Source organism: Taurulus bubalis (genome assembly GCF_910589615.1).
Source record: "Taurulus bubalis genome assembly, chromosome: 2".
Taxonomy (NCBI): domain Eukaryota; kingdom Metazoa; phylum Chordata; class Actinopteri; order Perciformes; family Cottidae; genus Taurulus; species Taurulus bubalis.
Genome location: NC_136590.1, coordinates 7074744 through 7218922, shown reverse-complemented (window position 1 = coordinate 7218922; position 144179 = coordinate 7074744). Strand labels below are relative to the sequence as shown.

Sequence of the window (144179 nt, the reverse complement as noted above, 5' to 3'; positions counted from 1 at the left end):
GACTCCCTGTGAGTATTTTCACTGTGTGTTATTTTCTACTTAAAGCGGCACCAATACTGTGAAAGGAGTTGCTCAGAGTGACGAATCCAACTCAAACCCTCAGACGTCAAACAATCGCATCAGAACTGGATCTTGTGGCCGGAGAGACGACGCTCACAAGCTGCCGCTGCGTCGACAAAAACGTGCCCACCAGTGTTCTACATATGGCTACTGCAACACCTAAGGGCGCCAAACTCTTGCATAATACGGTTTGTATATGAATATTCGACACCCAACATATGCTGAAGACTGCACACAGGAGTAGGGCCTCACTTTGCCATGAATAATGGGCTGTTTTTAGAGATTTGCACCTGGCTCGGATGAGCTCTGTGGTTTTGTTCAGCATCTTTTAAAAACAGCTTTTTGTCCTTAAAGATTCACTCCCACAGAAACCCTGGAAAAGTTCTTTTCAAGTTCTGAATTTCTTTGATCAGTTGTAAACAAAGCTATTTGTACAGTGATATCGTGGCTTCACTGCGCTACCTGAATGTATACCTCAGGAAATAATTCATTATCTGTAAACTTTGAGGATTGATACTGTGAATGTGATTCTCTTTAACTAAACTTTGTGAAAACTTGTGCATCAATGTTTAAAAAATTAGTTTGTACACAATCTTTGAAATTAAGAACATGACAAACCCGAGACAGATATAATATTCTGAATTAATGTGCATTATCAAACCACTCTAACTTAATCACGACAGCGCCTAATCCCCCCAATAGACTCTAGACTTGAGATAAATAAGGAAAAATAGCTTGTGTCCTAAATCAAAATCCAAACTTTGAGTGAGGGAATAAATGTTTGAGCCAATGCAATGTGTCTGTGTTGATATAATGAGCAAGCTGTGGACATGAATCATTTCCGTCATTGCAGGTATTACAGTCCTGTGCCTTGGGCAATACGCCATGATTGATAACTCAGATGATTACACTTTGCCAATGGGAGAGGGAGGATGAGCAGGAAAGAGGAGGGGAGGAAAGGAAGGAGTATAATGACACTAATGATAATTACAGAATTGTTAATACCTGAATCTTTTACGAAGTAGCTGTGCCCTTAGTCCTAGACGTAGCAGACATCCTTTAATCCCCCTGTATCATTTCAGTGTGGGCTTTCAATTCAGAGATAATGGTATAACTATACATCTCACAGGGCATGACCGATGATTTACTTTCTCTGAGTGTATATCAGAGATGAATTTACCTGAATACATCAAGTCCTCCACAACATGAATGACTGTTATTTACCAGATGTCGTCGTCACGTCGAGGCTTTTTCCTGCGGTTGTTGGGTGTGTGTTCTTTCATTGTGTGTGTGGCCGATGCGCTCACACATCTGTTACATGTCAACCTTCATTAGAAGGACACGTTACCCTCATACATACAGTATGTACCCTCTATGTCACAGACACATATGGCTGTTTATTTATAGGTGGTGTCAATACAAAGATGACAGCCTGCTCATCCCCTGTGGATGGACCTGTGAGTGTGTGTGTGTGTGTGTGTGTGTGTGTGTGTGTGTGTGTGTGTGTGTGTGTGTGTGACTAAAATATGTATGTATACAGTAAGAAGAAGTTGCAATTTCATGCTATAGTCATTGTGACATTAAGAATGGTTCAAGATGTTAATCAAAATTGATCCAATTGTGCGGTACTTTCTGGCAAGAAATTACTAGAATACACTTGTGAATACCATCTATAGCCAAACATATGTTGCTTCTGAGCCACGGACCTGCACATCAACCGGGAGACTACACTGTACACTTTGAATCTCTCAAGCTTCTTAAATCTTGAAATGGCTTTCTTGCTTTTTACACATGCAACCTGCAACCACTGAGTTTTTTCCGTACAGTTGTGAGTCGGGAAACGGAAATATTAGGCTAAAGGATGCTCAACGTATTGCCACGGCTGCTGAATACAACTTTTGAGAAATGCAGAGAGATCCCTGCAACATCTAATTTCCAAACAACATGAACACACCACTTTGAAAAATGGCTTTTCTCTGAATGTTGCTGTGTCATGTTGGCTGTCCTTTCCCAGCAGTCTGCACTTATAGCAGCTTGCTAATTGCTGGACAGGAGCCTCACTCTCCCAAACCAGACCTGACAGTGTTTGGCAGCATCACAGCAGCTGAATGAAGAAAGGGAAAGTCAATGAAAACTCCCCTGCTGTGTTCTCAGGTGAACAGTCCTTCTAAAAGCATCAGCGTTTGACTATCATGTGTAAAGGTTGAACCTGCACTCTCTAAATAAACTAAGCTCATGGAAAAACATTTACTTTCTGCACGGATGAACAGACACCGAACAGGTCATAGTAAGCAGAATGGTGTGTGTTTGTGTGTGTATGCCCTTGCACATTTGTGTGTTTGTATTTTTGTTTTCTTTATGTGTACATCTGTATGTGTGTGTTTTAACTACGAATCAGCTCTGTGAGTATTTATGCACAAGCACCGACATGTGTTTGCTGCTACCGGTTGTGGGTGTCATTGTGTGAATAACTCTTTGCTACTCCAAAAAATCTGTCAGTCACGCGCCAACTGTGTCGGGATGATAATCACCTCCCGGTTAGCCTGTCTGGAGCCAGACAAGCCGACCAACACTCACTTACACGTACCAATTTTATGGACTTTAGCTGCAACTCGCTTTTCAGAAAGCTTATATAACTCTGGTGTATCCACCTGTATGACCTTTGACCCTTGGCTCTTCTTAATTTGTACTCTAGGGGTCAAGCAAGCAGAGGATACTATGCAGACAGTTTAATTCTGCAGGCATAATATAATAGCAATGGGTTCGCAAAACACCCACTTCACCCCGCCTCTTCAGTGGGATAAATCAATAGGAATACTGTGTTAATCCACCCACCTGTTACATGAGAGGGATAAAGGGAGTAACTGATGGACATAAGAAGGGATTTAATGCAAAAATAAAATACAACTTAGAACATTTTACGAGTCAAAAAATAGATTTAATTTTAGAGGGCGCTTTATATATTTCTTATTTTAAACAGAGAGCAGACAGGCTCGTCTGAGAGGAGAAAGAGGAGGAGAGGCTAATCGAGAGAGCCGGATAAGTCACTGCTCTCGAAGGAGGGGGATGGAAATTAGATTCCAGGGTGAGGATGAACAGCCGAGGGTGGATGAGGTAAGTAAAGGGGTGTGATGACTGGATGAATGCAGAGGAGTAGGGGCGTAAATATTGATAAATAATGCAGGAAGTGTATGGCTGCACTGGGGCCCACAGTGATGCTAATACACCAAGGTTTAAAGATAATAGGATACGTGTGTGTGTGTGTGTGTGTGTGTGTGTGTGTCGTTACATGCATACTGTCCTTCCAAAGTAAACTTTCGTCGTTACAGGAAGTTGGACTCCTCCATGAAAGTGTTGCCTCCACTGACCAACTGTCGGTACCTGACGAGTTGGGAGGAGAGCGGCGTTGGCAGAGGAGGATGGCTGGGAGAGGAAAAAGGCTTAAAGGGAGGTGGTGAGGTGAGCTGTGTCGGTGCCGAAGTTGGTGCCCAGTGCTTCTCTTTTCGCTGGCAGATGGGTCCCGTCGTGGTGCCGCCTGAAGGATGGCGTGCCATGCAGACGCCATCACTGGGAACACACACACGTGTTCTCCTGTAATTCCACTTCCTGTCTTGCCAGCATGGCCGCAACACTGACAGATTGAGAGCAAACAGGGAGGCAGGCAATCAGCTCAGACACCTGAGAGCGCCCTAAGGACCCCCGCTCTAGCTGGCAGCAGGAAGGGACTGCTGGATGCGCTGCAGAACACCAATTAGGCCCCTCAAAAAAAAAGAAAGCTCCATTAAAAGACCAATCAAAGAGCCATTAGACGAATGAGAAGAGTAGTAGCTGTTGGGTCTGGACCAACCTGTGCAAACATCAGACCCAACAGCAGTGTACTTTTATTGGACGGTCGCATGGTCAGGCGTCAAGCTCCGCTGCTGAGGTTGTGCTGACACTGCAGGCTCACACGGCAGAAGGTCACAGCTTATCGTGTTGAACTATCACATTGTGTTCCTTCATCCCCTTTGTATTTCAGTGGATGGCAGGTGAGGATAACAAAAGCATTAAGCAAAAATCGTCTGAAAAATATTCCTTTAAATACCGAGCCATTTTGACACAACATGGAAGAATACTTGCAGTGAATCTCATCCAGGGAATGAAAAAAAACTATTTCCTGCAGGGCAGTGATGTAGTGAGCTGCAACTGAATTCCCTTTTCAGTCGTTAAAACGCGGCGGACTTCACTAGGACGAGGCAAAGAATGGTTCTCAGACTGAAATTGCCGTCTAATCACTTGACTATGTGATTACTTTCTATTGCTATCCACCGATGTGGCAACTCTAGACACATCTCTAAATGTGTGTGTGTGTGTGTGTGTGTGTGTGTGTGTGTGTGTGTGTGTGAGAGAGAAACAGAGAGTGAGAGTGCCCAAGACAGACAGATAGACAAGTGTCCTTCTGCTTGATAACTCAGCCTCCACCAGGACCAATCAATACAATCCCTCAGAATTACTTTCACAACAATTACCCTGTGTCAGAGAGAGAGAGAGAGAGAGAGAGAGAGAGAGAGAGAAAGAGAGACACTCCGTATGCTTCCCATTCCTCCAGACACAGTGACATTTATTGTGTTTATTAAAGCAAGCATGTACTTACCTTTTGTAATAAGTTGAACTACGTGACTAAATATCCCAAAACAGGAAGACAAACAGTTACTGGACTGATACAATTTGGCTCTTAGTTGTGTAGTTTTGGACATAATCATAATTATCATCATCATCATCATCAATAATGTTAATAACATTGTTCTCACTTAGTTGCAGTAACTGCGGACATCTGGATAAACATCCATTATAGTTGGGACTGACTTTCTATCGTACAACTCTGTCTCCTAGAAATTACCTTTATAGACATCTGCAAAAACAAATTTGAAGGAATGTTGCCCTGATTATGATTATTATGCCAACATAATAAGGAAATGTTGCAAGTTGCATAATAAAGACACTTTAGCTCTTTGTTTTAATGCGTGTGTCTGTGGCTGCAGACACTTTGTTCATATTGTTTAGGTCTATACATGTCGTCTGCTTTTGTTTTATTCTGCTGTTTATTCTATGAGAAATGGTAGATTATTTAATTGATGTGGTTTAATATTGCCTGTTGCACCTGCCATGATGATTAAAGATAGGGAAAGATAGTCTAGTTTTAACATCTCAGAGTAAAGTGGGTTGGATCCTTCTTGTCTGATTGTCTGACTGCTCGTTTCTCACCCGTCTGACTTTCTATTGGAAATGTCGCTGTGTTTTTAGATCTCAGAAATTACTCTTGTGAGTACAGTGTTATCATAACGGATGCAGGTGATATCCAAAACTAAGAAAATAAGACCTAGGTTGCAATAATAAACCAGATGTATCCTTTCCCCAAGAGACGGGACGAATGGAAAAAAATGTGCTCTCCTGCCAAGAAAGAGCTGGTCATATCTGATTGAGTAATGCTTGTGTGGAAAATGTTAATATTTAGTTTTGTTGAGATACAGACCCCCTCTCTCTCTCTCTCTCTCTCTCTCTCTCTCTCTCTCTCTCTCTCTCTCTCTCTCTCTCTCTCTCTCTCTCTCTCTCTCTCTGTCCTCTTCCCCGTTCTCTCTCTCCACCTCTCTGTCCTTTTAAGTGGGGATATATCCTTGTTACATGGTGGCAGATTGACTTTGGCTGGAAAATAGGGATCATGTATCCTTGGGGTGACATTTGTCTTCATAGATAGCTTGTTGAGACAGAGAGAAAGAGGCCGAGAGAAACAGAGAGTGACAGAGAGATGGTCAATAAGTAATAAATAGCAAGGACAAGACGGAGAGAGTTACGGACGTGGGAAGAAGGAAACAGACAGAGAAATAGGACACAGAAGGACAAGAGAAAATGGAGGAAATGTGAAAACGACATAAAAAATGATCTTCAGACTGTCTGACTGCTTTGAGCATCTGGGAGGGGAGGATGCAGCGGGGGAGAAGTGTGAGGTGAATAAAGTATACTATGTTGGCCCCCGTGAGGACACGCAGACATCTTTTCTCCTCTCGTTCATTCTTCGACCAGGAAACACCGGGCCACCGTCCTCTGGTCTTAATTACACTAGAACGCATGAAACAGCTGTCCTCAATGTCAGCACATGGCTGCTGGTCTGGGATCTGTGGAGGGATACAGAAAGGAGACAGATGCTGAAAACTAATGGTTGTCGTTATGGAAACACCTTACACACAAGTCTGTGTGTGTGTGTGTATATAATACCCATAATAATGGGTTGTAGTTAGCATTATTGCACATGAGCATGCACCACCCGGCGAGCACGCTTGGGGACCTAAATCAAACACTTTTTTTTCTTACGTATACGCTTTAGTAACGCATTGAGACATTATGAGCTTCGGGCCTTTTGCTTGGAGGACATTTTAGTAATGGGACCTTTTTTAATTTTAATTGAATTCCTCTGCACTAGACCTTAGCATGCTGAACACTCCGGCTAAAGAGGTCCTGGGCGAGTGGCGTTAGTACAGACTGTGCGTCACAGAAGTGAACGTTTTTAGACAGCAGCAAGCTGTACTTGAACTATTTGGAGTAAATGCATGGTTTTGGTCTCTATTGAAAGGTAACAATCTGAAGCTTTTTCCCCCTCAATAGTCAGAATCACTTTAAGTTATATGAGTTTGAACACACTAAAGTATCAGGTTTTTATTTCCACCTGAACATTTCTTTGTAAATAGATGCCTGTAGACGACTATAAATGGGACTTATGGACTGGAAAACACAATGGGACCATAGCCTGAAGCCTTTTCTAGTCTAAGTAAAAAGCAGATAACAATATCACAGAAAATGAATATTTTACTAATGAAATGTCTAGGCGTTTTTCCATTTTGAGACTGAAAATATTCATGATATATATACTATATAACTATAAAAGGCTTATAGTCTTGCAAACTTATAGAGGTACTATATTTACTACCAGTATTGCTGACACAGAGAAAATGAAGTATAAATGCATTTTTGTGCTTATTCAATGGCAAACTGAGGATCTATGAGCAGAATTCTCTTCTCATCAAACTGAAGCCTGTTGAGATTATCTCCACCCCCTCTTGATTGGTCCCGTTTTTTAGACAATTTCATTGGCCTGTCATCTGAGCCGTATGACGTGACAGGCTTGAGCCACGTAAGGAGAGGGAGGCTGACTCTGTTTTTCAACGTAGCTTCTGGTTGGGTAATGTAGCCTGTCAGTCAGGACATGAAGCTCCTATTGGTTCAAGTGACGTTTCATTGGAAAGGGTAGATTCCGGCGGTCATTTTGATGTGCAGTTTTCCACTGTGCTCTCATGCAAACTTGCTTTGCTCCTAAAAACAAAAAGTTATTGTGTCATATCTTCCAGCTGATATGAAATGATGCAACGCCAGTTGGTGGATATTTATGGAAGTGATCACGTGTTTTGGACTAAATCTTTTATGGGAACTTTTTTGAATGGACCTTTTATGACGTAACAACGCCGTTTTTGTTGGAATGTTATGGATTTATGGATCAATATGAGGCGTCATCGGTGAGTTGCCTGGATTTTGCTATCATTTGTTTGTTTGTTGTTGTCTGACAAAAGTCTTGATTGTAGCTGCTGTGGTGGTCTGATCTTGAAACGGGTTACACAGCTGGAATCACAATAATTATAGGTTTCCAGAAACATGTGACTCATACCGAACTCGTACCGAACTATAAATAGAGGCACAGTGAACAATAGAATGTACAGTAAAGGACGCCCGCGGGACGGCAGAACGTTAAGAGGTTAAAACGTCTAATAATTACTTTAAAAGAGAGGTTTACAAAACCAAGTTATGATGCCACACATTTTCATGAGTCGTCATTTTTTGTATGTCCTCACAAAGTAATTGTTTAACTTTGTTAAATTTACAAAGGTTCCAAGGTATAATACCCAGTGCTGCAATGGATGCCAAATGATTTATTTCAGAAAATGGAAACTAAACTGCATTTTGTGGGAAGGTGACCGGCCTGGCCATCATCGCTTTGGCTCTCTATAGTGGTGTTCTCCAGTGGGTGGGACATTTTATTACTGACTTTTACATGGCCATAAATAGCATAATACATAGGCTGGATACTACACGGCCACAACACAGAATCACAACTGTAATTGTTCTGTCAGCATAGAAAAGGAATAAGTTATATTTTAGTCTTTGTGACTATTTATGGTTTCATATACAGTATATGGCTTTATGAGATTTTTTAGTGGAGCTAGGAATATTAACTATGATATACTACATAGTAAAGTGAGATAGGCTGAATATATATATATATATATATATATATATATATATATATATATATATATATATATATATATATATACATAACTTAATTGGATCAACAGTTCATCTTCCCATCAAAGCCAATCGAACACCCTCATCCTCGGTAATACACAGACTATGTACGAGCTCAGTCACACACACACTCACACACACAAACCATGTCATGTGTGGATACACGGACAGAGCAAGGTCACTGTGGGCATTTGTGTGAGCAGCGGTGTTGAATGTTTGGACTGGAAACTGCACTCGACGCCACTTCAAACAATGCGTCGTACCAAACAATTGTCCTCTGTGTTTGGTGTGTTGTGGCTATTTTTACTCGCTCATTCAGCTGCTTTTATTGGACAAACTGGATCAGTGACCAACAGTGTGTTGTCTTTGTTGTTTACTTGAAGATACTGGGGAAAAAAAGATACAGAGGGGAGAGATAGAATTTCAAGAGAAGAGAGGGGAGAAGAAACATTCTGGGGAAAATGAGATGAAATAAATGACAACAAAAACACAGAACGAGCGAGTAACATCAGCATTATATATTCAGAACCACTATGCTGCTACTCTTTGGTACGTCTCTTGCAAATTCTTTGCAGCATGAAGCGAGTGCATTGGGTTTATCTGTAAAACCACATATAGAGAGCCAAAGGTTGCACTACCTTATGATTAGCATTTTGTGTACACTCCGTCTCCCAATTTCATTTGACAGTTGTATTGGAATATGTATTAAAGTACACCAAAATACAGTTGCAGTAGGAGCTCAGGTGGATATATATATATATATATATATATATATATATATATATATATATATATATATATATATATATATCAAGAATGGCTCTCTGTTTATTGACACACATACACATTTACACATGCTAATACACAAACATGTGCACACCTCTGTCAAAGCTATCTGTCATGCTTTGGGGGAAAACACATTTATAACTCCACATCTCCATCTGACTGCCTCGGTCTAAATGGAAGTCGCCTCTGAGGGACAGACCACTGGCATAACCAAACATGTTATTTGACAAACTCCACCAGCCTATAATCCCTGTGAGGCACAAACTTGAGTGTCATCATAAAACAGGGAAGGAAAGCCAAATTCAATGGAAATATGGTTTCTGTGATGGAAGCTGCAGGAGAGCTCATCTAATCAAGTTGATCTGCACTTTTGGGATTTTGGGATCTTTCTGTTGCTGGTTTAGGACAATTATTTAATCTAGAAATAAAGTCTAGATACAATTTATAACATAACTAAGAAACTTTACTGAAAATTACTTTTATTTGAAATTTTACTTTGAGGTACTTGTAGTATTACGCATTTCCACTTCATGCAAGCCCAGAATCCCAAATGGTCTTCTTCAATGATTAACTGTTCTTCTCAATGTATGTCCAAGCTGCAGGTCTGCAGGCCCTAGCAAGCCTAAAGATTACAATCCTATATCGTCATTACGATTCTCACAGATAACGATTGTTTTTAATGAATCACAAATACTATAAAAGTATGATAGTATTTGTACGTATGATAAGTCCACGCAGGGACGAGCACAGTAACGTACAATACCCAAACCATGACTAAACCAAATCAAGTACTCGTTGCCTGAAACTAAATGTAAATGAGAACGCTGCTTTGAAACAGCAAAAGCACCACGAGTAACTGAATCACTATACATCTCAACAGAAAAGTTAATATGCAACGTTTCTTTCGAAATGTTAAAACAAATATTTTTGGTCCAGAAGAGAAGTTGAGGTCCAACCTATCCGCAGTTTGCAGAAACGTACAGTGCCAAAGTTGTATTATTGCGTCTAGCTCGGCATAACGCACAGTCCACCTCAATCTGGAGGTGTAAAAATGATGTTATCAAGAACACAAAGATCTGGATAGAATGAATGTCAATATGCATCCTGAGTTGGTTAACCCGACGGTACCCCTCGCTCCGTGCTTCTTGCTTGCTTGGTGTTTTTCACATACATTGGACATCCATCCGATCTGCACAAGATGCTTGTAGACGCTTTCAAATACTATATTCAACTTCCTTTTTTCTCGCCACAAAAGAGCAACGTCCTACAACTTGAAGGCAACCTGTTCAGAATCACAGAGCACGACCACTTCTGACACTTTTGCCCGAATCTTTTATTTCAAAATCTGTCAGAAAGTGTCATTGCTGAGGGGAAATATATTTTTTCACAAAGAGCAATTCTGCAAGTCATTGTCTGCTTGTCTGTGTCAATCAGATGCTCCCACTAGATCTTGCATCCTTTTAGGGTTTGTTAGTTTCTTTTAGCTCCACTTTGACTATGGTTGTTTCTTATTCATTTATGACAATGTCTTTTACTGTATCTATTTATAATCTGCTCTATATCTCTTTAACCTGATACATATTGCCCTCAAGTTTTTACTTTTGCCAAACAAACAGGATGTATTTTACCATAAAATCTCTTGCTCCAGATGAGAGTCTTGCCATTAAAGTTCAAGTGGCACAGTGTGTTACATCAAATTAAAGCAGAAATATACTCTCCAACTCCAAGGTCAAACCTCATCCTGACTATTAATATTCACTTTACAACCACTGATAGCAATGCTAATGACCATGTGAGAAGAGAGGCTTCTTAATCAGTAGAAATATTCCATTCACGCTCCCCCTATTTTAGGAGACATGGGGCCTCTCTTCATTTGCAGTGTGACGGCTGTGTTGCAGGGGGTGTCCCTGCCGGCTGGAGATGACGGCTGCAGAGAGGCAGTGGAGTGACTGACGACTCGGAGATAGTCCGTCTGTCAGACGGAGTGATGGCTGGGAGACACTCGCTGACAGATCAGGCGAGACGAGAGGAGGAGGGGGATGAGAAGGGAAGCCTGGCAGCTTTGTCTTTCAATCCTGGGAGACACGGGAGGTGGGGACAAATGAAGAAGAAGAACAAATAACAAATTCAGAAGTGCTCAAGTGGCGGCCATGTTGCTTTTGGATGATCCGGAAGGCTTACTTGTTAATGATGTTTTCAAGTGGGATCAAATGTGCTCCATTAATCTTCATCTTATATTAATCGTATCCATCCGGCGTCCTTCAGTGATAGCAAAGACGGTCTGGAGCCGGCGTGAAAGCGCTCACCCTGCGCGGATATAATGAACGGCCTAATAAGACAGGTCTGTAATCAGACGGGTATCTTAATTAGGCTTTGTAGGGTTGTTGGAGAGCGGCGCTCTGCTACGGTCTCAATCAATCACATTTGATTCAGGGGGGACAAAAGGTATTGATGGGTTCTTTTAACATCGCTACATTTTTTGTCACTGGTGTCTTTTTTTTTTTTTCTAAGTGGCTCTTTGGATGGCAACGTTGCTCGGAGTTTTAGGTTTTTTTATTTTTATGAAATGGATAAAACAGCCATACAATTTTCCATATATATATATATATATATATATACATTGCCATAGCAGGTAGAGTTTCTCTTTTCATATCGTACAACCACGGTCAAGATCGGTGGTGGGTGATCTGATCGCCTCTGAGCTTTCTGTAATTATAAAAGAGTAAGAGTTAATATAACCACAAGAACACACATTGTTCAGACATTCAAAAGCTTTCCTTGAGGTGAACTACTCTTAGAGCGGAGGAAAGTGTTGGTGAGTAGGCGTATTGAGAACAGAGATAAGGGGCATCAGATTTATGAGAAAGAGACGGCAGACTGGTTTGTAATTAAGGATTTAAAATTCACTTGTCTCTTGTGCTTAACAGGACTCAACAGACGGACATGCCACTCCACCTGAAACGTCTCTAAATCCACAGTAGGGCTCAGATTCTAGAGATTATTTCTGTATTTTAATTCTGATAAAAAGTCAGTTAGAATTGCCTCAATATCAACATTAGAGATTTAAGAAATAGCAAAAAGAGTACCGCAATATTATGTTTCGTGAATACACATTTTTTTATAAATAGTTCACATGCAAATTAAATCAGACAATACTTCATGTAATTTACAAAAGATATACATGCACCCTCTCAGTGTAAGTGCCCTTTTTTACTTCCTATTGCACGTGGGTGGTGTGTTTTTTTTTCTCCTACAATTTGAATTTAAAAAACTGCAATATATTGCCTTGCTTTACAATACATTTAATTGTACAACACAAGGAAGAGTTTTAAAAAACAACAACATTACAACAGGTATTTTTCTATCACAGTAGCTGAACCAATGGTCTGGCGCTGGATGATGTGTGTAGAGCTGGGGGGTAAAATCCTGCTCTTCTAATGAGCTGATTTGTTGCAGGTGTGTGGCTGGGAGCAGGTGAAAGCAATCAGGAAGCCAGGCGCTTGGAGGGTGAACGGAGAAGCCACGCCCACACCAACACAAACAGACAGACAGGGCAGAGACACAAGGGAGAGAGAGGGGGACGTGAGACACTTCGGGAAGAAAAGCTGGACCATCGACACGTTCGTGCCAATTTGTGGGAAATATCTTAACATCTGTAGGATTTATTGCCATGGAATTCGGTGCAGAAATTCATGTTACACCTCAGGATGACTTGTAATGACTGACCAAATACCTGCAAATTTAAACTATCCGCCTCAACTTTGTAGTTGGTGGTAATGTAGTGCTAAACTATGAAGTTAGTAAACAGTATACCTTAAAATTGCCATTGTCAAAGTTTGCGTTTAGCTGAATTGCTGAGCCAAAGTTCAGCCTCACAGGGCTGTGTAGGGCTCACAGGTGTGTAGTATTTCTTTAATGATTGACAGCAGTATAATTATCCTAATTGTGGTTCTAATAATGTAAGTTAGCCTAATGCGGAGCAGGCTGAACAGCAGTATTCACGGGCAAATGCAAGGGTGAAGGTCGCGCCTAAAGGTCATACCTGTGTACAACTGCATTGTGCACATTTTCCATTCATTCTCATTTATATTTGATTTAAAACAATTGTTATGTGCTGTGCCCTTTTTCGCCCCCCATTCTTCCAAAGCTAATTTTCCAATTTAGTCCAAGTTAGATTTGAACCTTGCACCGTGGAAAAGTGAAATACATTTTCATATCCCCGGCTGCCGAGCAGTCAATCATCCCCGTGTCAGGCGGGGTCCTTCTCCAGGGGTCGCACGTGGTTTTCACTCGCAGGTTCGCCTCCTCCAGGACCCGGGCAGCACCGAGGCATATTTTAGCATAAACCCCCTCTAACTGCTTCTCTCACTCTCCTCGGCTGCCCTTCACACATTCACTGACGAGTCCCGTTTTCTCCCCATTGACACAAATTGGCTCGCTTCACAACCGAACTTGATGGCGTTTTTCTTCCCCAGTCAGAGTGTGTTATGTGTGTTTAAGAGCCTCTGGCTTGGCCACTTAACGCCTGGTGAGTCAGAGGCACCAGGGAAGCCTTGATCCTTCTAAAACGGAGGTGCCTCCGCTCAGGTGTGTGCATCTCGCCATCCAGCTGTTGCTCTTTCTAACGTTGCATGTGCATCTATATTAAAGCATATTTTAATTGAACTTTTGATCAAATTCTGTGCCAGAGGAAGAGAGAGTTGTCCAACTGTATAGCCTGCTCACGGAGCTGTAGTCATTTGGAAACAAAGTGATAGTCGTGCTTATAACGCTGTCATCAGTCTTACTGTACTGTTTATCGAAACAGACGCAGAAAGCAGAAACGTGAGATGGAGAGAAACGGGAGGATGAAAAGAGAGTTCAAGTACAGTTCTTTGTTTATTTTTGACAGTGTCAGATCTTTCATTTCTGTCACACTGCCATCGTTTCTTCCTTCATTTCTGTTTGCTTTGCCAGTGACTCATCTTAAATTATGCCTCTATCTTTGTCTTTCAGTCTGTAATTGTTATTCTTCTCGCCAGACTCCCTCACCATCTTACACACACACACACTTTTCTGTCATATCTTTCATTAAAAGAGCCTCCCAGAGGTCTCACCCATAATCAGTACACACAAGCATGTATCTTTACATAGAGATGAACACATGTATACACAAACTCATTCAGATAGGACTTGTTTCTATACATCTGAAAAATGTACGTAATAAAAAATGAATACGTTTTGTCAGATTTACACTCTAAAAGTCTCCAATATGAAGAATTTCGATTGATCTTTCCCGTGTAACTGTCCCCCCTCCACACACACACACACACACACACACCTAATTGGCTTCCTGGTAATTCCTCCCACGGTGATAATCTCCAATAAACCATCTGCCGTGTCATCTCTGTGCGCCACCCCACTGCCCTTCCCTCTGTCCCTCTGCCATGTTCCCGCTTACCCCCCGCTGATAATGTCAAAATGCAATATTCCCTCAAAACCGCCATTAAACAAAATGCAGCACGTGAAAACAAAGTCCACAATTAGTGTACTGTCCTCTGACAACACCTGTGTGTGTGTGTGTGTGTGTGTGTGTGTGTGTGTGTGTGTGTGTGTGTGTGTGTGTGTGTGTTTAAAGGCCCTCCTGTGATGGACGTAATAGGCCAGGACAGATGGTCTCCTCTCCCACCAACCTGCCACCACACACACATACACACACACACATACACACACACACACACACACACACACACACGTGCCTCAGGCGCAGCCTCTGCGTTTGCTCGTGGTTGTTGTTGCCTGTTCCAGTAGTAGCCTTATTCTGTCGCTCAGAGCAGCAGGAGAGAGTTACATCTGTGCCGCGTTTCCTTGTGATGTCGGTACAGAAATAGAAGTGAAGGAGTCGGCGTTTGAACCGACCATTCAGCTCTCTTGACATCCCTGGGTAAAAATAAGCTGTCTGGGACAAGGCGGGTTCTTTGGAGTTGAGTTTAACATCTGCTTGTCATAACCTGGTGCAGCATCATACCGTGACAGGGCAACCACAGGTGTGCTGGAGTTCAGATGAGACCGGATGAAATTTCAATCGACTATTTTCACTGTTGTTACAAGAGGTGGAGTCTTATTTCCTTGATCGGTGTGTTGTCCTCTGATGACATTTTTGGCATCCACGTGATGGATTTGAAGGAAGAAGCTACAGTAAAATACTGCGACACTGAAAACAAATGGTTATGTCATTGTCATTGTGTAAGTAAACAATGTGGAAATCACATTAGGATATTTACAGTGGAGGTACAGCAGAGTTGGACAGCAGAAAATAAGAGATTTTGTTGTTCATAATTGTTAACATTGTTTGTACATTATGGAAAAATGAAATGGTAAAAGCTCAGATTTCCTCATGGTCATCGCCACCTCTGATCTTACACTGCTTTATAGACAATTTGTCATTTTACTGTCACATTATTTATTATGGCCAAGGCTAGATTTTCTGGCATTATTTTCAGGAAAAACACAAGGTTACATCAGAGCGGTTGCAGTTCTTCATCTTGCTTCATTTAGTGCTGGTAGCGAGGCAAGACTGCAGCCTTGAGCGGCTGAGGTGAAAGAATAAAATAAAGTTGTCATGACTTTGTTAATGTTGGTACTAAATGTAGTGGGTTTACCTGTTCCTATAGGTTTGAATTAAAGGAACCACGCCTCCACACATGACATCACGCTAATCCATTCTATGTAACAATGTTTGTTGCAGATTCCATTGATGTGAAACATCGTCATAAAGCAGAGGCCTGCATGAAGGTAGGTGATGGGACAGGGTCAGTAAAGCCAGCAGGAGGGTGAAGGAAACAGGAAGTCATGGTTGTCATGATGTGGAGTGCATGTAGCAGGAGAAGGACTCAAACTCAGATACAGATGAGGAGGCAGCAGGAACAATTTAATGATTTAATAGGAACAAGTGCGGTGCCTGTTTTGAGAGCGTGGCCGTTTGGAGCAGGCCGATTTCTTGGCTCCTGAAACTGCTGTTTGTCCTGCTTTCTCAGGTGGGCTCGCCTGCTCGTTAGTATCCAGCACCCAGCGGCAAAAGCGAATTGCATGTTGCAGACAGGCAGGGAAATCGCAGACAGGCAACAAGGAAACGGGCGGCAAAACTCCAAACAAATAATGCAACAAACTGACAAAGAACTAAGGAACTGAGCTGGTGTAACTGGTGAGTGACTAATGGTCAAGTGGGAACAGGTGTGCAGGAGTTCAGTCACTGCAGGGCTAACGAGGGACAGGTGGAACCAATCAGGGCAGGGAAGACAATCAAAGCTGGCGGGAAAACACTTAAAGGCAAGAAGAAGTGAAGTGGTCTGAGACGAGAGGAGACACGAGTAACAAAATAAAACAGGAAACTGTGACATGGCCGAGGAATAACATCAGGGATGAAGGTCGGAAAGAGTTTGTCCATCGAGAAAAGGCAGAAAGGAAAAATCTTGGAAAAATCACAGATTGAAAGCAACAGGTTTCTATATATTATATTCATGTGGATTCTCTGTCAAATGTAAAAGTAATGTCAGTTTTTTTTGGTGAAAAAGAAAAATCCTAACATTTTAATTTGGAATTTTTTTTTTTTTTAAAAAAACGGGTGGTCCTTGATCAAATAAAGCATTTGTAACTTTTGTTTAGGCAGCCTAATTGAAGGAAATTGTGTCCAGTATTGTGTCAGCTCTGTGAAAATAAGTAGTTGATTCTTCAGGCTGTCTCTTTCCTGGCTTTAGGTTTAAACTCTCCTCACTTGCTCTCTTCTGAGGTCGAGGACACCACTCTCCCCGTGAAAGAAGGGCACACAAAACCGGCGAGATTGATCTGTCCAAAAAAAGAGGCATTGATTAGTTCACGTAATTGTATAGTCTCTGCTGATGAGAGATGTCATGGTCTTGTCAAAGAGGTCCATAAGTGAGAATTTGGTGAAGAATCAATCAAACACGTAAAAGACAAGAGGCAAATGCCTGAGGAAGTGTCCAAATGTGCCTCTGTGTTTGGCACTATATTTTGTGGTTTGATTGTGTTTCCATATAATAGAGTTGATAGTGTGTTGTGAGTCAACAAGGTGGATCATTGTTGTCTATCGCTAAAGAATGTGTGGGCTAAGAATAACTTGAGGCCACAATAGAGAAATGAATCTCAGAGTCATGAAATCCTAATGCAATTACATGCAGTTGTTTCTGCAGAAATCAACAAGAGGATTAAAGTTTAAATTACTCATTTGCAAAGACAAGCAATAAAGCAGTCTTCAGCTATGTTATCTGGATTTGGGGGCATATAATGCAAAGTTCATCATGCATTATTAATAAGTTTTATATTAAAAGTAATATGTGCAGGCTTCCTGGGCCTCCTGTTACAGTGGAAGTGGACATATTGATTAAACACTTCATGTGTTTGAAGCATCATGTGTTTATGCAAAGACAGGGAACCGCTGCAAAGAAAAGTATGTATGTATGACATATTTGTCTTTTTTTTGTAAAACGCAAGCATATATTAACAAGTTGTATGAAAATTAACCCAATCGCCTGATACAATGTTGGCATTGCACGCCTACGTTTCTGCAAACCACAGGATACACTGAATGTTGACTTTTTTTAACCAAAGAAACTTGGTAAAGGTTAGAACAAAAATCGTGGTTTGTGTTACTTACGTTTTGACCCAGCAACATAATGCAACGCTTTAATAAGATTAATTTGATGTTCTGTAATTTTGCAACTGTGTGCCTCACAAGGTTAACAACGTTGGGTAACAAACATACAACTATTACGTAATAGGTGTAAAGTCAGCTTTGACTTTTGGTTTCACACAGGACACGAACTGCAGTCTGCTGAGTGAAAGTCCTCTGTTTGTTTTACCTGTTATATTTATTATGATACATATAGTTTTATTATGTCACTTGCTCTGACCAATTGAAAAAAAAACATTGACAGTCAACGTAACTGTGGTTTGCAGAAACTTACAATGGCAACTTTTTTTTTCATTTTCTTTACTGGATATTTTTTGATAGCAAGTAGATATGTAATTTTTAGCTACCGGGAGAAAGATGCAAATCTTTTTCATCATGCAACTGAAGGAATATTTTTTTAGCCAGATGATTAGAAGAGTCTTTGACAATCCCGGAAATACATACAGAGTAGCGGCAAGTGCTGTGAAAATAACCCACAGACTGAGAGATATCTATTTTTTGTAAAATCGTATTGCTGAGAGTGGAATGTAGGCTCAAACTGGGAACTTGTCAAATTTGTGTTCTGAGTTCTTTAAAAAAAACTGAAGAAAACTAAAGGAAACATTGACATCTTTTAATATTTACTGTAATTCTTTTTTCCGATGTGTTTATATATTTCAAGCATTTGCACTTTGCAAATGCAACATATTTAGCGTATAAAACATATTTGGTCTGATTTTATTTTTTTGGTCTCCTATAATGACAGTATTGATGCCTGTTAGTCTGTCTAGAATTCTGTTTTTTTTCTTATGTAATTATGTTTATGTCACACTTAAACAAGTACACAATGAGCCAATTTTCCACCAGATTAGGTTAGTCAAGAATAGGTGTCTGCGCCTCTTGTCTACTCGTTACTAATTCCAATGCCTCGTCTCTATCACATCAAATATTTAAGTGTCTCCCAGAGTAATAAAGTTAGGATTGATTAGAGGACATGCCCCTGCGTTTGGACGCCTGGAGCAAGATGGAACCAATAAGAGATGTAATTAGAGGAAGAGAAACGGGCGAGAGACTGAGAGGGAGATGCTTGTGTCTTTCTTTGTGTTGGCATTTGTATTTTACGGTCAAAGAGCAAGTGCACTATTTAACTTCGACGCCATCACAAACCACTTTCATAGAAGCAAGTGAAAGTAAACAAATGAAATCCACGTGAGTATGAGAGTATCCACTGCAGCGAGGCAGCTTGTTATTATTTCAGTCCGTGTGTGCAAAGTCACAAACTGGTGCTTGAATTCTTTCGTATTGCACTACAAAGGTTTCTACAAAGCACGTGCATGCCATCTAGTGTTTAACTCTAGCAATCAAGTTGGTCCAGCAAGGCTGCACATGGTCTCATATATTATTTTTGGTCACTGGGGTTCATCTGTGAAGAGAGCACAACCTGCAAGGTTTGTGGCCTTAACCTGAGGCGAGTTGTGGCAAAAAACCCTCTAGGTAAACTTCTCCCATGTGCAATACGTTTGACTGTGCAGAAATACTTTCTCAGATGATCTTGCAGGTGAAGAAGCCGGGTGTGGAGTTCCTGGGCTGGCGTGGTTACACGTGGTATGATGTTGCAAGGCCGGTTGGAGACTGTCTGGTGGACGCTCCTGCAGTCAGCGTGCCAATAGCACCTCCTTAATAATCTTTTGAGTGCATAGAAAAAGTCTTCGACCTTTTATTTTAACGTGTAAAATGAGAGCAAAATCAAGTGTTGCATTGTTATTTTTGTTCAGTGTAAAAGTCAGACGGAGGAATAGAAAGACAATTTAGGACATCTGTGTGTTTGTTGAGGAATAACTGCCTCATGGCTGTTTTACACAGATCTTGACCAACATGTTGTGGGGAGGCAAGTCAAACTTTGTAAATGAAATGTGAGACTGGGGTCATAAACGTGTCCTTGCTGGTTAGCCAGCGTACTTGCAACTTCTATTGTTATTTTCCCCGGAGATTTGGGATCTCAAATTGTGCAAGATGAGTAATGCGTTAATTGTGTGTGTACGTTTATTGTCAGCAATATGTAAGAAACTAAATAGTACATTTTACCCTCAAATAAATAATAAATGCATGAATTAAAAGAACATAAACAATTTTATCACATCAAATACAAGTATAGAATAGCAAAGGATTAAAAGTCAAGGTGTTTTATTGTTTACAGCGGGAGTCTCCAATCAATAAAATGAAGTGAGCGGTAATCAAAAATGATTAATTTGCACTGTAGAAAAGAACATTGTCAATATTGCTGCAGAGGTAAGAAATTATTTCAAGCACCTGTAAACAAATCAACAGCAAGGACATCATAACAACATTCATCTTTAAGGTTTTCATGTTCATGATGGATCATTTTCACTGATATTTAGCATTTCCCTCATCCCCGATTCAACTATTGCACACAAACAGTACTGCGTTGCACCATGATAGCTGAAAAAAGTCACTGACTGTATTTTACATTAAGCAGGTAGTTGTGTAAAGTCTAAATGCAAATAAATAAAAGTCAACAAGAATAGACAGAGACATTTGGAAGAATTTGCAGTTTGAATATGTCCAGGATCCTGGTGTTTTGGCGTGTACCAGTAATTGGAGGGGTTGCAGTAATCCACTTCAGAGTTTTATGTGCCAGTTAGGTCAGTTTGCATTAAAGCTGTCAGAGGAAAGTGTGGAACATGCGAGTCTTCAGACTTTTTGTTGTCCTCGTAGAGAACTTGATCACCTTGCACAGATTTGAGAAGCTTCCCAAGCTGGAGAACGGGAACCAACGAGCCGTCCGCTTGTTCCCGTGAAGGCTCCAGAAAGAGGAGGAGCAGCGCTGGAAAACCTCGATGTTGACCGCGTATTGACCGGGCGCCCACTGAGACACGCACACCAGAGTCACGGAGGAGGCGAAACCACAGGTGTGAGGTGAAACGCCGTGAAACACGGACTCCCCCGGCCTCACAGACGTGCCCCTCTCCCAGACCATGCCGGCCTCCTCTGCCACTCCCATACCACTGAGGTTGCAGAGGGCCTGAAGGCACCCTTCCTCCAGGGCCTCCTTATCAGGAAAGCGGAGCAGGATGGCAACAAGACGAGGCACCGCACCTCGACGCAGCAACAGCTCCTGCAGCTTAGCTGAGGGCGACAGGGAATTGCGAAGCATTTTATCACACACTGCTTTACAGCAATGGCAAACTTTGACCTGATTGTGACATGCAGAAGCTACAAATCTAGTAATCTCACATGCACACACATCATTTGTAGGTAGGTTAACATTGGTTTATTTGACTTACAGCTGTCATAAGTCATGCGTGAGATGCCTTTTACGGCATGAAGGAGCAGTTCTTGGTCTGGACTGGTCAGCACAGACAGCAAAGCCGGAACCAAACCCGCGTCACTGAAACCTTTACGAACCACAGCTGACAGGAAACAAAACGTCATAATCACTGGAGGGAAAACTACACTTATAAAAATGTATATAAAAGGCTTTAAGGGCAGCCAACAGGAAATGCTCCACAGAGAATCAGGGTCTTAAATAAGAAACTGTTATTATAGAGCGACTTATTTCTGTATAAATAGCTTACATTCCTTGGCGAGTTCAGCCACCAGTTTTGCGGTCAGCACAGTGAGAGGGCCCCTGCTCCTCAGAGACAGGGCCAGGATTGGCAGGATCCCACTGACCACTACCTGCTCAGCAGCGCCTTTCTCTGGACACAAGCAGAAGTACAGATGTAAACACATCACTTGAGACAAATACACAATAAACATAATACTTCACAAAGCCAACACAAACTAATGTTATAAGTATATCAAGCTTTTTAAATTGATATGATTTGTTCCTTTTAATTAATGAGCAGCACTGAATTGAATCTGTTTCAGCCTCCATTTCTAAGTCTTTACCTCCTCTGCCTCTCTATCCCCCCTGTTGCTCCCTTGCTAGGGGACACAAATACAGCTTAACGTCTCCCGAGGACTTAAACCTGTCATACACTTGATCCCTTCACAGCCTCTCAACCCACAGCGCCCCATCTTCTCCCAGTGTGGTTTTTTTTTTGCTGCAGGTTTTATCATTCAAATAGGGGGCTGTTATGATATAGCTGCCACTCAGAGTGGGAGGCATTATGTCTTCCAGTATGCATGTATGGAAAGACATAAATATGTAGATTAAAGTGTGGCAGCAGGACTGTCAGCATTTTTGCATTCAAATCACATCAAATGGATGACAAAAAAAATGTATACTGAAAACATTTGATATATTCAATGCTGTCAAATAGTGCTACATTTGTGGCTTGAGGGGTTGCATAGTCTGAACATAGCTTGAAATACATTTAAATTCTAAATGAGATATCACAGAGTGTAAATGAACTCACTCCTCTCCTTAATGTTGGTCAGCACTGTGTTCAGATGTGGTTTAAGTTCGTCTGCTATCAGTTCCAGACCGAGGACTCTGATGGCGCCTAAAGCATTGTTCAGGTTGTCTGTTGGGGAGATGGGAGTCACATCAGGAGTCACAACATGTTTCTGGATGCCGTAGGGGAGGTCATTACAGTTGTGTGAGAGTTAAGGAAGGCTGTTTATAAAACAACGGGGAGTGAAAACATACAGGAGAAAATACTGGGAGTATAAAAGCAGTAACTGGGAGTCTCCATTAGAACGGAGTAAGGAATCCTGCAAATAACTGGATAGCTGCACCTAATCTCATGACAATACATCCAAAAGTCTATAAGATATTCTACCCACTCAAAACCGCAAGTGTGACCACAAATGTCTGAACGAAGTGTTTTGGCAATCAGTTTGAGTTTGATCTAAATATAACTTGATTTAACAATTTAAACGTAATCCATTAACTGATTTACTCGTGGAAATAAATTCTAACGTTTCTAAAGCTGAGTTACAGCACCAGAGAATAGACAGCCGCCCACAACAAGTCCATACTGCTTAACATGACCAGCTTAATGGGGAATGCTTTTCAAGGACACAATAATACATCAAGCACTTTTCTGCTCCAACTCTCTGCAGCTCGTCCGTACAAATGTGAAAACCCTCAAGTCTGCAGCCGGATTCTTTTTGAGGGGTCTTTCAATTAACTCAAACAGAAGCCAGTGACGCATGTGCACTGTTCCCCAGCCCTTACTGAAGACACAAGCATGTGGAGGCTTATTGGGGGACTTTAAGGACTATTTTACCTTGTGTTGATTCATTGTCAGCTATTAATTAATTTTTATTATGGGTTGCTTTAACTATGTTTTTATTTCTTTTACTATATATTGGCTCTGTGGCACTCCGAGTGTGTTTAAAAATGAAATGTATTAGTAATAATAGTAGTAATAGTAGTAGTTTTAACAATGGCTCGTGTAGAATGAAAGGAAACATAAATTAGCAAATCACAACAATATCAGTGACGTATTTAAGGATGTTCAGCAATACATTTAAAGTGCTTTATTTTGTATTTGTTTATTTCAGAGTTAAAGTACAACACTGGCATGATCCTTTAAAAACCCATGGCCTTAACGATCACACATTTGATCTGAACACCCACGCAGGTGTTTTCAGGTAACTGATTGGACCTCTTCTCAGGACTGTGTGGGCGCGCGCAGTCCAGACTCTCCCATTGGCTTCGCTGCACCTGTATCACTCTTATTGGTAGATTAAAGATCATCATCATATCTCCACTTTCCTTCAACCTGAGCAGAGGGAGTAATTAAAAACACCTGTGTGGATGTTCAGAGACTTTTTAACGAGCCTTGTGAAAATTCATACAATTTCCTCCCATCTGAAACTACTAAAAAGATAAATGGAGCTTCTATGATGAATAAAAGACGTAACACCCACAGTGACGTCAAAGAAAACATCAAGTGCCCACATCAACATCACACAGGTAAAATACCAGTCTGTTCCACTCACAGTTTGGCGTGAAGGGTTGTAGTCGACTGGATCTGCGTTTATCCCCGTGGGCGCGTGCGTAAGTGTACATGAGTGGCACATGAGTGTGTCCCATTCTGCTCCGTGCAGCATCCGGTGGCGACGCTTCCTCAGGTTGACGTCTTCATGTGAGAATACACTGCATTATTTTATTGGTATTCTCCTTTTTCTTTGAGCGTCTGTGGAGTCATAGGCTGTTGCTTCCAGGAGGACTGCTGCTTCAACCTGCTCCGCCTCTCGCTTTAATCCCACTGATGCACTCCCTTCCCGTGCAAAATAAAAAATAAAAACTGTTTTCTGTGGTTGTTTTTTTAAACTCTCCTGTCGAGTCTGTCTGCGTTGTACTCCAGCTGGCTCTGTCTCCTCTTGGGGTTAGTACGGAGCAAATCCTCTCTAAAGCTGATCTCTCTCTCGCCGCGTGTGTTGTGCAGTTGAGGCATTAACAAACACTTAGCTGACCCTAAGATCTCCCACAATGCCTTTCAGCTTCTAGTAAATCCACAACAACACAGACAGGTGTATTATTAGAGGGCATTTGACATTTACTATTTCTTTCATCTGCTATGCCCATGTGCATGGCCTCAAAATATTACTGTACAGTTTGAGAAAATTGAATTCAAAGTCTGCTTGCATTTCATAATGATACTCACAGTTTCACAATATCACAATATTCAAACAGCTATAAAAACAGATCCATAGACTTGTACATAAATATTCCACTGCAGGCTTGTTCAGGGGGACCTAAGCTATGCCCAAGCTGACTTTGAATTCAATTTTCTCCAAAACTGTACAGTAATATTTTGAGGCCATGCACATGGGCATAGCTTAGGTCCCCCTGAACAAGCCTGCAGTGGAATATTTATGTACAAGTCTATGGATCTGTTTTTATAGCTGTTTGAATATTGTGACATTGAGCTGGCCCCCGTACCGTAACACCTTGAATAGAGGTGCATTTAGAATTGCAACTGCGGCTCACTCGGCGGATGTGGGCTCACTTGACCGCAGTTCAACCACCCCCGTGTCTGGGTTCATAACATTATCCGTAGTCACACACAGCTGCGACTCCTCCAGGACGAGTGTCTGAATGAAGCCGCTTCCAGCGCTCCTTCAGCGGACTAGCAGTTTCATTCAGTAACGGCGGTGATGCCGGGTGGAGCTTCTTAACGCTGATTGGCTTTCGCAACTCCGCGTCATGCAAATTATTCGCTGGAGTTGAAATATTTGAACACTGGCGAAAAAGCGGAGTTGCGAATATTCGCAACGCCGTTTCGCCTCTATTGCGACGCCCGGCGAAAAATACGCTTTTTCGCAACCCTGACTTCTGGAATTATACAAAATAAACAAATGTCCTTACCGTTCTTGAAAATGGCATTTGCTAAAAAGTGCCTAACGTTAGTTTGTTCACTTAAAAAATCATAAAAGGGGTGCAATAATCCAAAAGCTTTGAGCAAACTAGTGCTGACTTCATAATATACTTTCCTTCAGCACTCTGATCAACACATTTGGGCATAGCATAATCCATTTAAGATATTACCACAAGACGATGACAGAATCAAGGTAGTTATGAAAATTAAATCTTTATACTTTACTCAACTCTTGAGGTTCCCGTAAAAACAGTCGTTTTCTACAATCTAGTACAGAACAATTTATGTTCAATTGCAACTCTAACCAATAAATAAAACTGGGAAATAAAAGACATTGTACCACCAGTAAAACATTACCTCTGATATCATCTGCTCTACATCAGGGACTGTACACCTGAGCATGGACGGGTTTCCTCAGCATTCAACATGTTTACAACATCCATCGGTGGGGATTTCTGTCTGTTCACTGACTAACATGGCGTAAAAAAAAATATACGACTGGATTCAGGTCGACTACACACATACAAAATCTGCTACGAAAGAAACAGAGGATGCACCTAAAGGAATAGTTCGGCATTAAGGGAATGTGCTCATGAGCGTCAGGGTTTCCTGAACATCAGCATTTACTGTGAGTGTATGATAGGGTTTTGGTACCATTGGACAGAGCCAGGCTAGCTGTCCCACCCGTTACCAGTCTTTATGCTAAGCTAATCGCCTGCTGGCTCCAGTTACATATTTAGCGTACAGACGTGAGATCTATCTTGTTCAATTTTTAGCCAGAAAGTTTCCCAAAATGTCAAACGATTCCTTTTAGTTGGACTTTGAGATTAGTGATTAGACTTTGATGCTGAGCTCATCATAACTGTGATCTTCTTCGCGGGAGCGCAACTCGTGCAGAGTTTGTTTCCCTTCCGTTGAGAATCCCTTTTTGAACAGGACTACGATTGGTTCTTTGGCCCCGTCATGTGACCGGGTGTCAAACAGGTCCTGTTGCATTGAGTTCACTGGAAACGGTCTCATACCCAACAGAAACCAGGGTGAGGACGTTATTCTCCACGTCATCCGGCTTGCATTGTTCCGCTTGGGTTTCCATCGGAACAGCAGCTCCGGTTTCCGGCCTTATCTTCTTCCTGGCTCGGCCTCGCCCTTTGCCCTTCGACGTGGCCTTCCCCGGCTCTTTGACCCCTCCCGACACCTTGTGAGGGTTCTCGTTGTCAGTCGGCCGGCTTTTGCGGTGGCGTCTGCGGATGCGGCGCATCGGCGCGCCGGAGTCAGCCGGGTCCGATGCCGCCGCCCCGGACAGGATCCGGATCTGCTGTTCGATCACCATGATGATCATGTCCAGTGCAACGTCCAACATTCCCAAACCCAGGCCGTGAGTGCTGTTGTCAAACGCTGCGCTGTTGACCGGGTCCTTGAAACATCTTCTCATATCCTCCAGGTGGTTCCTGAGAGAAAACAAGAGTGTTATTACTCCGTTTATCCGACATGCTTTGGGGAAAACAAGCTCGAAGGCCATGTTACAACAAGCACTTACTTAGTTTCAATAATTTTGGACCAGTGTTGAACTGTGTTCGTCTCGGGGATGAGCTGCTTCGCCATGCTGCTGTAGTCGATGTAGTCATGGGCAAAGTCCTTCATATCCTCACACAAAGCCGTGGTGTCGCCTAAACACAAATTAAAAACTCAGTTAAGTCTCTTTGCACACATCTCAGCGTAAACATCCCTGAACACTAACTTCACCTTCAGTGAGTTTGGAGAACGAGGAGGACACGGAGGTGGTCGTGCTCGGCGTGAGGCCGAGAACATTGAGCGACTCCAGGAGTGTTTTCTTGCTGGCCGGGCCCCTGCTGACCCGAGTGTAGGCTGCCAAGGAGCGCAGGGACATCTTCTCCGGGGCCTGCAGGCGCCGCTTGATTTCATCATAAGAGATGAGATATTTCCCTAAAATAAACAAATGTTGTAAATAACTTGTGAAATTCAAGAACTCAGAGATTATTCATTTTTTAAATGGTGGAACAACCGGCCACTCACGAGCCTTGGAGCCTTTCATGTTGGGATCCAGGAGCGACGACACCTCCGCAAACGGCATGTGGGTAGCGGACTCTGGATTCATGCTCGAGTTTGGCGGCGGGTCCTGGATCTGGGACACGACCTCAGTCTGGATTGGCCCCGAAATCTGCATCTGGGGCATCGGGATATGAGGCTGCATGTTGTGCATTTCCATCTGGTTCTGGTCCAGCGGAGCCTGGCCTTGCATTTGAGGGAGGATCAATGTGTTTTCGGATAAATCCTGCAGCCCCATGCCCCCGTGTGCAACACTACCCGTTTGCTCTGAAGACACCTGGTAGATGCCCATTACTGGTTTTACCACAGTGAACACCATGTTCCCCTGGGCATCCAGACCCACCACCCTCGTAGACGGGTCCATGTCTTCACTGAAATGCTACCGCTCCGTCTGAGGCGCCACAGGCTTTAATTATCAGATCAGGTGACCTCAAAGGCCCATGTGGTGTTATCGTAAACCACGTGAACTGACTCTATCAAGGTAAAGCCTCCCACATTCAAATTGTTAGAGCAGGGTACTTTGGTTGTCGAGATGTATGACGCTTATCATCTCTCATAGCAACATCACAGCCCGGTTTCAATCTGAAAAAGAAAAGAAAATCATGGTTAGCACCAACGGTTAAGTTGTTTTTTAACTTTTGTAACAATTACACAGTTAAATCATTTTAAAGTTAAAACTCTGACTATATTATTTAAGGAACTAAATAATGCCAATCCGTAAATGTATGTATGGCAATAAACATACCAAGGGAAGTCGGTTATATTTTATATCAAGTATGTTTATATACCAAGTACATTTAAATAAATACAAAATTGTCAATGTTTTGTGTGCTTTTCTTTTTAGATCAGTAAAGTTTGTAACTGGTAAATAAGTAGACTAAAATTATATAAAGAAACATGTAGTAATGCTCAGGAGCAGAAACAAGACCCTTTCTTATCCTCTTTTAACTTTGTTGAATAAAATTGATATGTCTTAAACTGTTGTGCATAAAGTAGGGACATTTAGTGGAATCTGGAGAAAAAAGAAAATATATATATATAAATAATGCAGAGTTGGGGGACACAAGGAGACGACAGAATAAACACCCAAATAATCCAGATATCCATCTCTGGAGATGTCCGAAATCTAAAATCTAATTTATTTGCTCATCTTTGTGTTTTGTCAGTTGCACCTGCAGGTGCACCAAGTAAAGGCTTCACAACAAAGCAAAGAGGTCTGAGCATCATCACCTGTTCCAAGTCTAACCTCCCCCCACCCCCAAAAAAGATGAGCAAGCAAGTTAGGTCAGTTTCTGTGTCAATCGATGCCGCCTGCTGTGAGAAGAAACGCCTGTGATTGGACGAGACGTAGCATCAGGCCACGTCTTTATTTCAGCTCCAATAACTCCACGAGTCTGTCCAAGTGTCCACAATATAATGATTATATTATTATTAACTTATATGATTATATATAATGATTAGAATGGCCCAGCAGGGTGTCGTGCACGAGCGCCGATTAAACAGTTTGAGTCTCGCGCTCAGAACCAGCAGCTCGGATGTAGTGCACATTAATAACTTTCGTCAATAGAATATAAGGAGACGCTTTGCCTTCTCCGCCTGTCATTTTAGAAGAAGCTGTAGTTTACCAGAGCAACATTATTTAAAAAACTTAAAAAAAAAAAAGCCGACTTTTAAACGAACGATGCAAATTCTATCAACAATGCCGCAGTTCTAACTAACATGCATCATGGCTGCCGGGCACGGCTGTCGCTAGGTTTCTTTCTCAACAGCAAGGCCCGAGTTGTGACACAAAACGGTTAAAACTGCATCGAAGAGTTGTGGTTCTGGACGGGACGGACACAATTTCACCGCTAACGTTAGCCGCAACTAGTGAAGGCTGTCCCACTCACCGACTCGCCGTCTGTTTTTTCCTAAAAGGACACTGATCCTGGAACGGTCCGTGTCGAAGCCAGCGACATTTTTCCTCCTTCTCTGCTGTTGCTTCGGCGGGTTGCAAGTCAGCTGTACGTGCACTAACGCCCGAGAGCCGGAATCTCACCGCTCATTGGTCCATTGACATATCAATCACGCGGGAGGCGATTCCTCATTGGATAAGAATGCTGACAGTTGAAAAGAGGGGGCGTTATTTCCGATTCAGTCTCATTCAGATCAAAAGGGATGAAAATTCTAGTCTGCTTATTTGTTTTCTTGTCTTTTAACACATTTGTAAAAATGTTTAAGTGCAGAAAAATTAGCTTTATTTTTTAGAGTGATACGCTTACTTGCTTTAGGCTGAGAAATAATTTAAACAAATGGTGCAGGAGCAGTCCGGTTTACTGCTATCTGGATGATTGCTGACTTCAACCTGAAACCCTCTCATATCTGGAACAAAATTGAATCTGTGACGAATGCACCTGCCAGATAATGACTAATCATTACTTGAAGCATTTATTATTAGTCACGTCAGTGAGTTTTGAAATATGCCAACTACATAGCTTTCAATGTGTATGCCAGGAAGGTTTACGGTCACAGAGCAAATGATCATCTTTAAAATAATGGCTTTGCTCGCTAAAATAAGTGCGTCGTTACAACAAATCACCTTTCAACCAGTGTGTGTGATAGCAGACAGACCAAGGAGAGAGAATAAAACCCTGGCCCTTTCCCAACTACACTAAATCCTATTGATCCTGATATATGGTGTTGGAATAGTGTAATAGCCTAATTAAAGAAGAATAAAATAACAGAGAAAAGAAACTCGCTGAATGAGTAATGTTGTGAACCAGGATGACACTTTCTCTCTCGCTCCTGCAAACACACAATTCACTGGCAGCAAAGACAGTCAGATTCCTTTTAATTTATTGCAGCCAGTGAATTGTGTGTTTGCGGCAAGAAAGGAACAAAAAAAGTTTCACTTATGTCATTTGAATTTATTTTGGTACAAATAAAAAAAACAAAAAAAAAGTACAAAATAAAGCAAAGAAAGTAGTAATTATGAAAACAATGTTGATGACAACAACATAAAAGCAAAGGCAACAGTTAAATAATGCATTAAAAATACAGCCAACTAATCTGGAAAAAGCAACTCGTGGTGCTATACATCTACACAAACAGACATGACGTTAAACACTCACGTTTGGGTAAGAAAAGGCATAGACCCAGACGTGTGAGAATACAACATTGAGTTTGAATCCAGAAGTGCACAACAATCAAGATCATCCAAGGTTGTTTTGTTTTCTACTCAAATATTAGTGTGTCAATAAATTGAAACAACCTCACTACAAGAAAAAACGATGCTGAAACAATTTGACAGTAGGCCATTTCTCATTATACACTTTTTACATTGCCATTAGTGTAATATCCTCTTGTCTCTTTCTTTTATGCTTCGCTTAATAAAGCCAGTCATTTCCCGATTCTCATTTATATCATTACGATAATCTTGAGCCCTCATAAACATCCCCCGTTTGCTGAATGCTTCATAACGAGCGCTGCACATGACCAAACCGTATATACTCAGAACGCACAAACATTAGTACAGTGCAGCACAGTGAGCTTGACACCACCCTGACTTCAGGATAACACACAATTCAGCACGACAGCAAGCTAAAGTGGAAACACGTGACAGAACAGAGCGCGCGCTGCAGGCCGGCGGGTCTCGGAGCCAGTCGGCGCCGTTGCAAAGTGTCCACAAAAAAAAGCCCAGAGGAGACCTGTGTGTGTGGGTCGTCTCCGTCGTACTGCCTCACGAGACTGTGAGGTCACCGAGGGGTCGACAGCTGGTTTAGGTGCTCTCTGGGTTCCCCTCCAGGCTCAGCTGGTGTGGATGTTACTGCTGGTGTTGAGGATGAGCTGTGGGTGGTGGCTCAGTGTCTGCGTGTGCGCTGGCCCCCGGTGCCTGTGGTGGTGATGCAGAGGAGCGGCTGTGGCTGACGCAGCTGGGGCCCTCGCTTCAGGTTGTTCATGTGGGCGGTGGAGGACTCTGCGTTGGAGCCTGCAGGAAGACGGGGACGCAACAAAACAAAGCTCAGTGAAAAGGCTGTTGCAGAGGAACGTGTCTTATAGTCTGCGGTGACAGCGGTTCACCTGTCAGCTGGATGTTGTTGGGCGCCCGGATTTTGGCGAGAGGCGGGACCCCTCTGTACTGGGGGCGGAGCATGGGAGCCTGTGGCTGAACGTTGTTGTAGAGATGATGGTCGGATGTGCTGTCCAGAGGACGGAACCTCTGAGCTGTGGTCGTCTTGGTTTGAGGCAGCTGCAAGCGAGAAGAGGAAGAAAATGTTTCACTTGCAACGACAATCTAACATGGTGACGCTCGGTTGTGCTGAGTATTTGATGGGTTTATGGCTCACGTACATATGATGTGATAACATAACAACAGGGGGAATCTGGCTGCACAGAGTGAATGCCGGAGTTGCCTATTGCTGCTAGATGTTGTCAATAATTTACAAGCATGTTAAGGTGGAAATCTTTAATTTCACTATGATCACAATGGTAGTTGGAGTTATAATATCAAAGGGAGAATTTCACAAAATGTGGAATTTCCACACAAAAAATAGATCTTGTTACCGTGGCCTTTTGTTAGATAGCTCAATATAGCGACAAGTGATTGTTGTATTTTTCTCTCAGCTATGCCTCCATAATAATAATAATAATAAAATAAAAAGAGGAATGTGATAAGCTGATGCTGGTTGCCTTTTGCTTAGTCTTTCTTCCCCTTAGTGGCCCCAAAACACTTCCTGCTTTGTGTGAGCTGCATTCATATTTAACGTAAATCTCCTGGGGACGTACTCAGAAATGTTTCAACACGTGCTAAATATGGAAAATACTCACTGCTTGACCAGTGACCTCGAAGGAGCGAGAGCGCCTCTTCTTGCGGCGAGCCTCAAAGTCCACGTCGCGGGGCGTCTGGTTCTTGGTGGCGACGTGGCGGTTGCGTGGCCGCGTCCAGGTCACTTGCAGGCCGGGCCCCTCGCCCGTGCTGCTGGACAGGTTGTCGTCAGAGGTGGCGTGTCTGAGCTCGGGGCTGGGCTGCCTGCCGCGCCGCATCGTCAAACCTCTTGGGGGGGCTTCGCTCAAAGAGAGGCTGCTCTTCTGCTTCTTGGGGTCCAGGGGGGACGGGGGAGGGGGCAACCGCAAGGCGTCGACCTCCAGGGCTTTGGAGCGCCGCCGGGCTGCTTTCACCACAATGTTCTGGACCCCCTTTAGGATCTGCTGCCGCTCTGCGGAGACAAGAGGACATGTTTTGTTTTACTGAAAGATCAACTATGTAATGGTCCCTTCTCTAACCCGTACTGCATTGATACTGAGCAGCTTACCGCTTTGTAAAAGGGGGATATCGGCCCCGGCCTCGCTGCTCTCGGGTGATGAGTCCAGGTGGCTGCTGACGCTGTGGCTGAGGTGGCTGTAGCTCAGCGAGCTCTCAGGAGCCAGCGGCTGCAGCTGCAAACACGAGGAGCAAAGTGACACATTGTGAACAGACACTCACTGCAGTCCTCTGCTTTCAGTCGAAGGTCAGATTGAAGGCCATCCGACAAAACTCTCTGCCTCTCGGAAATTACATTTTTACTTTAAATAGGGCGTTTGGATTCTAGCACTCTAACTCTTCTTACTTCATCTCATCTGAGTAACACTCCTGAGATATTTGAATAGAGAGAAAATTAGATGGAGGTAATATTATTTAAAGTTATAGAGTATCTTTTGTGGAGGAATGTGAGTGAAATTAACCGGCTTTACAAGAGTGAAATATCTGAGTGAGTTTAATTCAAACACAAACCCACATTGTTTGAGGTGAAAAGCAACACCTGACTAGACTGCATTAATTTAAAAGCATAAAGCATCTTTCAGGGATCGCTATTGAAATGGAATGAATGGGGTCAAATACTGCTTATTAAAATTGTCCTCACCTCTCGCTTGCCTCTCCCGTTTATGTGGATGGGAGGCGGGGTCACTACAGCCGAGTTTTTCATCTGCCTGGCATGAGGACTGCTCTTAAAAACTCTGTTATTGTCGCTGGCGCATGGAAAGAGGGAGAACAAAACTGAGGTATTAACGTGGTCATGGGAATATGGAGGTTTTGTGATACCTGTAACAGTAAATGGAGTTGTAGAAAGAAATCCTCTTACAGCTCTGGCTCAGGCAGAATGGGGGGCAAAGTGTGTCTACGGATTTTGGCTTGGCCTCGCCTGTTATCAGAGTGCATGTTGCGTACGCTCTCCTGGTCCGAGTCCATGTCCTGCATGTTGTCATGACCCTGACCGGGCAGGGTGATCTTGGGTAGAGAGCCCTCCTGGAATAATAATATTTATGAACGATATTAGTTGCAAATATTCATCGTGGCTAATGTCATATATATCACATAATCAAGTTACTACATTTAATTTGTCAAGGCTACCTTGATGGTGTGTCTGGTGGTCGCCTTATCCAGGGCCATGGCTCTGTCCAGTTTCCTCTCATCCAGCTCCCTCATGTACATCTCATACAGCTCCTGGAGGTGCGGAGGCACCAACAGACTGTGGTCTGGAACACAAGCACACATGTACACTTCAGTAAACCAGAAATTCACGGTGCCTAAGGTCTACAAATCATTGCAACTTCATCAAGTGTCTTGTTTGATGTCCTATTATAACTTGCAGTGCTGCCCGACTCACCAACGATGAACTGTCTCTGCTGCTGTATGATCTCGTCACACAGGTGCCTGTGCTGCTCGAAGCGCTGCACCACAAAGTTTTTGTGCCGGATGACGTTGTCCTTGAGCAGCGCGTTGGATTGCATCTCCGTGTTCTCGATCTCCAGCTCGTGGACCTTGCAGAGGAGGCACAGGACCTCGCGCTGCTCCTCTGAGCTCACCCGCCGAGGCAGCAGCTCCTCCAAGCGCCGGGCCCGATCCCGAAGCTCCAGGAATCTGCGCTCGAGCAACACCTTGAGGAGGAGAAGAAGGATCTAAGATGTGTGCACCGTCTTGTTTTGTATTTAGCAGAAAACGCCATGTTCATGGAAAATCATATCCACGCTTCAGACTATTTATAAAGGCCATTGGCGAGTTTCTATATTCTACAGAAACAAACAGTACTTCAAGAAGCCAACCTTCTGTTTGTGGATCTTTTTCTGTTCCGCCATGAGTGTAACCAGGTTTTCTCGGGCCATCGCCACCTGCTGGGTCTCCGTGCTGTCTGGAGGAGACTCCGGGGAGTCAGAGTCCTTCTCGCTCTCGTCCTTATTGACACTTTCCTTCCTCCTTTCAGCCCGCCACTTCCTCCTGCGCCTACTGCGCTCCTGTTCCCAGCTGGGGGAAGAAATATATACGAATATTTGTACCGTAAATACTGGTTTACGGTACAATTTGCTGAATGCAAGGTCAATTTTGTTGTGTCAACAACCTGTATTACTATTAGCATTACTATATGCATGCTATCAGATAGGGTCAGAAAGAAAGAAAGATGTAAATCCTGAACACTGACTCTGCAATGGTTAACAGGTGTTTGGAGGTGTCGATCTGGACCTCCATGTTGCTGTTTTCCAGCTCCATCAGGTTCCTCCTGATCTCCATCTGTTGGCGGAAGGCCTCCAGGAGCTGCTCCCTCAACTGGTCCATCTCCGCCCGACTCTGGTGGCTGGAGTGAGCCTGGACCTCCGCTATGAGAGGTGAGGAAGGATGATAATGAGGAGAGGAGAATAAGGAAATAGTCATTAACAGGCAGTGTATGACACACATATTAAGAAACATTTGGCTGATATTGTTCATGTGCTGGAGGAGGCCGTGTGGACCTTTACCCTGGACGTGGCGGATGTCAGCGCGGTCTGAGTTCAGCTGCCGGCTCGCCTGATCTGCAATCTTCTTCTTGAGCCGCTGGATCTCGCAGCGCAGGTCTGAGATGATGTTGGTGTACTGAGCAATGTGGTACGACACATTTATCAGGTTCTTCTTTACCTGAACACACAGTGGGGAGAAAGCAAATTATACTCAAGATATTTACATGGGTATCACATTTTCACATTTGAGACTGAAAGTTTCAAACTCAAAGTAGTTTAATTTGGGTGTTGGAAGGAATTAACACACAGAATAAAATGTGTTTAAATGGTAAATGCCACTACATGTGGAGAGGAAGAGCTGAGGATTAAACCTCCATGATTAGTGGGCAACCCGCTCTCTCTCCTAAGCCTCAGTAAATAATGTAAATACTCTGGGATCTGCTTTATTGGCAACAAATATCTTACAATCTGTCGTAATAATCTACTCTTCCTTTCAAATACATATATTAAATCAAAGTGTATTAACAATGCCGAGTGGACATATTTTACAGTCAAGCATAATTTCAAATAATGTAATGAAATATTTAAATGTTTCATGAATTCCCTCATCTGTATTTTAAAGACAGACAAGATGAAATAGGAGCGCTTACCCGTGTTCGAATGCTTTTGGCACGGTCGGCGTACGCCAGCGTGTTACGAGACTCCTCAAAGCCCACAGAGGCGGGGCTAATGTGGGCTATCATGACCGTTCGGCTGTTCCCGCCCAACGAGTCCTGTCAATCAAAGTCACAAATAACTGTAAATCACAAAATACAGTTATATCATCCTGGAGTTGGTACCGTATACGTGATTAAATTGTTGTACCTTTAGTAGTCGAGTCAACTTGCTGTCTCGATAGTTGACATACTTGTTGCCATTTTTGTCACTAAGGGCGTTGATGCAGTTGCCCAAAGCCAGCAGGGAGCGGTTGATGTGGGCTCCCTCTTTCAACCTCTGACCCCTATTCTGAGTCTAAGGAATAGATAGATAGACAGAAGTGAGTGAGGAAACCTCTGAGCTTTTATAGGTACTTTTTAGTATGTTTTATTGCAGAGTAAACAGAGATGGCTGTTAGCAAAGGAGGGGAGATGGGGGGGAAAGCACGCAACAAAGGTCGCCAGCTAGACTTTGCGATTACATGGTTGTCGCCTTAAATGTCCTGAAAACGTTGTTGTCAACTTGTTACTAAAAAAAGATGTTCTTCTATAGTTACTATTTCAGATATTTCACATGTGATTTTTCTTGCATTTCTTTTTTTCTCCATCCAATCAGGATTTAGCAAGTCAATCAAATCTGATGACGCAGCCGATGAAACAGATTAGCTGAGTTAAACACCTGAATAAAGAATACCCAATTCATGATTATTTAATGTTACAGATAAATACTTAATAATTGAACAACATTTTCAGGGGCTTTGAACCCCTTTGCAACTTGGCGACCCTAACCTCTGAAGACTCTTGGCGGTTTCTTCTCTTCACAGGAGCTGCCATATTTCCATTCTAGCACAAGAGATGGCATTACCTCCTCAACCTTTACTAACCACATGCACTCCTCTTCTTTAAAAGCAAAGAAACGTTTCCTGTTTCTTCAAGCAACTGACAACTCTCTGTTCGGCTCACTTCCTATTGGAGGCCATACGTGCTCTTCATCAATAGTACGGCTGTGAACCTCTCAAACCGTCTCCATGGTTAAGTAAGCGCTCTCGCTCGCCGGCCGTTTGCATGCAGTTCTCCTGGTTTGCAGGTAGGTGGCAGTGTTAACATGGCTCACACACGACAAGCCATTCATCTGACAAAAGCAGACTCGACTTGAAAAACTGCAGACAACATAAATACTGTTCACTTGACTACTTAAAAAGAGAAGGTCAAAGCAATAACAAAACCCAGAAAATGAATCGGCTCACAGCTAGTCTTCTCCTCCTGTCCTGAGCTCTTGTCCACACAAGTATCGACCGCACAGCGCGACGCCGGAGAAGATATTTTCAATTATTTTGAAAATGTTTTGTTTTTTAATCATGGAAGTCTTTATCATCCTCACTATTCTTTTGTGTGATTTTTGTTTTGTTTTTGTAAAGGGGTAGAATTTATTATAAATGGCAGAACAGTAGTAGACAAAAGTGAATGAAAACCCACCTAGATACACAAACACCAAATAAATTGTCCACCGGTACCAGTTTAATTCCGGCCATTTAAATGTACACTCACCTGCGCTGCTCGTTCGGAGCCGGCGAGGTCGATCATGAAGAGGCGAGCAAAGCGGACCTCCTGCATGACTTCTCGACACCGGCTCTGCTGCTTCACGGCTACCTGCAGAACAGCGTGAGAGCGAGAGGACGTCTGGTTGGCGGCTGTCGGCTCCTGGGTGCGCTGCTTGTTGCCCCTCATCAGCAATTCCATGATCTGAAGACACAAGGGCAGAGTCCTTTGTCATGTGTGTGGTTGCGCTGAATGTAATATCTTTGATTCGAATAAACGAGGAGCAACGTCATGCACAGTTAGGTAGCTGGTCTGACCTCTTGTGCGTTGATGGTAGACACCTCTGTGATTCCAGCAACCTGAATCACGCCTTTAGAATCTTCCCTCAGGTCCAAGAAGCCCGAGGATGGGTTCAGCAGGTCACGGATCATCTCATTGTAGATCTAAAAAGACAGAAATACAGAACAAGTCAGATAAAAGCAAAAGCTTATACATTTGCTCGACATATTTAATGTTCCTTTGAGAAAACGAATAAACAGGAGGTTGTTCTTGTCCTCTAAAAAGGCTCCATTCAGCCTTTCAGGCCTCCTTCGCCGACCTAAGGTGGTACAAAAACATCAAGTGGTATATTTTCAGCAACTTGTCATTTAGAAACCACAGCTTGTTGGGTGGCAGGCTGTCATTAGCCGGTGTCAGTGCTCTTCTTTCACAAAAAAGTGAATTCATGTGACGTCACTGACCCGACACCTGATGGTGCAATGAAAGCCCCTAAACATAGAGAGAAGCTCACGGCAGGAAGTGACGTCCTGGAAAGTGACCGCTGAGGAGCCCGGTGCAATGAGGACAGTTTCTCTTTGTCAAGCAGACCCCAGCCACACACTCGGAGAGGTTTCTTTTACCGACACTGACAGTTGGATATTGGCAGTATTATTTTTTCCATCTGTACTTGTTCTTATTGCTGGTGAAGTTAAAACAAGACTGAGAGTCACTGTTGAGCTGAGCTAAGGCACAACTTGAGCTGAACGCAACTGTTAACAAACGAACATGCTCAAAAGGAAAATACTAATATGTTCGGCAGCTATAATATTAACCATCTTAGTAGCATATTAACATTTAGAATTAACTCAACACAAAGTACAGCTGAGGCTGATTGGATAGTCAATCATTTGGTTATAGACTGACCACAGAGACTGCATGAATTAGTCCTAAAACCTGGAATTCAGTTTGCATTTCTTTTACCTTCCCGTTCTTGAAGTAAATGGGTTCTTTGAATGGGTTTTTGTTTAGATGCTGTGGTGCAGTTTGTTTAGAGTCAAAATTAGCTTTTTACAACTGCCATTCACGGTTCAAAAATCATAATCGTTTGTGAAAACTATCCTGCTGAACAAAACGTGGCATTATCATGAACAAATGTTTCTCACAAAGCTTATTTTCTGCAATATTCCAAAAGAAAAATCCAGTGAAATACACATTTTCGGGTACAGAAATCCGTCTTTTGCCATCCAAGACGCCAGCGTTCAGTGTATCTAGAAAGTTTCCTGTTTCTTACATGAGAGAAGAGTTCTAAAGACAGGACGAAGATGACATAAAAGGGGGAGGGAGCACTGCCAGTGGGGAAGAATAACTAATTGTGCCTTCTTTTTTTTTTTTTATATTTATTTGCATTCAAAAGTATGTGCGTGTGTGTGTGTGTGCCCATCAAGAGGGATTTGAACAAGAAACGGAGCAGATGTGTGTGCGCCCATCGCTCAGTCAGGCCGTAAAATGGCGTTTAACGTCTTTGTGGCGAGGCAGCAGTGGCAACAGATTGCTCCCTGGAAACAGCAAAAACACACACGTCTCACACACACACACAGCTCTGTGTCCGGATTCACCCTGAAGAGTTACGCAGGTCAGAGAACATCCAGCCACGATGATTGGTATTTTGATAGGGACGTTTACCTCCGCCCACCCAGAGAGCTACTAAAGAGCCCAGCTTCAAAAACATTGTCAATCATCGAACATAATCATAGCTTTTGGCACGGAAAACACAAAATGTAATTTAAATGTCGGATGCAAACCCTCCTCCTGATGGGCACGATTTGTACCCAACAAGTGCTTAACGGTGCCATTTTTCTTTGTTCACAGTTTTTTGTATTCATCATCATCATCATCATCATCATCTTTCTGTCTGTCTGTACCCCTTTATTTTATTTTCTCTCTCTCATTTCCTGACAACATTTATGAACAAATCTGTCTAAATCTTCTTTATATTCATGTTGCCATCTTTTGGTTGAAAAACTATGATGGACAAATGGTTCCTTAAATCCTGAATGAGACACTTTGCAGGGTTGGTTCACAGAATATAATATCAACTGTGTAAGTAGCTGCTACATGCAAGGTACAAACTGTATTCATGACTATGAACACCACATAAACAAAGAACATTTTGTACAACTACGCTAACTTCAAATTGACAAAATGACCTCCTATAAATGGGAACGCTAAGTCACACCAGTGAGGCTCAGTTACTGCTATCAGAGTAAAATGAACCAACTCCATTGTATCCAGTGCTATTAGGGGCTTTGTCATTAAACACACAGACGGAGCTCTACCTGCATCTCGGTAATGAGGTTTGGAACCACAGCCAGCAGGCAGACAGAGAAACCGCCATCGTCGGCCTGCTGTCTTATCTGTGGTTCATCACCAGTGACAAAGGCAGAGATTATCACTAAGCCAACCGGACCAGAGATCACTCCGCACCTGAAGGAACTGCCGGCTTCTGTGCAACGAAAGCAGCGCTACAGCTCCAGTTCGGTTACAGCATTGTGTCGTGGCTTCAATTCATGCCCCGATGCTCCAAAACCAGCTGCATCTAAAAAGACCCTGACACACCAAGCTGACCCCAAAGAATGTAATGAGAACAAAGTCTGAGTGATTCAAAGCTTTGCATCATCTATTCATTTGTGAAAAAGGATCCACTTCGACATCGGAACATCGGCAGTCGGCTTATCAACAGCACGAACATACATTCTGTGTCGGCGTGAGAGAAAACAATCAGGCAATAGTGTCCAAAGAATATAATTAAGAGATGTCGGTTTGCTCAGAATACTAATTTAGAAAGTGTTTGATTGTTATCACATGGTGTGATCTTTTGTCTGTTGAAGAAGAAAGAAGGAAAACATAAAAAAGAAAGCCTTAATTGTTTTTAAAAAGGCAGCCGGAGGCAAGGCAAGTGTATTTCTGCAGCGCATAAAAAAAAAATATCAAAAGGCAATTCAAATTGAGAATTAAAGAAACACAAGTCATATAAAAACACACATATGCCAGTGCGTAATTAACGTGTTCTGCAAAGTCTGTTTATCCGAGTTGTCTGGGCTGCCGTACAAGGATGCATGTTCTGCTCATTTCAGACGTGAAACAAAGTAAAAGGACACCAGTGGTATCTGCCTGCAATTGGCAGTAGCTAACAACCGCAGATCTTATCTGTGTGAGCAGAGGACGGAGAAAGAAGAAGAACACTCTGAGTGAGCAATCATGTCGATGGCGACGAAATTTCAAATTAAATCGAGAGATGTGTTCTCACTGGCTAGATCCCGTGAGCTCGGGATGATGATAAATGTCTGGAGACAAGCTGTGGAAAGTGGAATTCTGACCTCCAGGTAGGACATGGAGACGCTGTACAGCATGTCGTCACTCGTCTCCTCGATGGCACGGAACAAGTCGTTCAGCGTCCGAACGTAGATGCCCGGCTCCTTGTCTGTCCCCAACATGGTGTACGTCTTCCCACAACCTGAAAAATACGTGTTCCACAACAAAAAAGTGAATTCGTAGTTTATTTAAGATACCATTGTTAACCAAAGTAAATACTGTATTTTAAACCACACCACCTGAAGAAAGCTAAATGTTAAAGCTAAAAGCTAAGTGTCCGTATGTACTGATTGTACACACACACACACACACACACACACACACACACACACACACACTAAAACCTGTGTTCACGAGCTGAGAAGAAGGCAGAGGAAGTCAGTGAGGCAGATAAATGACTTGGTAAAGCAATAGTGCTCAAATGGCAATCTTCCCCCACCCGCTGGAAACATGGGAAGTAAAGCATGACTCATATTCTCATTCAACCTGCACTGAAAAAAAAAAAAAAAAACGAAAAAGATGTTTAACCCTTTTCCTGACAGTGTGCTGACTCATAAAGAGGCTGACCAGATTATGCACCAGAAAGATAACACATGTAATTGGTGGTTGATCTACCTCCAGAGAGAGTGCTCAATTAACTTTGTAGACACACACACGCACACACACACACACCTGTTGGTCCGTAGGCAAACACAGTGGCATTGTAGCCTGATATGAGGCCCTCAATCAGCCCTTTGGTTGTGGCTCGGTACACCTCCTCCTGCACAGGAAGAAGTAAATAAGTAAAGCGATGAAGTGCATATTCCAGGGACACATTTGTTTAGATTTTGTTCAGTTTAGTTTTTTTGTTTTACTTTTGACTGACCTGATTGGCTGAGTAGTCGAAGGCCACGTCGAACATGTACGTTTTCTCCCTGGAGCGGTTGGCACGCAGGATGTCGTCGGGGTCCTCCATGGGGTCCATCAGAACCACCATCTGATGACGAAGAGGAAGGCAGAGATGAGAAAGAGAGACGGAAAAAAGAGGCACAGAGCTTGAGCGGACGTTAAGTCTTCAAGCCCATATGGTCATCTGAGCTGCCGATTAACTTTATGATATTGAAAAAGTTGCAACAGTACATGAACAAAAGGACAGACGAAGGGTTACTGAAATATAAACACGCTGTCGCATTTAGATCCAGCTGGGATTGGACGGCTCACCGATTAGAAAAGGATGGTCTCACTGGGAGCTGCTGTTATCATTTATGTTTTTTTAATTCTTTTTTAGAAAACAACAGCTGGAGCATCAGCTGGCAAGACGAGCTGACAGAAAAAGCAGATGTCTACTTCTGTAACACTGTGCTCAGTATTTCTTCTAACAGTTCATGACTGATGATTGTCATGATTTCATTGTAAGAAAAAAATCAAATGGAAATGTCAAAGAAGGATGTCTGCTCCAGTGTATGTCAGGATGTCCTTGTGACAAAAACAGCCCCCGTTTAGCGGGGCCACTTTTTGCAAATGGTGATCCACTCAACCCATCTGTCATACTCTAAACTCTGGCTATCGAACATAATGACCCAACCGTCGGCCCACGTGCCATGCACCTTCGTACGGAAGCATCTGGAGAAGAGAAGGTCAGCGCCGCTTGCGAGAGATGAAAACGTTTTTCTCTTGCGCATACGACAGTCGGAGGAGCAGTGCTTGCATTCACAGAGACCGACACGTCTCTTTGTACTAATTGTGCTGTTGGACAAAGCCTCACCCACAATCATCAGCAAATCACAGCTCTCCAAAAGAACATGTCAGGGACAAATTCTGAACGGCGCGACGTCGGGAAGAAAATGTCACAATGCTGTTGACAAACCAGCGAGTCGCGCTGCGTGCGGTCGGCTTGACGGGTTGCCGACAGCTACAGGGAAAGTATCCCTCTCTCTTCAGAGCTGTGGGTTTGAATCTCCTGCTATGCGATTGGGAGAAGTCAATAATAGTAAAAGAAAAAAAGACATGGTAGAGAACCCTTGAGTTTATTTCAGATGCGACAATAGGGCAGCTGGGAGTTTGCCAGGTTTTTTCCGCTGACCAGCTTTGTTCAGCAGTGGGCCTGGAGAGCCCTCTGAGGCCGTAACGCCGAATCACCCGGCTCGTTTGATGACCCCCTCAACCGCCGAGCCGCTCACTTTGAAGCCCCTCGATTGAAATTCAAGGGGAGAGATACGGAAGGGAGAGGAAAGATGGAAAAGATGAGGCAACACTTGCTTGTCTTTTGAGTTTCGTCATTAACTGGGCTTAAAAACATGCCTTTTCATGAGTTTCTTTTTTCTATGGCAAGCTCGTAGAGAAGATGACGACCGCAGCACGCTCTTTTGCTCCCCATCCTCTTCACTTCCCTCTTCCAACTTTTCTTTCCAGCTACAACGTGCTCCGATCGCATTTCACAGGAAAGATATTGTGAACAAGGGAGTACTTCTCTCAGCATCAGAGGCACTTCAGCCACTTGAGGCTCTGTCCAATCTGATGAACGACCTTCAGAGTCAATGTGAGTATAGTCAGGAGGATAAGTTTGTCAAAAGACTGGCAAAGAGTGATGAGTTTCGTGAGTTGCATGAGGGAATGACGAGGCCTGTCGTCCCTGGCTGTGCACCATGTGACGCTTTTGTCAGCCTTTACTGCCACCGTCTTCCCAACATGAGATCTCACAGCAGTTTGTAAGAGTAGCAAATAGACAAGAGTTGAGTGCCAGCATGTGTTGCAGGAGCCCACTGTCAGATGAGTAATGGCATTGAGGAAAACATTGGAAATACACTTGAAGGAGAGACCTTGGGCTGTTGTATACAATATTATAGGATATTAAATCAGATTCCAGTGTGTGCAACATTGCTCATACAGCAGGAACATTAGGCATCATCTGCTAAATGGCTGATAGGCGATATAAAAGTAAATTGTAGCCCGATTGGCAAACAACCAAACTGAGAATAACAACCATCATCTGGTCGAGATGACGCCACTCCGTTCCATCTCAGACGCCATGTCTTAAATTATGTTTCAATAAAGCAGAAAACCCAATTTAGCAGTTTGCGTCTTATCTTTTATTCTCACACTGAGTATAAAGTAGTAATCTCTTTACAAAGGACAGCTGGGATTCCTGAGCTGCTGGACCAACCGTCATACAGTCAGTATTGTATTTATTTATTTTAAAGCTTCAAAGTCTTCATTCACACTCAAATGTGACAAAAGTGTCTTCAAATCTGAAGAACCGTGTTTGTGATGTTAACAAAAAAAAAATAGGCAGTTCATTTTAGGAGGGAAAAAATATGCATTTTCAAACGCAACGTGAACATCGTCCGTGAGTTTACACGCATGTTGCGTGCGTGTGCTCCTTGAGAAAGCTGATGAGCACGCAACAACGCTCTAACATAATTGCATGTATGGTAGGTATCAAATAGTGTGCTCATCCATGCACACTTTTGTCTGTGTGCATGCACTTGGGGGAATCATTAAAGGCCGAGGGTGTTGATAACACCTCTAGTCCCATCTGTCGCCCGTGTTTCTTAAGTTACAGTACCTTCCACGGCTCCACCCGACATCCACACACAGCAGCTGCTGCTCGGGCAGATTCTATACCACCAATAAGTCTTCTGATAAGACTCTAAGATGCTGACCCTAATGACAGTACACTGTGTGGCAACATAATACTGGATGTCTTGGCATGTGCCTCATGGTTTTGATGCCAATAATGGACTCCAGGTAACTACTCACTCCCTGTGAGTAGGCTTTGCCATCATACGTGCCCTTCTGAGTCGACTGTCCCCTAAGTTCAACTAAGAGGCTTCTGAAAGACAACGAGGTGAAGTACGGGTCAGACTTCTGGAGTACAGAACCGGTTGAGGAGCATTTGGAAACGCGGCGGTCTCATGGAAACCATTAAGTCTCCCACACATCTTCACAGTTGCATGGAAACGTGTACGTACTCACTCATGCACGGCAACTAAGCAGGCAGCATGTCCTGTCCTCTGCAACGAGCAACTTTGTGCAAGCAGGGTGGCCAGAGGCCACAAGAGCTGAGGCCGACGCACTCCCCACACACATCAGAGCGTCTGGCTCGGGAATGTGCACGAGAGGAGCGGTCGTCATCTGTGTCTTGTCCACTAAAAACATTCAGGCAGCGGCGAAAAGACTGGTGATGAAGCCATGATTTTCAACACCTTTCAGTTGGTTGAGCTGCAACACTCAGACGGTTAATTGATGTACAGAAGGTTTTTCAGCAACTGTAGCAGGACTCAAATTATATTTTTTTTTCGTGCTGTTTTTTAAATAAAAATTGCCAAAATGAACTGGTTCCAGCTTCTCTATTGTGAATATTTTCTGGTGTTCATACTCATTTTTGTTGGTAAATTGAAAATAGTTTTGAACTGTTGATCAGACAAAATAAGATATTTGAAAACTTTACAGACCAAACTATTTGTAGATGAATGGATAAGTAAACATTTCTAAACCCTTTTTGCATGGGACTAGCATTACCTCATGTGATTTAGAAATCCTGCTCCCCGTCTACCCAAAACTCTGTAATTATTACCGGCAATTACCGGTAATAATTACAGAGTTTTGGACACAGCGATTCATAATTCTCGACCAGGAAAAAAAAAAAGGTAGAAAACGCTGCGCAGAAAACCAAAAACCTATGACCTCTATGACCAGCTCTTCATCAGCGTTAGAGAAGCTCACCGAGTCTCCCTCTTATTTGCTCTACCTGAATCAACTATGACTCAGTGGACAGCTGCACAGCAACCACTCTATAAACACAACTGGCACAATACAGCAAACACACAGAACCTGATAAGATTAATAGAAATGTTCTGGTGTTGCTGTTAATTAACACAGTAGTGGGCAAGCTGTTACTATGGCAATGATTTGGCTGAGACTCTAATACAAGACTCGGGCACAAGAGCACATTTATCAGCTATCTGTATCTTTTTGCCTTTTGTATCTGTTTCTCTAACCTTCAGATGTTGAAAGCCAGAAGTGTGAGTCCTCAGTGTGATTTCAAAAATGTCCATGATGGTAGTTAATTCTTTTGACCTTTAGCAACTATATATCTGCAGTTCTATCAGGAAAGCAGTGACTGGTTCGCTGGTCTAGCTTGTTAGCAATGATCTTTATCTCTCAATTATGGTCCAGTTGAGGGATAGTAAATTGGGTCTAGCTGCTCTTTTCTACTGGGACCAGTCGGCCCTTTTCCATTGGCTGCTGAATCACTCATGGCCGGCACAAAAGGAGACATTAGTGACACGAGCAGACCGGAGGGACCCGAGACCCGCATGAGGTGAAAAGGAAAGCAATTTCCTGGTCGACAGCGTCTGTAAACGCGGTGCCATTTGTAATCACGCTGTCCCCTTTCACAACGGACATCAGAGCTGAAGCCACTTTGCATTTGGACACGGGGCTCGTCTCAGCTTTAACGTGACCCCGGGGGCCCGACGAAACACATGGTCGCACCGTGGGTTTTACACTCTGTGGCTGAGAAAAAAAGAGGCTCCTAAAATATTCATATCCTCACAAGGATCAGCCAAAGTCAAAACAGCAGCTTGCTTATGCAGCGACATGAAACCAATTAGCGGGATGGAGTTACGTAAATGCCATAAAGAGCAGCGGGGTGCGATGGAGCACCCTTGCCCGACACCTTTCCCGGCTGATGACTTTTCTAATCAACAGGACCTGCTGTTCTGGTCGTTAGAGCAGCGGGGTCCACTTGGTTGGCCATCTTGCTGATTATAGCGCCGTTAGCGCCCACCGCGGATCCATAATTCAAAGCCTGGATGTGTTACGGTTTCACGAGCCAGCCTGCCCTGGTTGGTTCTCCCTGACTCGCTCCAATATCGTGTGCCAAGTGGCGAAGGCTGCCAAGACAACCAACAAAAGTCAGCAGTCGTGTAGACATCAGCCACTTTTATAGGCACTGGTTTCATTACACCTAAATGATGGCTCGGATCACTAGTAAAATGACAAAAGAGCGAATGGAAATCTCAATCATATTAAGGGCCTGCAGTTCACTGGCCGTCACTCAAACTGTAATAACACACAAAGTTTGATTAGAAGCTAAATTAATGGTTCTGCCTTGTACCAGCAAAGTGTTTATTCTCCATGATCATCCCAAACAGCCCTCCATCTGCTCTGACTGCCAGCAGGTAAGGCTGGGGAGGAACTGAAGACAATATCTTGCTCAACATTTTAAGTGTAATTAACAAGAAGATAAATTACCACTTTACCAAGCAGCTACACATGCTGCTCCAAGCCTGATAAAATTAAGAAGATAAAACCCAAAGACAAGAAGACTGCAGATGGAGAATGAATCTGAATCGGAGCGATACCACCTGTACACACTGGTGTCACATTTACAGCTTACATTTGTGTCTCGTCTTTATTGCTTTGGTTTTAAAAGGTCATGAGGTTACGACCTTTTTTCTTTTGTATCAAGCTCATAGGGTTGAACATGCATGTATCGGAGAGATTAACAGACAGGCCTTTAACTGTGGGTCATGTATCAGTGTGTAATATCTAAAGTGCATCTTGTTTTTCCCCAGAGACGCCGTCGTATTCAATCCTCATCTCCGTGCGACATATTTACAATTGGATCTAGATCTGCATAGAAATAAATCTGGTTATTGATAGAAGAGTGCGATGTATAGTTGCATTTCACCGTGTCCCCATCCACCCATCCGACCCTTATCTTTGGGTTGCACAGTGACATACCCGCAGAGCCGTTTAGCAATGACAGCCGTGTGCTGCGTCAAGAATACCGCGAAGAATTAAGGATCAAGATCACAAAAAAAAAGCAATCAGGTCTAAGCGCTGACCTTAATGCGGCGACCTTTCAAGCTGCTCTTTCAGAAACGCAACCGAAGCCTTGGAAAGTCTAACGGGCACAATCGCGGCTGGTTATCTGATAGAAAACCTCAGAGCTGCCCTCTCTGCACCCCGACAATGCTACTGTATATCCCGTTTCAGGGGCTCTGGATGATGGTTGGCGTGTGTGCCGGATCACGGCGTACCTGATACTCGGTGCTTGATGGCAAGGTCTGCTCTTCATTTGAGGTTACTTAAGACGTCTGGCTGTGGCAATCGAACGCCAGACCAGTACAGTCAGACTCAGACACTCATATATGCAGCTGCAGACACACACACCCAGAATATTGTGCAACAACACATCCTTAAGATCAAGAACTGGGTGGCAGAAATTGATTTTCTTTCTTTCTGCCACCTGTCGATTTTATTTTATTTTTTCCCTTCCTTGCTCATTACCCTCATCATTTCCGTTTTGAAGCATGTCGCACAGATGTATTATTGGAGAGCACGGGCACAGCTGGTTACAAAGGACAAGGAACAATACAGTAATTTGTCATTCATGAAGGGAATTAATTGAAAATCCCCGGGGATCTCAGTTAAGTGTGAAGATGTGGGGTGGTGCAGGATTCCCTAGTGTCACCATTAATGTCCCTTTCAAAATCCAATAATAATGTCCATGTGCCAGATGTTTTTATTTCAAACGAGTGCAAAAGTATCACAAACTTCCTTTTCCTTGTGTAACACATTTTAAAACGTTTTGAGATATCCTGCAAATGAAGAAATCCCCAAAGCACAGCCTCCTAGGCTGAAGTAATTACGCTAATGAGCAGCAAAGCTATTATTCATCCACTTGGTGCCATCGCAAACAACAAACATCCAAGGGTACAGCAACAGGCAGGATCAGCAGCTCAATGCCAGACATTGGCACAGGCCGCTGGCTATTACAGGTCAGACATAGCCTGAGTTCAGAGGTTGGCCCCAACACACACATTAGGACAATCTCTAACTACCAAGACAACAACATACAAACACACTAGTGGTGTAACGCAACATAGTCGATCCGTGAGCCCCACGGTTATTGTGAACCGCGGATTAATTACACAGTTCAACGTCAACCATCACAGTGTGAAATAAAGTTTTACTGACGATCGTTATCCACCGATATTCAGTAAATATGCGATGAGGACATCGGCATTCATGCTTTTCTAGTTGCTGATCTCTGATAATGTTACATTGTGAACAAGGAGAGCTATTTAATGATAGCAGCACCGCTAACGGCCAACGAATGAAGGCTCCATTCGGTTCCATTGTGATGCGTTCAGGCTCTGTCCAGAGGAAATTTGTATTGGGTGAAGGTAAATTGTAACGTAATTATGATGTGTTCACATGTAATCTTGTAAAATGTGGTGTTGGTGAGAAACTTGAATAAATCCAGTTGTTTGAAGGAGATGTTTTTACAACAACATACATATTAGAGATGGATTATGAGCGGTTTAGACAAGCTCTAAGCGGCGTATCATACATCATTAAAACTATTGACAAGATTTGTTTTAATCCAAAAAAACACAATCTTTTATTTCCTAATCATTTGAATTGTGTGTTTTTAAGAAGAAAATACAACTTTAGATAGATTACTATGACTAAAAGTAAAAGCATGACATTTTACATTCAAATTGTTATGGTTTACACTGACCATAGTGGTTGCACCACTAATACACACAGTACACTTGAATCAAGTAACAGCCTAATGGTCTCTTAAATCCAGATTAAAGACTTTTCTGTTTGCTGTTGCCTTTAATTGAACCATTGTTGTTGTTTATGTTTTAATGAATGTTCTTAATTGTTTTAAAATGTTGTCTTCTTCTGTATTATGTTTTGATGCTTTTAATGGTTTTATGTGAAGCACTTTGAATCGCCTTGTTGCTATACAAATAAACTTGCCTTGCCTTACGGGTCAACGTCTTGCCACAAGCTGACCATTTGAGTGCCTCAAGAACAACTTAAGGGTAAAGAGGAGAGAGCTGCACTTTTGGCATAATAGAATGAGGTCAAAGAAAGTAATCTCAGGATTAAAATCTAGTGGAAACCTAAAGAGAAGGCTGCCTTTACTCAGACTCGTATATATGACATTTTATTTAAAATATTCCTGTATGCTTGCTACAAAATAAAGTGTGATATTTAACATCAGGTGAGATATTGTTGATAAATCTCCTTTAGTTATTCCAGCCACATCCGTGTTTATAACAATGCATTATAAAGTGATAACAATAATAACTTATAAACATCCTGTAACGCTGAAATAATAGTATGCTAACAAGTGTGATCACTCAACAGTTTCAGCAGAGTAGCTGTGAAACAGGAATAATTGCTGCCTTCAAATGATAATAATAATAACTTTAATGTTATATAGCGCTTTTCTGAATACTCAAAGAAGCTTTACATTAGGACAGAGACAAACAAAACAAAACAATAGAAAGACAAAGGAGCAAACAAAACAAATGAACAGAACATTTTTGGTACAAAAGAAAACTGGAGAAGCTGCAACGGAATGAGTCATGTAGTGAAGGGTAGGGAGCAGGGGTTAGCAGGTGGAGGGTAGGGAGCAGGGGTTAGCAGGTGGAGGGTAGGGAGCAGGGGTTAGCAGGTGGAGGGTAGGGAGCAGGGGTTAGCAGGTGGAGGGTAGGGAGCCTGACAGATGGGGATGGGGAGGGTGTTCCAGAGTGAGAAGGCCCTGTCACTGTTTCAAATGAAACACGCGAGGTGCTAATTTGGAGATGGAAGTCAGTATGTATCCCTTTCAGGTGGTCTAAGTCGTGAGAACACTGTTGCTAGGCGACTGCCTGCAAAAATGGTGAATGATAGTTTTTTTTTTTTTTTTGCATTTCAATAAAACAGCAGATTTATACTGATTAATTATGAAATAAATGACTTTCATGGGCTTTAAAACAGATCATCTACCGCCACACCTCAAACACTTGGAGCTACGGCATCAAAACAATGGCAGCAATCAGCTAAGGCTTCGAGCAGAAAGACTGATGGAGAATATGTTTCAAAAGAGAGGTTCAGGAATAAGGGGCTGCAAGATTGCAAGCTTAACACACAATTTTAAGTTTTTAAAAACGGCCCACACTCGAGATCCAAAGTCACCACAGCTGTACCGCTCAGCCCCAGAGGGAACAACGCAGAGATCTGCAAAATTGGACCCTTAAGTAAAAGATTAAATACACTTTGATAAACTCATCATTGGCCTATTGTCTCTTATTTGAAGTGAACATTGTGCTGGCATTTATACATTTATGTTCAGTTTTTAGTCATTCCTATTTAACACTACATCTATTTAACAGCTAATTAAAACAAAAAGTGTTCAAGCAACTTAACCTTTTGTGTCCATCAAAGCACATAAACTCTTGGTAAAGATGAATATGCATCATCCATATCAGATGAACATTTTGCCAGTTGAACAAAGCAGCATCTTTTTTTTCCCCCATTTTAATGGATATATAGCTACATTATATAGCGTTATGATTTACGCTCTCATAATTGTATAGATCTCTCGATAGGTTGTTTTTCTGCCTTTAATCTATTATATTGGTATAACAAAACATTTTTGTTTTGAACCTTTAGTAAGTAATGCCCAGTGGACGGTCTTTTCACTGTCAAGTTAACATCATGCTATTACTGAAGTCCTGACGTCAGTAATAGCAGAACGATCGTAGACAGCATGCTATTTTCCTGCATTTTAGTCCATTTTGCTTCAATCAGACAGAGTAGGACATGTCGCCTGTGTGAAACACAAAAGCAGCCATTCGTGTTTACAAGTAGCTTCATGTCTTTGGCGGCCACAGCACGCACAGAACTTTCCACTGGGGTTTTTCAAAATACACAGTACTCTGTTTTCGGAAGATGAAAGATCTCACGCACCGCAATAAAGAACCGCCCCCCTGAGACAGTGAAGCTCATTACACAGAAAACACAATTGTCGGATAGATGAAAAACAGACACACAAAGCGGGGTTGGAGTACGCAGAGTGCCGACACTAAGTATGCCCTAAAGATATCCGGATGCACATTACGTGTTGAGTTTGCTGACATCATTTATCGTGCAGATGGCAGCGACACAAACTGAAGCTTTGGAAGAAACATTTGGCTTTGTCACTGTTAAGTGACATTTTCAGTAGTTTCCCTAAGTCACAGTTTGATTGACATCTGCTGGCAGTGTATAATTTCCTGTTATCACACAACAATGTAGTAGTATGTGTTTGTAGTAGTAGCATGTTTTTTATTCAGTCAATCAATACATAACAATGTCAAATCATGTACATTGTTTTTTTGCGACTGTAAAACCAGAATGAAAACTTGTAGTCTGAGCTGTTTGCCTGATTATTATGTCTACGACAATATCGTTGGCCCAATTCATTAGCATGTTTGCATTGAGATTCAAGACCATTTTAGTAAAATTGTATATTCTTGATTAAGAAACAGGATGTGGCACAGTAGTCATTTATAATATTTCTTGATGCAGCCCTCAAAACTAAACAAAAAAATGTCATTGTTCCAAAAATGACTCATCTTTTTCTGCTCTGCCGCTGCTGTGGAAAAGGTAAGGTCGGGTCGCACTACTTCCTGATTACATTTCCATCGTTTCATTTTCGGCAAAGGCAGTCCGTCTCCTGGATGAGCCTCGCCAGACAAACAACATGTTGTTATGACTGGGGTATTACGGAGAAAACACCCTGAGAGATTTACTCCCACTGCTGCCATAAACCCGGGGACTTACGGGAGACACGGTCTTTGTAAACACGCTTCGTTCAATGCGTAGCTGCGAATCTGTCACCTGTTGCTCGTCCAACCCACCACACTCTGGTTCTCACAACCCGTCCTTTCACATTTCATAACCTCGGTACATTTGTTTAGCTCTCATTCAGTTCAATTTGTCTGTGTCTTTAGGGGATTTAGAGAGGACGACTGACGATAATGTGCATCTTGGTTGTTGTGAGAATCAATTTAGGACCTATTAGCTATACTACAATTGACCAATCCCCGCCTGTACCTCTGGCCAGGAGTCCAATAAAGACGGCACATTGATGGCCCTGCGGCTGCTTCCTGCGAGTTGGTCATGGTCTGATTCTGTTACACAGAACAGAGCACACATCAAATAATCTGCTACTTTCACATTTATGCTTTTCCCTTGAAATGGAAAAGATGATTGCGTAATCTGCAACATAATTAGTTAATGAGGTTACAGCAAAAGCCCTTTGGGTAGTTCCTTCCTTTTCATCAACCCCCTATGGACTGCAGAATGACTCATGCTACGCTCAAGGACACAGGATGGTTTTGTAACACCTGGATTATATTCCACTGTTTTTTTTTACTTGCCTAATAAGCTCATTGTGATTCCTTGGTGTATCCTGGTCTCTATAGCGAAGGCCTAGCTGAGCTCCCAGAGGGGTTAGTCAGGAGCAAGTCGTGCGTTTTCTTGAGTACTAAAAGCTGTTCAGAAGAACTCACAGCAGGGCCACTCCAGCGTCTAGTCTCCTTCAGAGGCCGCTTGTGGTGAGCCGCCACGCCCTGCCCTCTCGACGGGATTAGGAGTGGAAGAGCAGACAGTGCATTGAGAGGGATCACGCACCACTCGCACAAAACCATGCGCAGACCGACACACATCGCGGCCCTCGTTTGTAAAAGAGACTCCAGGAAGGGGCAGGGGTCAGAGGAATCAGAGAGAGAGTCGCATTGGAAGCAGTGGAGTACCAGTGGAGTCAGGAGGACACATGCAAAGCGAAGATTAGCCACTTCCCGGGGTCAGACGGTCTATTTGCGTCGCGAGAAAGTACGGGAAAGTAGGACTAGCTTACGCGCGCAACCCAAAATAAACTCTTTAGTGCTTCATGTTCACTTCTGCGTCTCCGCTGTGCCACACTTGCATTCGGGGTTCAGGGCTCATTCCTCTCTCCCTGTGTGGAGAATAAATCGTCACAGCAAAGAGCGACGTGGCTATTTGTGGTTCCTTTCCCTCTCTTGTTCAACCGTGAGGCTATTCAAACACTCTGCATCGTTAAAAAAAAAAAAGCCTCTGTATGGACAAAGTGCCTGTTTTCACCCAGATTTTTTTAACCAGGCTTTTATCGTGATGAACTGCACTGGAGAGAACGTTTCATTCAGCCGGGGAACATTTAAAAAACATGGAAACTGGGTATTTTTTTGCTGATTTTGAGCATTTCCGATGCATGTTACTCACTGTCCCTCACTCTCTAAGCGTACTTCAAATGAAACCACATTTTCTGTGTTTGAACACGTATACATTAACAAGTGCTTTTCACAATTTTTGCACATCCCTATCCAATCCCCCCCCCCGCCCCCCGAGTACACTTCGGCCTATATTGGTCCTAAACATTCATATCACGTCTTCGCTTGCGATGTCACAATAGCTGAAATTTGGTCGATAACAATTCCGGTGAAATTCCACTATTCCCGGAAAAATTCAACTAAACAAAGAAGAGTTATTGTTGGGAAGTTATTAAACAGGTCGTAATATCTGTTTTGTATTGCTGTGAAGGTTACATTTGATATCATGATAATGTTATATTCTACCATCGCCTAATTCACCTTCTTACTAAAAAGAACACATCATCTGTTCACGCCAGCTATCTTTCTTGAACATAGATTTATTGTTCATTGTTTAGCTGGTTTAGCTAAACGCAGCATAACTCCAGTGCAGCTTCTAAAGGTGAAGGCAATTTTAATCTCCTTTCACTGACAGACCTGTGTGGAGGGAGAAGACAACTCTACACGGAGCACTTAAGGGGGGATTTGTACTGCCAATTCATGACATAATGTCATCAAGTAGACTTGAACTTGTACCAGGCTGAATGCTTATTGTTTAAAAAAAACAACACTTGTGATTCCTTTGTGAATATCAAGGGAAAATTGCACTTTTTTTTTTATTGCCTGCTTGCTAGCATCCTCTCAGGGATCAGAATGAATCACCTGCCTCACAGGGTTTTTCAGATAAACACATTAAGGAATACAAGTTTGGAAAGTCCTTCTCAGTCTCTACTCCTCTGATATATCTTTTGTCACGACACTTAAAGTCCACCTGGAATTGGCCCGCCAACGTCTTCTTCCATACGTAGGACTGTACTACTGAGGGACGCGTATAAAAACAAAAACAAGCAAACAATGGCGCTGACCATGTCTGTGTGTCTCCATGGAGACGAGGCCTCGCCATAAAGCATTCCCCACTGTGTGCTACTGATAGGCCGGCCCTGCCGAAGACATGCTCGACGGGTTGGAGGGCTAAGTAAGACACATGCTGCAGGGTGTAAGCACTCTGTCCTACGAGCAATGCATTTAGATTGTATGTGTGAGTGCATGAATACATTTACAGACGTGATTACTGCACTTACTCCTTCACCGCTGGCAAGACCGCTTTGACAGTTTTTAATTAAAAGAACTTGGATCTGTGTAAACGCACCGAAGCTAAAAAGAGATGCTTTGAATTAAGGGCATTCTGCAGTGTGTAGCTAATCCCTGATATATTATCCTATCTGATGACAAGTACATGAGGGGATAAACGTAGATGTCCCGTTAGCCTCTGAAAGAGGGGTGACATCACCTCTTTTAGTCACAGGTGGGACGGCGAAAATGTCCGACAAAGGCTATCTACTGAAGGACCATACTGGTGGGTTTAAAGAGTTTGGCTCATTAACTACAAGTCATGAATAGAGTACGACCAAAAACTTTTCAAAGTATATCAGCCTAAGCAAGTTTTTTCAATCAACTTCCATTTATTTCAGACTGCAAACGTCCTCGATAAAGGTTATTTTATTATTGTACAGTGGCAGTTACTTCCTACGTCGGTTTCTATCAGACAGAATGCCACGACTATAGCAATTAAGCCTACTTGTATCTTGTATACAGTTTGGGATAAAAGCCACTTTTCTACAGTATGCCGGCCGCACAACCTGAGCCGTTAAATATCTCATTCATGAGTCCACCTTGCTGCACCTCTGACCTGTGTGCGACTCACTCAAGGACGAGAAAAAGCCCATTGAGCCAAACAGGTGGTCCATGAAAGGCAGAGGCTGGATACCCTGAGTCTGTCAGTGAGGGAGACACAGAGAGAGAGAGAGAGAGAGAGAGAGAGAGAGAGATAGAGAGAGAGAGAGAGAGAGAGAGAGAGAGCAGGTGGCAGAAGGCTTAACCTGAGCTAAAACCCATCCAATGAGCTCATCTCTGCAGGCTTAGTCAGCTTCAAGATGTCTGTTTTCTGCCAGGAGAGCCAGATCTGGGTACTCTCACCCAGTCGTGCCAGTGAGCCACGAGCACCCTGCTAATCTGTCTGAGTACGACATGTAGGCCATATGTCTCGCAAACAAAGTAGACAGTGCACTGTGTCGTGTATTTGTGGAGAGACGGCGTGTGGAAGGGACAGTACATATCTACATATATTCATGTATGACTTGAGTGACGGCTACAGGTAAACTGATTCTGCCTTCCAGTTGTCTATAATCTCACAACATCCCTGTGTTGTTGTTCTTGTTGTTGCTTCCTCACTACTATATCCCCTCCATTCATCTAAGGGCAGCCCATGTAAGACTTTCTCCAAACATGTATAAACACAGATTCACTCAACCACACAGTCTTAATAACAAGCAAGCCGCTAATCCTTTGCGGTAAACGTGCCTGAGTGGACCTGATACGACCCCATGGAGACCATACAGCATATCTGTCGGTTTGTAATTCTCTACACGGACATAATTGCTATTCAGGTATAAAATCAACACACTGCAGGTCAAGTTGAACAGGAGACGCACAATACAACGTGTTTTTCTAGCTGAGGTTTGGTTGTGCTGGAGACAATAACAAAGCCTTGTTATGGTGGCTGTGTCAGCATCATTTCCACCTGCCTACCGCTATGCTCTAATCCCCATGTGCCCAAGCCTATATTTTAATGATGTCATGGCAGACAGAAGTGCTGATGTTGTCCTTAAGACTCGGCGTAATTCGATTACTTATGAGAAGACAAACAAGTCGGGTCTCAGCACCGCCGTGGATTATCGGTTACTAGAAGTGCGCTCTTGTAAAACCCTCCAACAGCATGAACAGCCCCTACTAATCACACACCAGCAGGAATATAATGTTTCCCTCCAGCACTGTTACGCCAAGGCCACTCTGAGCCACCATGTCAGCTGTTGCTATGCTGCTACTTCTCCGGATTCGTCAGTGCCCACCACCTGTACGCCCAATGCCATCTCAATCAGCCGACACCGAGAGAAAGACACCTCAGCGGGTTGCCAGCTCATAATCATTTGCACTCCCTGATCATCATCCCACACTCACACTGTTAGTACTGCTAAATGGTCTCCAAGAGGGGCCTGTAACAAGCGAGGGCTGCTGGTGAACATGGTCCTTCTCATATGGTCACATGGTAACCACCTCATTACATGCTGAAAGGACATGATCCTCTCAGGGGCAGCAATCCATTGTTGGAATAGATAAAAATCAAATTGCATGTCTCTGTTGTAAGTTGTGTGATATCTGGAAGACGGCATTCTGCTGCTAGTGTATAACTCTGGCTGTCATAACCAATCTATCTAATTCTGTTTATTCAATTGGCCTATAGAATGTCAAAAAAAGAAAGGAAAAATAACCATTGCAACTTAAATTATTGATAACTCAAAATAGTTGCTGATTCATTTTCTGGTAATCAATTAATCGCTGGAGAAAAGGCCTGGTCATGAAAATATTTTAAGACGACTAATAAAAACCATTGGCAACGGTCGCTAACACCAAGGTAAAAAAAAATGCCTCTGCAATTAAACTTGACTGGGATGAATCCTTGTTTGGGACGAGTAGGACACAATTAAGATAGTTAAAAAAGTTGCTTCCTAAAGACTGAATTGACTGATAAGTGAAGAAGTGGTCTTCTTTAGAGCTAAGAGAGCAGAACCAGCTGGCTTCAGGAGAACTGGAGACAGAACAATAACAGTGAAGAGGTTTCTCGGACATGCACCTGTTTGTGAAGATATCGGCCATATTATCTGCCAAGACAGTTGTTTACAGTCCTCCTGATGCAAATTCAAAATATGCGCTACAGGAATGCACTACTTTTTTTTTGTTTTGTCTGCCATGTTTTTCTTGTGTAGCATTTGGGCTACAACTGCATTTCATTGTGCTGCATAATGATAACAAAGTATCCTTAAATTGGGGATTTTCCCAGGAATGTTTCCCAGGAATGTAAATGTCTGTGTCTGGTCAGAGTCCAGTAGAAGAGTGACTAGTGTCAAATGTGGACCCAAACAGATCGGGACAAGGACCATCAGGCCTAGCCGTGTTGAGCCTGATACATTGTGTCAAGTGTCGATTTGACTAGTTTAAAAGAAGAAAAAAATAAAATACAATGTGTGGGTGTAGAATTAGGAAGAAGTGAGCTCACCAGACCTTTGCAGCTGCTACTCATCTCTACTTGAGACTACATTAGCTGTTACTTTAATAGCGAGCTATTCACAGAACTCTTGTTGGCCACGTTGCATTGTGGGTAATGCGAAGATCAATCTGGCTCTGCTGCATTGATTTTTCTTCTTGAACTGCCCATTTTGAGCCTGGCAGAGGTATGAAAGGGAAACATTTATGAAGTACTCTTTTAAACAACTAACTGACTGACTCCATACAACTGTGATATGAATCCATAACAGAGAGGGCTACTACTTGCCCTTGTAATAACTCTAATTTATATAATCATTATATATTTATTATGCTTGCTATGTTGTATATATAAGATATCATTTATATGGTTTGCTTCAATGATTTGTACATTTGTTTTGTTAATGCAGTCTTAATATTTTTGTATATATTCATCAAAACAAACGTCTTATGTAAGAAGCGCTACACAGCTCTGCAGTGGTTGATGTCCAATTACACCCCAGGCATTCACTGTGGCGAAGCTTTCAGCCGTCTGCTCACGAAAGAATTTGCGGCTTTCTATCAGTCGTTAGAAAGGTCACTCTCTTTGCTACAGGTCCGAGTCATCCCTCATTCATTCAAAATTGAATGAAATGTGACATTTGAGCTTTACAAATGAGTTGTTGTTTATTTCTAAAAAAAAGAGCTACTGGCATTACAGAGGTCCCTGCAGACACCTTATCTGTGCAGCTTCATCACAGACAGGAAGAGGCTTCTGAAACAGAGACAACACAAGCACACCCACTGACCCCATCACTCACTCACGTGCATGCATACTGTATGCGCACTGAGGTGAACAGGTTACTGACACACACACACACACACACACACAACTCACCTGGTCGTCCACTCTGTGGGCCACGATCGTCGCCGTCTCCTCCTGCTCAGCATCGCTGAGGGGTCGGATCCTTAAGGCAACCTGCGGCACAAAGAGTGCATTTTACTCCCCCTTGAATTCCACCAAGACAGAAATATTCAATTTCCAGAAGTTGTACGTAAAAAAAAATATAAGAAGATGTATTGAACTTTGCCGTGATGCGTAGGAACATAATTGACAGCACATAATAGTACTGGCTTCTAAGATAAATTTGTCTGGAGTCTGTGTTGATTCAGTTGTAGCTAGAGGAATAATTGGATATGCAAATGTGTTGAGAGTACTTATTAGACTTGTTCTGAGCTGGAAGAGTGTGGGACAAGAGAAAATATGGGTTCATCCGCCAGTACCAGCATACATGTGAAAATACTTTCTCGAAGGAGAACCATTCATTTTAATCAGTTTACAAGTTGTGAAGCCAGGTGAATAATGCTTTAGGAAATAACCCTTGAAGAATAGAGATTATCTTTGAGATTCTAGACCATTAAATGAACTGCAATAAAGGGGTTGTAGAATTTGAAAGATGTGGACAAATAACCGGACAGAGAAAATATACTACTGCATTGCATTGGGGGGGATGTAGGCTTATCAAAGCTTGACCAAGAGAAAGGACTAAATGTTAAGATATTCTAAGAAAAAATAAATCTCTTCAGAGTTGCCCAAATTCATGAAAGTGCAGTACAACAATTGCACGTGTAATCTTTTAAATGTCAAGCACAGGATGTAAGATTTATTTTTTCCCCCCTAGTCAACCAGATAATAAAGAATACTCACATTTAGAGAGTGCTGTGCTCAAACCTACGCTAAGCTAAGTTAGGTTACTAGGAAACTCAAAATTGTTTAGACGTAGTTATGAGGATGAATGTGTTCGACTGTGTGGACTGGGGATGTGATAAATAGGTATACAAAATAGATAGATGAATAGGTTGACTCTGCAATTAAACTCTACATTCCACCTTTAATCATTTCACAGCCTGATTAATGTCAGTTTGTCAAGAACAAATCAGAGCGGTGACATTTTGCAACAATCACACACGCAAACAAACACCAGTAATTTCAGAGGGAAAATTAGCCTTCCCTTTTTAACACTGGGTAGTATTTGGCAGATACAAAACCACCAATAGAGTGGAACATTGTATTATTAGTACATTATTACACTCATACACAGCCACCTTTTATTATACTTTATCACCCTGCAAGGTTTCTTTCCATGCAAACATTCAGAGATCGATAAAAAAAAAGCTTTTTTAATGGGAGCAAATGGGAAAACAGCAGATACCAATCACAGCGGTGGTGTCCTCTACCCAGAGGCTCGTGTGCGTGTGACCCACAGACACATGCAGGTAAATGGGGGAATGCAAAGGGGATAATAATACAGCGCTCTCTCTGTCAGCACCCTGTAGAAAGTGTATTACACGCTGGACAAGGGAGAGGCCAGGCAACTGAAACAGCCACTTCAATTATTCAGGAATGAGCTGCAGAACACAGTGCATGTCGTGTTAGGCTGGGGAATTGAAAATATAACGGCAACAATGGATGTTGTTAGGAATAGAAAAAAATTTAAATACCCCAAAAATACCTTTTCCAAAGCATGAAAACTGTTCAGGTTTTTTTTTTTTTTTTTTTTTTTACACGGTTATATAGGTGTTACAGTGTTGTTCAACACTGCATTATATTCAGAGGTGTTTTCCTCATTCACACTTGGGATCATTGCATCGGTGGAATAAGATTAAAAACGTATCCAATGCAAGTTAAAAAATAACCCAAGGCACACTTGTTGTTGTTGTTTTATGCGTTGGGTATTAATTAGACAAAAGGTAAATTATAAAATAAAGCCATTCTAATTTTGTACATACATCATTTTTTGAAGGAAGCCGTATTCCACCCATTAAGTGAGCCCTTCACAAGATAAAAAAAAAAAGCTGAGTACACCTGAAGGATCCTAAGAGCACCTGCATGTGATCCCCACAGAGAACCCATTGTCTTTTGTTCCCCTCAGGCAGAACACACAATGAGCATCACCTCTTAAAGAAATGTAACTATGACCTCAAAACAGTGTCAACCCAAAAACACAACAACTGGACCTTATGGGCATCACGTGATCAAACGTTATGGCCAAACTGCATTGGTTTGCAGATTGCTGCGGGTTCTGGGTTCGCTTCTCTACATCACATGAGACCATATGGTTCACCGTTCACGACGGCTCGCTCGTGCAAAGCTCCAAAAAACTACCGTCTCACCTAAAGGAAAACTCGGCGTGTAGTTTGAACTCACAGTTAGTTGGTGCTCCTTTGATTCCCCCGTGTCCTTCATGGTCACAGGGTGGAGGGTGAAGACAGTCAACAGCACGCGGGACGCGGGACCATCCTCCTCCTCGCTGTCGGTACCTGCATGTCAACTCCTCTGAGAGGAAGACAAAAAAGAAGAAGAAAAAAGCACACCTGCAGCGTTCCGCTCTCACAATCAACAACTCGCTCTAATGGACTCTGTCGCGCGGCGGAGTGGTCTGTGACAACAGCCACGACCTCTCGTGTTACTATCAGTCCTCACGTTTTGTCTCCTTCATTCCTTTCCTCCTTCCTTCCTTCCTTCTTCGTCTGTCTAAAGTGCGTCGACGGTCGGCCACCTCGTTTCCACGCAAAAAAACACGAAACACGGGGATAATTTATGGCGGAAGACGCGGAGAGAGACGGCGATACCAAACAGCTGCCCACCTGCCACAGTCACCTCCCCGTCCGTCTGTCCTCCTCGCTCCTCTCCGCTGCTAAGGGTTGCTATGTGTGTGTGTGTGTGTGTGTGTGTGCGCGTGTGTGAGTGTGTCTGTGTGTCTGTGTGTGTGTGTGTGCGCGCGCGTACGTCGTTGTCCCTGGAGATTCCGCAGAACACCAACTACAGTTAAAGCTCGCAAAACAACTACTTCCTATTGTACAATAAAACACACGTACATTTACTCAAGTACTGTACTTATATACAAGTTTTACTTTATTTGGGGTTTTCCATGTTATGCAACGTAATACTTCTACACCAGTTCATTTTGGAAACATTGTAACGTTGTTACTTCACTGACGCTACATTTATTTGACAGAAGTGTAGATTTTTATTAAATTATGATATATTGTTATATTAAGTAACACGGTAATGTTAGTGTAAAGCCTAGTTGAAATTATATATATATATATAGTATTTCTATTTTTACGTGTACCTTGTTGGTACTGTAAGTTCCGGAAAATAAGAGTATAGTAGATACTAGTGTTATTAGTATATTTGTAATTGTGTATTTTTACTTGACTAAGACTATTACATGCAGGTAGGACTTTGACTTGAAACAGAGTATGCTGTTTATGTAGTATAACTAGTTTGTATTAATATAAAATATCTTAATACTTCTGTCAAAGCAGATGTAAACATATATACATTTTGTTTTGACTTTAGACCGTTTCATCTCCTGAAGTTTACCTCCACACATCGTGGTACAATATATGTACTCTTTGCAGTTCCAACAAGGAGTTAATGCAGTTTCCACTGAGCTGCACTTCTTTGCTGCTCGAGGCTGACACCTGCTGGACGAATAAAATACTTCACCGTGCCCACAGTTTCAAACAACTTGTTGGCTCCAAGACTTTAGACTAGAGGACCCTTTGTTTGTGTTGATCACAAAGTACATCAACACCCAACAACAACAACACACAGACGCATCAAGTTGTACTCAAAACAGATTTATTCAACTCACAATTACACCCCATAGTTTTAGGCTCACACACAAAATTAAGCACCATTCTCAGTGCCTGTACAATGCAACATGCTTACAGAAATGACACTGACCAAAATAACTCAACAAAACTGCATGTATTAAACCCCCTAAGAAAATGATGGTTATGCAATACAAACACGTATTGTTTGGATAGTTTGAATTGCTGAAAATAATTACCTGAATATTCTCAGTCATCCTTGTTAGAGCAGCACAGCTTCCCAAGTTATGACATAAACTACAACTTTATTGAATTAGCGGGATTAGATATGTAGAGAACATGAATTAATGGCCCTTCAGAAAGTACAACAAAAATAGTGATCCTATGTGAGATTGCCACATAAAACTAGAAAAAAATATATATAAAATTGGCACACTGTTTAAACTACATCAGAATGAGACAACTGTCTGTTATTGTACAATTTATATACAAAAGCCGTGGTCTCAAGTCTCGTCTCCAGGAGATTTGGAAACATAAAGCTTCACTTGCAGGCGTGTCCGTGTGTGAATGTAAATAAATACCTCAATAATACCTCCCGCTGTGCGCTGCCAGTGCTGGGTTTGTGCTTCACAAACATAAAGGACGAAGCACAACAAGTAGGACATAATATGTTTACATCAGCTGGCATGTTCACATTTTTGTCTTTGGAGACCTGAATGGAAGTTTCATAATGTCAAAAAATAAAATAAAGGAGGGAGGGAGGGAGGAATAGTTTTTTTAATTGTCAGGTTTGTTTGTTACTTTATAGTGAACACTTTGCTATGTTTTACTGCAGTGAGAAATTAATCCTCAGGTACATAAATACAAAGTCAAAAATTCCCTCAAAGACACAGCATGACGAACACAACACATTAACAGCAGGTTAAGGTCGGCAGCCCGTGTCGGGAAATATTGAGCAAGTCCCCCCTCCAAAAAATGCCTCGGGGCACACGAGAGGGATGGATCATTTATGAGCACAGAGAACAGTACCGATATGCTTCCCCTGTCCTGACGCTGCACACGCTTTGGGGTCCTGGACTGATGAGATGTCCCGCACTGCCCTCCGTGATGCTGCGTTTGTCTGCAGAGCCTGTGTGCGGGGGTGCCGTGTCCGTCCTCGGGTTCAGATAAAGAAGTCTATGCTTGGAAGTCGTTCCCAAAGTGTCTAATCTGCTCCTCCGTCATGGACAGATAGGTCGCCCGCATGCTGGGTGAGTACTGTGGAGGGAACAGGTAAACACACAGACACACACACACACAGACACACACACACACACACACACACACACACACACAGACAACCACGGAGGATGTTACGAGCTGATTTTGTGAGCTGAGGGTGAGGTTTCAAAAGCTGAGCCTAATTATTAGCTAAATTAATTAATAAAATTAAAAAAATGCCATGGGGGGTTTAAAGGAATAGTCCACTGAAAACGTATCTTTTGAGTATCAATTTCTCACCACGTGTAGGATTGAAAAGTGGTCCAAAAGCTTGGATGAACGCAGAACTTCCGATGAATTAGAGGCGACCCAGACGGTGTTAAACATCTTTTGCAGAAGGCAAATCTGCGTGAAGCAGATTTGAGAGCGGTATGGATCTTACCAACTCGTGGCAAAAACGCAAACACTTTTCCCAAAATGTCGAGCTATTCCTTTATTATTTCTTGCCATTGCAGATCCGGCTATTCCAGCATCACCTGACATCTGACACCTGCCATCTGGAGTACTTCATATTTCCTCATCAGCTACTGGATAGAGGGCAGGGTTATACCTGGTTTATAGCTGCCCTTTACACTGAGTGAGTACTACACAATGTTCAGCCTTTTTTTCTTTTGGTTACTTTCACCTGCCTGGTGATGCCCCTCTGGACTTGTTTGCTTGTCCCTGCTACTCCTGTGAGCCGGGATTTTAAGTCCACATCTTGCTTCCAAGGTCAACGGCAGAGAGGTGGATGATGACGCTGCAGGAGTGTTCTCAGAGGTTTTCTGAGGACGTTTCTATACATTTTCACACAACTCTGGGTCGCCTTTCGGAATCCGCCGTGGGTCTAACCACAGTTGGCATCTTCCACAAAGAAGCACGTCACAAAAGTTTAAGAGCCACCTTCGAGCCTACGGATGCTGAGTGTTTTCTGTGGACTACTCCTTTAACTCATATCCACAAAACTGACTACATCCCATTACATTTTTGTATTTTATTCAATTAATCCCTTTGGCATTAACAGTAACTGTAATGTCATTTTTTTATCCGTCAATTCCCGGATAACATAAATTAAGTACACTGGTGCAGAACGCCGTGTGGCGGGAACAAGCTGTAGAATTGAATGACAGGAGCAGAACTGCATGCACTGGGAGGCTGACTGTGAGGAACTCCAGGGACATGACTACAGTTGCAGCATGTGACCACTAGGGGCAGACACACCCTCACTAACCCAAACAGACTCTGGAATGATGAGGACAGGTTGTGAGTTGAAAAGCCATGCCAAACAGGAAAACCGTACAGGAACCAAACAAAGTGATGTGAGGTGAAGGAGAGGTAAAAGACAGAGATGCAACAGAGGAAAAGTGAGGGCGTTAACCCTGAGGAAGAGGTAAAACAAGACTTACTCGATTTCTATACTGCTGAGAGTATATCTCCAAAAGTTGAGTAAAAAAAACAAAAAGAGGAAATATAGAAATGAAAGATACAAACATACACATGACAAACGGACAAACAAAAAATATATAAAAGAAGCTGTTAGCTGCAGACTACTGCATGATGCTGTACATTTGAAGTCATGAGGGAGAATATCATTATACAGTACTTGCTGGCATTAATTAAGTCATACGGCAAAGTACATCAAATTAACAAAATAATGTCCTTCATCTACAAACCGTAATCAAACTGTGGTAATACAGAACATGCAAAGTAGAAAATATAGTGCTCTTTGTTACATATATTTGCGAAATTTAAACCTCTGCACTCATACCATAAATACCGTGCAATTTATCAAAAATAAAATATGAATTTAGTTTGTACTTCCTGACCTGATGATCACAACACTGTCTCTCTTAATTGTTGTTTCATACAAAAACAAAAACACCTGCAGAATGCATTTTAACTGCTGTATTTCGTCACACACTCGTACAGAATGTTATTAAGAGGCTCTGCCTAATGAAAAATTGAATACAGAATGTTTCTATTTTTATTTCGGCGATGTAGAGTAACAAGAGACAAGTGACCCAGCAAGGGGCGAATTAATTCAACGAGGAAGAAAAGCCTCAGTGTCAACAGCGGGAGAGTTTATGGTTTCAGACCTGAATGACTCCCTCTGGGGAATTTGGCCGGAGAAAGGCTAAATGATGTTCCCCTCGTGATTAAATATTAACCACATTACTTCTCCTCTCCTTGAGTCGGTACAGTAAGTCCGCCTCAGGAAGTTATGGAGGGCAGAGGATGAAGGCACGGTATGTCTTTAAATGCCTTCAAGAAATAATGTCATAAAAAGTTAATTAAATCAAGGGAAAGGTTATTTAGATACGGCTCAACAATTGAGCGAGAAAGTGAGCCGAGTGCGAATGTGAATGAAATAATCAGCAGTAAAAAATAATTTCCTGTGCTTTGAAGGCTAAGTCTGCCTGTTAGGTAACAGGGAAGTGACATCATAGGAAGGACTTGGCCTCTGGGACCCAACGCACCGAGGGGGGTGGGGAGCCTCGTCCTATCAGCGGGACGTTCTCGTACCGCGGGTTCCCCCCGAACAGAGCCGCCTGGTTCCTGAGGAAGAGCGAAAAAAAAAGAAGCGTTCCTCAGAGGAAATGAATAAACGTGGGCGTTTGCTCCTCGCGTCACTACCGTCCCACTCACATGTACTCCGACACGGGGGCGTTGGAGACGGCGGGCGGCGGCGGGTGAAGGCTGTTCTGGCTGCCCATGCTGCTGCTGTAGCTGCAGAAGCTGTGCATGTTGGTGAGGTTGGGGTTCTGGGGGGCTATCCTCCTCGCCCGCGGGTTGAAGGGATCCTCCTCGTCGATGTCGTCGTAATCGCGTTCCCTATAGGGGAGGGAGAGAGGTCCGGAGGTTTTCAAACTGTGAGGCAGAGACACAGTGTGAGGTAAAAACAGGTGGGCTGGTGCATGCTTGTGTTCTAAAAAATAAAAAAAAGAAGTTAATTGCTATAGTTTGGCTGCTGATTTGGCTGCTAATCAACACCGTGAGCAGCATCGAAAGCGGTGACATGGAGACAATCAAGGTACTTATTAAACTACTTATTCTCTGAGTCATAACTCAGTTAATCAGACAAATCTGAACTACAGACATGACGCATATTTCCATCGCTTTTCCATAGCATTTGATTTATATTTGAATTCATTGGATTTTCTTTGTTTAAACCGTTTTATCCACTGGACTGTTTTATCTGTGTTTTTAAAAAGGTTTTACCTTCATCTTGTCTGGCTTCCTGTTGTCACATTGCCCTGCATCTTGCTTTTGCTCTGTCTTTCAAATCACGTTTACACTCTGTTTTTAAAGATACTATATCAATGAAATAATAACAATAGTATTATTAGTATTTCAGCTGTGCATAATGAGAGTCTGAATAAACATCAGCTTAGAGACACTCCTTTACAACTCCAGAACTTGCCTGAGAATCATCTTGTTTTGAAGTTTTCTCCGGTGTGAAAGTAAACTAGTGATAGTTGTCCATGCATGCAGACAGGAACCACTAATAGATAACTTGGCATACTTTGGTATTAATGTGCCAAAATGTGGAGAACTATAGCGTAAAAGAACTCGGCTCAAGTTGTAACCCACAGTGCCAACATTATACATCCTGTTCACATGCCCCAAAGCAGTACGGGACCTGTAGCTACACAATTTAGAGCATGATTAATAGAACATTAATATGGACTTTTTACACGTTTGTCATGTGTGCCGCAACTGAGTTTCTTTGTGCATCCCTGTGTCGCATGACGACAATAGATGCTCTTTGAATTCTCGGTGCATACAGGAGGGAGAAGCTGCACAGAAAATGGCCGCGGGCTGAGGAAACGAGGGCGCTCAGGCTGAGAAGCAGAGAACGAACTGACCTGCAGGCGATTTGTCTCCATGCCCTGGGAATGGCACACAGCATGACAGTGAAGGCACAGGCTGCCAGGATGGAGAAGAGGCAGAGGTAGAGCACGCCCTCCACCCCGTCGTAGCACACCCCCACCATTGCGTCCAGGTAGTCCTAAAGAAGGTCAAACGAACGTTATACCAGACAGAAAGGAAGGCGCGGACACAGCTTAGCTTGTGCAGGCAGACCGAACGAAGCGAAGATGAAAGAGCGCTTCAGTGGGGTGTTGATCATTATTCATGTGACCTGCTGTGCAGTCAGGAGCCACGCGGCACAGGTTCAGCGGTGCTCATACGTCGGTAGGAAAACAACCGTTTAGAAAAGTCATTCTCATTAAATTAGAAATTCTTTCCGCTGTGCCTCGCCCTGCTCCGTTCCCAGTTCCGCTTTCAGTTTGATGCTGAAATCCTGCGTGGCCACTTTACTCTCCCCAGTTGACCTAGTTGTGCTGCTGTGATGCCAATTAGGACGCAGTGAACGAACCTTGTTGAGCCCCCTGCAGTCCAACAGGGCGGTCAGCTGGTGCAGACTGGCCTCCGAGGAGTTGAGCACATTCTGGATGCCCAGTAGGTCTCTCTGTGGAGAGGTCACCAGACAGACTATCACTGACAAACACTTGGGGCACTTATTTAAACAAGAAAACTCCGTTGTAATCCAGCGTTAAAGTCATAGCCAGGTGTTTGTGTGTGTGTGTGTGTGTGTGTGTGTGTGTGTGTGTGTGTGTGTGTGACACGATACCTCAGCGGTGGGGAACAGAGGCACGGCGAACTGCAGCAGACCCTGGATCTGGATCTGCATGGTGGTCAGAGACCTCTGGAAGATGGTCAGAGGCTGCAAAAATAGGAAAAGTGTGTTTGAACGCACGCAGAGTGTTTCAGGTTATTCTGAATGGCCTTAAATAAAGAGTCCTCGTGAAAGAATCAATGAAAGTAAAAGGTTCTCAAGACTGTCAAAAGACCTGGCCCACTTGCATTTTATAAAAGAATATACAGACGTCTTGTCCTTCACACAGTGAACACTTTTTTTATGTAATCTAATCTCTAAATCTCAAGATAGATAAATAGCAAAAACCACAAGTGGGCCAGAGTGAACGTTAATAGGAAAACCCTTAAAACAAATTAAAATTCACATTTTTCATAAAGTTAACACGTATAAAAGGAGAAGGATGTGCAACATAAAACACAAGCACAAATACAACAGAGAACCAAAAAGGTGCGTTAAAAATCTTCAATTTAGTCTCATTTAGTCTTGTGTTATGGCTTTGTAGGGCATTGAATGTATATACAATTCGACATTACAACCTTCAAGTCTGTGGTGATGTGGGTCCATGTTCCCACCAACAGGGGGCAAAGTAAGCCTCCACATTCAGTACGATATAATAAGTGGACCCTCCTGAAAGACAGCACCTTCTGCCCAATGCCTCTTTTTAAATTACATAAATGAATTAATCTGCCACATCTCCAAAGTGAAACTGTACTTTCACAGTCAACCAACCTAACAAAAGCAGCCTGGAAACCCCCTGGCCTGTGGCACGATGTTAAAAATTGAAACAGGATATGGTCAATTACCTCAACCATTCATAAATATAATTGCTTTCCTATGATCTGACTTTTTCTTTTTTTCCTCTGGATCGGCACGACTGTCCGTGGTCAAAGTGCTCTGTGCAGCACAATCTGAAGCCTGATCGGATTTGGCTTTTCAGCTTGTTCTCGGCCAAGTAAAGTAAAAAAATATATACTGCATATAAGACGGAGAAAGTGGATGGAGGAAGGTAAGAAAAGGAGAAGAGATGACGACGATGAGAATAGAACAAAAGAGCCGTGGTAAGAAGAGAAAATGCCCCAGAGCGTTGAAGCACGAGGGCAGTTCAGACTGAGAATACATGAGAGAGGGAGAGCTTGTTTGTTTGCCAAGCGGAGTGATCTCCTGCATCTGGCAGCTCGCTCCTGAACTTTGCACCTGTTGGGTATCTGTGTGGCAGAGAAGAGGAGTGCTGACTCAGCTCAGCGGGCGGGGTGACGGCTGTCTGGCCTGCGCCGCCGCGCTCTTGTTATCCTCGGGGCATGTCGAGCAGAGCCAGATAATAAGATCTGAGCTCGCAGAAATTGACTTCACTGCTGACTGATGTCAGTGGTGAAGCCGGTGATGTGACCCCTCCTAACATCTACCTCACCGACCCTCAGAAGAGAGGGAGCCCCTCCCCCTCAGCCTTTTTTGGAGCGTTGCAACATTTCGGCATGAGACAGAGAGACAGAGAGAGAGATTGAACTCCTCATCCAGTGAATTGCAGGTCAAAATCGGTTTGGGCATTTGGTTAAATGGTTTAAAAATTCGAGGTTGCATAAAACCACCTCTTCATCATCATTTAGATGATTATATTTCCGTATGTAGTGAGATCCTGCTCCACATTCACATACAGTCATTTAAAAAAACCCAGATTGTAGCAATATTTCCCAAAATAAAGTTTAGTCAATTTCCCTTCTTTCCACTGCCAAGACTGAAGCTGGTGTTGAAATCCGTCCTCTGTAGAGCTGGTTATTGAACATGAATACATTAGTATTAATGCTGTTAGTATTATTTAGTACTGACTGAAATGTAAAAAACTGTTAATTTTAAGTATTGCGTTATCGGTCAGATTCTAAGGCCTCTTTATGTGTTTTAATCAGATTCTGCTTCATTTAAATCAGGACACATTTCTAACTTTAGACCACATTTGAATTCAGAAAAAGTTTTTGGGATTTATTTCGTGAAATGCAAAAGCAAAGACAAAATCGCATCTGTGTATCCCCCAAAAAGTAGGACTCAGATACCGATGCACATCACAAACCCACTGTGTGATCATTTTGTTGGCATAAAACAAGTGTAGAGTCTGAACAATATGACCTGTGAATACCCTCTGTGTATGTTGCAGAATAAATTCAGTAAGTAGTAAAAGTAGTAAGAAAATATAATTGACTTGCTAATAGACTATAGTCTCCAAAATGTTACATTTTCCAACTAAATAAAGCAGTTTGAACCTAAACATGGAGACGTGTTATGACCCGACCCCTCACTCGACGGAGCCTCCTGTTTCCTACCTGCTGGAAGGGGTTGGAGAGGGTCTGGTTGCAGTAAAGGTAGTAATGAACAATATCTGTGAAAAACGCAAACACAAATCATCAGTCAGTTAATGTCACAGCCACAGAATCCATTAACGCAACATGATTCACGCTGAAACTCACCCGAGCCGATGACGCCCTTTGTCTGGCTCAGCAGGAACTTGTCAGGAGACACGCAGAAATCACTTGTGCCCTGAAATAAAATAAAAAACAGGAGACGTGTGAGGGCAGTGAACAGAAACCGGCTTAAAAGAATGAATGATCCTTAAAAAAAAAAGGAGGTTGAAAATAGAAATTCATGAAGAACTTTTCAGAGGAGAAATTAATCGGAGTGCCAAATACTCCACCTGACATTAGTAGTTCATTAAAGTCTTTTTGACATTGGGAATATAAAGAAAGACACACTGTTCCAATAATCCACTTTAACAGGTCTAGACAGGAGTACTTTTTCAATTCTGTCACTTTCACTCGCCTTGGTGAAATAGAACAAAAGTGAGGAGCGGAGGTCTCCTCGGAAACTGCGCTGTCTGAATGTTAAACGTCCCCCGGGCTCAGGTCAAACACACTGCGTGTTGCTTTACCCGTACGCGTACGGGACGCACATACGGGACTATAAAACTGATTTATTATTGATCACGATTTTGCGGTCAAACCCTTTTCATTCCTCATCTCATTTTAGGGAGGAAGTGACGTTGTGTTGTTGTTCGTTATGCTAGTGTGGGGGATGCTAAGTGAGCTTGTTAGCTGTTCCGTTTGAGCTAACGTTGCTGTTAGCGAAGAGCCCCGTTGCAATACTGTGAACACTCAAGCAAAACACCTGCAAGTTAAGGAAACCAACAATTGCGGGTCGTTACTGCGGACGTTACAATATCAAAGTTTACACGAACATGTTTGGTAACTGTCAAGCTTGAAATGACAACTAACAGTCGCGCAATTTAAATCTACCTGTTATTTTTAAGTGCACACTGATATGGAACGCTCTAAATGTAAACAGGCTGTACAGTACTTTATGGCTGAATAAACTACACCTCGTGACTCACTCTCAACCAATCAGAATGCTTGATTTGATCTACCCGTATTATAATATACATTATAATACGGGTAGATCAATAATACGTTTATGGCGGTTGCTATGCAACTGCCATACACGTACGGGACTATTTTCTCTGTTGCTGAAATGCGATACACAAGGTTTGGTGGCTACAACTATTTTGTGCTGAAAGGGAGCTTACTATTATTATTTATAAAGTCGCAGGTACCCGTATTATAAAAGCAATAAGGTACTCGAGGCAGTACTGTGTCTACAATAATGTACAGTTCAAGGGTTTGGTTGTTAGGCCCTCCGCTGCGCGTCGGGTCTAACAACTCCCTTGAACAGTACATTATTGCACGACACAGTACTGCCTCTCGTACCTTATTGCTTAATTATACATTGATGCGCGATGCAGCCTACACACGCACACACACACACACTTGAAAGATTCCTATGCACACACGCACAAACATCGTCAACATCTGACATGCACACCTGTGAACACACAGAGATCCTCAGCGAGACAAGCGAACGCACCGTCCACGCACCAACGCGCCACACGGTTTACATGTGGATGTGCTGGTTGCCCGACATCATCAGAGCGCGGTGGCAACACTCGTTCTCGTTTAAAGTGGGACGCGGCAGTCTGGCTGCGGCGCCAAAAACATTTTCACAAGTTCCACTCCGAGTCAGGGAGGAGGAGGCCGAGAGAGCGAGAAAAAAAGCACCTTAGGGATTTTCAGACATTTTCAGATGGCAGTAAGTAGTGTGTTATTGGGGGGAGTCGATGGCTAAGTGGCCGCTGCGGCTCACACACCAGTTACCCTCAATGGGCTGACACCATTAAACCAGTTCATGTGGAGAGTTGAACGTCAATTCTCTTTAGCCCTAAGATGGACTGATGACCTGTCCAGTGCTGGCTACAGTCTGTGGCCCCGGAAAATGCGACAAGAGTCTGAATTAATCCCGTAGACCGTTTATAAGAAGTGGTCGCCGTGAAGTCACCCATTGGTTTGTGGACCGCATTTTTTTAAGTCTCGAGTTCGTCATGCTGGCCGTCGCCATCTTGGTTTTTGTTAAACCCGTGAACGTGAGTGTATTTGGACTGCGGAGGAGTGACAATGAGACGCTGTTTACGATGCTAGGGACGTGTCAATTGCAAAGTAGCCCCGCCCTAAAGCATACCCTGCTCTATCGTCTATTTTACCATAGTTTACTAAATGAACATCACGCTGTAGTGAAGAAGACTTGAAAGTGGAGATTGACACCATAAACTCATGTTGACATTGTTTACTGAACTAATAAATCAAGAGAGAAGTAGAGTCATTTTCTCATTGACTTCCATACAGTGCGACAACTTTTAGCAACCGGAGGAGTCGCCCCCTGCTGGCCTCGAGAAACAATACAAGTTTAAGGGACTGCTGCACTGGCTTCACTTTTTATTATTACTGAAAAAAAATATATATAGTCATTCAAATTGCAATTAATTAACTGCAAGCAATGTGAGGATTTGCTACTTTTCTCTATCATTTATATGGAATATCTGTAAGACTATAAATCAGACTAAAAAGCTGTTTTGAAAACATCCCATTGGACGTTTTCCCACATTTTAGAGACTAAATTATTAAAGAATTGACAGCCCTACAGCGTATTATGTATATGAGAAGAAGAAAAAAAAAAATTGTATTCAGAGCAGTGCAGAGTCACACACAGACACACACACACAGACACACACACACACACACACACACACACACACACACACACACACACAATAACCTTCATGCAGACAGGTTGCACACACTCTACCTAGACAAACGAACACACATACACAGGCCCTCACATTAACAAAATAGAGAAGACACACATACGCAACACACATTTATTCACACAAAGACATAATGTCTGATGATGGCGCCACTGCAGATTGCTCATGTAATTGCTTTTTTTCACAGCCGTTTGCATCGACGTCTGAGCAATTATGAGGCCTTTTTAAACGGAGGTGCCTGCTCTCAAAACATAAAAAAGGCCCAGTGGAAATGAACCCCAACAACCTCAGACAAGCGCCCGGTTACAGACAGGTTACGCAACAGGTCGACGTAAATGTCATGAATGTGTGACGCACTCTGAGAGATAATTCCTGTCCACAACTGACCACAACCAGCCAAATATCTCGATAACTTGAAATGGAACTGGAATTTGGTTCGGATATTTATGGACCCGCAATAATCATTTTCAATTATTTTGATGCTCCCTGACCAATTTTTGGTCAAGCTTGGTAAATTTCGGCTCGGCAAACACTTTGGACTGGTAAAAGGTGGCTGTAGAGGTTTATGGGTTGTTATTTGCCCTTTCCTCTACTGCCTTCTAAAGGCAATCATCAGTGCCGTAACGGAAACACATGAGGCCCCCCTGCAGAATAACCCTGAGAGGCCCCCCGATATGTAAGGGATAATGTATTGTCCGGCGGTCATTATCCAAAGATAAACGGACACGTATGTGAGCGAGTGTGTTCGTGCTCTTTTATTTTTCTAGACAGTCCTTGCCAATCATTTATTCTCGTGGTCCAGGCACTGTTTTGGCATGCAGATCTTCTCTCACCAAAAAGCCAACAGGGCTCACAATATACTCTGTCAATTTTGGGGATGTAACACAGCCATTTGCATTGTATCTTGGTTCCTTTTTTTGACACTATGATACAAATCTTTAGAAAAACATCTCCCCTTTTTATCTTTAGGATACGGACCTTCACATTTACATGGTCCCTGCCTTAAAATGAACTTTTTCATGTCAGCATCAGTAATATCCACCGGGAAATGTGCCCGGTCACCAGGGTAAAGTGTAGTATTAGAAGTTTCATCTGACTCTGTCGCACGGCTACCCGAGGCCTCCTCACTGCATCCTGCCTCCTCACGGCTGCCTGACTTCGCTGGACTTGCAGAACCTTGGCGCACGCCTGGCTCTCCCTTATCCTCTGTCACAGAATATGATTTAAGTGTCAACGCTGAATGGGACTTTTATTTTGACGGCCACAGAGATCGGGAAGCAAAGGAAGTTTGGAACGTACACAAACCAGGCATCGTTCACATAGCAACAGTCAACTGTCAAATAGCAAACTGTGAAGACCCATTCCCCCAGTACTGGGGGAGCGTCTCAAGATTAAGTTTTCAAATAGTCGTATGAACCACAAATGAGTTCTAATACTTGTATTATTTTATATCTTTTTTTCAGAATTTTCTTGTGAAGAAAATGTATATTTTCAAAAAAAACTTTTTATAACATATCTTGATCATAACTATGAACATCCAGCATGATCTAATTAAGAATGGCAGAAAAATGCTCTTCGAGCAGTTTCCGACATGTTCAAAATGTGTGCTTCAGACCCTTACCAAGGTCTCACATACTAATAACACCTCTTGTTAGAAAGAACAGAGCCTAAAGAACCCGAATATGCAATGAAACCACACAAAAACAAAGTTTGCAATTGGTCTCACATACTAATAACACCTCTTGTTAGAAAGAACAGAGCCTAAAGAACCCGAATATGCAATGAAACCACACAAAAACAAAGTTTGCAATTGGTCTCACATACTAATAACACCCCTTGTTAGAAAGAACAGAGCCTAAAGAACCCGAATATGCAATGAAACCACACAAAAACAAAGTTTGCAATTGGTCTCACATACTAATAACACCTCTTGTTAGAAAGAACAGAGCCTAAAGAACCCGAATATGCAATAAAAAAACAAAGTGTCGAGGTCATTTGAAGGCTTTTCAGGGGGAAAACTGTGTAAATCGGTTCAAAAATGAAAAACGTCAAAGTTCTATAAGAAAACTACATTTCCCAGAAGCCAGCCCGGGTGCATTCTCTTCAGTAGACTGCGCATGTGCCGTCTGTGGTGGATCGTCCATTTGACAGGGGAAATGCTGGACCCAGAAATGTAAAATAAAAACATCTCCGACGGTTGACGGAATTTAAATGATGAATAGATGGCGCCGTTCGACTCCTACATGCCCGCACGGTCACGGAGATGTGTTTATTATTGAAATCCGTTGTTTTAAAAGGATAGTTACGAGCGATTTTGTGAAACGTTACTTGCACCGCGGAAAGTTGAGAAAAATAAAAAAATAAAAATTGCCACACGAGGCCTCCTGTCCATGCGAGGTCTCCCCCCTCCCCCCTTGCGGGGGTAATCTCTACGGGCCTGGCAATCATTCCTATTTCTTCACATTCCTCTAATGGACAAATTATGATGAAGACATACAGGGCTGCATTTTTTAAAAGGCCAACCCCGGAAGTTAGTACTGGTTCACTTGACAAAAAGCCAATGGGATTTTTCCATTGGACTTTGGATTATTGCAGAAAATAAACTCTGCAGCAAACAAACAGGATTTACACATTTTGTTCAGTAAAATAATCCTCACAAATTAACAACATTTCTATGATTTTTAGACGTGTGAATGCCATCGTCAGAAGTAAAAAGCTAACGTGAGGCTATAAATTAACTACACCACAGTTGCATGAGTGCGAGTACAAACACAAGGAGGCTGTCAAGGCGACGTAGTCAGTGTGATGACTTTTTGTAGTCTCAATGTAAAATCTTCAAAATTCAAAATGTTAAAATCTCTTTAGCTTGAGTTCACTACAGACCTTATATCAGGCATCTGAATTAAAAAAACATCCAAAATTGAGTTTGAAACGAGGGAACCGTGTGTGCAATAATACTCATTTCTGGGTCACAGGACTCACTCCTGCAGCACTGTAATGGATGCTCTCATACTTCTTAAAGGGCTACGCTCAAACTAAAACAAATTATAGGAGGTAACTAATGGCTGGATTGCCATGTTATTGCTGTGAATATTCATGTTACCCACAGAAAGAACCCTATTGATTTTGGTAGTTCTGTATTGTGCAGCCTGGTTAACAATGCATGCCTGCAGCATATTCTTCACAGCACTGGTATCACCAGCATTTCAACCATCGATCAAGCAAACATTGGCCACAGAGAGCGGAGACTTGGAGCGGAAAAAGGAAGCTAAAACCAGAGACTAATTTGCTTGCGACTCATCGCACCTCCTGCTGCTTTCCACCCGATGCTCATTATCAGCAACTTAACTTCACTCTTGTTAAATCCTCTACGGCCTTGAGTCAAAACACAACATCCAACAACAAACCTGGGAAAAATAGCACTCTTGCCTGAGGCAGGTGAGTCAAACACCAGTGCTCATCCATCCGATCTTCTTTCAAATTCATCTCGGTGTTTTTTGCATATCACTCTTAATTCTTGCCCTCGAGGTCGGAGTCATTTGGGGACGATAACGCAGCGAAACAGTGAAATGATTCACCCATTCAGCATGATAGGCTTTTAAAAGCTGCAATTGGATTCCTGTTGACATAATCCTTGACTATGAATAAAGTTATTCAGGCTTGTATAATGATGCCGACAAGGTTTGCAGTTGGGATTTTGTTCTTTTGTCGGCCTATTTTCAGCAGCGTGCCATTTGAAAGCAGACATCAAAAGCGTACGAGGTGACAGAAAGACGAACCTCAGAACAAAAGTTCAGAAGAAGATCGGGCCGCGAGAACGCGCTTGAGCAGGCAAAAAACAACAACAAACAATTAAGGCTATAAAGACCCTCCATCAGCCGCTATGCAGCTAATACACGCAGCATTTTGCTTGATGAGAACAATCCTTTTCTTGTTTGGTAAAAAGGAGAGACAATTGTTTCCCCTTTTTTTGCAATGACACGGCGCAGGTGTGTTTAAATGGATCCATATACACGTGCAGGTACAGGCGCATAAGCACATGTGCAGCAGTGCATAAGATCATCCCTCCTCTCTCACCCACACACATTAAAAGACATTTTTCAAGTGCGATGTGCGTGTAGTTAAAGCAATTTGTCATCACTGTCGGGCGCGACAAGAATTGATTGCGGACCAGTTTCGCGCTAGTTCATGTTCGGGTACGCTCGCCCGTCGGGAGGGAGGAAGCGAAGCGGCTCACCACAGCAGAGGCCAGGCCGGCTCCCAGAGAGGTCCAGCTCAGGACCAGCGTCAGCACTCCAAACACCATCATCCTGCAGGGACACAAAGCAGCAGCAAGGTCACAATGCAACTCGGTAAGAAATTTAACGCTGAATGCATTTTAATAAATGAAGCCTTGACAACCAGGATGTGGTGACTTGGCAAAGCTGGTCATTTAGCCAAATGAAGTAAAGATTGTAATTTTTGAGCTGATTTGAGCCTTGAAATTAGTGATTGTATCAGCTTGATTTGTTCCATGACTTGTTGTCTGTGCAGGTTTACATACACATGATCAATAAATAGCTTTGTGATGATCACTTTGTATCATGTCATTTATTTGACAAGGTGTTTGCTTGTTGAACTGTAGGTACCACTGTGCCATGAGAAAATGTTCAATTTCACTTAATCGGTCCAAAAAAATATTATTTAGTTGCCGCAAATAATATGCCATTGTTGAGCGTTTGAGCCTGCAATACAGTATAGTGGCTGGCCTAGTAAAGAAATACTCCATGCCAGTAGGTAGCGCAATAATTACCTACTATGTACATGCTGTATTAAGCTACAATGTGACATTTTGTAACTTTTTTGGTTGTTGGGGTGCCACAGGATTTTATCATTGTAGAAAATGTGCCGCTCAAAAAAGGTTGAAAAACACTGAGTTAATGAACCAATGCAGTGTTAATATTTGAATGGGCCCCGGGAAACGTTGTACTTGAAAAGTTGGGCCTTGAGGTCAAAAAGGTTAAGAACCCCTGATTTAAACCTTTAATAACTGGGTTTTCCTGGCCACTTGGTGGCAGCATAAACAAGTTGCAAACACACGACTGACCTATCGACATCTTTGTAGTTCATATGCAGGACTTGTAAGCAAACAGATGCTAATTTACAGAAAAGGAGCATTCATCTGACGTGACTGTGCAACTGGATGTAAGTCCACCCTCTTTTAGCTCTATTTTAATCGACACAAACAAAAAGCATCTGTCATTTTAGCTGGTAAATGCTGCACTATGTTGGCCTGCTTGCTGCATTTAATTAGTATTGGGTAGATAGCATTTTTGTTTTTTAAAGCTTTTTTTTAGCTGAAAAGAGATAAAAGATGCAGACGAGAGCAGTGAGATTAAAGCAAAACAGTTTATTGCAGAAGATGAAAACCCTTGTTGTCAGAGGGTGGTGCTGAGATTAAACAAACCTTTCAGATAACTGTGCAAATGACCAGCGTGAACACGATGAACGCCTGCTGTGCATAAATGAGCGCAAGTTCTTGATAGTTGTAAATAAGCATAATTACCGCCTCACAAATACTATATGAGGCTCCGTGTCCTAAATTGAAGTCCCGCTTCCAGAGATCCATAAAGGAAATTACATAATAATCCACAGCAGCAGAAATAGGGGATCTGCTAAAGCAAAGGAATAGGAACAAAATGACAACATTTGAGGGTTGTACTGTCACGGAAATAAAGATAAAATGGTACGATATGAAAAACGCCTCGCCACAGCAAGGCCGTTGATGAATACAATTTAAGATTCTCATGTTGATATTGTTGGTATACAAAAGCATCAATAGCCAATTTAAATTAATGGTGATATCGTTAGGAGACCGCAATCATTTTTTTATTTTATTAGCCTGTAATTCATAATATCAACATTACTATATGTGGGATTTTCAAACCTAAAAGTACTGAAATATGCGATCCATAGCAGGCTAATTGCACATGACAGGTGTGGATGACTTGCAAATTGTGTTTATACCTAAAATAAAATCCTAAACACGAGAAAATTTGAGAAGTTCTCTTAAGTCACTCGTACAAATCACTTAAGAACTAATCTGTTTGTACAAAAACGAGTTCAAAGACATGAGGAAGAATGAACACGTTGTGGTACAGATGACGAATGCACGGGCAATCCCAACACTAAAACCCCCCAAACAATTTGAATTATCAGCATCCTGGGGGAGTGACGTAAATGGAGCTATTTTCACAACGCTTTCTGTTATTGAAAGGAAACGGCGTGAGCGGTGATCTCATTCTCATCGACAGAGGAAGTCAGAGGTCACATATTTTCTTTTTGCGGGGGTTAATTCTGCAGCCTTTAAACGTACAGCTGCAGCTTCATGTACCGATGAACGAGCGTGTCAAAGGCTGGCTTACATCCGATTACGTTTCCCCTCAGGACATGACTACTCCCTGCACCCCTGAGGACATACAAACGTGGTTTTGACAAAATGACATCAGAGACATGTGACATTAATGTGGCAGAGATGGGAGTGGGCGTTGACGGGTCCGTCTTTGTGGATAAAACAGCACAGTAGAAGATCAATACCCATTAAAAGATGAACACTGGTCCTCAACGAGCTTTTGTTATGAGACATAATCCAATAAGCCACTTTCCAGATATTCTCCTTTCAGCATGTCACCTGTGATTAAATATAATTTGAGTATGCATGTCCAGAACCCACTCATTTTTCAACACTCGGGCTAATCCAATTCAAGAGAAGATACTAAGCTCCCACCACTGATTTTACAAGCCTCTTCCTTTATTTCTTTACTCTCTCTATTCCCTCACCTCCCCTATCTTTTCTCTGCCTCCCTCTTTACCCGTTTTTCACTCTCGTAGTCCGTCTCCCTCCTCTCCGATACCTGACACATAATAATGGAATAGATGGGAAGAAGAGCCAAGGCATCTCATCCGCGTCCTTATCTTGATTTATTTATTTTTGTATCGAGAAGCAGGACAGATGCAGAAAGGTTGCTCAACTGTCTGAGTGGCTCAGCGTGGTCCACCGCAGTAACTGTGCCTGCATCTGCATACGGTCAATACACAAGTGCCCTGAATGTTTCCATGTCTTGTTTACACTAATTGTGTGTGTGTGTCTTGTACTTGTTTGTTTGCGTCTCTCCACACACACACACTTCTATAACAAACCCGGATCAAATATGTTCGTGCCCTCCAAGATAAATCTGAGGCCTCACAAGATGACCAAGAAAAAAAAGTCTGTTGAACAAATTTCCTTTTCAGGTGAAATATCAAATCATTTCACTTTATCAGCCTTCCAACAGTCTTTAAATTAAAACAAACTGAACAGGGAAAATAAACTCTTGGTTTGAGCTGGGTTTTTTTTTAAAAGGGTCAAAAGCCAAAAGGGTCGGGAATTATTTGCCTCCGTGTCTGCCAGGCTTTGCCTCTTTGACAGTTCATTGTTGAAGGCTGTGTGGTGGTGCGGGAGCTTCTTTGAGAAACTATGACACTGTCTGTCAGGGCAAAAAGGGAGAAATGCCCTCTGATTGCCTCTTCCGTGTCGACAGAAACCAAGACTGTATTCACTGCTGTGCTCTGATGGGCAAAGGGGAATCACAGGAATCCGGGTGTGAACCTGACACAAAGCGCATCAAGTAAAAAAAATGGATGAGGTCAAGTCACTCTGAATTAAATCAGCGTGGAAAGTCAATTTTCTTCTCAACTGAAACTAGAAACAACGCCTCTTGGTTGTGTGTTTCCGCCAAACAGTCAACACGCAGAGAAGTGGGAGAAACACTGGAGACGCTGCCAACGGCAATTAGTCTGCCATTATAATCACATCGCACTCTCAAGTTCTAATTGCGGCCCCTGCGATGAGATCGTCATCTCTCACGCCTTTTTACTCACCTCAGTGTTTTGTGTGTGTGTGTTTCGAACAACATTTCTCACCGATTATGATTTTGATGAACGTTTGATGTCTAACCAGATATTGACGATATGAGATGTATGCTAGAAGCTATTGTTCACTTGTGAAACACCTGTCAAGCTTTTTGCCACCTCTTCAACGTTTGAAGAGCTGCATATATAATGAACCATTAATTATAAGTTTCTTTTGTTTTTCAAATCAACGACCTGCTACTAGACCTGAGGCCCTAAAAAAAGTCACTCGAAGAGACACATACCAACCAGGAAGAGCCTCAAAATGACCATTAAGAAACATAAAACAACTACAAAGAGATTCTAAACAGCTATGAAAACTTGGGGAATGAAAAGAAAACACAACCACAAAGAAACAAAAGATGAGGACAAGACAAAACTACAGACAGATGCAAAATGACTCCACAGATGTGTAAAACTACTACAAAAGAGACATAAGGAGACAAACAACTACAGAGATGCGGAACAACTAAAAGGACATAAAACAAGAACAAAAAGAGGCCAAACAACGATAAAGTCTGTGTCTTGCTGAGGGGAGTTTCTGGGCCCATAATCCGCCCGCGCTTTGGAAATGTGAGATTACCTAAACTCTCGGTGTAAAACTGTATATTCCTTTACACACAGATCTTATATTACCATTTGTTTCCTTCAGGCAGTAAATCATGTTTTTTTCCCTTCTGTTTCATTATAATTTCAAATCCTTCGCTTTGTTTGTTTCCATGAAAATTCTTCTTGCTGTGCGTCCTTGCTCAAATGATTTCTGTCATCCTGGGAAATTAGTTTTTATTATAAACCTTTATTTTATTGTGCATGAGGTGCCCATTCAATCTTGCAAATCCATGACATTAAGCTGGGAAATAGGCTCACGCTGTATTTACATCATGACATTTAAAAGTTCCCTTCGCCCAATAATAGATGCTGCGTTATGTGCTCAGGTTTTCTGCCACAACTCCGCTATAAAAAAGGTGAACGGAAATGTGATTGCAGTGCCTAAAATTGAAATATTCTGCAGCTACATGCAGAACCAAACGGCATCCAAGGAGGAAACTGCTGACAGCGAGGTCTACGGATGTCTCTTCCTCCCTCACATGTGGGAGTATCTTCTTTTCTGAGCTGTTACTGTGTGTCATGCCAACGCAGAGTGAGCCCGTTAGAAGCACCAGGAAGAGTCGCCCGGGCCCTTGAGTGTAATCTGCTCCCGACAGCCTCCAACCACTTCCACTCCGCTGCAGGAGAGCACGCCTTGGGAGGGCAGACACTCTTGACACTGACTCATCTTGTGTGTGCCGAGGGGTTGGGAGGGTGAAGTGAGGGTTTGTGGTTAGTAGGGCGAGTTTAGTGCGGCTCACACCCTGAACTCTCTGATTGCGAGAGACAGAGTGACGCTTGACTGGATGAATGGAGGCCCGGGTGGATTTCAAGCTCCTTTACAGCGAGGAAAAAATAAATACATCACATTCCAGGGGATATAATTAAGTTATAGATACTGTAAGGAGATTAAATGAAAGCAGAGGCCCTGCATGTGATATAAATACACCGTACATACAGTACAGTTTAAAATCGCTTTTCAGCGTAACATGAATTATGATGTGTGGGAGTGTTATTTATGATTCTGTCACATTGACATCCTGTTTTCATTGAAATTTATTTTCAGAACTTCCTGGCTCCTTCTCCAAAAAAGACATTAAGATGTTCATTAAAGGACTGTTTTCTCTCTTGAGGACATTGCAATGTATTAAAAACAATAAGAATAATGTAAATTGTTCTTATATTATGTTTGATTAACTCTGCATGTGCTTGTATTTATTTTTCTTGTCACTCATTAAAAGGTAAAATCAATAAAATATTCATCTAGAAGAAAAAACAGGCCTAAAAATAGAGTGCTAAATAATTACTGACGTGCCATACGAGGGTCAGGAGATGCAGTGTGCTGCGTCCGTTAACAACAATCCAGAGGAAGTGATATTAACGATAACATCAAATGGCTTCGCTCCCATCTCCCCACAGCTCTCAAATCCAATTTGTGGAGCAGCGCCATTGACGCGGCAACACTTCGAGCGAGTTCAACCGACCGCTGGCGCCGTTGAAAGGCAAATGGTGAACATACAACCGGGCTCGCAGGGCAGTGTTTGTACAGCGACCCGATCCAAGACTTCGCTTCCTCGTTCACAGGCGATTTCCCACGAGGAGTGAAGCAACTCCCGCCTCCAGCTTCCTCCGGCTACACCAACTCATACTTATTCATCTCATTCTTTGTTCTGATGTATCATATTTGTTTTTCCCTGTTTGAAAAAGATTCTTGAGAAGCACATATGATAACAAGATGTGGATGAGAGTTTGTTTTAACAGCCACAAAGGTGGTGGAAACTCGGATTTAAAGCAGCCTGATAGATCCACTTTGTCTTTTATACTCATGTGAAGTTAAGTAATCGATATCTAGGAGTATCTGGAAGAATATATAAGTTTGGTGGGTTTTTTAGTGAAGAATAATCTAGTGTTTGGAGAAGTGAGCATGCTACAATGTGCACGTTCACCCTGTAACATCTGGATGAATGGAATCTGGAGCAGCTGCTGCAGCACAAATGTGACTCAAACTAAATGAATGTTTCCAGTTAGCTGTGATTTACTGAAGTCAGCTAATCTCCCGCTCCACTCCTTCTCTCCTTTATCCCGCCCCAGCGTCTTCACTCTCTGCCTTTTAGAAGAAAAAAAATCACACATCAAACCAAAAGCATTGCCTCTTTGCTTTGTAAAAAAAACTAAAATAGCTCTTGGCTTTGTAAATAGCTCAGTTTTACAGAGCGCATTAGACTCACGTGGTGAGCAGCCAGCGAGACTGCTTGGCCAGCCCCAGACAGGCCAGCAGGCAGATGATCAGGTCCAGGATGAGGAGCAGCAGGTAGGTGAGCCACCTGAGGAGACACACAGACAGAAAATCAAACCGCTGCTGGTGAATGCTTGTTTTGGCAAAGTATGAGGAGTTTCGTTCCGGTTTCATTGGTATAGATTTTGCCATCATTACCTATCAGTAACACTGTACGCAGTTATATTATTATAAGTGACTGTTTGTGGAGCTTCTTCTGCAATCACACCTTAACTCTTTCAAAAAAAAAACATGTTAGGTATCAAATTAAACATAAAAATCAGGGCTACAATAATATATAATCCCCGTGTAAAACCTCTAAACACAACTCAAACAATAAATAGGATTAGGGGTTAGGGTGAGGGCTTAAGGGCCGAATAACAGTAATGGCTTCATGGAACATGCTATATGGAATAATCCATTTTAATAATTACTGAGGTAATAAATCAAGTGAGAAGTAGGGTCATTTTCTCATAGACTTCCATACAATCTGACTTCTTTTTTTGCAACCGGAGGAGTAATGCAAGTTTTAAGCAATGCTGTCTCCAGCTCTCTCCATACAAATATGAGAGAGTCCCTCTTATTTTCACCTCAAAAGACACATGCTGTCATCTGAGGTGTGTGCGTGTGCGTGTGTGTGTGTGTGTGTGTGGATGCCTCAGGGTGTAATCTTGTCCAGCATTGCCCGCCTCAGTGTACCCATCTGTTCTGTAAGCAGTGGTCAGCCTGTGACCGGACACACAGAACGCCTGTCCAGATGGTTAATAATGAATGGACTCAAATCCATATGGCTGAATGTTTTATGCTGTGAAACAAACGCAGGGGTTGGGGGGAGGGGGGAATAAATATCACCTTTTCACTCGACTTTAACAATCGATACATCTAATTAAAGTCGCCTCCTTTTTTCTCATTTCATCTCCATCAGTGTGCATCTTACTCTTTCCCGTTATACCTCCTGCACCATTAACCCTACTTTATTCTCACTTCGTACAGTCTTCTTTTCTTCTTTTTCTTTCCATCTGTGTTTCCATCAAGCTACAGCATGCCTTCCCATATCTCCCTCATCACTCATGCACCCTTCTATCCTCCTCCTTTTTCACACTCTTTAATCTCCCTCCCCCTCTGTCTCCCTTTCAGCCCCCTTTTCTTCTCCCCTGCATGTCTCTCCCTCGCCACCACCTCCTTGATATTTCATCCTCGCTTTCATCTTTCTCCCTCTTTGGCAGGGTACAGCCCGAGAGGCTGGGACATCAACGAGCACATGGAGGCTCTCGGGTGACACCGCCACCGTGTTTGTCTGCGTCAACTTAATCCAATTAGAGTCAAATTGAGTCGAGACATGCGGGGACACGGGGGTTAGATTCATGCGCGATAAGAAAAGTACGTCGTCAAGAAATTGTGCTGCATATCAAGAAGCAAATGTGCTAGCTTCCATTTGAAAGGTTGATCATGACAATAGAAATTACATTTTATTCAGTGTTCCCCACAGAGAGGTCAAAGGTCGCAGTCTATCAATAGTGGGTTTTATGGGACAGCGTGGGGGGCAACTGACCCAGGGCCCACACTCAGAGGGACATTAAGGAGCTCGTAAAATCAGTGTTTCACTGACTCAAAACACTGCTTTCTGCAAGTATTTATTATTTTTTTCATAATAAATATAATGGTATAATATTGAGTGAGTTATATAACGATTTTTGATATATATATGATTGAAATAGTTGGTTCCACTGTGCTACACAAGACATTACAAGCGCTAAGCTACTGTTCAATGGAACGAAAAGCACAATCTGGTGCACTGTAGCGTTAAGGCTTCACACTACACCCACCTTATTTTGCTCATCTTCTTTTTACGAGTCAGGTTTGTCAAAAATGAAACAAATGGCTCTGCAACTGGACATTATTTTGTATTTAGTGTGTTTGGAGGTAGCTGAATAATTAATAATACATGAATAAAAAATACATAATTTTGTTTTTGTCAAGCTAATGTCCTCTACATAGTTTAGAAGTGTGCATTAAGTTACAAAAGGTTGACAACCTCATCTTAAAATACCCGAACACCGCAAAGCTGGAGTAAAAAAACTCAAAAATGCATGTCGTCAACGTCAGAAAACTGAGAGAAAATTAGATTAAAGAATGAATAAGAATAGAAAAGAGTTTTTTTTTTCCTTCTTCGTTTCTCAGTTATGTAACATGACAAACACTGTGAGCGAGTTTGACGAGTAAAAAAAACATTCCAGGACGAGAACATTGGAGATAGACGGGTAACTTTGACGAGTTAAATCAAAAACATGCAAAGCTCACACACACACACACACACACACACACACAGCTCTGTGTCGGGGCATGAGGCAGCGATAACGAGTCCATTAACAGCTCACAGAGTCTGGCTGTCTGCTCTCGGCTTGTCTGCTCTGTTAGTGCGGAGCTGTGTGTTATTGAATTATCGGCGGAGGAGAGGAGTCACATTGCAGATCAATACAAAACACACCAGCCAGTCGCTTTCTGCAGACTCCACATAAATACCATCATCAGGCCTACACAAGGACAAAAAAACAAAATTGGCACTGGGCCCGGTTTCTGCTTCAAGATAAGAGTGTTTATCTGTAATGAGACTAGACTGAGGATAATAGTTCTTAACATACTGAAGTCGCTCATTAGGGTCTGCAGTGTTGATGCAAAGATTGCTAATCATTTCATCGGATTCTCCTACTTTTAAAATTGGCCCACAGCACCGCCTCTGCTCGGGACTTCACATTCACGTAAATGGATCACACACGGGCGCAAGTTTCATCCCATCCACTTAATATCATGTGATGTATTAAGGTCATGAAGTATGCAACTATCCACACATGAATTATCTATTCAACTGCATGTTCGACTGACAGGTTGCTCAGCGAATTGCAGCCATAAAAGAGACAAGATATTATAAGCCGACATGTATCTTGCATCTCTAAGAAGGACATATTATGTATTTGACTTTACATTTTTGTGTATTCGTGTACAATGCGCAGCAAAGACCTGTGTGTGGTTGACCCTGATTGACCCTTAGACAACTTGTCCCAAACAATTGAGATGCAACTTGTTGCCAAGATATAAATAACTATATTCATTGAACAGTTCTCTGCTGATTTGTATTTTGAAATGCATGTGTGATTTTTTGACCCCCATGAAATTCTTGATGCACTTTACCGTTGAAGCAGAGAACAACATTTCCCCTTCACTTCCTGAATTCTCTCCCTCTGACATCTGGATGTCCTCCATTTTCTGAAGGTCCTGGCAATGTGAGTGAACTGAGCTGCTGGCCACCCTGCACTGTACAAGCCCGACACGTGTATTTTTCCTGCTCCTCACCTGTAGTACTCCATGTTCGCCGTTTGATCAGCGATGGATGCCAGGTCCACCTTCGCCTCCTCCCAGTCGGGCAGGCCCAGCAGCTGTTTGATCACGTTGTCGGCCATCTGCTGCATGAACTGCAGGGTCTGCACGTAGTCGCCCCGCGTGGCGAAGATCTCGTCCAGCCGGGCGAGGTGCTGGTGCAGGCCGCTCTTCATGCTGCCCATGGTTCCAGTCACCTGGAGGGCGGTAGAGGAGAGGAAGGAAAGAGATGAATGGTGCATTCAACAGCACTGCAGCTGGAAGGGCAGCATCAAGCATGAAAGCTAATGAGCTGAACTATTCATGAGGCGTAATAATGTATGCATTGATAAGTTACAGGCAAGTGGTGATTGAGAGCCATTCCGGGAACAGTGAGACGCAGTTTTGTAGAAATGCCAGGAGAAAAAATAACATGCCAGCTTGAGCCAGTTAGAGGATACACTGATGTTTCATATCCTCCACTTTTCTACTAAAAAAATAATGTATTGGCAGACTTCTCCTGAGTGCATTCAGTCAGCTTTTCTGCCTGAGAAAGTTTCCCAGAAAAAAAAAAAGAGTGGCCAAAGGTGAGATTATCCTGAACATGAGGCTGGTCTGTGCAGTGGAGCAGAGAGAGAGAGGGGGGGGGGGAAGAAAAAAAAAGCAGAGGGCAAATAGTAGGTTTCCTGGTGCTAGAGATTTGTATTCCATGACTGCTGATGTTTGTCCGACTTTTTTCTTCCCAAAGTGATACCTCACTAGCTATTCAAGCCATGTAATCATCTCATAACTGGTCCGAAGTGTGATCCCCTAAGGAAAACACAAAAGTAATACAAATTGATTTGTTTATTTGTACAGACAGATTTTTACCTCGTCGGCCAAGAACCGCAAAACCACATTATCTGTGGGGAGTGAGCATCTCCCGTACAGACCCTGCCCGTTTCCTTGGCTTTAATTACTCTTTACTTTGCTTGAAGGGAGAAGTTGTTTACAGGGAAATGGCATTCACAGAGACATCCCGCTATTTGATAATTAAAAAGGGTAATAAATGCTTCCATTCAGCTCTGGGTACTTGGCATTCACAGGAGAGTAAACTCATATTGTTGCTGTGTTTGTCAGGCAGAGGATTTGCTGGAGCTAAGGCGAGGGGAGGTTGGGTGGAAGTAATTAGTTGGGTTTGCATTCTAAGTGCGACCCACATTAAATGGCTGCAAACAAAACGGAGAGTCCACCAACTCTCCAGCGGCTCTGCGAGGCTGTCCATTGGCACAGTTGTGCTTTGAGCTTAAAGCTAACATCCGCATGCTAACATGCTCAAAGTGACAATGCAAACATGATGATTTTTAGCAAGTAATGCAAACCAGGTTCAACATCTTAGACCCTTTATAGGGCACTCATTAAAATATTTTGGGAGGACAATTACCATATATGGTTACTTGATAAAGGGCTACGTTGCTAGCATGCTAACTTTGCTAATTAGCGCTGTGGGAATTCCATTAGTTTTGCGGGTATTTAGAATTAAACCAAAGTTTTAGACAAGACTTAGATAATAGATTAAAAAGTACAGGATCACTAAAGTTATTCAAATGTATCCTCCTGGGAACAGTGTTTAGGATCTTCCACAACATCATTGTGGTGCTAAATAAATAACCAAGCTCACAAACGTCATGAGGAAACACTCTCTGGAGACCATGAATGTTTGCATCAAAGTCAATGGAAGTTCATCAAGATGTTAATGACATATTCCAGTCCCAGGCCAAAGGGGTAAACACAAAGACAGAGGCCGCCATTGCCATCTCTAAACCCGCAGGCATCAAGCATGGCCAAAAATATCCATCAGTCCATTCATTAGCTATTCCTGCTCAGTGATAACTACATTTATGTGTTTGGAAAAGAAGGAATGTAGTCTTTCTGTGAAGAAAACAAAATAAAATAAAGAATCCCTTGTGATTAATATTTGTAATGCCAAAATCAATCGTCTTTATTGTAAATAGCAATATCATTTTAAGACCCCATCTGGTGGCAGCATAAAAAACACCATTGGAATGAATGGACTTTCGGGAACTTATCACTGAGATGAGTTCCTTTAAAAATTAAAATATAAATGAGTTATGATTAGGGCTGCACTATATTGTCAAAAAACTGACATAATAATATGTTTATGTCTGCAATATGTATTGCGATTTGAAAAAAAATGCACACATTTAAGCCCTCTAGCAGGGCCTGGGGGTCATGCTCCCATGAAATGTTGAACGCATCAATCCCGGTGCACACTTTTGCATCTGGAGCTAAATTAAGAGGAACTTTGAGCTCTGGTAAACAATATAATCACAAACACATTGGTTGCATAGATGTGAACGGTGATGACAAGGCAAAAAAAGTCACACAGCACAAAGCATGGCAAGCGGAGCCCCGCCATTGAGGAGGTGCACCTGGCCTCCCTGACGAGTTTTCCGAAATCAAAGTTGGACTATTAAACATGTGCACATCTGCAATGTTGATTCTGAAATGATTTCTCGTGCAGCTCAAGTTATACCCACAAATATCCTCCACTCACGTGGATATCTTAGATGATAAAAAAAAAAAGAACGATATACTGGGGCTGCTACTGAGATCCCATGCAGGCCTGTGGTGCTCCGTAGTTTGTTATCTGATCATTCTTTGATATCGCTTCCTCCTCAGACTGGAATCACAGATGAGAAATGAAGGCATGTATCTGATCCTTCCCTTTTGTGTGAGAATCTTATTCAAGACGCCCGGGGAGACAGACAATCCAGCTAATCTCTCCTTGGTCTTGGTCTGATCCTCACGGTGTAAGTGATCCACACCGATCAAGAAGATATGATTCCCAGTCCCAGTCTTCTCAGTCTTTATCTCAGTCTGATGTTTTGAGGGCACGGAGAAGCATACTCTTGCTCACATCTTTCAAAACAAAAACAAATTTGCAGCAGAGTGTGTTTGGCGCAAAGCTATTTTACTGTGGGATCTTCATTTCCACACGCCAGAGGGTGAACACCAAATGAAGAAAAACATTTTAAAAATCACAATAAAAGGACAAATGACAAGTGGCCTTGGGCTGAAAAAAATACAGAAGCCAAATATGAAATGTAGATTTGAGCTTGAGGAAAGGAAGTAAACTGGTTTTACATAAATGCTTTTATTTGCATGAGCCTGGACTTATTTAGAAGACCGTAAGCAGGGTGGCGGTGGCGTGGTCAGATAGTCTCACATCCTTCTCTTCGTCTCATTGGTTCTACGATCAAAAAATAGAATATAATCTCTAATTACAGAAAAAAAACATTCATATGGGCTTAATATGCCATTTCGAAGAACTACGTTCTTGCATTATTGATGGAAAAACAGTATTACTATCAACACTTAATAATAATTAAAGTGTCACTTCACCCCCAGGCCTGAGCCTTAAGCTTAGTTTATACTCACTGTAGTGATGCGCGACGCCAGAACATTATGTAATCACGGCCGGCGTGATCGCATGACACCAACAGTTCTATAAAAAGCACTATAAACATGTCTCAGGATTAAACAACTAAGACCAGTACGTTTCAGAGGCGTTAGAAACCGGAGGTGTTAAAAATCTTCATTTGACAAAATATTTTGCCACCCTAATCAAATTGTTGACAGGATGTTAAAGCTTTGTTTCTTTATAATCATGTAATACTTAACTTGGTTCTTTCCAGGGGTTTTACAAAGGCAATACAGTATGTCCATGAATATGAGATATGGGTTTACAGATAGTTATAATCCCTCCTCTGCCTTGTGGAGGTTGGTTTATGGCTTTTGCCAGTTACACCTACACTTGTTTCAATGAAGTGGACCCGCTCCCTATATACTGTAGATGTGAAGGGCCCATTCTATGATAACAAAAACACAATGATTCTTAATTTCAGATGATTATACACTTATAAAAACATACTAAATAACATTATATTACATTTCTGCTGATAGATACTCCAAAATGCTTTTGGAAAAAACATGTCTAGGGATTAAACGGAAGGAAATCTCTCTGCGTTACAAGGAGGTCTTTAAAAAGAAAAATCTAATAAAATACAAACATCAAGATTTCAAATACCTCTTTGTTAAAATGAGTGTGTATTGCTTTCAATACTGTCCCTCAGGCTCCACAGAGTCTCTATCTTTACGGCGGTTGAGGCTTGTACACAACCTCAGCGATGAGTCTCTGAACACATAACAGAGAGGCTGTAAGAAAAACATTTTTAAATCCAAAGACGCAAAGAGTGTACATCTTTGAGCTGAGACAGAAAACTGCTTGCCAAAGTTGTTTTTCCTTTTGTATCATGAAAGGTGTGAATCCTACTCTGAAGCCCGGTGCCAGATTAAGACTGAGCGAGCACCCAATAATCACTTATTATAACAAAATGTGTGCATTTGTTGAAGTGAAACAAAAAAGGTGACGATATAGGATTAAACCTTCTTCTTTTTTTTCCTGCTCCAACTCGTCTCGTCTAGAGACTTTTCTTCGATTAAAATTGAATGTGGGCGCTGGAGCGTGAAATAGAACATGGGTCTGAACTCCGAAGTGCCTCGAGCAGCTCGGTCACCGCAAAAGATGAAGACTGCACCGCTGGGTAACGAAGCTCAGCAGACCATCTCTTTAAAAATATATTCTTCCCTCACTCTTTTTCCTCTCTCGGATACTTGATGACCACAGGGATTTTCGGAGGATGCCCTGTATCGGGTTTGTCTACGAAACGCTGTGCTGGCATTAAATTAAGACCACGGCCCACGAAGCCAAGAGTGTCAACCACAGGAAGGAAGTGGGATCGTCTGCAAGTACAGTGACACACCACCAAGTGAGAGCAGCTCCAACAACTATGTGAATGTCTGTCGTTCTTTTAATCACAGAGGTGAAAGCGGGTTTGGCTGGATCACATCTGTCAGTGAGCGCACAAAACACACACGTCCAGATCCAAATATCGAGAGTAGTTCGGTGACCCTCGGCATCTGATTTTACCTTCGTTTCGTTACGCAACTTACGCACTTAACGAACACACGTTGCGCAACAAACACTTACTTTATGTATCAAACACTTAGTATAAAGTGTTTTTCCCTAAACCTAACCAAGTACTTCTGTTACCTAAACCTAACCAAGTACTTCTGTTACCTAAACCTAACAAGTACTTTTGTTCCCTAAACCTAACCAAGTACTTTTGTTCCCTAAACCTCACCAAGTACTTTTGTTACCTAAACCTCACCAAGTACTTTTGTTACCTAAACCTAACCAAGTACTTCTGTTACCTAAACCTCACCAAGTACTTTTGTTACCTAAACCTCACCAAGTACTTTTGTTACCTAAACCTCACCAAGTACTTCTGTTACCTAAACCTCACCAAGTACTTTTGTTCCCTAAACCTAACCAAGTACTTTTGTTCCCTAAACCTAACCAAGTACTTTTGTTACCTAAACCTCACCAAGTACTTTTGTTACCTAAACCTCACCAAGTACTTTTGTTACCTAAACCTAACCAAGTACTTTTGTTACCTAAACCTCACCAAGTACTTTTGTTACCTAAACCTAACCAAGTACTTTTGTTACCTAAACCTAACCAAGTACTTTTGTTACCTAAACCTCACCAAGTACTTCTGTTACCTAAACCTAACCAAGTACTTTTGTTACCTAAACCTAACCAAGTACTTTTGTTACCTAAACCTCACCAAGTACTTCTGTTACCTAAACCTAACCAAGTACTTCTGTTACCTAAACCTCACCAAGTACTTCTGTTACCTAAACCTAACCAAGTACTTTTGTTACCTAAACCTCACCAAGTACTTTTTTGCGTAAACCTAACCAAGTACTTTTGTTACCTAAACCTAACCAAGTACTTTTGTTACCTAAACCTAACCAAGTACTTTTGTGACCTAAACCTCACCAAGTACTTTTGTTACCTAAACCTCACCAAGTACTTTTTTGCGTAAACCTAACCAAGTACTTTTGTTACCTAAACCTAACCAAGTACTTCTGTTACCTAAACCTCACCAAGTACTTTTGTTACCTAAACCTCACCAAGTACTTCTGTTACCTAAACCTCACCAAGTACTTTTGTTCCCTAAACCTAACCAAGTACTTTTGTTCCCTAAACCTAACCAAGTACTTTTGTTACCTAAACCTCACCAAGTACTTTTGTTACCTAAACCTCACCAAGTACTTTTGTTACCTAAACCTAACCAAGTACTTTTGTTACCTAAACCTCACCAAGTACTTTTGTTACCTAAACCTAACCAAGTACTTTTGTTACCTAAACCTAACCAAGTACTTTTGTTACCTAAACCTCACCAAGTACTTCTGTTACCTAAACCTAACCAAGTACTTTTGTTACCTAAACCTAACCAAGTACTTTTGTTACCTAAACCTCACCAAGTACTTCTGTTACCTAAACCTAACCAAGTACTTCTGTTACCTAAACCTCACCAAGTACTTCTGTTACCTAAACCTAACCAAGTACTTTTGTTACCTAAACCTCACCAAGTACTTTTTTGCGTAAACCTAACCAAGTACTTTTGTTACCTAAACCTAACCAAGTACTTTTGTTACCTAAACCTAACCAAGTACTTTTGTGACCTAAACCTCACCAAGTACTTTTGTTACCTAAACCTCACCAAGTACTTTTTTGCGTAAACCTAACCAAGTACTTTTGTTACCTAAACCTAACCAAGTACTTCTGTTACCTAAACCTCACCAAGTACTTCTGTTACCTAAACCTCACCAAGTACTTTTGTTACCTAAACCTCACCAAGTACTTTTGTTACCTAAACCTAACCAAGTACTTTTGTTGCCTAAACCTAACCAAGTACTTTTTTGCGTAAACCTAACAAGTACTTTTGTGGCCTAAACCTAACAAGTACTTTTGTGGCCTAAACCTAACAAGTACTTTTGTTACCTAAACCTAACAAGTACTTTTGTGGCCTAATCGTACCCAAGTACGTTCGTTGCATCAGTAACCCTAAAAAAGGGAACCTTCAGAAGAAATGTATTTTGAAGAGACTGTATCTATAAAGAAACAAATCAGTTCATTAAAGACGTGGAACATTACCACAGATTAGCAGATTGACACGCTTTCCTTAAAACATCCTAAACTGACATGAGTGGAGCACCCAGAGCGTCCCAGTACGAACCGAAGGGCCGCTGACAAGCAGCACTATTTGAGTAGTTGTCAGTGAGAATGTGTTCATCAAAGGGGTCTTTACATTTGAACCGTGGGAAGGCAGCTGTTTAATAGTACTTTCTGTTTCCTGACAGGAAAGAGACGACGCTCTCTGTATTACAGGCAGGAACCTGGCCGTGTACAATACATCCAGCCAGTGTTGTGGCGGTGACACAACGGGAGAAATATGATGCCGAACTGTAAATAAAGATGTTTACCACAGATGGACTCCAGTTAACCTCTTGCAGTGCCCATCAATCTGTTTTTTCTGCTGTGCATTGATCAGTCGCTGGATGTCACACCCGTCCCTCATGAACAATTCACCAAGACCCCGAGATAATTGAACTCCTTTGAGGAGAACCATTTCTCAGAAAACATATTTTTTTCTGGACAAAACCCAAGGTCAAACTAGGAACACGCACAAACGCACAGTATCATCCAGTTCAGTTTTTTTATACTTTGGTCTCTCACATTATGAACCCTTATTATGTTGTATTATTATAAACATTTTAAACAAGTCTATGAGAATGCTGTAGAAATGTGCATGGTTGTAATTATGTAGTGGGCCAACGTCCAAACCGCGGCCAAATGCTAAAGGGACTGAACCAGACATCGACCCGGTCCAATGGCTGCCAAAACCTCTCACAACACCCATCTCCAAACAATAGAGTTATTATTGGTGTGGCTAAACACTCCAAATGTCGGTCCCATTACGCCATCAATAAGGCATCCTGGTTGGCCGGTTTCCAGATATTTTTAACAGCCCAGCTGATGTTTATTTTTTTTTTGCATCTCTATTTAAGCGTCTCCAAATTGCACTTCTCTCGGTATGAAAGTGTTTTGTCAAATTGACATTCTCACTCAAGAGAGACAGTGTGTTCCTGTGCGCACAAACACATCATATGCATATATTCCAGACCGCAACTAATCAAGGTCTCACCAGCGGGCCGAGAAAAAAATGCGCAGAGTGATAATGAGTCTAACTTCCTTCCTTTCCTCGCTTATAAACCGAGTCTTTAGAGGCGAACTCACTTCGTTCGAAACACTCAAAATGCGCTAAAAGGGCATTTTGTGTGGGCCAGAGGGCAGTGAGGCCTTCATTGTCAATGATTTCAATACAGATTTCAATCCTGACTCTGCCAATCAGACAGGCGAGCATTGATCTTTGTTCTTCCCCATCAAACGGCTTTGTCTCCGGAGCTCATGGTTGATTAGGTGGGGGGAGACTGGGAACCGTGTGTGGCACACTGGGCTCTTTGTCCCACTCAAATACAAGACTCCTCGACAGTCTATAGCGGCGTGCAAAAAAACTCACTCATGCACACACACACACACTCACATGCAGACGAGCACATTTACGCGCACAGGCTGCGAAAATAAAGGCCACCATGTCCAATTATGTGCCTGCACGGGTTCGCACGTCCCAGAGGGACCCACCGACGAGCTTTCAGATGAGCTATATGTTAATGATTTCTCTCCGCTCGCTAATATGACTTTGAGAAATAAACGAGGCAAATAACAGGAGACGATGAGGACAATTCATACAATCTAGAAGTGACAAAGAGGTGCGTCTGTCCCTCCGTGTTAAGGGGAGTAAATCAAAAAGGCAAACATGTCCACGTGAGAACTAATCCCGACTGACGATCTCAGGCAGCTCTACTGATCTTTCGACATCAGTAATCACAGAGTTCTTACATGTTTCCAGTTTGAATTATTAATAAAGTGCATAAATCAGAGCCAGACAGCTAAAAACTACTCTCCATTCAAATCGGAGTCCGTGTCCCCTCATCATCTGATCACTAAGTCCTGGCATAGTGCTGTGGGCGCTATTCCCTCTCAGCAAAGTGTGTACTACTGGGGCCGCTAAGTGGTTCACATACCACCACATTAATCTCCATTAACACAGATGGAGACGTAATCCAGACTCTTCGACAGCACCCAGGGTCTCTGCCGGAGCCGGAGCCGGCTCAGGATCACTGCGGGTCACGAGGCCACTGAGACGACAGCGACATTACACACACGCTACATGTTGTGTTGTTTGTCACCGCCTCACGTCAAGTCTCAAGTTAATCTTTACAAGTGCTAAATTAATCTCGGCTCCGTATGTTCAAATCTAAAGTTAATCTTAACAAGTCTGAAATGGTAACCTGTACAAATCTCAAAATCAATTTGAACAAATATCAAATAATCTTAGCAATTCTCAAAACCATGCAACCATTCTATTTTTGCCTTTTATAGGAAATGGTGTATTTCAATATCACTGCATAATGGCCTAAACAGTCTTGGAATTGCATGAATTGGGATGACTGGAAAACTGATTCTCGTGCATCCAATGAGCCCAATTGTATCCACGTGTCTCCATAATAACCATTTCACATCGTCAGACCATTGTTTGAAACGTGACGTCACTGTATAAGATGACCTATTGTGACCTTGAGGATAATCACAGCCCCGTGACACTTCACGAGTTTTACGTGTTTCTGAGCAGTTTACAGAACAGAAGTGATCAGGATCAAATCGCCAAATGTCTAAAGTGAATTCATTATTTTTTCTTTTCTGATTTATGACTAAAACATCTTGGCACACACTGCTGAGCTGCAACAAATTAATCTTTAGGTCCCCAGCTCCAGATGATGCATACCACTTCTATTTGGCATATACAGCTGCCCTGCTATCTCAAAAACGGGTTTATGGGGTTCTCTAAAGGAAAAATGTCAATATTTATAAATCTCAAGTTAATCTTTACCAGTCTCAATTCAATTGTCTCTATCTTTAATATTACATATAACTTCACAGACAACTTTTCATAAACATTGGTGCTGGGAACTCATGAGAGAGAAGATAACGGTTTTAACTTGAGTTTAACTCTCGACTGAAAGGAGAAAAATGTCTCGTCTTTAGTGTTACATTTGTGAAATAGCGAGCTACATTTGGGCGCCTGTGGGATGGGAAGTGAGGCAGATAAAAATAGAAAAAAAGGATCACACACACACACACAAATTGAGCTAAAGTGAGCACAAGAAAGACACAGGCCGATGCTTTGTTTCTGCCGAGGAGGCCACAGCGGCTGGGAGGAGGCGGAGCCAGGAGGGCGAGAGCTGTCCGTAGGGGAGGAAGGAGTGTTTGTGTGGAGAGGCTGTCAATTTGTAGCGGTAAAAAGCCATAAAAAAAAGAATATAAAAACATTTAAAGGCATACTAAATTGAGTCCTCTGGGCTCCCCTCCTGTGCGTTTGTGTGCATGAAAATATCCCAGCCGGCTCCTCTGAATCCTCACCTCAGAGCTGTTTGTTTCCAGCTGGATGGGGCCTCTCGTCTATAAACTGCACGTCTTACGACACAAACTGATCCTCTTTCAGTTTGTTTTTGACGGACTAAAAACACGAGGCCACTTAAAGCCACGCGAGGACATTATGAGGCGTTATATGTGCACGACATACATTCATAATAGGGCACTAATGTTTCACCTACCAGGCTGTCCACGCCACCCAACGTGTGATTGGCGTTGTACAGGGAGTAGGTCAACTGGTACACGCCGTCGTTGGTCTCACTGTTGCCATAGAAACCCACGCCCACCGCGATGCTGCAGAGAGAAGAGGTGTGGAGGCACAGGTAAGCCTTTTTATATATGAATGAGGGGAGTACATAGAGATACAATACCGACAAAGACTCGGGCACACACACACACACACACACACACACACACACAAACACACACACACACACCCTTCCGTTTCATTCTTGCATTTGGGTTTTATCATAAATTTCTCCATCAACCCCGACTGTTGCATGAACAGGAAATAAAATACAAAGTTAATGAGGCACTTTGGGACAATCCATGAAAGGAGGCGGAAGTAATATTTAATTTGTGAAGGTGAACACAGTAATCCAAACAATGAATGACAGTGGATTGGAAACGTTGCCGTGTGTGCGTCTTGTGGGAGAGATCACATTTAATTTATTCACAGTTGGAGCTTCTTCCTCTAAAAGTGTCTGTGCTGCAACACCATGTTCGACTCCAAGAGAGTTTTCGCCTTTACTTTTTGTGCATTGCTTTCAGAGATGAATCAGGATAAGTGACTGAAACCCAAATCTGTGTGCAGAAAACCTGCAAACACCTGAATGGTTGACTGAAGAAGGCAAATATATTCTTTACAGCAGTGGGACTACGAGAAACTATTTGGATTCCTGTGTTCATTTCTGTAAACAACACTCTTTGAACCAGAAATTATACAATACAGGTTTTTGGCCTAGTGTGTGTATGCATAATTTGAAACTGCTTCAGTCATCCAAGGATTTCATTTGTTCAGCTGGAGCATCAGCGCAAACAGAATAACCATCAGCTGCACTCTCAAGTAGTCTCTCTGTGCTGCTTTTGTCCCCAAAGTGCCGTGGCATTGTACTGCTGCATGATGGGATTTGAGAGCAGCCACAAAATCATTCTCGACAAACCCCACAAATATATCAGACGTACACGCGTAATGCCCCTCCACAGACAATGATGTCCATTAGGGACAGATGAACACACAACAGTCCCAGTGCGGTAAAATGCCAAGGTGTGTTTTATAGTTCCTGTAGTCTCTCGGCTGGAATAAAAAACATCTGGCTCACTTCGGAGGAAATTACTACTGTTTCATGGTATTTAAGATTAAGCTCCAAGGTAAAGGAGCCACTGAATGACACAGAAAAGGAGATATAGTTACTGTGATGAGTACGACTTTGTTCGGCCATACTAAATTGATCATAAGATGAGGCGGTTTGGATTCATAAGGCTCAGGAGACTCATGGCTGACACCTCCGCTGACAGTGAAAAATGCCTTTTTAGTCCTTTAATCAACCATCCGGCCAAATTGTGCACCTATTTAACAACATGTGGAAAAAAAAGTCACACCAAAAAAAACTCCAATTATGTTCCAACTATGTTCTAAGCCCACACACTTTTTAGTGATATAATCAAATGTAAATTATTCAATTTAAATCCCTCTTGTAACTGTGCATCGCTCAAATATTCAGTTTCACCGTGGAATACTCACAGTGCAGAAGCTAAAGACGCGCTAACTTCCCTTTCACTGGGACTTGAAGTACACCCATAGCTACCTCCAGTGCAATCCAACTCGAACAGCCCTGAAGCAAATCCTACGTTTATGAAATATTAATGTTCAGACGTGTTAATTCAGGTTAAAATGGCTGTCAAATTGAGAGATAAACCAAACTAAGTGGCTCAGTAAAAGGTGTTCGGCCACCAGCCGCCTCCAGTTTCAATGCTCTTTGGCGGAGTGTCAGAATCTCTCTGATGGATGAACACCATCACGGCTCATTTTCTTTTGATGGAGTTGGCGGAGAGTGCTGCTGTCTAACATTGCTGCACAATGATGGTTTAACTGGTTTGAGATCTGGTGAATGGGTTGTAGATAGTTTCCATAATTCACAAACCTTTGTACCTCTTTCTATGCAATAATCTGCATTCATTCAAGTTTTCCCTTGAATATATGGCCTGTCTGTATGTGGTTACTTTGCGATCTCTAGTTTGTGGCGGTGTTTAAATTATACAGCGTTATTTTTAAAAGGTGTTTCTTGGAGCTGAGGCCAAACGGCCAAACACTTAACTGGGATCCATTTCACTGCTTAGAGTTGAGCAGATGCAGCATTTGGCTATTTGATTTGATGATTTATTATAGATCTATATTTTATGACCTCGTTAACTCTGCAAGGTTTCATGAGTGTTGCTGCAGCTTCACTTATTTAATAAACCGTAAAACATCAATACAGATTTCTCTGCTCTCTTAATCACCTCATCCACTTGTAGCAAACTCGCAATTCAATTCAAGCATCTCCATCTCAGCTGTTTATATGAATGGTTACTAATTAAACGTTAGTATTAGCTATCTATTTCAAACATTCATCTATTAAGATAACCGTTACAAACCTCTCTGATAACTAGTTTCCGTGCACGCTCCATGGTGTTCAGGTGTTGACATTCAATTTGTGATTTCTGCTCCACAATCTTTCTATGTATTACTTGAGCAATTGCAAAAGTACCCCCTGATGTACTCAACCGCCACTGTCCCGTCACAAAATGGGCTTCAGATCAGGTCAGAGGCAGGTTAGTACCTAATGAATGGCAATCAGGAGTCAGCCTAGTTGACCCTTTACCATGGAGCCCACACAGTCACAAACTACACTCACTACATAGATTTCTTCAAATCCTTTGGAAATAAAAAACAAGTCCTTTCACAGAGAAGCAGAAGGAAGGGTCAACAAAATGAATTTGAAGGAAATATCCAGGATGTCATACTGATTCAGCAGCAAAAACAGGTGAAAAAGATCAAGATGGACGCTAAAGCCCACCAATCACGGTGTAAAAGTGAACCACCACGTCACCTGACGATCCAGATAGAAGACAATAAAATATAGGTCTTTATTCACTGTGACAATCATTAAAAAGCAAAAGCAGCACGCCTATACATTCAGTATAGCTTCAGTAGCTAGCAGAGCATAGAAGTGCTAATGCTAGTTAATTATGTGCTAACGTACTCTGCTAACGTTCGCTCCACAAGTTTTTAGGTAGAAACGTTACGATTTTAGAAAACGTGCATCTCCTTCCAACCTCTCCAGTGAGCGAGTATCACTATTACTCAGCGTTTAAAACCATGACTAGCTTAAAATCCACAACACCAGCCTGAAAATGCAGAAAAACTATTGCATGAGCCAAAGTGTTGCCAGACTCAGGTTGGAGGATCCGTCTGCGCTCAAGGGGGGCGGGATTTTGCAAAGGGACCGTTAAGACTTGAGAGCAGTCTACTTAACCTCGTGGTTTCTTCTGACCAAATCTTCCGAATAAGCGTTAAGCGGAAAACCATGAAGCCACAGTCAGCGCTGCTTCATCGTTCCCCTGGAGCCGCTGGAGTCTGGCAGAGCGGTTGTCTGCAGCAGCAGTGTGGCGGTGGATGCTGAGCGCAGTGCGGAGCAGAACTACAGGGACCATTTTCCTACTTAGTACAACAAGGATGGAGCCTCATTAACTGACCCCCTGCAGGTAAACCACCCACTCTGCAGGTTTTAACATAAACCTCAGGGAGAGGCAGGGAGAAAGGGGTGGGGGGAGGAGATACATTTAAGGCAGAATAGACATGAAGAGAGAGAAAAAAGCATCAGTGACGGCAAGTGAAAGATGCAGACAGACGAAAAGAGACAGACTGACAGCGGTGAATACTGAATATACATGTAGGCAGGGAGACAGGCTTACAACAAACATGATGACACACAAGCAGAGAGCAAGACAACAGGATAAATTGAGCCAGACAGAAGAACAAGCAGAAAACATATAAAAAGGGAAGAATTTCTGCCCTTCATGCAACCACATTTAATAATAATGTACAAATGATAACTGGTGCATTTTCTTTGTTGGATGTGCTTTTTGTTGTTGTTGTTGTTTGTTTCCCACCAAAACATCAGCTACAAAAAAAAAAAAAAACACACCATAGGAGTTTCTCTACTTTTATCTCTTTGTGTCTGAACACAGAAAAGTGCATTAGGTAACTCGTAGCCGGGAGAAACATGGACTTCTTTGAAGCGTGCAAATATTTTAATGGTAGAATCTAATTATTTTATAAGGGTGGACAGAGATGCCCGTGCAAAGAAGGAGAATAAGTCCCTTCCAGCGCCGCTCCTTTAAATATCTACGGTCTAATTCAAAGAGAAAGAGTATCATAGATCGGAGTAGACATGCCATGTACCGAGCAAAAATCCAAACTGTCATGTTGATAAATGACAAAGTGGATTAAAGACATTGAGGGGAATTCAGAAAAAAGAAACCAAAAGCTTCCGCCTGCAGCAGAAAAAAACGCCCTCGGCAACTATTAATAGACTCAGACATGTTTGAATATTTGAGATTTTTCCCCAAAATGGAAGCAATGACGCTCCTGATGTGACAAATATAGACATTTTGGATTTGACTCTTCTTGAAGTCTGAGCAAGAGCCACGCAAAAAGAAGACAATCCCCTTAATATGCAGTAGGTCTAGAATATACAATACAAATAGCTCCTATCTAAATTCTGCATGAACACATCTTCACTTTCAGAGCTAGAGAACTTCCCAAAATACCCAATTTAAGGCCCGAGATGAAGTGAAAGTTATACATTGTGAGTTACTAAAAATACATGACCCCAAAAAAGTGAAATGAAGGCTTTAAAACATGAATGCTGATGTTATGAAAAGCTTCTTGTGTGCCAAATCATCTCTGTGTGAGATCCAATGAAGGAAGGACAGTGATATCATGTAAACCTCTCTCTCTCTCCCTCTCCCTCTCTCTCTCTATCCCTTTTCCTGTGTCCTCCATTCTCATTTCCACTTGGCAACAGACACATATCACAACAAACAAATACATATTTCAAGAGTCCTGGAAAGGAGAATAACTTCTGAGGATCAATTTACATAAGCAGTGTCTCTACTGCTTACGTTTCATACCTCTTTTCATTTGTAGTATTCTAAATGTTTCCCTTGATCACGTTATTAAAGGCTTTTTTTAAACACTGCCCTCCTGAGTGCCTCAGGCTTCTTTAACAAGTCTTAGTTTTGTATATGTTCATTTATTTGCTGGTTTACATCAGACTGTCAAAGGGACAATTAAAAAGGTCGAAACATAAAAAGCCCTTCCAATGCTTAATAAAAGTCTTCAAAAATGTGTTATAAATTACAACATTGCAATTAGAATGGGAAAACAATTAAAAATAGTAAGTAAAGTAAATCTCCAAAACAATAAATAAAATGGACAGTCAGGCTCTGATAACTAAAACGTGTAATGTCTACTCAGTGTCTAAATGTTATAATGGTCTGCTGTTTATTCAGCAGCATGTGGCCTATATTTGTGTGTTACATTCTTATGTCAACAAACACACATGTAAACACAACGGGCTACGTCGAGGTCTGCAAAGGATTATCGATATGTTATTACGATAAGTCAATAACGTGAAAATGATCACGGTCACATGTATGCATCATACACGCTAAGAGGATAGTGTAAAAATAATCAAGCTCATGTCTATAAATCTCACGAAAAGTCCTCAACGACCTGGATAATAATAAAAATGATCAAGCTGGTGTCCATACTCCGCTTAATCAATAACGTAATTACTTCCAATGTCTTGTCCTCATGTACGATAAGCCGATCAGTTTCACATATCCTACGATAAGTCGATACTGTACTTATTGTGACACGCCGAACTCATAACATGATACTGTAAACTACTGCTGGTTAAATTGAAGTAAACCAGACTATCAGATGTCAGTTACAGAGCAGTAGAATTACACAGCTGCTCCGGGTTTTAATTAGGATGGACATCACAGCGGAGCAGCTCCGGCCATGACGGCCAAACATAATTAAATGGGAGGACGAAAAGACTTTAGGACTTTCAGACAGAAAGACGAGGGGCGGGCGGAGATGGCAGGAGGACAAAGGGAAGAGAAGTCGGGGGTAAAGTGAGGGCCAAAAGAGGATCTGGACTGGTGAGATTAAAATGAAGCTAGTCTTCCTGTTCCCGTCCAACTCAAAAACCCACTGGACAATCGCCGCATACATCCAGAGGACAAAATCAAAGTTAGGAATCACATGAAGGAGAGCTGATTTCCCACGGGACGTTTCCTCTGCCCTCGTCTCACATTTTTTAAGTCTTACAACTCGTCGAGTCGGCCCATGCGAGCTCTTTGAATCTACTCCAGCCCAAAACATGTCACTAATGGGATTACTACTCGGCAAAAGTATATGAAACACCACATTGAGATTTTTCATAGCGCTCAAGGTATTTTTTCAGTATCCAACATGAAGTAAAGACCAGATATGATTTTCTTTAGAAATCTTGGGCCAGTCCTCGGCTTCTTCTTCTTCTGCTGCTGTACTTCCACTCTTCGTATTTGGATTCTGCAACATTCATCTTTAATGTGAGAAAGGGCTGCCACTTCTGAGACACTGTGCATTTTTAAGAAATTGCACATGCATAATTAAATGTCACATAATGAAGACCGGTCGACTGGGTGGGAACAGAAGCCGATTGCAAACCGCGGAATAAAAGTGTTGTATGATTAGTGCTTTAGTGCCGGCTTTTTGCCGAGATGCGATTCAAAAGGTTATTTGACATACAGAATATTCATCATCCTGCTTTTAGCGATCAGCATTTAGCGTCGGAATTGAGGGGGTTATTAAATAATTGAAATGTTTCTATGGATACGATTTTATTGTCTATATATTTTTCTCAATTACTCTGTAATTAATTGCATTCAGTGGATGTGGGCCGCGGCACAAGGCCATGACGAAGAATCAGAATTGTAATTGGCCTACAGGTGGCACAGAACAGGGGCCGAGCTCTCAGGATATCCATTTAACAATTAACCTTCTCTGGAAAAAAAAAAAAAAAAGATGACTTAATTTAATACTACCCACTGCTGGTTGCTAAACATGAGAAAAGTATCCACTCTGCTGGCAACCAATTCAATTAGCTCCTTTGAAGGGCGAGCACATCTCATTGACTGGCTTAATGGGTTCGATCCGGGGATGGAAGTGCTGACTGTGTTGCATCAGGACATGTGTTTTGGTACCTCGGACAGACTAAATGAATCTTTGCCTCCATAATTTGTAACAGTCAATGTTTGTCTGCAGCATTACGGGTTGATTTGCAGGTTTGAGGCGGCAGCAGAAGGAAAAGTTGGATCGAAGTAGAAATAACGAACGGCTCCAGGCTGTCTGCGCACCAGCTAACGGCTATAATACTGACTTTATTCATCTTTATAGCAGCTCGACGTCGTGTCATTTCACGTCGGGAAAGTTTTCAGTTCAGACCTGATGAGACCCAGCAGCCTCCAGCTAAAACCAATTGCATCTTGTTGCATGGCTCCTGCACTGTTAAACCACACTGGGTCAGATATGATCCTAAAAATACAGAAGCAATTCTCCTCTAAAATAGTCTCATTTAAGTGATTAACTGAGAAATTCCCACTTTCTCATCTATAAGCCATGATAACAAGGCTTTGAATTCATTATTGTTTTCTTTCTGTTTTGTGATGGAGACATTGGATCTGTGCTAATGGGACTAATGAAAATGTAAACGGTACTCACCATTAGCAAACCTGTGACCCATTTCCCATTATTTGTGCTGCATTATCCAGCCAGCGATGTGCAGAGGAGGTTTTTATAGAAGCAAAATAAATAAGCTACGCTTGATCAACTTAGCTGCTAGTTCAGGCGAGCGTAAAGCTGGAGGGAAATGTTGTTTACAAGCATTGTAAGCGTAAAAAAAGAAAATCCATTATCATTTCTGAGCTGTACTTAGTTTCAAGACCTGAATAATATTCCTATCAAGACTCAGAGAATATGCAGGGTAGTGACCTGCATGTACTATTATTTCAAGTCAAGTGTGTATAATCCCTGTAATATTTCAAAAATATTCCTATAACCTATATTTGTCTTATTTTCTGCACTTTAAGTAACATGCATTGCTGTAGGCTTCTCAACAGAGAGATGCATTTGTCTCATATCGTATTTATTGAATAGTTAGGACGACAAACATCTCCCCAAACCAGAGGCCGTAGCCTCTTGTCTGTGTGTGTGTACAACACAGACAGATGTTCAAAGAAAACACAAACATCATAAACTCCCACTCTTTTGTGCACTTTATAGCAGTTTTTTTTTCTTCTAATCACACAGAAATGTGGAAAAGGGGAAGGGTTATCATGGAGATTTCCTACACATCAATGTCACACAGAAGCAGAAGAGCGATCAAAAGACTGATCTCATCAAAAGGAAGGAAATAAAGACGGCTGCCTATGCCGTTGTAAACCCAAACCACAAGTGTCTGCAGAACTGCAAATAGGCGCTTAGGGAATTTCAAAAAGAGAGGTGGCCTGAGTGGCATGTAGACAAGAAAGAAAGACACTGAACACCTTGAGAATACAAATGGGAGAACACACACACACATACACACACACACACACACACAGCATGGAGGAGGAGCCTGCGTACTATGAACTGTAAAATGTTATGGATCTGGTGCGGGAACACACAATGTTCCAGAAACGTACAACCCCCGTCAGGAATATTGAATGACCAATGAAGAAAACTTGAACACACAGCGAAGCAGACATCAACAGAGCGTGTGTGTGTTACAGTGTGTGTGTACACACACACTGTAATCAGCAGTAACTCGTGACCCCTCGTCTTGACTCTCTCACCATGTGATGAGGCCGGCGGCGACAGCGGACCAGGTGACGCAGCAGGAGTTGGTCTTCTTGCTCTCCTCCTCTTCGTCTTTGTGGCAGCAGCACAGGCAGCTCAGGTAGACGGCCAGACACAGCAGGTTGAGGCCGAGGCCCGCGGCCGCCACGCAGCCCAGGAAGATGAGCGACTACGGGGAGGGAGGGGGAGAAGAGAAGAGGGGAGGAGGGGTCATTGAATGATTGAAGTGGAATGTCGGGTCACTTGTGGCTAATGCTCGACGGCATTAAACACCAGAGATGATTCACGAGTTTTACATAACGGAAGCTGCTAAAAGGCAATGCAATGGACTAAACTCCAGAAAAAAATGTGCATAGTAATGCACAAGTAGAGGGATAACAGTGAGTGGTAGTTAAGGACAACAATACAGATGTGTGCAGCAGTTACATTTGCAAGAAGAAATAGTGTGCACAATACATCGTGCACTCACAATAATGGCAATAGTGAGATATCATAGAAAACATGTATACTCTCTAATGAGTCTGCATGTGACAGAGGAAGGGGAGCCAAGTCTGATTGGGTTTTTGAGTCACATGTTTTCTGATCTGGACAGCCCCCAAAGAAACTGACTGGGCTGTCTTCATTTCATAGTTCGGGAGCTGGTAGGCTCCATTAAGACCCACGTGTGTGTGTGTGTGTGTGTGTGTGTGTGTGTGTGTGCGTGTGCGTGTGTGTGTGTGTGTGTGTGTGTGCACAAGCACTGGCAAATAGAGCTTATCGTGATATGTACCCATCTAAGCTCCTGCATTCAAGCATCTACTGATGTGAAAGAACCGCAAAAGTATTGTCAGAAAAATTGACTGAAGTAACAAAAGTAAAATGACAGATCCTTTATTTTCCTTTGCCTTCCATTGGTCATGTTCAACTGTACCGAATCTCAAAATGACAAGGGTATCTAAATGTCAAAGGATGTTTTGTGACTCCAAACAAACTATTTCAAACCAACGTTAACAGTTAAAAAAAAGGAATGAACGTCTTCACCGGCCTCAAAAACAAGAGCAGCTGCTTTCTGCAGGCTCCTTCTCCTCCCGTCTCCTTCCTCCTTGAGCCCCCGTCTCACCTTCTGCGACTGAATTCTGCATCCATCTGTGAGCAGATGGGTTTATTGAAGCTCAGTACCTCCCTCCTTTACTCTTCCTTTTTTGTTTATCCGAAATCTTTTTTAGTGCTGAGCCATCTGTTCTCATGCTGCGATGTGTGGGATTAAAGTCCAAAAATGGAAGGATATATGTCAACGATTGCGACGAGAAAGGCAGGTAAATCGGCAATTGACTAATCCCCCAGAAGCCTCAAAACAGCTGTTTATCGCCTGACAGAGTCCCTTTACTAATAGAAAAGCAAAAAATACGATCGCGGGATATTTATAGATATCATTGTTCCCTCAAAACATAACCTCTCCTCGCTCCTCTACCTAGCTCCATCTGTTGGGGCGCAGTGCCTCATCTTGTCCCATTTCACGGCTACATGCCTTTCATGTCGATGGCCACGCATCTGCTGACAAAGAAAACGCAGGAGCAGTGTCAGAGGAAGGATCTCCTCTCGTTGACTCCTCCGCTTTCTCATATTTCTCCAGTGCCCCATGAAATAGGTGTGGAGATTAGTGGAAATTTCCGCACCGCGCTTAAGGAGACGGGACGGTAAATGTGCTAATGCGGGTGCTCAGACAGATGGATGGCGGGGAGCACCAAGGTGAGACAAAGAGGAACGCTACTCACGCCGTTTCGAAGGCGGGTCGGCGGTTTGGAGTGCCGAGAGTCGGCGTAAACTGGCTGTAATTGAGGTGAACGCGTTAAATGAGATGGAGATGTGGGGCTCAGGTGGATAATAGAATACGGGGAGGGAGGAAGGGGAAATCAGATTGTTTGACAAAAAGAGAAAAGAGAAGGGCTGCCTGCCGAAAACACACACACACACACACACACACACACACAGGGCCCCCCAGCCGCTGGTATCGCCATGGTAATACGCAGGTTTATTTAGGTTTCTTTCGCGACGGGGATGGAGGGAACGAGTGAAAGGCCCGAACTATTTGAACCGAGCAGCATGTGACGGGCCGGCTTGAATTGCCGTGGCCCCGTCTTGTGATTCTCTCTGCAGCCAGGCAATGCAGAGAAAGGAGGGAATGTGGCAGGAGGAGGGAGGGCAGGACCTGGCTGAGGCTCCTGAGGGCCTCACATAGATGATATAAAAGAATAAACTTTGCTTCATCTTTAAGTTCCATGGTGTTTGAGCCTCCAGACCTGACGAAAACCCCTTGTAGAATTTAACCTAAGTCAAATTGCAGTTTACACCCATATGTGTGTATACATTGTCATAATTAGAATGTGAATTATTGACTTCATCCTGTAAATCCTGTAAATCTGAAGAGTTTCCCTCGGGGCGTTCCTTCGCACAACCCCGATGATGCAATACGGTTGTCCTTCAGTAAAAAGGGCTCGTGGCTTTAGAAGGAAATCACAAATGTATTTGGTGAAACATTTATTCCAAGGTAGCTTTTAAAGCAGTCATGGCCAAAACAACACTCTCCACTTTCTTCCTGTCCCTCACTCACTCTCTCTCTCTACTGTCCATTCTTCTCAGTAGTAGGATGCAAAAGTAATGGCTCCTGAATTATGTAGCAGCCATTCAGTGGAGGATCGCACGCACACTACCCCATCCTGGAACCATCACTTCCACCACCTTCCATCTAGTTTAAAAACTCCATTTATCTTTTACCGACCGGAGTGCGCACACATTCGCTCTTTGGTAAATAATCAAATTGGCAGCTCTGACCACTTTACTGCTACCTGAATTAGGTCTGAGTAGTCTCCCATAAAAACAGCCTCGATATGGTAACACCCTTCTCCTTACTTACTCATTCTTAACTCGAGAGGCCTACTCCACTGTCTCCTCGTATTGTTTCCCCCACAGACGGGGAGGAGGGGCACGAGGCTGGAGGCAGTGACGCGAGGAAAGGAAGGAAGGAAGATGGAGCTGAGCGGAATGGCAATCCCTGAAGTGAGGATGTGGAGGGAGTAGGAGATGAGGGGGAGAAAAAAAAAGAGAAGAGAAATAGGAAGAGAAGGTGATGGAGGGAATAGTGATGGTAATGAAAACAGGGAGACAGCCGGGTGTGGATGAGAGCAAGTGAAGGCAAAGGAAAGAATGACAAAGTGTGTGTTTGCGCGTTCCTGTGCACACAATGGGAAGACAAAGACACAGCTTCCTCATCCACATGGCTACCTCAGACACACTCCTCAACACTCAGAGCACGGCCTAGTTTCCCTCCTATTACAAGTCCATTGTAGATGGCTTCCCCCTGAGGCTGGAACGTTGCGTAACGCTACGATTTTCTTCTTTTTCCCCCCTAAAATAATGAGCAAACGTACGAATCTCATTGTAGAATGTGCAAAAATAAACACACAAGAGCGTGGCAAGAAAAATCAGCCATATACGCTCTGCTCTGCCCGAAAGGATGACTAACTTAAGGGGTGACGCAAAGGTGAACTCTGCGAAGTTAACTCGGGAGGAACTTTGCAGGTTGTCTGGGGCTCATGAATACAAAGCTTCCAGTTCATGAAGTACATCCGATGTAATCCCATTACAGCTCATTAGAATTAATCAACTCATTGTGTTTTTTGTTTTTCCAATTAATCTGATTAATAGTTTTATCTATAAAATGTACAAAGTCATAAAAAATACCAATCCAACTAATTAATTCATCATTCTGCTTCTTTTAACAAAGTAATCTAAAAGCCCTGCAACAAATCAAGCCTCATCGTGGTCCATGCATCCATACTTTTGTGGTTGCATATTACAACCCACTAAATACTAAAAGTGCAACGGATCGGATAGCGGATCAGAATCACGGATTTGTGCTGATCCCAATACAATTGATAGCGGGCGCCGATTATTAGGAGACATATTAGGAGACACAGATCTCTTTTTTGTTTGATTATAAAAGCTGGTCTACAAGGATCCAGAGCCAGACTATTTTCTTTGCCATCGTCCCAAAAATTATTTCAACCGCTCTGAAGTCTGCAAACCATAAACATTCTCAATGCTATCCTTTCACTTTGTTATAGTAATTTATAGCATTTTTTTCTTCATAAAAACATACAATTCAAAGTATAAGGAAATATTTTTATGGATCAAAACAAATCTTATCATGAGTAGTTTGAATGATGTATTATCCGCTGCTTTGAGCTCCTGTGAACCGCTCATAATCCATCTCTAATGTCTATTTATGTTGCTGTGAAAACATCTCCTTCAAACACATATGTTTATTCAAGTTAACGACCATCATGTGAACACATCATAACGTTACAATTTACCTTCGCCGAGAACAGTACAGAGCCTGAATGCATCATAATGTAACCCAAGGGAACCTTTGTTCTTACAATGTAGCATTATCAGAGATCGTCGACCAGAAAACCATAAATGCTGATGTCCTCATCGCATTTACTGAATATCGACGGAAAACGATCGTCCTTTATTTCCCACTGTGATGGTTAACGTTAAACTGTGTAATAAATACGCGGTTCAGATGAATGCTGATCCGTGAGGGGGAGGGGATCCAAGATGAGTCACAGAGAGGGAAAACCGTGGTAGCCCATAATAACACTACTTTGGGAGCAACGGATGTCAAGCGGCGGCTGGTGGTACCACAGTTTTTATTGTGTTTGCCACAGTTGGAGAACTACGGTGGCCCAGAAAGGCCCCGTTCAGAGCCAGTGTTTGGGCTATTGCAGAAACATGGTGGATTCTCCCTATGTAGATATTAACGGCTCATTCTAAAGCCACCGGTAAACACGATTCGTAGTTCCAGGAGATCACGCACTAATGAAATGGTTATGAATATTTTATTCCATTAATGTTAATAGATCCCTTAAAATGCCTCACCCTGGTCCTATAAAGCCTTGCACCTTCATTTCATCAGAAGGACTCTGAAAGGAGATTTCTTGCAGAATGTTCTTCCAAACTAGGAACATCTGACCTGAATAAATGCCTCTGGATGGGCACTCCACTGTTATTTACGGTGCTTCATTGGAGCCGGATGGAACCAACAGAAAACACAGGAGCTGTCTAAGTGGTATATAGTCTGTGCCGTATGCCGAGCGCCCATTCAAAATCTATTTTTAATAAACACGTAGTGACCATAATTAATAGATAGCGCTGGAGAGCTCCTCCATCTGTTGCGGTGCATCTGCAAAGCAGAGCTAGAGCATACAGCGGTATTCCACATGCTTGGAGTCGCGTTAACTGCACGCTAAGCGATGTGAAGTGCCTTCCGCAAGCATGGGCTGCTCCACAGCAGGTGGCAGACAGCTGTGCGTAGGTGGAGGAGGTCTCCAGGCGCACAATGTGCACTGATGTAGGCTGTGTGTGAGTGTGTGGCCCGAATGGACAGTGACGTTCCCTCAACCCGAAAGGAGCTAAACGGTTGTCAGGTCGGTTAGAGACGGAAGAAGACATGAGCAAAGAAAGAAATTCCACCTGAAAAAGGCGAAGCTCAGTGAGCAGAAGGAGCCTCTCAGTAGAAACAGTCTTTTACTTTCACTTTTAACTGTAATTTGCTCTTTTTTTTCCTTAAACGGGTGTTCTTTTTGTACATCTGTGAAGAAGGGAGACCCTCAAGAGATCGGCTTCAAAAATCATGAAGAGATATCCTGACTTTTAGGTTTACAATTCCCATAATGCACGCTCAAGCTGAGGTAACTAACAGCATGATCAGTGATTTTGTCATTATCAAACTGCCTTCAGTAGTTTCCGTGTAAACGGATCCTCATTGATATGGTAGAGTTCCCCTTTAAAGAACAACAACACAGATTCCCCATAGAAATCTTACAGCATCTGACATTTCCTCCTTTTATACATTTAACATGATGCATAGTATAAGAACAACACTTTGTTTAAAGAATTTTCACTGCCATTAAGGACCGCATTAGGCTGTCGAATGCCTTGAGAAATGGCATCATCACCAAGGAGAAACGCCCCTCCTCCCAAAAGATCAATGGAGCAGTCCAACCCACCGTCTTCCTCCATGCTGCTGCCTGTCGCACTCTGACATTCGGGTGAGCGCCCCAGGGACCGGGGCTCTTTCCGGCAGAGTGCACTCGGCCTGCCCATGTTCACAGCTGGGATGCCATTAAGTCCCAGCAAAGCGACACATGGGTTATGGATGACGGGAGGAGGAGGAGGATGAGGAGGAGGGAGGAAGAAGGGGCTTCGTTGGTAAAGGATCCTATCTGTTACGCTGCACTGCTTTGTTGCTCTCGACATTTTGCCACAACAAACTGAGGGTCTCAGGGGCTTTGTGAGGTGTAGTGCCTGCTCGTTTTCTGAGATTTTGGCGAGAGAAATGTTGGCTTATTCCTGTTGTTCCGAATAACCTCCACGGATCTCTTTCTTGGAACCGGTTCACACTTACAGGGACACCTTTGAAGTGCAGTGAATTTCCTTGACACCCTCTGCGAACCCCCAAGCCCAAACCTTTCCCCCGGGGGAGTGTCAGAGGTCATGATTTGGATGCTGCACCCCCACAACAAAAGGAAACCCAACCCCCTCCACCCGGCCAGCTTCCTGGGAAGAGCACACTTTCATTGTTGTTTCTGCTGGAGGGGAATGTGGCTGTCTGAATCCACTTGTCCCAGTTCAGTTCTTTAAATCGCCACACTCGCATCACGACACAGGGAAATGCGGAAGACCACCAAACAACCATAAACCCCCGGCATCAGAGCTGCCAAATCATGTTTAAATGTCGTCAGATCAGCAGGAGGGATGGACGTTCTGCCTTCAGGCCTCGGCCATACCATCTACAAAGCCAATAGGGTGATGCTAACCACTCAGATTGGGGTTAATGAGCTTCTGGAAAGCCGGCGGGGAACAACACTGAGTGCATCTTTCTATATGCATGCACGACACAAGCGAAGACACACAAAAATGACTTCTCCAGAGGCTGAGCCGAGGTAAATCCCCGTTTCAACAATAAGGTCACAGTCATTCACACAAACAGGGAGAGGCTGAGTTGGGAGAGGAAGCATGGAAATCAAGAACGACAGACTTAGGATTGATTTTCCTTAAGGAGGAGGCGATGGGGGTTGTTACATTTCCAATGCAATCAGAGTTGGTTGTGAGAGCTGAACAGATAATGGATTTTTTTTCCCACCCTTGGTATGCATAGTTTCCCATTTTCTATCCACACAGAAATAAACACAACAACAGCTGAGGCGTCCAGTTGTAAAATCAGCTGTAATCAGTAAAAGGCTTTGGGTGAAGATGGGTTGCAGAAAAAGCCAATTAAATGTTTGCAAACCCAAAATTGAGGGAATCATAGCAGCAGCACAATCAAAGAAACCGCATCACTTGAAGGATATTATCTTTTGTTTCCTTTTAAAAAAGCGGGGAAATACATATTTCACCCTCATGACCTCACACAAATTCTCGGCCTTCCGCACACGAGCGGCTCTGACGCGACATTTAAATCGGTGTGAAGGTCTAACATCAATGTGCAAACAGGGGAAGGGGCAGGAAATGCTGATGAACACAGAAAAGGAGAGAGAGAGAGAGAGAGAGAGAGAGAGAGAGAGAGGGGGGGCAAAGACAACAGAAGAAACAGAGAGGTCTGGAGGAGGAAACTGTTAGCAAAGCGCTCGGGTGGAACAATGTTCCCAGGGAATCTCAGTTAGAAATGCCAATGAAGCAGAAATATCGAGGGTGTTAAGAGTGTGCGTTTGCTCCCGTAATTGAATCGCTTGTTAATTTATCCCGTATCACTCTGAGCCGCGGTTGAGATAAAAGCTTTCAAAAGAAACCTGCCTTGAGCTCGACATTGAACTGATCAGTGGCGAGACGAGAAAAGTGCAGATTGTTTTGTCACACACAAATGGTGCCGCTAGGCAAAAAGAGTCTTTGTTACCCCGTCAAATGTTATTTAATTATCTCTAATGATGGAAAGGAAGTGAATGCGACCAGCAGAAGTAAAAACGTTGGTCTTTAAACAAATCATGGGACGGTCGCATGAGCGTAAGTAAACACAACGCGGCTGTGAAGACGGACTACTCAGCGTGTTTAGTCTCAAACGCCTTTTTTAAGACACGTAAAAGCTTCAGAAATGATAAAAATGGACATCTACTGACTTTTTTTTTATAAATTAGAACAAAACATTAAAATCGCTGAAGCTTGTGTTAACCAGAGACCATTATTTTGTGCGTCCAACCAAAAAGCCCTTGACTTCTGCTGACTCATCTGTGGTTTTAGGGCTCATCCCTGCACCGCTCCATGAACTGTTGTGACCCTGGCTGCTGGGACGGCATCAGAGCATGAGGACCAGCAGGCCACGTGATGGACACAGAAAATATTCGCAGGAAATGGGAAGGGAAGTCAGATGGATTAGGACCTGATGACCTACACATGATGTCTGACGCACACACACACACACACACACACACACACACACACACACACACACACACACACACACACACACACACACACACACACACACACACACACACACACACACACACACACACACACACAACTAGGCCCCTGTCCTATTTTGAGATGAACTTTTTCAGTTTTCAGTGTTTGCCCTCTTTCCGTCCTCCAGGTCTCGGGACAGGGAGATGATTAGGAGCTGAGAAATACATTAAAAACGTCAGACAGAGCTGGCTGTGTTTCAGGAGCGTGTGCATTGCCCCAAGCGATCCTCAACAACGACCTCATGGAGTGGTCAGTAAAGGCCTCTGCATGCTTACAACAGAGTGCTTCTCGTGTCTGCAGTCAAAAACAATGAACTACAACGAATGACCTACTGAAGGTCGATTCAGCCACATAGAACCCTTAACTGCAGTTGCATCACTGGATGATATTTTCCAAAATGTGTATATATGTATGTATGTGTGTGTGTGTGTGTGTGTGTGTGTGTGTGTGTGTGTGTGGAAGAGGAATAGCTTGCTTATTGTCAGAAGACAGAAATTAGAGAAGTGCTCTAGTCAGGTGGTTCAGACATTCCTTTACTGACAATCCAACAGAGGGAAGAAACCATCTACCACACACACACACACACACACACACACACACACACACACACACACACACACACACACACACACACACACACACACAGAACAGAGGAAGATCACGACCCCCTTGCATTCCATCACAGTCAATGGCCCAAAGCCAACAGAGGAATCCACCAGGATTGCCCACACTACAACTAGCCAATAAACGTTCCCCTGAAAAGGCATACTGCCCGGGTTAAAGGCACGGCTCAACTGCTCGATACTGTCCACCGCAGCGGCCAACTAAGCATCGATTCAGCAATTCCTGAACAAAAGAGTGGACTCAACATTACACGGCTCGATTAGAAAGCTTCAGTTTTTTTCCCGTTAACACAGCTGCAATCACCCCAGCGCAGAAACAACCTGGATATAACGTTCATTAATACCAGTGTCTCAATAGTTCAAGTATAATATAATATATAAATGCATCCCCTAGTTCTTATTGCTTGACTGCATAGGATATGCAGGATGCAGCATTCCATCGCTGCAACTAATGCATTCAACCAAGGAGGTGGTGATCAGAATGAAGTTTGACAGCCCACACAGGACAGGGAATGTAATAGCATAAGTAGCATTGCATCAGCTTGAAATTGTGTCATTAGCTTTGGTGCTCTGTGGAAAATTGTTCTACAAAGTGGGAGCATGAAGGACCTGACCTACATCTGGGAAACAAACAGAAACAAACAAAAGAGAGCAGCAGCAGCAGCAGCAGCAGCAGCAGCAGCATCGCGGCTGAGTCGGATAGAGAGAGAGAAACACGGATAGAGAAGTCAGAGAACGAGGCGGGCTGACGGTTGCGATGATGGGGGGTTTCCCCACTCCTGACTTGAGTGCCTGTCTGCGGTTGACAGTCTCCTCAGACTCTCGGACGGAGCGGTGCTGCTCCTCGCCCACACCCCCGTGGCCCTGACTCTACGTCCACAGTAACACGGAGGACGGAGACTGGCAGCATGAGAAAACATAAAAATAAAAGACCTTCACCTTGCCTGGCTCGTCGCCTCTTACCTGATGCCAACTCCACAAAAAAAATCCAATATAGTTGTGCTGCCAAGTGATATGTTGAAGAGCAGAAACACATCAAACTACTACTGTTGGTCATAGCAGCTAGAAGAAGAAGGTATCCTTTATTTATCCCCTTAGGGAAATTATTCTCTGCATTTAACTGGGAGACCAGGGATCGAACCGGCTACCTTGTGGTTTCAGAACAGCCACTCTCCCCATGAGCTACAGCCGCCCTACAGCTGCTAAAAGTCAAGCGTAGCATCACAGCTAATGTTGAAGCCAATGCTTTAGTCATCATTTAATGCGGATGTCCAATCAGTATTAACGGTAAATATAGTCAGTTTATTTATTTTGTATTCATCGTATGCTGCGGCTCGAGAAAAGAAAATACAGCTGGCTATACCGTTTGCAAGAGTAAAATGTGTCCTACTCCAAAACATCCTCTGCACTCATATTTTTAGGAGGCCAATTCTGCTGTTGAAAATGTAGCTAGCTTGCAGTGAAAGCAAAGTAGAAAGTTCTTCCTCGTCTCCATCGACTTCACTTTTGCGTCCAATGGCCGCTGGATGCAGGAAGACCAACTTATTCTGCGTTCTCGATCAATATAGAACGGACTGAGGCAATTTCGCTCCAGTCGACCATAAACACTGATTGGACATCCGCATTAGATGCTATTAAGATGCTATCGGGCCATAGTCACTGCAGCGATTGTGAAAGTACTAAAATCCTGTAAAAAAATAGGGAGTCCGTTTTATTTCCTGAGCGCTCTTCGTAGCTAGTGTATGCTAGCTAGTGTACGCTAGCTACCTGCTCTGCACCAAACAGCTGACGGACAAAGTTAGCGGCTAGTTTATGAACATAGTGGAGCATTTAGCAGCTAAGAGTTACAAAATGGAGTTGTGTGATAAATTGGCTACTTAAATTTGCCAGCTCGCCAGCAACATGGGCCTAAATGAATGATACCTAGAATGGAGCCATTGTCAACGTTATTAGTAACAGTGCTTTTCCTGCTGTGACCAGTCAAAATGGCGACTGGACAATGTTTGCTAATGTTAGCAAACTATCTGTGCAACTGACATTACTGACGGTTTGTATCCATACCGCTATGTTTGAACCTTTTACCATTGTCCTGTGATAGTCACTAATGGCTATTGTGGCTGATACTCTGCACAAGTTACAGAGGTTTGATTTACGACGTCTTTTCATTGAGTATTGTCCATATGTCTGTGCAGTCATAAAGTGAAAGCAGGATTGCAAAGTAATATCAATGAACAATGGCTGACATCTTCTGTGGTATTATTCCCTGGTATACTCCAGGCATTTTGAGCCTACATTTAACAGATTTTTGCATGTTTATCATGTATCAGATGTTTTGTTTACATTTGACTGACAACACCCACACACATATGTCCCCATGTGTTCTTCCGTTGTCTGTCACCTCTTGTGAAATTAATCACTTCCACATCTTCATGAGATTCCCTTGAATCCCTTGGACCCTGAACGTCCCCTGACCTCCCCCCTTCGAAGAACCGCTGTGCCGAGATGCTGTGAGCAGCAATGAACTTAAAATGTCATCTGTTCTCAGCATGATGGACCCGCGTGCGCTGGCAGAAGCTGAGCTGTAACGCTGAAAAATTAAACAGTGAAATCATAAATCATTCATAGTATTTGACAGGTGTTCACAGGCAGGTCAGTCAGTCATCCAACAGAACCAGAACCCTCTTCAAACTGTGTGAAACAGTGCTGTCACCGCCTCTGAAGTTAGACAGGAACCACTCCACTTCCCATGGGGGAACAAATCTATGCCAACACTCGGTCACGAGCGTGCTTCCTGATCCCCAACAGACACAGGCTTGTTTGATTGGTCCAACTTAATGATACACAAAAAAAATTAACAAAGTCCAATTGATGGCAGAATTTACAAAATGTGCATGTTCTGTCTCTTATGCAAAGCAACATGTCTGTATAAAAAAAAAAAAAAATCAATGCTGTCATGCCATTTATTTTGCAGACACATTGCACCTTAAACCGACAGCATGTTTTTTTTTTTTTTTGTACTTGGTCCCTTGATAATTGGGGCATGGATATAGCTCCTATTAAATGTGGTGGACTCTTTTAAGTGGACTGGATGACATTCAGAGAGACATTATGGGACACTTGTTCCATCAATAGTGCACAAATGTTATCTGAATCTGAAGGCAGCAGAGCCCAATGCATGCTTTTAGTGATAGCACAGGATTGGCAGGAGAATGATGAGAAATATGTATTATTCATTATTCTATGAAGAAGTCCCAATACCGTTAAAAACACTAGTGCATATTAAGCCCCTGTTTTACTTGTGTCCTTCATCACTGGGCTCCCATCTTCTACTACTGACCTGCTGGTAGTTCTCATCTTCGGGCTGGAAGCTGTTGTCAATGGGCTGCAACCTCAGGTTGATATGTGGGAAATTGTGAAGCCAGTAAGTCCACCAGGGCGCAATGTAATCCACCCGAGCCGAAGACATCCCTGCCCCGAGAGGAAAAAAAGTTCGTGCACAACCTAAAATTAGCCTCCCTTCACTAAAGCGGGCTCCGGAGATCTTAATCCCGTCTCATATCAAACAAAGGCAATGATTAAAGCATGCTCGTTTGTGGAAAGACGCTCTCCGCCACACGTGAGGGAGACCGGAGAAGAAGTCCTGCAGAGTCCACGGTGTGGCTGCAAAGTGAAATCCGTTTTTTTTTGTTGCTTGCATGGAAGAAGAAATAGTCACACTCCGCTGAAGTCTCCGCGTCTGTGTGCGGACCCCCGAGCTCCTATCCGACCGACAGCTGCTCCAGACTCTCGCACAACAGTCACCAGCGGGAACGCGCACAGTCAGAACACGAGGATAGCGTACGGGAGCGCGCAAAGAAGGCCCTCTGAGGAGTTTTTTTAATACATGCCAGCATGCTAGTGGCGTGACTGTTAAACAGACACACGTGTTCGTTGTGTTGTAATAGAATTTGATTCTTGACAATGTGTCATTGTTTAAGTGTTGTTCCATTAGTTTCTCGGCGGATTAAACTACTGCACTGCCACCTAGTGGTCAACGGAGACAATTACAAATAATGTTATTTCACAGAAAGGGACGTCCGAGTCAAACTTTGGCCACTTCTATCTTTAACTATAAAAAATAAATAAAAAAGGTGGTCATTACTGAAATCAAACCACATTGCCTGGATTTCATCGCATTGACTGGTCAGTTGACCCATTCTGTATTTGTACGTTTTACACTTGTATTGTACTTGCTACACATTTATCCACTACTGATTATTCTGACACATTTTGGTCCTAAATTAAGATGTTTAGTATATACATGCAGAGGTAACAGGCTAAACTAGTTTAGTGAAAAGATGTCCATATTAAACTGCACATATTAGTAAATACATTTACTTACAAAGTCTTTGTGGAAAATAAAGTATTTATCAAACTTTTGAGAAAACATGAATATTGTAATAGAACATTTACTTCTCAAATTCCCATAATTCACCAGTGGTGATAAAAGTAATTAATGGCCATTTGATTAGAGTGAACTGGGATTTTCAACTACAAAAAAAAAAATCCATAAAACATCCCTTTCATAACACATTGTGGGATTATTTGAACAGGTCTAAAATCGATTAATAGAGGGCAGTTCTCTTAACAATCAACAAATCAGACATCTCGTGGAAAGATGTCAAACCACCACATGTGACCAATGATATTGTTTTAACAAGCAGGATCACTATACCCGGGACAAACATCATGTTTGTATTACGGCAGGACAATACAGTGGACACACAACCACAGGCAAAGCAACATTTTTTTTCCAATTTTTATTACAATTATCTGTACATCACGGATTTACTTCAGCTCCTTCACAGCCAGACCTGCAAAGACAAAGATTACAAGAGATTAGAAAATATTCACTTGAATATAACGTCACACCAGTAAAGACAGGGGAACTCATTTTATGCAACAGATAATTGTTAAAACATTTATCTCTCTTGTGATTATTCCTTCAAAGTTTTGTTTGAAGGATTAGTACACACTAATGAACACATTTGAGAATCCACATTTAAAGGTTAAATATCACAAACACGACACATTTCCGTTCGGTTGTCAGACATGTTTAAATTGATCGAAATCTTTCAACAAGGAAGACACTATGGAGGATTATTGTAAGATTTCTGTCAAATTACTTAAAAAGCAACTGAATGCACACAACTAGACACAATACAACCTAATAAGTGCAATCGTAGTTGTCCGACCAATTATATTTCCGTCACAGCTCGGCAGAGATATATATATATATTTATTAAAAAAAAAAGAACGCTTCATTTACACACCAACAGGTATTTGTTAGACTAGAACTAAGTCATTACCAGAAGCACAACTTTTGAGCTCATTTGCTTAAATACCATTTTAAAAGTAACTATTTTCCACCTCGATAACAAACAGTCATCTGAAGAATACAATAGTGAAAACATCTGTCGACAGAATTAAAAACAAGCCCCCACACAGGTGATCGTTAGATGCATAAAATTAATTAAGATCATAACAGCGATAATATTTAATTAGACAACTAGTCCTATACACAGACTTTGGCACCAACTGCAAACCTCGCAAAAAAAGGTGAGCCACTGGGCTGCACACCCAAACATTGATTCCTCCTTTGTATTCTGCACAGGTCCACAGCCCTGTAGTCATTTTTAACGGGTGTATACTTTTCTCTTAATCAGTGAGAGTTATTGTTTGGCAACGTTTCAATGAGTCAAAGTATTTTTATTGTATTCTGACAGATGTTCCTGCCCCAAACAGTAGTCAGCCTCTAGGCGTTTAATTCTAAAATAAACCACCTTGCCAGCCGATTCAGTAATTATACTTTGAGTTGCACAGCAAGTCATTTTCTATGAGAAACAAATTGTTTAGCCCCAAAGGACTCTTTCCATTTAAAAATGCTACAAAACCCAATTGAGTTTATACTGTAAACAACTAGTTTAAACAAATATTTCTAAAAATTACACACTGGTTATGCCCCTGAGGCCAAATAAACACATTAAATCCCTTCCCTACATTGTAAAACATCTGCAATGCGTTTCTCTGAATGCTCCATTTGAGTTATTTTATCATTAGCCATTTTATCATTAGCACATTGCTTTTACAGTGCATCACTACCACTATAACCATCCTCTGCTGTCAACACAATTGTATCGCGTTATTCCTGTTCTTGTGCATCCTTGTGCACAGACATAACTCAGAACCACGCATACAAACATGCTCTAAAACAGTAATACCTTTAATCAGACCCTGAGAAGATGCAACCTTCAATCAAAGTCAAATGTACATTATTAATCTGTTCAAGGTCATTGACTGTTGTCAATCAGTCGTATTAGGCTTCACATACAGACATCCTGAAATGATAAAAACAGGTGTGAAAGAAGAATACTGACCCGGGGGCAGGGACTGCTTGAGCTTCTCAGCCTTCTCCTTGTCTGTGATGACCAGGGTGTACAGGTACCTGCTGCAGCGCACCTTAAACTTAACATTGTCCTTGTTCTTCTTGATCTTTACGGCTGAAGGAAGACAAACGAGCCAGTTCAGATTCAACTCTAAAATGGGAATAATTTGAACGATTTCCAAAACAGACTGTATTATTGCTTTATCCTGCAGGTCAATCATTTCTGAATTATTTCCCACGACATTTGCTGAACACAAATGGGAACTCTGAAGAATACTTAAAAAGCACAGCTCCATTTAAGACAAAGAATAATATGAATAACCTTCTATTTTTAATCGCCCTCATATCTTACGATTGCTTGCCTGTAGACGTTTTTCATGTTCAGCTGTGCAAGACTCCAGGTTACACAAGGAAATATTCTTAACACAAAGAACTAAATCACACTGTCTACTTCCTCAGTAAGAAGGAGTCAATTAGGAAGGAAAGGTCGGGGTTGTTTTACTTTCACAAAGCTCATGTGTACCAGGGTCAGAACTACAAGTTGTCACCCGTCAATCCACCTTATACACATTGAATTACGTCAAACAACAACTTGCATGTACAACTACTACCAGCAGGTTGGATTGTTAACTTACACTTGGCATCCTTCCTCCTGGCCGTCAGCAGGAAATCTTTGATTTCTTCGATCTTGCGAGGCTGCACACATGAAGATCAGAGGAAGCAAAATTAGTCTCGAGGACAACAGATATCCACAGATCGAGAATTAACAACGTATTGATGTTAGGGGACCGGTGGAACTGATGTTTCTACTAGAAATCGAAACTCAGCACTAGGTCCATCGTTACTCTCGCAAGACTTAAAAAGCATCACGAGCACATCAGCCTGAGATGTTTGCATGTCTTGCTGACGGCAAAACGTACTGCTACAGCTAACATCTTCGGACTAGTAGTTTTAGAGTATTTAGCTCCAGCACCTCATAAACTAGCTAAATTCAAACCGCTACTGGCTCGTGGATACGTCATCATTGTGCGACAGGTCGTAGCCGGTTGGCCCAGGCGAGCAGCATGCTAACACTACTCGCTGTTTTATAACACGACGCTTTAGAAAATCACCACAAATAAGTCTCCCGTCGACACATGTCCGCGGGAGCAATATTCAACATGTTCAGGTCTTCACATTTAGCTTTCCCAAGTATTTAAATGAGAAATCGTCCTTACCATGCTGCCGTTTCAGCGGACTGAACGCTGCGGAAAGGCAGAAAAAGATCGTAGTCAGTTCATCGGTTATAACAACGGGGAGAAAAGTGTTTGAAAGCAAATTATTAGCTCGTCATCTTGCTCCTAAATCGATAAAGTATAATTTAGCAGAAGCGGGAATGTGATTGTTAGCATTAAAGAGGATGGATGATGATAGAAATTGTGATTTTGTTTATGTGTCAATGTTGAACTCACTCAGTCTGGCAGAGAGGGGATGAAAAGGGGTGGAACTTCCGGTTAGGGGGGAATTTATACAACGCTACGGCAAGTACACAGAGCCAATGTTAAGCAAGAAAAGCGATTCTCCCGTTGTCGTTTGTAAAGTCAAACAGAAGTTTGTTTCAAAAGGTCTACTGATATTAGAGAATATTATTGTACTATTGGACCTTGGTACTGTAATCTACTGTGTATGCTGATGCGAATTTTGATACAAAACCTTTTTTTTAAATATGGAAAAACAGTGTTTAATTGTCTTTTACATAGACAAAAGAAGAAAGCAAAACAGTTTAGGAAGCTGATTTAATTGTGAATCCGCCAAAAGGCCACTTTTATACGAAAGTAACTCAACCTATTCTAAGAAAAGTTTTCAAATTAAATGTTGCCTTTCTTTGCCCATAGAAGTCTAATTTAATCTACCACAGTGTACAAGACATGTCCCAAATTTGAAACACGCTTTTCACCTAACAACAATAAGATATTGAGGTCCGAGGAGGAGCCAAATGTACATACATGTACAAAAAAGGTTTAATGTATGTGTGTATATATATCATATATATATATATATATATATATATAGAGAGAGAGAGAGAGATTTTATTTTAATCTCATCCATGTTGTAGCTATAGACAGTACATGAGAAGGTTTTACCTTAATATGCGTTTCTTCTCAGCCTCAAGCCTGCTGCTTGTCAATGATTTGTCGCCTCTGGCATATCACTAAATGTATTCATTTGGTGCTTAACTGGACACATAATCATAACCATCGGTATTTTCTTGAACACAGCAGGCATCGTAAAGGTTATAATGCCTGTAAAGCATGACTATTATGTATGAAGGCCATTACTCACCTTCTGTGAGGCGCTTTTGTCATCCTCCAATACATTACATTGTTTGTCATCGAGCTCTTGGAGCAGCAATAGGCCATAGCCTGTTTCCTGTTCCTCTACCTCACCTGAGTGATACCTCACATGCCCTTTCTCCTGGCCATGTAAGCTGCTGGTGACAGCTGCTGGGAGAACAATGTGACATTATGTGCAGTAATGGATGCACAGGTGTGAATCAATCCCATGTCCTGCAATGGGGTCTTTGAACGTTAAAGGAATTAACTCTTCCAAATTAATTCCGTATCGGCTGCAAAACACTGTGGTGCAGACTAATTTCCTTCCCTGCAGAGCTGGTACGCCTCCTTATGGCGACTTAAACATTGCTCTGGTTGGTGGCACATGCTGCTGCCCATCACCAAAGCAAAAGTACCCCATTGCGATATAATTTGTACCACAATGGGGTACTTCATTCTGCTTGGGGGTCCCCTTGTCAGTCACTTACATGTCAATAAGTTCCACCAGTGATTTTCAGATTTTGTTTTGTAGCCACAAGAGATAAAACTTTGAAGCTTTTCACAAGAAAAGGCATGAACTAAAGAAAATTCAGGGAATCTCCATTTGTGTGTGTAGCTGTTTTTATTTCAGATATCCTATACTATTTACCATCTTGGGATCTGGAATTTCTCTTGTGACTCCCAGACAACTTTGTTTGGAAGCGTGATTGTCTGTTTCAAAGTCTTCTCTACACTATCAGAAACACAATTCTGGTGGGAAACTAAATAGATCACTGTAAAAGCAGATATTTTTCGGGGGCCAGAAGCAGTGTAATTAATGTATGACGTATAAAAACACCTATTGTTATTTAACGATGTCCATCGACAATTTAAGGCCAGTGGCTGAATCTGATAGATTCAAAACTGTGTTTTATTGTGTTTGGCTCCCAAAGTATTTATATATATATATATATATATATATATATATATATATATATATATATATATATATATATATATACAATTTGATTGGCTAATTGAAAAGTGCTGTGACCTTTTACTTAAGCAATAAGGTACGAGAGGCAGTACTGTGTTGTGCAATAATGTACTGTTCAAGGGTGTTGTCCGACGCACAGCGGAGGGCCGGCAAACCCTTGAACTGTACATTATTGTAGACACAGTACTGCCTCGAGTACCTTATTGCTTTTATATTAAGGTTACCTGCAACTTTATAAATAGTAATAGTAAGCTCACTTTCAGCACAAAATAGTTGCAGGGCTCTCAAGTGTCACGCATTCAGCGTGACTGTCACGCATTTCTGTCTTAAGTCACACCCTCCCTCGCGTCGGGAAATTAAGATGTAATTATCTCTTACTGGAAATTATCAAGACTTTGTGATCCAACCCTTTTCATTCCTCCTCTTTAGGTTAGGGAGGAAGTGACGTTGTGTTGTCGTTCGTTATACTAGTGTGGGGGATGCTAAGTGAGCTTGTTAGCTGTTCCGTTTGAGCTAACGTTACTGTTAGCGAAGAGCACCGTTGCAATACTGTGAACACTCAAGCAAAACACCTGCAAGTTAAGGAAACCAACGTCTGAGTCGTTACTGCGGACGTTACAATATCAAAGTTTACACAAACATGTTTGGTAACTGTCAAGCTTGAAATGACAACTAACGGTCGCACAATTTAAATCTACCTGTTGTTTTTAAGTGCGCACTGATATGGAACGCTCTAAATGTAAACAGGCTGTACAGTACTTTATGGCTGAATAAACTACACCTCGTGACTCACTCTCAACCAATCAGAATGCTTGATTTAATCTACCCGTATTATAATTGTTCGTAGGCTAACTGAAGCTTGTAATAAACCAAACCACAAACCAATGTACTGATTTAACGTGTAGCTAACTGCTAACTGCTAGCTTGTCGGAGAAGATGCTCTTTCACTTCCCGTGTGTTGTTCGGATTCGTGATGGCACCCGGTCAAGACCATGGCTTTCAGCATGTCAAACATCTTTTACCAGAAGATGAAAGCCCATCCACCTTGCATGTACACAAGACATGGAAGCAGCAGGACAGCGGTCATACAAACGGGGAATTGAGCAATACACGGCAAGTTGAGGACACATGTGCTCCTTTAGGTTAACACTTGTATAGTCGGCTAAATGTTGCCATTTAATGCTTTTACAGCTGTGGCCCACCATTTCTTTCCACCAAAAAACACCACTGATAGGCCAAATATAAAGTGCTTAAAGTAAAATATTCAGTAGAAGAGATTAAATAAACCACTGAGCTGGTTCAAAAGTAATTTAAAGCTCCTCTCGTATGGACAATAAAACCTCTTCAGAACTGGCACCTCCAAAACGTGGATCTTGCCACGAAGGCAAAGGTGAAAGAAAACTTCAAGTTGTATTAAAATGCTTTCAAGATTTTATTCACTCGGCCGACGGGTGTCAGTGCTCCCGGTTTCTCAAGCAACCCAAGGTCAGACTGCCTTTGGGTGATGCAACATTCCTGTTTCAAGAAGATAAAGCAGCCATAGTAGGCTGCATTCAGTCCATTTTATTACTTGTGTTTGACTGATAAAATGGTTTATGAGCAATGGGAAATGTACTATCTATATATCTATCTATGGATATATCTGTCTGTCTGTCTGTCTGTCTTTATTTTTTCTTTGTTTTTTCCTCATCTTAAATTAAAGTAAAGTGGATACAGAGAGGCTGTAAGCCCAGTGGCCCAATTTGCTTCCTGCAAGACTACTGTGATTTGTTTTACTTGTATACATTCTGTCAGGTATTTATTTTTTGTTCCTCGACTAACCGTTATTTATGGTTGCTCAAAAAGCTAAAACATTCGCCTGAGACATACACGCGTTTCAACCAAACCAGCTGACTTATGGGTTCAATTATCTTTTACAGTCAAGACAGATGAATCCAAACAGTGCCAGAGTGATACGCCTTTAAGTATATAAATGGTTTACACAGAATGAATTCCCATCTATTATTCCCACTTCTTGACAAAAAAATAATATGATATCTGCAACAGCAGAGCACAGTTAATGGGCCAATCCTGCTAGATTGTGAAACACATTTCTGCTCGGTGGCTGTCAGTTTCCTTTTCTTCTGCTTCAGGTAATTCTTTTGCCTTCTAATTTCTTGCATACTTTTGTTTTAGAGGAAATGGTTGTTGCTCCGGAAGCGGCAAAGCACCCGCTGCACTATTGAATGCAGATACAGTATGGATGTTTCTCCTGGAACCGAGTTCATTTACAAGCTCCACCGGCTTCAGACGGTTTTAGTATTCAAGTTTCAAATACGACAGGCAAGCTTTGTCAATAATTTACACCGGGAGCTGTGCGCGAGCCGAGCATATTTGGCCGTTAAAGTTTGAGTGACACCTTAGTCCATTTCCACGGAGATCCACCTTGACACGGCATTAATTCATAAAGACAGGAGACACCAGATCAGTCGTTTTTAATCAACCCGCTGTCTACGTGTCTGCACGTGTCCACAGACCATCTTCCCCTCGATGCTCAATCAGTGCTCATGCTATTGGACATGTTTCACTCAGGGCTTTAAATTTTCAGCAGCGTCTTGTCAATCACGGTGAAAGATGGAGTGCAGTTTGTGTCGGTAATTGTTCAGGATTTTTAGAGGAGTACCTCGGCGCCTCTGTTATCACCTGCAGCAAAAGCGGAGGCTGGTAAAAACACACCGTGAGATTGTATGTTTTCATGCCGCCATCCCTTGTTGCTCCGTGGGCCTTGTTTGCAGTTTTGAACCGTGTTCGTCACCACAACAGGGACTCAAATTAACAGTCTTTTTGTACTGCTCGCGGCAGAAGAGATTCTACTCTGTATTCCTTTTGTCCAACCGACTCTCAGTCACACCGCTCCTTGGCATAGCTGAGGGGACGTGATGGCAACTCTTAGCTCCGGTAAAAGGATGGTGAATCGTTACTCCATTCTTTAAGATTCTGAAAGATGTCCTCCAACGCTGCTCAAAGAGTGTGTGTGATCTGATGGAACTGCAGTGTTTCATTGTTATAGGATTGTATGCGATAGTATGAAATCTGAATTAAAGATGGCTAGTGAGGAGCTTAGAGGCTCCATTATAAAATATAAACTCAACATGGTGACTGTCTTTATATTTAATCGTGTTTAGCTGTGGTTATACTTTTCTTATTGTCTGGGGTCCAACAGATATCAGTATTGGAGAATATTTAGTGATTTATTTTCATCAAACTGGGCTTGATGAAGGGGACATAATACAGAATTGACCCAAAAAAACAATGTTACTATAAAAACAAAGACTTATTTCATGTTTTATATTTGATATGGGTTGTGCATGAACCAATTTATTCCTTTTGTTCGTAGTTTAAAGGCAAATAAATGGACACTAGTAGACTTACTGTATATATGTTTGGGGTCAATCAGAGATGTCAATGAGAATAAACAGCTCTAAAACTCCAATAACGCCGATTGTAGCTGGAGTTTTATTGGTAAAATTGATGATTTGGAAGGGCTTTGTTGCGTAAAAGTACTGTTTTAGAAGTAATTTGAGTAACGGTCAACAGCTGTGACCCCAAAAAAGACATAAAGCTTGAGTTTATGTAATGAACTTTTGAAACAGAACATCAGTTTGAAATCATGGTTCGAAACAATTTTGATGTCATGATCAAGCTGGTAAAACAATGCTGAGTATGTCTATTTGAGTTGTTACACAGGCCTTAGCCAGAACTGCTAGTGTGTTGATTATATTTGATTAATTCCTGAATATGAAGGTCTCTCCAAGTTGTATTACAACATCTATTGTCATTGGTTGTCTTCATGGAGTGTGTGTCTGTGAGGGGTGGATGTATTTCAGTAATAGTGCATGGGGAGGATCAGCTCAGCCTCCTAGATTACAACAAATGACCATGCTCGGTTTAAGTAAAGCTCCTCTGCACCGGGATGATCGTTATTCCATTTGCTCGCGCAGCAACAGACGTGATCCTCCGTGCCAAGCTCTTTGTGGAAACCCAGCGTGATTCTAAACACACATTTCTCCCCTACTGCAGCTCTGCTTTCCTGGCAGCAGAGGGCAGCGGGTAACAGCTCAAACGGGGGTTTGAACTGTGTCTCATCCTCACTGTGACAATGGGAGACGCTGTGCATCAAGGAATGGACTCCTCTCCTCAACCAGCTCTCATCGCTTCGGAAAGGGAGCGATCATCGCAGGGCTGAATTTGATGCAGAGAGAAAAAACAAACACATTTGATGTCGTACAAATAGATCCCATATAATCAGGCTCAAGCTCTAAAACTCTCTACGTTATGGGATCGTTGGCCAACAACACACCAAGACTTTTCTCATGAATACAACGAAGCTTTGTTTTCAGCTTCAAGATGTTTGTATCTTTAGAGGTGTGGGCGTTTCTCTGTCTTTCTTATTATTTGTGTGATTCAATGAGCCTAAGGCAACTGCTAATTCATATACTTGGCTGACATGATTTAACTTATTCTGCACTAAAAACTAATTTGAAGTACTTTCATTTTGGGACACACCTGGTATTAAAATAGTATCCCAAAGAAACTATAATCCCCCTTTTTTTTATGTAACGTTAGTAATAAAAATAAGTACCCTGAGGCTGAGGGATGCTGGTACTTTGTGACTTATTAAAAAAGGACATAGTGGGGGGTTGAGATGGAAATAAATGATTTTGTCTTAGAGATCTTCTTTTTAACTCTACCAGACATGTAAAGCGTGGATGATGGAGCCGTAGACGTCGTGGGTCACGACACATCTTCTCTGCCCGCGGGGCGCCTGTTTGGGCGACAGTAAAAGCGACTCTACCTGAGAGCTAACGCAGCAGCAGGTGTCTGGGATTAATCACGGCTTGATCTATGCATGAAAGGCAACAAAAGATTCCCCTGGAATAGTTTATCGAGTCTTTATTGGATTTACTTCGCTCACAAAGTCGGTTTTGAACGTCTCGCACTGTAAATTAGAGCAGAGGTGGGAGCGTTTATTATTATTTTATGCAAAGGATTAGCTGTTCCTAAAAAGTTGTTATACTACCTCGAGTGATAATGTGGGATGAAATACAAAGGCTTAAAAGTTAACGCGAAATTAAAAAAGAACGGCTGTGTCATTGAAGTTGTGTTCAAGTGCGCCTGCCATTAGGAATGCAAGAGGAGAGTACTTCAAAATCCTCTCTACCGCACTGCCTCCCTAATCTCCCTGATTATTGATCACATTGATTTGTCAAGTATTGATCCCTTTTCCGGCAGCCTTATCAGAGGCGAACTTAAAGTACATCTGCAGACGAGAGGAGATTATTAGAGAGTCTGAAGGTTTACCCTGACAGAATCTCAATGTGGACCTACTTAGACTTGTCAGAGTCGCCACAAACTGTTGAGAAACTTTATTGTGAAGCTCTCAATTATCCCCCGAGAAGCAAATGTCGGCTTTCGTCACGACTCGCTGCCCGTTCAGTGAGTAAAACGCAGAATAGAATAGAGAAGAGGAGGAAGAAGAAGAGTTGCTGCACAGTTGTGAGTATTTTGCAGATATCATGCTGCATGGAGAGCTTTTACAGTGGAGGTCACAGAGGTTACAGCAGGGCTCAACACTAACCTTTGAAAGCGTTTGGCTGGAACCAGGCATCAGCTTTCACGAGCCCAAACTGAAATGATGGGTGGATTCTTTAGTCACCTTATATTTTGAGCAATTAAGATACTTTGCAGTCATTCGTCAGCTTGATAGTGACAATCATGTGAATGGCGTTCACGACGACCGGCGTGCCAGCTCCTGCAGCCGCTCCCTCATTATGTCGTTGGTCTGCCAGCTCGAGTGTCTTTGAGCTCAGGTGCTATGGCCCTGTAGCGTACGGCAGGATAAGCTACCTTGAGCTAGTGAACTTGACTCATCAAGGTGTTGTAGATGCTTTGTGGTGCTCAAAGGTGACATGCTTGGCCTCAACAAGGAGAGGAAGAAGACACATGTCCTGCTTGTGTTTGTGTTCAGGTTCTTCCGGGTCTTTGTCAGTTGAAACAATTTTCCCTTTCATTTGTGACGTTGACGGGTCAGTCCAACTTCAAACAGCTTGATTTGCTTCGCCATCGTCTCTAATAGAGATGCCTGTGTGCACGCGAGTAAATGCACAAACGCATGTGCATGAGTTTTCTGGTTCCGATCAGGGATTTCAACAGTTAATTATTAATTGGTTAACTACGGAGATCATTTTTCAACGGGTATGCATGTTGTGTAACATGACCGCTGAAAGGAAGCTTTGGCGAGCTCTGAACCCGGTTTGTGTGTGTGTGTGTGTGTGTGTCTGTGTCCAGCTGTGTCCCTCTCAACGTGAATTAAAGAGCAGGCTTGAAAGCAGACAAATGAGTATTGAAAACGTTTCAATACAGAATCAATGCATCATCTGACCGGCCTTCATAGACCACCGATCAAACTATTTATTTTAACGCATATCATCTGATTGATAGTTGATCGATCGGAAAGCACCCGAGACCTGATGAAAGGACGACAAGAGACTTCAGAAAATAAATAGACAACACGAAAATATTAAAATTGGATGATATATCACTTGAATGTGGCACCATAGCCAATCAGTTTGTTTTCCTTAAGCTTAACCATTTAGGTAAAGTGAAATGAACCAAAACAGACATCCTGAGTTCCGGTTCTGACTGTAACAGCAATATTTAAATATATATTTCTTGCAACAAATATAAAAAATAAATAAATATATATATATATATATATATATATATATATATATATATATATATATATATATATATATACATCTTTATTTGGGGTTGCTTGGGGTGTGTTTGCTAAAAAGTTTCTAAAAAGGCCAAAATATCGGTTGAAGGTTTCAGCAAATGTTTCGCAATAGGACAATACATTATGTATGAACTGAAAGACACTCTTTTAGAGAAGAATACATAGATGTGTGTCACCTATTCCATCCAGTCCATGCACTCATCAATCCCACTTGTTACCCCTCAGGCCATTTCCAGTTTCCCTACCGTGCCGGGCCTGAAGGCTAACCGACTGCGCCTTGATTTATGCAGAGACACTTTGTGGTGCTGGATCAATGTTACATTGAAGGTAGTCAGAAGAGCAGTTGTGGAGGAGATTTGGAGCATACAGCTCTGTTAATCACAAGATAGCTCTGCCCGAAAGCGTACCCTGCTTTTATGGTCTATTTTACTCATAAAGGGACCATCATTTACTAAATGAACATCATGCTGTATTGAAGACGACTTGATACTAGCAATTGAGACCATAAACTATTTTACAATGTTTACTGAGGAATAAATCAAGTGAGAAGTGGAGTCATTCTCTCATCGACTTCTAAACAATCAGACTTCTTTGTATGACCAGGAGTCGCCCCCTGCTGGCCAGCAGAAAGAATGCAAGTTTAAGAAATTCCCGCATTGGCTTCACTCGTCAGAATCGGAGGTTGCCATCTTTTTAGTTCAGCGCCACATTTTACTGTCTGTAAAAGATATTTTCTTTCATGAGTTTAATACTGCACATGCACACACCAATATGCTGATAATGTGAACATAATACATTGAAGCAAAATGTTCCTTTAATGTGTACATGCAAGGTGGATGGGAACGTTTAAACATGGGACTCAAAACACGGCGACTTGAGAATCGCAGGTTAAATGTGATTGGGCAACAGAACCGAGTTTTGATTGGCTGCGGCGTAAGTGGCGTGATGAAAATAAAAAAGGGGGTATAAACGAATACAGTATTTCAGAGTTGCGGTAATCAAGGTGAATAACAGCGAGAGACCATTTTTATTTAATGAAGAGGGAAGAGAAAAAAACAGAAAGAAAGTAGAAAGAAATAGTTTTACACACAGAGATTGAATGAAAGTACCAGAAGAATAACAAGAAGACTCGCCCATTTTTTTTTTTTATTCAACCTTTGGGGTGTTCTGGATCAAAAAATAATCCATAATTAAAGCATCCTCACAATTTAAGCAGCGGTCAAACACAAGCAATACCAACTGTTTCATTTAAAGAACCATTACATTGAGTGACTAGTCGTCCTGGTTCTGGGTTCAGCTTGGAGCAGGCGCACAATAAGAGGGATATGAACTCTTAACCGCCAGGCTACTCCGCTAATCTTCTTCCTGTTGGATTAGATTCATGTAGTATTTCTCACAGACGGGCTAATTATTCCACATTAGTGTGAGGGCTGTACTGGCCTCGCACGGAAGTTCACTAGCAACGCAATGACAACAATTCCCCGTATCTCTCGCTCGCGCTAACACCTTTTATCTGACTGTTCAGCAGCGTCCAGTAGGCTACATCATAAACAGGTTTTCTCCGACAGTCCCCTGGACCGTGCCGGAGACCTGCCCAGCTGCCATTTGGTGTCTGTACAATCATTAATTTCCACTTGCTCCCCTCCAGCCAGCCAGCCAGCAAGCACACACACGCACATATGCACACACACACACACAGACCGCCATCCTGCAGTGCCAGGATGTCTCTCGTCCCTCATGCCCTCAGTCAGATTGCCCTTGCCTCTGCTCCACTCTGCACCCACAGTGTCGGTGTTGGCTGACTGCAGGCCGACATTAGCCAGCTAACATTTCCTGGCCTCCTGTCTGCTCAGCGCGGACCGAGCTGCTGGCCGGACGCTGCGCTGAAACTCACCTCTTAGCATCGGAGCAGCTTCCAAGCGCAGTGGTTCAGCTGACAAATGACCCCGGTTTGTGAATCGGAGCTTCTGCCAAAGGTTCGGCTCGGTTACACGGTTTCTGACTGTGAGTCTGACGTACCTAGCCGTAGCAGAGCAAAATAGTTAAAGCATAATAGAGCCTGATCATGTACCAAGCATGTGTGTAGTGTGGCAGTGGTGCTATCAACCGGAGAAATCCGAAACCTATGGTGTCGGTATCTATGACAGGACTCCACTTGCATTAAGCATATCTTTAGTCTGGAAGCATCGCTGTCATTCCAAGTACGAGCCTCCACTGTGAGATGTGCCTCCATTAGTAACATATCCACCATTACTGAAAAATATTAGCATTTTCTTCTATCAAGATTGATTTCTACAAACGCTGCTTAATGCTTTCATCTCTTAAAGGGGCACTCCCCCGTTTATGTATTGCACCAAAAACACGCAGTTGAGTCTCTCATTAGGTCGACCATGTCCATGTCTTACAAACTCTACACCACCTAGTTCGTGACACAGGCTTTGTAGTCTCAAACCCAACAATGCGAGATAACCCTGAAGACATCGTGAGTATTGTGACGAATAAACTGATCTCCATGTGCAAATTCGACGGAGTGCCCCTTGAATGCAATCTGCTTTCATTATCATTTAGACCGGATCCATTATGCTATTTTAATACCACTTGTAGCGAGGCAAATAAGTACCTTTTCAAGTGCAACTGTAGGAAACAGACGGTAGTCTATCTTACATGATTGCTATGACTACTGTGTACAAATGACCCTTTGCGGCATGTAGTGTTGATGCACCACACTCCTCCCTCTCGTTGTTTGTATGCTTTTTTTTCCCATTATTGAAACTAGTACGGCCGTAACGTTGATTTCATTCTCATGTCTATATCTCACCCGCTGTTCTCATTACCATTGGATCATTACTTCCACTAATACCATGTACCTTCCAGCTGCTCTTTGTTAGCGGTAATTAGGTGATGATCTGTAGCAAAAGATATTAAGATGAATTCTAAGGGCAATTAGTGTTATCATAGAATGAGAGAAGTCCTTCTTCCAATGCCCTGGTTAAGCTATGAAATGGCTGCGGGGCACTTTGGGAAGACAGGACTGAGAATCTATTTTCAAATGCCAAAAACAGTCCATCAGCACTTGCCATTTTGTGCGTCGAGAATATTGCTGCAGCAGTCTATTGCTTTATGGAGGTATATTGAAATCTCTCACTTTCCACCTACTCTCTCCCTCGCGTTGCTGAATATTTATCCAATCTCTCCTCCACCATACTGTTATAGTTAGATGAGATATTTATGATCTCCAAAACAAAATGGATCTATTTATCCATTCTGTAACTCTCCACTCACTCACTGCCAATGGAGGCATGTAAACACATGTCATTCTCGGGTTGGGGGGGTGAGTCACAGAGTACATTTTTTAAGGTGTCCTTGCTTAAAAATGAGAGATTACATTAACATATTTTCAGCCGTTGTCTCCTAGCAGATATTAAGTAAAGCATGCACAGAGTATCGTCTTGACAGGCACAGGCCACGTCTTCAAAGGGTGATAAGTGCATTCTTTTTTTCCATTACTGACCCGTTCGTGACCTCAATGCAATGAGCTATTTTCTCCATGGCAACACAGATGAGGATCGGCCTGCAGACACGCCTGTACACCCACATGTGTTAATAGTGCGAAGTGGGGACGGTGGAGAGCATTTAACTTGAAAAAAAAGAAAGAATATATGGTCAAAGCTGTAAAAGTGTTATTAAATTAGAAAGGTCGACGCTGCCTTTTAAAAAGTTCAAGAATTTCTGTCATTTGAGCTCGACGCATTAAACTCTAACTTCCTCAGTGTCTCCTCGTCTATGAACACATAATGGCTGAGTGACATATATGCATTAGAAGAAATGGCTAGGTTTATTCTGAGGGTGATAAAAAGAAATCCTTGGAAAAGCTTTCGGCAGTATGTTCGCTGGTTTCTCAGTCATTCACGCATGATTCGTCCTATTTTTTTTTGTTCACTCGCAGTGCATCACAGCTGTCTCAATCCTCTTGTGTCTAGTTTTGTAAGAGAGCCGGAGTTCACACAAATATGAATTGTTCATCTTACAGATCACGGGGAAGTAAGAAGCCGTTTGGAATATGCTGTGCATATTTGAAAATTCAGTGGGAACCCCCCTGAAAGTGCAAGATGGTGGTAACTACAATTTATCACGGAGAGGAGTAGTAATGTATGAGAATAGCAACTCTGGCAGGAGAGATCAAAGAGAATAATATTTCAAAGAAATATTGCCGGTCTCTGTGGGTAAATTAGGTAATTCTACCAACCATGTTTAAGGGGATTCAGAGGAGGAAAAGCGGTTGAAAAATATGCATAGATGTGATAAAAATGTAATACCATTATCATAAACAATTAAATAAGAATAATACAATTATGTTGTTTTGTAAACACATTTTATTACATGTAAAGAGTCGCCTTCCTCTAACATTACATGTGACTTCTTTGTCTCACTAAGAGTGTTGTCTGTCAAACCAAACAGATTTGTCACAGTTTGTGTCATTGTGTCCATCCCTTGTACATTAGGAAATACTATGCAGGTATGTGCATGTATTCAATAAATACATTTGAAATGTAATTCAATGATGAAACTCTCCTCAAATATTTCATTGTGAGTTATGTGAGTAACTCAACAGCCGTATGTTAAACACAAATGTGCACAACAAGGCCACGTTTGCCTACACCACCAGTTCCACATTACTATGCGGACAAGTGAAGGAACCAAGCTGGCTCCTTCTGAAGGATGATGTGGGACGATGCATTGCATTTGTGTTTGCCATTCACACACACCTCTCCTCTTTGTGGAAGTCACTATACAGAGCCACTGTGACAAGTGCACGACTCCCACATGAATTATGGATCATCCCGAGGGACAAACACTGGGCCAAAAAGCTGTTAGGCCCCGCGGCCCTCTATGTGTGACATCCCTCACTCCATACAAATTCTCTTCCAGTCAAAACTGACAATGAGTTGTCCTTCATGACCCAGAGTTAAGGTCGCTGTTCATGCTATGTTAGCGTTCGGGCCAAATGGTGCATATAAGATTTGGAGACCCTTGTTTTGATCGCTTTTTGACGCGCACGCTCCTTCCAAAAAGCACCAAGACGTCGACATGCAGTCTTTTCTTTTTAAAGGAAGAGTGAGAAGAAAATGTCTGAAAGAAGTCTGATGTTACTTTATTTTCTTTCATATTGTCTGCACTATTTGGTGAATTTTCATTATTCAGACTGTATGTCTTGAAATTGGACTGACAGTCATCAATTCCAGCTCCTTCGCTACTGTATTGCTGTGTCTAAGGAGCACATACAATTCCCTTGCTGCTGACGTTAAGCGATGCACAGATCGGACTTTTTAAGTTCTGATACTTTGGGTATCGGTCGATACTCAATGATAAGAAACCAATGTGTTTCATTCATAAGATGTGACTGAGACAATTATTTTATGAATAAGGCAACATCAGGCTTGACCTAAACATTGCTTTTCTAACTTAGAATTTTTTAATATGTATATATAAAATATATACATAGATTTGCATTTACTGAATTGTTATTTATTATTATTAAAATAAATTGCACACCAGCAACTTCGTGATGAATCTTCAAAATTAACATGAATTCCAACTCAAGTGTAAACCTTTTTAATTCAGAAACACATTTGTCAAAACGTACACCGATATGGAAATTCCGTATATAATGAATTGTATATAATTGTAGAACGGAATTGAATAGATTGGCTCGACCCAGCTGTGCGAGTCAGTATCTGCCTGATAACGGTATCAGCGCTCACTGCTGACGCCAAAGCAGCCTCTTCTATTTCCTGAGAATGTAATAAAGGATACCATTCAACCGTTTAAATGTTTTTTTCCCCCAGCGTGCTCGTATGACACTGTGGATCGAGGCCTCTGGCCCTTTCCCAAACCATTACGCTATCACTTTAATGGTCGTGAGGATTTGGCAAATACTCAGAGCAAAATGTGACTCTCTTTCAGCTGCCCTCCTCAGACACGATGCCAAGCCTCCGCAAGCTGCGCTTTTAGATATACAAGTCTTACACTAACGAGAGTTGACACCTAAACTGGTGGCATTTTCATGCTTTGGGGTTTACTCGATTATATCCACAATGACGTGAGAGAATGAGCACTGTATTTGTTTGTAAGAGGAGGAAATGATAGATTAGGAAAGCAGGACGAGGCAGGGGAAGCCTGTGAGCCGTGGCAGTAGGATTAATTCCCTTATGAGTTACTCTCTGCAGTGATGCTATACAGCATGAAAGTAATACCATCTTTTCATGGATTTGACTCAATTTAGATTACCTACATTCAGCAAAGGGATCACTCTCTCTCCTTCTGTTTCTCCTTCCTTTTTTTATTTTTTTTTATTCCAGTGGCTTTGTCAGAGATGATGTAGGTGAACCAGTGAATAAATTGGAGATTGGCAAAGAAAGACGAGATTAAGAATGAGCCATCTTCGCTCCAAACAGAAACACACACCAACGGGAAAACAATAACAGTGTGAGCTTGGGAGGATCATTAAGGCGAAGGGAGAAGTTTCTCTACAAGTAAAAGAGAGCTGGTTTTGCGGTGGATATAGTGATTTTCAAGGTGATTAAAAAACCATTAGCGATATGACTCGCAGGTAATTCACAAGGTAGTCATTCAAAACCCAGTTAGAAACCAGGAAGGGCTCCGACTGAAGAAATGACTGTTATTAGATGGAGTTATTATATCAAATTGCCCAAGTGAGAAAGCTCCCCCGCAATCTCCTGTCTACCTGCTAAATCTCTGTCATTTGGAAAGATGGGCTTCATTTCTCCTGAAATCTTCTCATCAAACAGGGGATATCCTGAGAAAAGCTCAAACTTATTTGCCAGGGAATTACTACGTTTAATTAAGTCATATGTTGTCTGCCAACGTCCAGGACTTTAACACTCAACAAATAAAAGAGAGCAAACAAGGCGTTGGTACAAGGGAGAGGACGGCTGTCCTCAAAATGATCACTTCCTTTAAACTTTATATGTCAGAATATATTTGAGGGGCAAAAAAAATTCCACTCACAGCAAAAACTATTATCAAACTCTGGGAAGCCATTATTTTGGTGTCATTCAGTGGTGCTTATTGAGTTTTACACAGAGTACGCTTTTCTAATGTATATTTGTACTCTACATTGACCACAAACTTCAATTTCAAATTATAATCATGATGTAAATCTATTTCTATTCATGGCTTATTGGCTTCCATCTTTCATTGCAAGCCCCATTATTTTTTGGAGATTGCTTCTTGTTATTTCATGATACGAGTTCACCAGCCAATCTGGGCGCCAAATTCAACAGCGGGATGGGAAGTTGTTCCTCAAAAATCAGGTAAAGCGCGACGTTTGTCTGTAGAGATTTTGTAATATTGTATCCACATTTCCCTTCTCTACTGGAATCAACATTTTCATTCCCCTGTGCTTTGGCTTGGAACATTTCAATTTCCCTTCTCTGTCTTCATTGTATAACCCGTTTCCTTTTGTCTGACCTGCTATATGCCAATTTTGGATTTATTACTTCACCTAAAATAAATCAGAATGAGATTTTTCATCCAGGATGTGGATAATTGTTGAGGCAAATGCAAAAATATAGCCTGACAGACAAGAAGTCAAAACCTAATTTAAAAAACAGTTCTTCATGCTGTCAGAAAGTTTCATCTGGCTCTCTTCGCCTAATTGGTGGAATCACACATCAATTGGTAAAGTAGTTTATATATCCCTGTCAAAGCTCCAGTGGGCAACAACTTTGTGTTTCTCTATTTTGTCTTGCCCAGACGGATTGCAGGTGAGAGCTGTTCAAATTCACAAGATGTGCTTTTGTAAAACTATCCAGACATCCATCTTGGAACATTTTACTCTGCCAAACGTTAACTCAGCTGCCATCTTTTAACTTTGTCTTTTCCTTGTGTTGTGGCCAGGTTTGCAGTCCGGGCATGAATGACTTCTAAACAATCGGCAGGGAGGTAGGAAATGCAGTGTTCTCCAGAAAAAAAGAGAAATAGCATTCAGTTTTTCTTCAAACACTGCCCAAATCTTCCTTGTATGTCAGACAGCTCGGGTCTTGCACGGAGTGGCAGGTTGTCTGTCCTTTTAAGAGCTTTTGCTGTACACATCAAATCTGGAAAAACTAAGAAGGACATCATTTTCCCAAAATAAAAGAGTTTTTGTAATTCTAGTGTGTCCATCTAGATATGTCCAACATTTGTGAAACATCATACTGCCGATGTTTGCATTAAATATGGACTTTCACATGCATCAAACCTGGGTCTTATTCTCAGGACGGTGTTTAGTAGTTTTGTAGTGCAAGTCTCCTAAAGCTTAATACACAATTTGAAACTCTTTGTTCCTGAATTAGAAACACATAAATGAGCTATTGTAGCTGGAGGCAGAGATGTAAATCCAGGGAAATCAACATGCTCGCTAAACTAGCTGCCAATCAATCTGTTTGCATGTGGCAGGCTTTCGCTTCAGCAATTTTTTTTGCCGATGATGGTGAGTTTAAGTAACCCATAGTCATAATGGACACAGTTATAAGAATGAGACCCTGTGTTAAGGTATAGAAAAGTTATTTAGTTATTTTTCAAGGACCAGGGGAAGTTTGTGTTAAAACCTAATTAAACCTCAAGTGGTGTTTATTCCAACATTGCTTGGTCCTGAATGTTCTGAACCATGGATTCTCTCTCTTTTATCTCTGGACTGAATGCATGACCTATTTAAGACTTACATTACTTCTCATTTTAATAATAGTGGCATATCCTCGTCGCATATTGCATATCAGGGTTTTCTCTTTATTGGAAGTATCTTCGGTGCCTTAGGACAATTGTACACATATGATATTATAATGTTAAACACAAAGCAGCCGACCTTCTCCGCCTCGTTAAAATGTAACACATAACAGTCTCAAGGGCTTTGAGGGCTTTAACCCCTCTCTGGTTGGCGGTGACAGCGCTCTCGTTTGAGTTAAGAGTTGGTCTGAGACTGGGTTTCGTGGAAATGTGAAAGACCGAAGTGGAAGCTGAGGCTTACGGCGCCCTGAGAAATGACTCCTCTTTGGCCGTGACAGATCGAAGCAGACTGATTCCCTTCAGACTTCAGTCCTTTATTAATGTCCCAGTTCAGGTTTTCTCTAAGGGACGCATGACCGAAGACGATCCCTCGCTTTCATCTCTCAGTTAATGAGAAAAGGCCAGATAACCATTGAGCCCCTCCAGGCTTGAGCCGAGATACGGAGGCCCACTTCTCGTCGTAATCTCTGAACATAAAGCTTCCTGCTCCACTGCCCTGGGATCCAAGACCCTTTCAATAAGTCAATATACACATTTAAACATCATGTCCAAGCCATGTTTGCTCTTGTACTGTATATCAGATGTCTCTTTCTGGGGATGTTCATGCACTCCCCCATGTTACAGTCCTCAGCTCTGCGTTCAGTAGCTTTAGATTTTTCTGGCGGTGAAGGAAGGAGATTAATTGTCTGGAACAATCTAACACATTGGAACATGTCAATCAATTTAGTAGGACTGCAGCAACCAATCGATTATAATAAATTAATAAATTGTTGATGAGTTGGGTCTATTTTATGATGCACAACAACGTCTTCATGGGGAGTTAAACCAGCCAGTGCCGGGGCTTCAGAAATACCTTCCTTCTGTTTTCTCTCCGTTTTGTGATGGATCGACGTAACGCTTGATGAAGCTAGCGCCCGGCAACATGGGTCCATCAAAAGATGGAGAGGAAACATACAAAACGTTTTTCTGTTGGTTATGTTTGTTTTTAAATTAACCTTTGACGGACACACATCTGCCAGAGACAGCAGATTCAGCTCACGCTAATGAGCTGAAATACGGTCGGAGCTCATGTGAAGTGGTCTCTCCGACCTTAAATATATATATACATAAGTTTAAAACTTTGGGATCCAATCCAATAGCTTGATGCCTTCATGACGGGCAGATGAGCAGAGTACTCTATATTCAGTCTTTCATGCTTTGAGGTGTATTTATAAAAGGTTTGGAAAAATAATGAATGTTTTACATGGTGAGCAAAACACTGTACAAAGGAAAACCATACTGACAATTAAAAGAGACAACGATCCCTCTGAGCAACAGTTAAATAGTATAAAATAAATCATGAGCCATTAGTAAAAGAAACTGGACGCTTGGCATCAGAAAGTGCAGTTCTAAAACGGAAGAAGTTTCGGTTTCAGTGTCAAGTTCACATTTGTGTGAATGTGTTCAGATATTTTTCTTAAGCAAAGCTGATCTTAAAATGTCAAATGGAAGGTTAGAGTAGGAATTGAAACCGTAATTCAGAATATCAGGTGAACTTTGGACTGACAAATAGCAGTTTAAGACCACTGAGTAGACTGTAATGTTGGGGTTCAGTAATGATCAAGGGTCAATTATGCTTTCCTGGCCGGGAAAACTAATTCAAAATTAAAGGTTATTGGGGCGGGGGGGGGGGGGTGGTTACAACAGTGTTCTCCCCTGGCATGTAACACTGTGGGGACAACGACTAAATGTACGATTTTATCATTTAATTTCTCTTCTGGTTTGTGTATACTCACACTCGTGCGACCGCTGTTTAGCTAGTTTAAAAGCCTGACTGCAGTTTTTCATTCTGGCGATTGCACTCATACTTCCAAAATCATAAAAGTGGTGTTCATCTGTCAAGATTATCTTGCTGAACAAAACATGTAAGTATCATAAACTTGTGTCTTATGTTGTTCTCATTTCCAGTGGTTATGATAACAGTGTACTAACCAAAGTAATTGCTCTTCTTCCAACAAAGTTTACACACTGAAATTTGTGGGTCAGCTTTGACCCATTGCACTTGCCGTAGTTGTGTGCTCACAGTTTTCCTCTGCAAATACAGATTATCCGGCTATCTTTGGTGGTGCTCACGTTTGGGGTTAACTCCAAAAAGTGGGTTGGATAATCCAGCTCAACTGTCTGATCTTCAGCTCACATTCCTGGTCAACGATGCTCGTATTTCCCTGCGTGCAACATGTCTGTGTCGCGGTAGAAAAGAATAAAAATAGAACGATGTGTCTCCCGAGAGCAATTTGTCCTCCCTGTGGTTACGAGAGATCACAGACTTATTGCGTAATGATATCACGAAGAACAAGCTTTTCTCTTTTTCATTATTTTAATCTCAGCGATCGCTCCTCGGTGTTGCCGGTGATTTATTGAAGAGCCCTTTGGAAACTTGCTCTTAAATTAAAAAAAAATAGCACTTTGATTGTAAATTCCTTTAACAAATTCATGAATGTCAAAACTATTATAAAACAAGCTGCAGAAAAGAAATGTTGCCTATTTCCTAAACTTCTGATAATTT

The 144179-nt window shown here is 42.3% G+C and overlaps 3 protein-coding genes across 3 annotated transcripts; all 3 read right to left on the bottom strand.

The window, feature by feature from the left end:
- Nucleotides 1-31049: 31049 nt before the first annotated feature.
- On the bottom strand, nt 31050-61274 carry kif19 (kinesin family member 19; the record flags this gene model as incomplete). Its single annotated transcript, XM_079214407.1, has 20 exons — nt 61233-61274; nt 58923-59003; nt 41665-41775; nt 41472-41559; nt 40805-40941; nt 37487-37612; nt 37179-37373; nt 35800-35946; nt 35586-35708; nt 34957-35113; nt 34644-34818; nt 34270-34468; nt 33834-34104; nt 33578-33702; nt 33309-33472; nt 33090-33195; nt 32502-32625; nt 32017-32405; nt 31270-31438; nt 31050-31177 (listed from the first exon to the last, which is right to left on the bottom strand). The coding sequence occupies exons 1-20, from the start codon at nt 61269-61271 to the stop codon at nt 31050-31052; spliced, it is 3054 nt and encodes a 1017-aa protein (XP_079070533.1). The 5' UTR covers nt 61272-61274.
- A 2549-nt stretch (nt 61275-63823) lies between these two features.
- On the bottom strand, nt 63824-119820 carry ttyh2 (tweety family member 2; the record flags this gene model as incomplete). Its single annotated transcript, XM_079235985.1, has 14 exons — nt 63824-63904; nt 66364-66442; nt 66533-66718; nt 67753-67895; nt 68265-68357; nt 68520-68612; nt 70859-70914; nt 71003-71072; nt 77918-77990; nt 84426-84521; nt 87824-88044; nt 98477-98588; nt 107226-107398; nt 119692-119820. The coding sequence occupies 14 exons, from the start codon at nt 119818-119820 to the stop codon at nt 63824-63826; spliced, it is 1605 nt and encodes a 534-aa protein (XP_079092111.1).
- Nucleotides 119821-121051: 1231 nt separating this feature from the next.
- rpl38 (ribosomal protein L38) lies at nt 121052-124267 on the bottom strand. The gene is made up of 5 exons (XM_079214255.1): nt 124230-124267; nt 123996-124022; nt 123414-123474; nt 122771-122893; nt 121052-121207 (listed from the first exon to the last, which is right to left on the bottom strand). Exons 2-5 carry the CDS (start codon nt 123996-123998, stop codon nt 121182-121184), a joined length of 213 nt encoding a protein of 70 aa, XP_079070381.1. The 5' UTR covers nt 123999-124022; nt 124230-124267; the 3' UTR covers nt 121052-121181.
- Nucleotides 124268-144179: the final 19912 nt, after the last annotated feature.

Coding starts and splice junctions, on each gene's coding strand:
- rpl38 (XM_079214255.1), bottom strand. Junction 122,894..123,413: donor CAGGAGGAAGGATGCCAAGT/GTAAGTTAACAA, acceptor GTCTTCCTTCAG/CCGTAAAGATCAAGAAGAAC. Junction 121,208..122,770: donor CAAGCAGTCCCTGCCCCCGG/GTCAGTATTCTT, acceptor TTGTCTTTGCAG/GTCTGGCTGTGAAGGAGCTG.